At 46.5% G+C, this 101,498-nt stretch overlaps 1 protein-coding gene across 1 annotated transcript; it reads right to left on the reverse strand.

Moving 5' to 3' along the window:
• Positions 1–383: 383 nt before the first annotated feature.
• Positions 384–77,202, reverse strand: LOC130114580 (protein O-mannosyl-transferase TMTC2-like). The gene is made up of 3 exons (XM_056282442.1): positions 77,120–77,202; positions 2,013–2,589; positions 384–422 (listed from the first exon to the last, which is right to left on the reverse strand). The coding sequence occupies exons 1-3, from the start codon at positions 77,200–77,202 to the stop codon at positions 384–386; spliced, it is 699 nt and encodes a 232-aa protein (XP_056138417.1).
• Positions 77,203–101,498: the final 24,296 nt, after the last annotated feature.

Genomic DNA, 101,498 nt, shown 5'->3' on the forward strand with positions numbered 1-101,498 from the left:
ATCGACAGAACGACAGGCAAAACAAGGTTTTTATTAGGTAGACGTTTTAGCTTTAATCCACTCGGGCGCTGCGCAAAAGTCTTACAATGGCAGAAAAAAGTGGTTTTTCTGTCCGTGTGTGGCGTGTATTTCCCTCCTCCCGGTAGGCGGGTTGGTTTGTTGCAAAGTTTAAACACCTACTGAGTACGCTCCTCTTGTTAAAATATCGTTTATCTCAAAAAGACAAACACTCAGCTCAGGGGACAATGGACTGTATAACACCCCTAATGAATTAAACACGACCAAGGGCCCAAACCCACTGAAAGCAATGACGGGTTATTCTCAGTCACGTGACTTTTTCATTGACAACGAACAGCTCCGCCATGTTGGAGGACAGCTGGACCTTAGCAACCACCGTTTACACTGAAGCTCTCATTGTCGACCTGTGTTTACGAGAACGGATTTTTAAGCGAAAATCTGAAAAACGTACGCAAATAAAACATTGCAGTCGTGACCCACTCTTCGAAAAACAGTTTGCAAAATAAATTTTACAAAGTTCTGGCCTAATGGCGCCAAGGATCAGATTCGAACCACGGAAACGGCGCAGAAATTAACCATCGTAAAATATCGAACGATAGCTTTTCTGTATGAATCAAACCTTGAACAAAAAATTCTGTCACTCTGAATGTTTAGAAAACGTTTAGCATCACGCAGTGAGGGGAACACCGTATCATGTGTTCCATATGGCGAAAGTGTTGCCGTCACGTGATATGTGACGTAATATGATAATAAACCAATGACACGTGTCATTTCATGCTCCTATACGCCGACACCACAGAACCAGCAATATTTTAGGAAAAGGTTGCTATGTGGGCAAAATGTTGTATAATACAGATACCCCCGTTAATTTTCTATACATTTCTATTTGATTAACGTTATATGAAATGACAACACCACAGAATCAGCTGTATGTTGGGAAAAGGTCACTATTGCTCAATAATTCAGGTAAGAAAGTCAAAGAAAGCTGAATCAGTTCATCTGGACACAACGTTTATTGACAGATACGTTTCATCTCTCATCTAAGTGACCTCTTCAGTCTCAACTGACTGCAGGGATCCCCACCCTTAAAAACAATACAGTGGTATAATGGTCCAAACCAAAGACCGGTTTCATAAGCAAATATGGGCGCGACCATTAACTAGAGTTTCAATGGCCATGTGTACTATTCAGAGGATTTGGGAATGTTTGAAATCACAGTGGGTGGCACGGTGGCGCAGTGATTAGCGCAGTCGCCTCACAGCAAGAAGGTCCTGGGTTCAAGGCCCAGGGTAGTCCAACCTTGGGTGTTGTCCCGGGTCGTCCTCTGTGTGGAGTTTGCATGTTCTCCCCGTGTCTGCGTGGTTTTCCTCCGGGGGCTCTGGTTTCCTCCCACCAGGACCTTCTTGCTGTGAGGCGACCGCGCTAACCACTTCGCCAACGTGACGCAGTCTGTATGTGTATATATATATATATAAATATATATATATATATATCACAGTGTGTGTGTATATATATACACACACATACCACGGAAATATCAGTCTCTCATCCATTCTGTGGGGTAACACTATGCATCACATAGAAAAAGTTCAAGACAATTCAACTCCAGCAGCGAGTGGGCGTGTGCATCAGACGAGCACGACCACAACAGTTTCACGGGATTGTGCCTGCTTGTCGCTCCGCCTGACAGATTGTCCGCGCCTCCCTACCTGCCCCATCGCCTCTCATTAAAAATGTATTACTACGCACCTCAACTGCTCCTTCTGAAAAGACCATTATACACCTGTATGTATACAGGTATTTTTCAAATTATATACTGATGAAAAGTGAATAGCACACAAGCACTCATCCAGAACCATACCCCCCCCACACACACACACACACACAGTGACATTCCTTTTTGCATTTTGCAATAGTATTGGTTGCTGGGAGAGTGTGTAGAAAACCAGAGTGTGGAAAAAAATGACAGCATAGGGCAAGGTCAAGTTGTTTACCTTCCAGAGGAGCACGACGACCTGCCGCAGTTTGAGGCGGTGGAAAACGCAGACATCATACAGCGCCGACATGGCCAGGACCGTCACCCCCTGCTCCTTCCATAGCATGCTGCAGGCAGCGCAGCCCAGGCTGACAAGGAACCAGGCCCCAAGCTGGCAGGGCCCCGCGTGGCCCCGCAGTCGACAGTGACGTATATAACACATCAGGGAAAGCAAGAAGAACAGGGCAGCACCTAAATCGGCCCGGCCCACAACGCCCGCCACTGCCTCAGTGTGGATGGGATGTGAGGCGAAAAGCAGGCCTGCCAGCAGGCTCCACAACCCGCCGCCCAGCAGCAAGCGGGCCAGGGAGGTAAAGAGGCCCGTCACAGCACCGTGGAAGGCCACATTAACTAGGTGGTAACCCCAAGGCTCCACCCCACCCAACGCATGGTTGAAGCGGAAGGACAGAGTGCAGAGGGGGCGGTAAGACTTATGGCTGCCGCTGTGCGTAAGCAGGGTGCCCCAAAAGTCATCGTAGAAGATGTTGGTCCAGGGAGTCTCTGGAAGCAGGTCCTGGTTGGTCTTGATTGCACGGCTGTAAAGAGAATGGAAAATAGTTAAGCCCTTTGAGAGAGAGGAACCAAAACGATGTTTGTATACTGAGAACATGACACATGGAAATTGGCAGGTGACTTTCGATTAGATATTACAATGATGTTCCAGATGCTAAATTGATACAAACAGCATGTGAAATGTGAAAACAACAAAAATCCAAAGAAAATCAATCCATCCATCCATCCATTATCCAAACCCCTTATCCGTCTTAGGGTGGCGGGATGCTGGAGCCTATCCTAGCAGTCACTGGGTGGCAGGTGGGGAGACACCCTGGACAGGCCGCCAGTCCATCACAGGGCAGACACATTCACACCAATTTAGTACAGCCGATTCACCTGACCTACATGTCTTTGGACTGTGGGAGGAAACCGGAGCACCCAGAGGAAACCCACGCAGACACGGGGAGAACCTGCAAACTCCACACAGAGGACAACCCGGGACAACCCCCAAGGTTGGACTACCCCAGGGCTCGAACCCAGGACCTTCTTGCTGTGAGGCAATCTGCGCTAACCACTGCGCCACCCTGCCGCCCCAAAGAAAATGTAAAGGAAAAAAATCGATTTACTTTCAGTCTCATGTATTACAAAAGCTTAAAACATGATTATTATGCCCTCAGTAAAACAAATTAAAGTCATACATTCAAAAGTAGAAATCGTTACATCAAACCACACCATCAAATTCATTGGGCTTCAACATTACGATTTCGGGGAAATGCTGCGATATTAAAACCGTCACAGCTTAGTATACCAATTTTGCACAGAATTTACCCCCCCGCCCACCCTCCTGCAACAGGCTTTTCAAAATGAATACTTGGTGCGAATCTGGATGCTGACATTTCAGTCCTATTAATGAATGTTGCACCACTTCACAGTCCTGCCGCTACACCGCCCTGCCACATTCAATATTTGTGAGATCTGAAAACGGTGTTTATGATGGATTTCTACTGGCAGAACATTAACAATCCTCTGAGGAGGGCTCACAGCTATTCTTTCCGACTGCAGCCTAAGCAGAAAATATATAGGTAGCCCAGAGCTGAAACTCGGAATTTGCTTACAGCTTCCCCGGAGAGTGTGGCCATGTGGCATTCGCAAACAGAAAAATCTCAGGGTGAGCTTCAACCTCTGGGCAGTTTTCACCGCCACAGCCGCGGCTCTCACAGCTGCGAACGTGGAGATTAAGCAAGAACACCACACCCTTAGCCACAAACCAATACAGACACACAGCAGGGGAACGCCATGTTGGCAAAAAGGCAGTGCACAGAGGAAAGGGAAGCAGACCTCCACAGTCAACATGGCAGCACGGTGTTTGCCTATCACCGATGGCTGGGCGCCTCTGAATGAGACAAATACAACATATCGGGGTTAGACGGAGGCAGAGGGGAAGCGAGACAGACGGATGAGCGGATTTGTTATACAGGGAGCAGACGCTGAGGCACAGCGAGGAGACACCTATTCAGGGTTCAATCTTAAAATATGCCAGGCTTTCTTCAGACATGGTCTTCCAGTTTTGGAGATAGGGTACTTTTCCCTAACAGCGATAACGAACATGATTTATTCTTTATAACTGACAACTGGGGCCTGTAATGTCCTTTGTGCCATATGCCGGTTTATTTAACTGATTATGCAGCATTCTTCTATTTTCAGCTTATTACAACTTGGTTAAGGAAAGGGCATTAACAAATACTTAATATCCATCCATCCATCCATCCATCCATCCATCCATCCATTATCCGAACTGCTTATCCTGCTCTCAGGGTCGCGGGGATGCTGCAGCCTATCCCAGCAGTCACTGGGCAGCAGGCGGGGAGACACCCTGGACAGGCCACCAGGCCATCACACAGGGCGGACACACACACACTTTCATACCTAGGGACAATTTAGTAACGTCGATTCACCTGACCTGCATGTCTTTGGACTGTGGGAGGAAACCAGAGCACCTGAAGGAAACCCATCCATCCATTCACATTATTATTATTATTTTTACTGTTATTGTTGCTAAACTCATTACACAAGAAGACACATGATTTGGGGCGTCCCTGTAGCATAGCAGTCTATGCCATTGCCTACCAACATGGGGATCGCCGGTTCGAATCCCCGTGTTACCTCCTGCTTGGTCGGGTGTCCCTACAGAAACAACTGGCCATGTCTGCGGGTGGGAAGCCAGATGTGGATACGTGTCCTGGTCGCTGCACTAGCGCCTCCTCTGGTCGGTCGGGGAGCCTGTTCGGGGGGAGGGGGAAATAACGTGATCCTCCCACACGCTACACCCCCTGGTGAAACTCCTCACTGTCAGGTGAAAAGAAGCAGCTGGTGACTCCACATGTATCGGAGGAGGCATGTGGTAGTCTGCAGCCCTCCCTGGATCGGCAGAGGGGGTGGAGCAGCAACCGGGATGGCTCGGAAGAGTTGGGTAATTGGGGAGAAAAAAGGGGGGAAAAAATACAAATCCCTGTTCACCATTACTGCGAACGCCTGCATGCACCTGTCACTTTAAGGTCAGCTCATGAATATTAATGAGGACGAGACCATGCCCCTTCAGTTCTTGAGACAACTGAGAGCAGTTATGGATAAAAGTATAAAAAAAACACAATATTAGTCAGTTACAAATAAAAAAAACATGTTGCTGAATATTTCATTATGTCATGTTCGAGGTTTTTAGACATAAAAAGGGATTTGGGTTCAACTTTAAATGCCTGTGGCTTTGTCACTGCTATAAGGTGTCTGACAGACTGACAGGCCTTCCCTCCATAGAGTCAGTTCTATGAGGGGTAAGGAGGCGGTGGTGCTGATGGTGTGGCAGCGGTATGGAGAGTCTCCTAGGGAGGGTGACGGCGCCTGGCATCAGCGGGGCGGCGGCGTTGTAATTAAAAGCGTGATGGATGGTACACGACACATGTGATAACAAGCCAAGAGGACCTGGTTGTAATCAGGCCTCATGACGGTCACAATTAGCACACGCAATTAGTCAGGGGAAGGAGAGAGTTGGGGGGGGTGTTGGGGGGAGGGGGGAATAGGACGGAAGGCACAGCAAGCCATGTTCTTTTTTAAGTCTCTAAATTAGGTATACTAGCACAAGAAAAATGAAACCGTATCGAATTGAATGAAAGGAACAACACAGGATATACAATATTTTCGATTGCACAAAGGCCTCCGTCACAAATACTGCTTTTTCAGTGACCGACTGAACAGCCGATCCCATCCAACATTGCCCCGCTACTCGGTAACAGGCAGAAAGCGTAAGGGGAACTTGTTATGGAGGTGCAGAAATCACAGCACACAACAAATGGCCAAATATATCAGCTCTGAAGACGGATCGTAAGGAAGAAGAAAGACCCTCTCGTGATGGCTCAAGGGAGAATGAATACTACCTGGCCGCAGCGTGTTGGAAAGGGTACAAAAATAATCAGCTGGGATATAATAGAAATGCCTTGGATGTCAGTGAGCAGATGATTGGGGTTTTCTAGCTTCTGTAGTCGGACCGACAACGGCTCCAGCCTTCCTACCGGCAGGCTTACAGCCGGTAGCCCAGCTATCCACTTCATGACTCAGATATGCCAGTTTATTTTTTCTGGCCCATTTGTCAAGCGAGATCTTCATTCCACCCCAAGATGCTCACATAAGAGGAATTATGGTTCAATTACATTTCTAAGCCATTTTGGAGACAAGTGCACTCTTTTTCCATTGCACATTGCTCTGGAGCCAGCGAGGACAGAGACAATATATATTGCCTCGAAACCACACCAGATTTCTCTGGCAGCAAAACACAGGCGAAAGTCAATGCGAGTCAGTCAAAAACCCCATACTGTTTACAGCTTCTGCTCAATTCTCTGTGCATGAGGGTTTACCTATCAGATGGTCTCCTTTTTTATATGTCAGAGGCGAGCAAGTGCCTAAAGTGCTCCTCTTGTCAGGCACAGAGGGAAAGAATCAAGGAATAGAGGAGAGAGAGAGAGAGAGAGAGAGAGAGAGAGAGAGAGAGAGAGAGAGAGAGAGAGAGAGAGAGAGAGAGAGAGAGAGAGAGAGAGAGAGAGAGTGGGGTGACCTTTAAGCCCATTCAGAGTGGATGAGGGGGATTCACCCACAGTAGAGTAGACACATTTGCATTACTGCCCAACAATTCATGGCGAACCTCCCCTATCCATGACAATTCATTAATCCACTACTGGCCAGGCAGGTCTTGATCATTAGGTCCTGCTCCACTACCGGCTAAGAGGCCAGCTGGAGTGGAAGATTGGGTTTCTGTGGCTGGCCAGGCCCCCGTCTTTCTGCGGCGCTCGCTGGCAGCAGGGCGGACTTCTCTTGTGCACGGCAAACCTTTTCCAGCCGGGAGGACATTCCTTCCTGACCGCACGCCTATATGCCGACTCCCAGAGGAACAGCGGGATCATGTGGCCACCACTAACAAGAAAAGACCCTGAAACCTTTCCTACCTCCAATCACCATCCCCCACCCCACCCCCGCGCATCCCGCCTTCACGTTTTAAGCATGTGGCTCCATCAGATTGGGGCAGATAGCGGGTTAACCCTTTTTAGGTTAAGAGTACACTGTAAACATACAAGATGCATTACTCGCTGTATTTTTATTACAAAGTCTTCACTTGTTTGACAACAAGGCTTATCAAGTAATTCAAATGTACTACAAACTGGCGCTGGCTGTTGTTGGCATCTAGTACCGAGCCCTTCTCTACTAGCACATGGCATTTGATGATCATGGCATGATTTGCCCATTTTACTCTTTTGTGGCAGTAGTAGCAGCCATAATGACCCATTTTGTACTTTTATTTTCCTATCCTCCGCCTGTCGAAGGCGCACTTATGCTAAACGCACTCAGCTTGACATACACCCTCAGTTGTGTTGATTATTATGTCGTGCTTCCATGATGACAGTTGGGAACATAGGAATTTTTTTCCCCTCCCCAATTGTACTTGGCCAATCACCCTGCTCTCCGAGCCGTCCCGGTCGCTGCTCCACCCCCTCTGCTGATCCGGGGAGGGCTGCAAACTACCACATGCCTCCTCCGATACATGAGTCGCCGCCAGCCGCTTCTTTTCACCTGACAGTGAGGCGTTTCACCAGGGGGGCGTAGCACGTGGGAGGATCACGCTATTCAACCCAGGTCCCCCTGCCCCCCGAACAGGCGCCCTGACCAACCAGAGGGGGCGCTAGTGCAGCGACCAGGACACATACCCACATCCGGCTTCCCAACCGCAGACACAGCCAATTGTGTCTGTAGGGGCGCCCGACCAAGCTGGAGGATGCAACACGGGGATTCGAATCGGCGATCCCAGCGTTGGTAGGCAACGGAATACACCGCTAGGCCACCCAGACACTCCCAAACATTGGAATTTTTATTGCTGAATTTCTTGTAAGTCACTTTGGATAAAAGCACGTACCAAATGAGTAAAATGTAAATGTCAGCGTAACTGGAAATACACTGGCAGAGGGAAGGCTGTTGAGTGAGACTCGGTGGCCTCCTGTGCAGCTCACAGGCCGTCCGCATCTGCATCTCCTCTGTGCTGAACACTGAAAACTGATGAGAACTCGATCAACAAAGCACGGAGATGCTAATAACTTTTACCGGCCTCGGTATTTTTAGACAAGCGCTACATGACTCACCTCAAACAAAGGCATGTGGTCTTTGTGGAGAGAGAAAACAAAACCAGCACCGGGTCTGGTGTTCATATTAAAAGACACGACTAACTGCACGCAGTTTTCAAATCCTTCCACAAAAGATCACTTTCTCTCCAACACCAACTCCAGAAGGAGGGACAAGACACACAAAAAATTAAAATATTTTTTTTCTTTTTCCGCTAAGAACTCAGTGGTTGTTTCCGGCCTTTAAAGAGGCAGCCAATCGGTAGGTTATTCCCATGCTGTGATCAAATAATTCAGTTTTCCTCCAGCGGTTGGGAGCATAAATAGTCACTTCAACTTAATAAGGCAACACAGGCAAAATAGAAAAATAAAAAAACAGCCTTTTTTTTTCATATGCCTTTATCCAATTTCACCCTTATGCTAAATGGGCCTCTGTGTTAGCGTAATTCCTGGCATTCAGCCCAACGTACAGACTTCTTATGAACCCACAGCAAAATCAATTTCCTCATAAGTTGAAAAGCGAGCCTGCACAACAGGGCCGCTATCTGTGTTGCTCAGCGTCTCTGCAGCAGGGATCACGTGATGGCGGACCTACCGCTGTGGCCCTGTCACGTCTAAGCTCTTAATGTAACTGCATCAGCGGGGCTGCCCAGCGCAATTATTTTAGGCGCCCACATTAGAAAGGCCATCTGAAACTGAAGCTCGACCGGCTCTTCCATCTCTTCCCAGGAGTCACCGGGGGCAGACACAAATCAGTGGTCAAACACATGAGATTAGACTGGATATTTGAGAGGAGATTGAAAACCGATGGCATATAATCAGAAGTTTTCCCTTTGCAACTCTTCCATGGATTTGAGATTAAAGTGAGAACCAAAGACATCAGCCGCATTGCCAGAAATAAAATGGGGAAAAAAAAAAAAAATCATCCATTCGTCCATCCATTATGCGAACCGCTAATCCTGCTCTCAGGGTCGCGGGGATGCTGGAGCCTATCCCAGCAGTCATTGGGCAGCAGGCGGGGAGACACCCTGGCCAGGCCGCCAGGCCATCACATAGGGCTGACACACACACACACACACACACACACATATTCATATCTAGGGACAATTTAGTATGGCCGATCACCTGACCTACATGTCTTTGGACTGTGGGAGGAAACTGGAGCACCCGCAGGAAACCCACGCAGACACAGGGAGAACATGCAAACCACACAGAGGACGACCCGGGACGACCCCAAGGTTGGACTACCCCGGGGCTTGAACCCAGGACCTTCTTGCTGTGAGGCGATCGTGCTAACCACTGAGCCACCGTACCGCCCCATAAAATAAAAAAAATTAAAAAAAAATAAAAACCTACAGGAACTGGACACAAATATTGGCATGTCAATCTCACTACAGAATGTCCCTGCCCAGCCTCCCCCTCCCCCCGATAAGTCACACGGGAGCGACACATTGTGCAGCCATGTGAAACCGACATGCATCTGAAAACACCGGAGGGAACTGAGAGATATCTAATAGAGGGGCAGTCATAAGTCTTCCTAACAGCGCAATTTAGCTGCTAGAAAATGATTTAAGAAAGACAGTAGCCCTAGAAAGACAGTAGCCCTATAGAACAACAGACAAAAATGCTTTTATTTATGACAGCATGGAATATCATCTGATGTGGTGGGAGTTTGGGTGACCGGATCAAGGGTCCGCCAAGTATGTGTCATCACCAAGCTTTAATTTGCAGAGCGCCTACTGAGTCCTCGGGGACATGTTCCTGGCAAGCTGTTTTGTCTAGTGTCGCTTCTCATGGACATCCTAGCGGGCCAGTAATGGCCCTATGTCCATGGCCTCCATGATGACAATGACCAAAATGCTGTTTAGCGAAGTGCTGCCAATTATATTGTAACGTACACTGATAAGTAGATTCGCTAGCCCTTGACTAATGGGTCAGACCCTTTAGTCGACTGGTTAACATTGTCGCCTGTGGTGCAGGAGATCAAGGCTCGCGTCACGGCTGCGGAAGTTCTCGGGCTGCCCCCCGAATTCGCTACATTGGTGTCAGAAGTGGGATGGTGAGACCAAGAGGCCATCGGAAGCACATGTGTCCAGAGGCGTGAGGGAGCTGGTATGCTGAAGTGTCGGGACGCACTTCCCAAAGGGGGGGGTGGTAGTGTAACGTGCACGGATAACTAGACTCGCTAGCCCTTGGCTAACGGGTCGGACCCTTTAGTTGACTGGTTAACGTAGTCGCCCGTGATGCGGGAGACCCGGGTTCGAGTCCCGGCTTCGGCGGGTCCTGGCTGCACCCCCCCCCCCCGCCTCTCGTTACAATATCATTCTCTCCATTGGTAACAGTGCAAGACGAATTTATCGCCCCTCCCCGAGTGAAATTTGCACAAGAAAGCAAATAAATAAGAAAACGTCTGCAAAGTTCCCCTTGATGCTGGGATGATTAATCATCATTGAACAGAAATAACAAAGCATGTGTTAGCAGCACAGTGCTGACGAAGACAGACTGTACCGTCTTTGGTGACATGAAGGATAGACAACGTCTTATCCGGGGCCTCTGGGCTGCTGTGACTAATGTATTCTGCTGAATTAGAGTGGCAATTCAACCCTCAAAAAAACCTCATTTGAATACATCAATTATTAATGCAGAAAGAAATGAAGATGAAATGCCCAAAAACGTGGGGCACATTATTTGCCTCAAGACAGAGAGAGGGAAAAAAAAAACTATTTTGGGGCAATGTCACAAATCGCTTCTCAGAGCAATGGAATTTTAATGTGACATGCCAGCCACCGAATAGGAATATGCCAAACATTAGACAAAGTAATCATGGGTTTCAGTGAATGCTGCATAAGCATGAAGAGATAAAGTCCTTGCAGAGGCCAGGAAAAATAGAAATAAAGTTCATTTATATTTATTTAAATAGAAATAGAATCTGACCACTGATTGGCCAGAGAGAAATTCAACAGCTCTGTTTATAACCAGGAAATGCCAAAGTGAATCTTGTAAAACTTGTATTATAGTTGATAATCTATCCAAGTAAAACATTATTTTTTGTCAGCGAATCTCTTATTTACACTAATATTTTGTTCATGTGAAGCACATTTAGACTTGGTCTTGTGGATTTTTCTGAAAATAAAACACTCGTGTGGGGCGCTGGTAAACAAGGGAGGAAAAACTAGTCAACACGCCAACAAATGACCAGCGAGGCATTGTTGTGAGGGGAAACTATCTGCAGTGGAAAACCAAATCCCAAAAAGTAAAGCGAATAAAGTAGAATAGAGTAAAGCGAATAGAGTAGAGTCAAGTCGAGCCAGTACCATGCAGTGGAAAAGGGGCATTAGTTTCTCTACTCACACTGACCCATGAGTTGCAGGTTATAGCTTTCTGATGTTTGAGCGAAAGTAAAGGATAAGAAAAGTGGGAAAGGGCGTCTAGGTAGCGTAGCAGTCTTATTTTGTTGCCTACCAACACAGGGATCTCCAGTTCGAATCCCCGTGTTACCTTCGGCTTGGTCAGGCATCTCTACAGACATAATTGGCCGTGTATGCGAGTGGGAAGTCGGCTGTGGGTATGTGTCCTGGTCGCTGCACTAGCGCCTCCTCTGGTCAGTTGGGGCGTCCGTTTGGGGGGGGGGTTGGGTGGAATAGCGTGATCCTCCCATGCGCTACATCCCCCTGGTGAAACTCCTCACTGTCAGGTGAAAGAAGCGGCTGGCGACTCCACATGTATTGGAGGAGACATGTGGTAGTCTGCAGCCCTCCCCGGATCGGCAAAGGGGGGTGGAGCAGAGACCGGGACGGCTCGGGAAGAGTGGGGTAATTGGCCGCATACAATTGGGGAGAAAAAAAAGGGAGGATAAAAAAAAAGTGGGGAGTGGGGGTCACACTACAGCAAATGGAGAAGGAGGTGGCGGAGGAGGTGGAGGGAGTGAATTCATCCAACCAGCCAGTCAGTAAGCCAGCCAACCAGGACAAACAGAGAGTCATTGTGGTGTAGCTCATTGTAGTGAACACACCACCACTAAGGCCACCATAAAATCCCCATTGTTGGGAATGAATGGCTGTTCTCTTCCTTCTGACATGTGTGATTAGTAAGCTTCTAAAGGCCCCTCGTAAAAGAAAAGCCTCGAAGAGCTTTACGGAGCACCATTTCTGCACAAGCTTAACTCTAGATAGAGTGCATTGTTTTAGTTATAAAACACATGATTCTATTCGACTGATGAAATTGCAGAGAAACACAATGTCATGACTGGGGGGGGGGGGGGGGTCTCGATGCACGCTTGATAATTCAGGTGCAGAAATCTCTCCGGACACAAAGTTTAATAGGAGAGACATTTCATTGCTCGTCTAAGTGATTGTCCAAATGACTTAGATGAACCAATTCAACTTTCTGGGATAAGGGTGGGGGGTGGGGTGGGGAGATCAATTCAGTGTGAAATTGCCACAGTAAGCTGTGATGATTGTAATATCACAGCATTTTTCCTGGATTGCGGCACTGAAGAGGCTTGACGTGATGACTTCCACATCCCCGAATGATTGAATTTTAATTGTTTTACTCAGGGAAACGTACTCGTTCCAATACTCTGCAACACGTGGGGCTTAAAATAAATTAATTTTGCTGTACATTTTCTTCGTATTATTGCATTTCACTGTAGATAAGAGGGAACGGAGCCTTAAAAATTTGCAATATTGGGATGCAATATATGGTGACGTTTGAAAAATTGCAATATGCATCAAATCGGCACTAACATATAACTGTATTACTGTGTCGGAAGGTACCTGCCGATTCCTAGCCCTAGTCATAACCCTGTAAATAGCCATTAGAAAAATAAACCACAGGGGCAACTAGAGCAAATAACCTAATATTAACTAACATAATGTCCTCTGGAAGTTTTTTTTTATTGTTTTCTTTTTCTAAACATGTCTAGTTTCAAATGTACATATATATTTCTCCTTTCCACAGAAAGGAAGTTTGTGGTTTATCAAATTAATCCAGTAGCTAAGGATTGTAGGTTTAGCCCTACGAGAGGCTTTTTTTTTTTGCAACGCTCTGCTGGCACAACGTATGGGCTCACTTTATTTCACGCCACACTAGACAAGCAAACACTGGGACGAGGACACTGAACCTCCGAGCGGCAAGCAGGGCTGGCTAGTCTTGCAGTGCGGTGCATTTTAGCTCAGTGAATACCCCCTGTCTGCTGCCCGGCATTGCTGATCAGCCTTTTGTGTCGCGGAGCGTGAGCTGAATGCTGATCACCATGCTCCCCAGCCAGCCCACTACATCCAGCCAACCAGTCGGCCATTCCTCCATCGAGTCAACCAAACAGGAGCGCGGGTATCTGACCGGCTAGACAGCAGAACCAAGGAAACTGCAGGGTTTTATGCTGCCACTGACGACCTGTCCTCTCCGGTGCCATCATCCGAAGTACAGCAGAGGCCATATGACCACCGTTCTAACAGATGGAGCTGCCTGGAAGTCTCCTACTTTCTTTTGTCTGCACTCCACTGCTTTTAGACCAAGTAGTGAAGGTCGATTTTCAACACTTTGTCACTCAAGCAAGACAATGAATATCCCAGAATAGACTTTATGATGGCGACACAGTGGTGCAGGGGTTAGCACGGCCGCCTCAGAGCAAGAAGGTTCTGGGTTCGAGCCCCAGGGTAGTCCAACCTTGGGGGTCGTCCTGGGTCGTCCTCTGTGTGGAGTTTGCATGTTCTCCTCATGTCTGCGTGTGTTTCCTCCGGGTGCTCCGGTTTCCTCCCACAGTCCAAACACATGTAGGTCAGGTGAATCGGCCGTACTAAATTGTCCCTATATATGAATGTATGTGTGTGTGTGTGTGTGCCCTGTGATGGCCTGGCAGCCTGTCCAGGGTGTCTCTCCGCCTGCTGCCCAATGACTGCTGGGATAGGCTCCAGCATCCCCGCAACCCTGAGAGCAGGACAAGCTGTTCGGATAACGGATGGATGGATGACTTTATGATTGAAAAGAGATCAAATTATTTTTTTCATTCATTCTTCTTTTCTCCTGATTATTGAGTTTCCCTTTTCTAAAGGAAAAATGACCGAGCCGCCCGTCACTGTTACTCTACATAAGTCCTTTAAAATGACAGAGCATCTTTTCCAGGCTGAGCTTTAAGTTGTGCACTGGTTATAGTCAATTCCAGGTGTGAGAGCCAATTACAGGAGCTGCCAGTGCTGAGCACAGCCGGGTGATATATACTCTGATTATTGCATGCAATAAATCTGTCAGCATGCGCCGGGCTGTGGCTAGACAGCAAAGAGCTGCTGGGTCACCCTGTTATACGTAGGTCTCTCTCTCTCTCTCTCTCTCTTTCTCTCTCGCTCACTCACTGCTCTCATGCACTCGATCACAGACTCCTCTCTCTGTCTTCAATGCTCCATCTCTCATCTGTTTCCCTCAGTTTGTATTTCTCACTCCGTCAATCTCCATCCGACTGCCTCATCGGAAAAGTGAAGTGGGCAGTCAAGAGCTAAAAGCATTCCAGTGCGGTGCCGCGGACGGTTTCCGTGAGGGGCTCGTTCGCTCCCAGAGGACGTCATTTAAACGGGAGCCCCCCTCGAGACTTCCTCTCATCCGCACACCAGCACCTGTCTTTCCAAAAACAAATCCGCCGCCTGATGACATCTAGGCACAAAGGGTCAGTTGATGGAGACAAAACTGACGGCATCTCCAGTGGAAAAATACTATTCGGGAAGAAAAAACCTTGATTAGAACAAAACAGAACTGGACACCTGACAATTGCTTTAATTCAACTCAATCGAGTTAAGTTTTCACATTTGCTCTAAGTGGGAAATTGGAGCAATCAGGCTAATCAAATAAACCTAATGCTCCAACAACAATCAGGGACAGGGTCTGGTTCTATACCCTCGGCTCGTTCTCCACTCCGGCTTTCACTGCAGCCTGACCCATGTCTAATGCTGCAGTAGACAACCAGGCTCTGTCTGGGCGGCCCACTCCGTAGCACTCCTCCTCACAACAGGAGGGCTTTTGTCACAGCCTGACCTTTCTGGCCACAGAGTAATAAATTTGTTTGATTTGTCCCTCCTCTCGTCTTGAAGAGAACTACTCTCTCTCCCATGGACAGGGAGCTCAGTGTGAGGGGACTCTTCTATTCCTCCGCTAAAGCTTAAGTCTGGCCCATCCTGCCTGACCCACATTTTTTTTTTTTTTTTTACCAGTAGGGTTTGGGCTGAAAAGTTGCTGACCTAGTGGAAGGTTCAGGGACAAGGGCGATCCAAAACAGATGATGGAACCAGTAGGGCGGGATGGAAAGATCTTGGACAGATCAGGATCATAGGCAAGCAAGCATGTGGGTGGCCTGGCAGTCTCGTCTAAAACTGTGTTCAGACACAAGGCGAAATATCGATCAGGTTGCCGGTGTTGACAGTTTGTGGGTGTATCCTGCTATTGATCTTTTGCTTCTCCAAGTAGCGCCGGTGTGCTTAAAACACTTTCGTTAGTAGATGAATGTAATTCTTCAACTCGTATGTAAGTTATCACGCATTTTGAGACACCACTTTCTTCTTCGTTCTTTTTTTTCTGGACCCCCGCCCCTTTTCTCCCCAGTTGTACCTGGCCAATCACCTCACTCTCTGAGCCGTCCCAGTCGCTGCTCCACCCCCTCTGCCGATCCGGGGAGGGTTGCAGACTACCACGTGCCTCCTCCCATACATGTGGGGTCGCCAGCCGCTTCTTATCACCTGACAGTGAAGAGTTTCGCCGGGGGGACGTAGCATGTGGGAGGATCACGCTATTCCCCCCAGTTCCCCCTTCCCCCCGAACAGGTGCCCCAACCGACCAGAGGAGGCGCTAGTGCAGCAACCAGGACACATACCCACATCCAGCTTCCCACCCACAGACACGGCCAACTGTGTCTGTAGGGACACCTGACCAAGCCGGAGGTAACGCGGGGATTCAAACCGGTGATCCTCGTCTTGGTAGGCAATGGAATAGACCACTACGCTACCCGGTTCTTTTTGTTTTTACTGTAATAGTCTCGTAGCTAAAATTTTTATAAAAACGGGAATCCATCGACTGTAACTGAGCTTCTCGTCCGTATTTGTTCCGGCAGAAACTGGGAAACGGGAACCAAAATTCGGCCTGTTGTTTCCACATGGTAGGTAAGAAGTGAAATGACTCAATCTGAATGGCTATTAGTGGGCAATATATCGCTATCCCAAAAGTTCAGCATTCCTCTTTTCTTTTCTTTTTTACAGGTTGCTATCCAACCCACAACTCCAAAATGACCCCCGTCTCCCATGTTGCTTGCTCTCATAGCAAACGAATCGAGTCCAGCAACACGTTGTCGGAGCTGCTTTATGTCCGAGTGTGCTTTAACAGATGGGAGAAACTTGTATAGTGCTCTCAATTGGTCAGATATATAGTGGGCCCTTTCCCCTCTGAACCCCTCGTGTCACAATTTTCAACATCCCCCTAGCAAAACTAGAAACAGTTGCATTTCAACGTGGATAACTGACGAACAACTTGACGGTGCTCACTTCGAGGTGTGTTTAACTCATTCCATCAGAATATCAAATATTTGTAAAGAATATGTCTTCAACACTTAGTTTAAAGCTTCAGCGTCCTTGCCTGCTTGCCAACTGGCTACAGCAAGAGTCTGTTTTATCAACTACAGCCCTTTTTCTTCGTCTGTGTGGAGTTAGCAAAGGCGTAGCGCATCCCTATAACTCTAATGGGCCCTTTTAGCGCTTCCAAATCTAAAGCATATTGCTGTTTTATAGTACCGTTCAATGCTTGCTCCCCTTTTCTTCATAAAGACAACCACTTAGTGGTCAAATGTCAACATTTTTGATAATATTTTGATGGGAGATATTTTGCTCACTCACTCAAATCATGTTACTCATGATTTCAGGTCCAATCATAAAGAATATGCCACTCAACGCTAGTTTTTGGAGGATCACGGTCATTTAAATTCCTGCTGACCAGAATGGCGATTGGTTTTCTTCAAAACGGAACAGCTCCGACTGTTTCTTTCATTATCCGAGTTTGGCAATCGGTTCAAATTTGGAGCAGGACCCGGGTAGCGAAAACAGTGGGCCGCTAACACATGTGGTCTGAGGATGATCTTGTGCAGTGTGCTGCTATTCTCATCCCAGAAACCCACGACATGGAGAGGCTTTACAAGGTGCACTACCCCTGCAGGATGAGCCTGGATCACAGTTCAGCAGTAGAGAGAGAGGCCTCCGTCCCCTGATGTTTATTGCACGGGGCTTTAAGTGCAGGAAGAGCTTTTGAGAATGCCAGCGGAGCAGAAAAGGGAAGACATCTTTAGTGCTCTGACCCCTTCAGGCGCTGCCTTCTATCCGTGGCATTCAAAACAGCTGTGTCCCGTCCTATTTTCTTGAGGACAGAGGCCGTCTGTGTAAATATACAGATAGCGGCCCAGTGTCATGCAACGTAACGTAATGCACCGAGGCCGCGGAGGAGTCATCTTCCTACCGATATTCACGAATGGGATTTTGATAACCTCAAACTTTTTGGAAGCCCGGTGCAGTTTATCATTATGGAAGCAGCTATGAGATGGACTCTAGTAGCTAAATGCTTGAGAGATAGAAATAAATAAAGGAGGTGGGAGGACACCGTGAGAGAAACTAATCCATTTCCTCTCGCACCGTTCAACTTGTGTCGCTAGCTCTCATAATGAAAATGCAAACTGTCAAAGTACACTCTTTATTACCCTTTCACTGCTCTCTTATATACAACAGGTAAACCTCAACATTAATATGTGGTGAGTTAGGAGAAAACACACACACACACACACACACAAAGAATAATTGCATTAATAAAGGACGGCGTTCCAGGATGCAGTTCTATGTGATCTCATTAGATACTATCAAAACAAACCAGTGTTCACATATGCTTCCCACCCAAACGTTCCCCGTATGACTTTCCCATTAGCGCTCCAGTTCCAGGGCTTAATTGAAGGCACATGTAAGCAGACACACAGAGCGCGCCCACTGAAAATCAAGACTGCGCAGAGGCTCTCGGCATTAGGGGAGAGGGACAAGGGCTATGGGATGTTTTTTTTCCCTCTTCTTCGAAGGTCAGCGTTACTCTCCCCATGACAGAGCATGTTAATCCACCTGATGCCTGATAATGCCGTCTGCTAGTCTGCAGACATCTCCAATAATCAAAACCAATGGAAGCCAGCGCACACACAGGGTTCGAGAGAGGAAATCGGGTTAAGGTGCAATGGTATCCTTGTATTTATTCTAACTTTAAATGGGATTCAGCAACCTGGACTTCGGGGGACCGGTGCTACTACGGTATGGTACTAAACCAGATCTGGGATGGGCTGCAGTGTGTGCTAATGCTTGGTAAACAATGATGATATATGCGATCAAATAAAGTCTGTAATTCCATGTGGAGGTTGAACGCGTGTTATCGGGTCCATCGCCGTGGCCTGAAGTCCTTTATTAGCATAGGGGGAACCTGAATATCTTCTCAGCCGTCTGCTGCTGCCTTTGCGTGAGACTGCAGAGCCTAGTAATCCCATAAACATGTCCAAGAGGAGCCCAAACAGCCTCCTACGTGTTTTTAAATGCTTTGTCTTCCACATGGTGTCAATTTGCATTTTTGTGAAGGAGCTCATTTAAAATGAGCACGTTTAAAACTTTACAGCCACCAAATGGCACAAACCGCATCGCCTTAATTGCAAGTGCTTTTACTTTTACGGCCGTTTGATTTCCTTGATTATTTTTCCATTTATAAAATACACAATTTCCCCAATACATAAGTAAATACAAATAAAAATGTTGGTTGCGTGTTATGATTTTACACATAAATCAACCCTGAAAAACTTCCCTATATAAAAAAGAAAAAAAACTAAACATTTCTGTTACCACATAAATTCTCCGCACCAAACATCAGAGAAATGCACAAGGAAACCTACATAATATCACATAATATGGGCAATCACAATAAACACATTTGCTATCACACGTTACAATGATTCTTATTACTCTTATTGTTTGACTTTGAAATAACTATAATGACACCAGCAATTAACCCAGCAATTAACATCCATCCATCCATCCCTCCACACACACACACACACACACACACATTCTTTCCTAGGGAAAATTTAGTATGGCTGATTCACCTGACCTACATGTCTTTGGCCTGTGGGAGGAAACAGGAGCAACCGGAGGAAACCCACGCAGACGCGGAGAGAACATGCAAACTCCACACAGAGGATGACCCGGGAGGCCCCCAAGGTTGGACTACCCCGGGCCTCGAACCCAGGACCTTCTTGCTGCGAGGTGACCGTGTTAACCACTGCACCGCCGTGCCACCCACTGAAACTAGTGGGTGCAAAATCAAACCCACGAGAAGCCCTGCACCGGCGTAGCAAAGAAATCAGACCAGGCTTGCTAACTCAAGGTGATTATAATGCAGCTATCTTCAGACAGCATTTGGCGTATCTTCAAAAAAATTAAATCACTTCAAAATAGTCAAGAGGAGAGTGTACAATGTCAATTCAGTTTGGCCATCCCAATAAAAGACATGAAAGTATTTGACACAAGAGGACATTTTGGCCTTCACTACAGTCTAAATCTTTTCCATCTCAGCTGCGCTTAACAATTAACAATTGCTAGCAATTAACAACCCTTTTAATTTTTTCCCTCCTCTTCAGTGTCCTCATTGCATTGTATTGACACCGCTGTCTAAAAGACATGCTCATGCTGATCTGTTTACATGAGTCAACATCATTCTTGGGCATTAGTCCACAGTTCTGGCTGTCAGGCTAAAGTCCCCATGTTACCACCGGCTTGGTCGGACACAATTGGCCGTTTCTGCGGGTGGGAAGCCGAATGTGGGTATGTGTCCTGGTCGCTGCACAAGCACCTCTTCTGGTTGGTAGGGGTAGCTTGTTCAGGGGGAAGGGGGTAACTGGGGGAATAGTATCAGTCTCCCACACGCTACGTCCCCCTGGCGAAACTCCTCACTGTCAGGTGAAAAGAAGCAGCTGGCGACTCCACCTGTATCGGAGGAGGCATGTGGTAGTCTGTAGCCCTCCCCGGATTGGCAGGGGGGGTGGAGCAGCGACCAGAATGGCTCAGAAGAGTGGGGTAATTGGCCAAGTACAATTGGGGAGAAAAAGGGGGAAAAATACCCCCCCCCCCCAGAAAAAAAGAATGTGGAAGTGCTGGTGAAGAGATTTCTTGGAGAGTTCTTGTTTTTTTAGCGGTTGTATTATCTTGATGTTCGGCATAGCTAAATCTGATGTTGAAGAAAAAAAATAATGCCAATAAAATAAAACTTGAATTCGGGCAATTTTTACATGGGCCAGATAGGCTTTCGGAAGAGAATCTACTCTATTTCCTTCATAATACTAAGTTTTCAACCCACTGATACCTCAAAAATGTACTTAGACTTGGTTAAATTATGCTATATACCACAGGCACCACAATGCCCTGCACTAGCACAGTAAAAATAAAGCACTTAAATAGCTATTTTCAAATAGGGGTCTCCACTCGGGCAACCCAGAGACTTCTTCTCTGTCAAAGCACGCTTTCATGTTTTCCCCAAGTGTATTTCCTGATTAGCAACAGTACAGCGAAGAACCATGTGTTGAAAGGGACCTAATTTTGCAGCAGACCGGCATTAATCACAGAAGCCGGCACTTTGTTCTGTTAATTTCTACAACCCTGTGTGGTCAGTCTGCCAGCACAGATAAATCTATATAGCATTTGTGTGAAGAAGATCGGAGAAGGAACCGGTAAAAGTTACATGCTCAGAAGACAATCCAAGGCAACTAAGGACGAGGATGTCGTTACCGCCACATCACGTCTTGTCTACACGCTTTGCTGTGTGCCAACTGAGTGGTTGAGGGCGCTGTTGGTTTGAGGGCTCGACAGAAGTTTTACAAATTAACAAGGCCTCCAGGACCCATGACAGCAGTCAGACAAAAATCTCTCCAACGCGTGTGTGGCGCATCAAAAAGACAGGGAGCGCTCATTGCGGGCTTTTCTTTCACATGTATTTAGGGCTCTGTGGAAGCAAGGATCGTCATGTTATTGCCGGGGGAGACGTAGTGAAATATATTCTGCTGCAGAAGTGCTCGTTGCAATATCCAAACCCCTGATGACTATTTCCAGGGTCTTTAATTCAGTCCAAAGAAGTATGACTAGGGCGTCCGGGTGGCGTGGCGGTCTATTCTGTTGCCTACCAACACGGGGAAGGTGGTTCGAATCCCCGTGTTACCTCCGGCTTGGTCGGGCGTCCCTACAGACACAATTATCCGTGTCTGCGGGTGGGAAGCCAGATGTGGGTATGTGTCCTGGTCGCTGCACTAGCGCCTTCTCTGGTCGGTGGGGGCGCCTGTTTGAGGGGGAGGGGGAACTGGGGGGAATAGCGTGATCCTTCCACACGCTACATCCCCCTGGCGAAACTCCTCACTGTCAGGTGAAAAGAAGCGGCTGGTGACTCCACATGTATCGGAGGAGGCATGTGGTAGTCTGCAGCCCTCCCCGGATCGGCAGAGGGGATTGGAGCAGCAACCGGGACTGGGGTAATTGGCCAAGTGCAATTGGGGAGAAAAAGAGGGGGGAACCCCCCCCCCAAAAAGAAACAAGTATGACTAAAGCTCCAAGCTTGATAAAAAGCCACCGGCACTTTCTGTTTATACACTGGGATTCGTGTGGTCTGGGATGAAGCAGTATTTGACCACTGGAAATGCAGGACTGAGGTCTGCTGTGTATTGTTGAGGTGTCTGCCATGCAAGCCTGCACACGATTTTAATCCTCTGCACTGGCACAAAGTAAATGAAGCATGGTTTTAATTTAAACCAAATTTTGGAAAACTGCACCCAGTAAGTTAACGTCCGTTACTGTGGGGGGAGAAAAGGTAATTGGCATTCTTAAAACATGAACTTGTGTTATTTTTAGAGTAAATTAAAAAAAACAAAAAAACATTGGAAGTCCTTCTTCTCTTGTATCCCATGCAGTAAATTTGTACACATCATCAGCTGAACTCAATAAGCTGGCCAACCAGCAGAATTTCCTCAGAGACATTAAATTTAAAAAAAAGCTTTTTACTTTCTCTATCCAAGCCCATTCACACAGGCAGAAAGACCTGCATTCACTGCATTTCTGGAATACTTGTTGGTGGCATATTGTAGGTGGAGAAGACAAAGCGCAGGGAGTGGGTGCAGAGGCACCAGCTCCTATAAAGGCGGGGACAAAGGGCCAGGCGGAGGCTCGGGGCTGCAAACCTGCGTACATGAATGGACCTGACAAAGAGCCGTGGAAAAAAAAAGGCACCCTTTAGGCTCTGGAAGGAGAGGAGGTTAACCCCACGCCTTTGCCCACGCACACAGGCCTCCTCCGCCTTACAGAGCCGCTGGAGCACAACCTTGTGTGGTCCATTATTACACCCTCCAAGACGAGCACACAACACCGCCCCCCCCCCCAACTCTATGGGAAGACAGATGCCCCCTTACTGATTACCCAAACCCCTGGTAAGAAAGACCGAGGGAACAAAGGCTGAGAGAGAGAGAGAGAGAGAGAGAGAGAGAGAGAGAGAGAGAGAGAGAGAGAGAGAGAGAGAGAGAGAGAGAGAGAGAGAGAGAGAGAGAGAGAGAGAGAGAGAGAGAGAGAGAGAGAAGAGTGAGAGCGAAAGAGAAAGAGAAAGAGAGCGAGAGAAAAGAGAGAGAAAGAAAAGAGAGAGAAAGAAAAGAGAGAGAAAGAAAAGAGAGAGAAAGAGTGAGAGCGAAAGAGAAAGAGAGAGAGCGAAAGAGAAAGAGAGAGAGAGAAAGAGGGAACGAGTCAGAGAGAGACAGAGAGAGCGATTGAAGGAGCGTTGAAAAGAAAGGTTGAAGGAGCATGCCTGCATGGGCTTCCTCCTCTTTAGCCGAGGACAATGAGGCTGACAGGTGTCGGGGGAGGACGAACGCGGGACAAGGATGGAAGATGGAGGGGAGAGGGGTCAGAGCGTGGAGGTGGACGTCTCGCTCGTACACAAGAGAGCACCCCCCTATAAGGGAAAATGGCTTCCTGATGAGGAACCCACAAGAACGTGCATCCTGTATTCTGAGACGGCTTGTTTATTGACCAAACAAACAATGGAGCCCCACCAAGATAACATCGACGACGTCCAATCCACACCCACCTCAAACAAAGACAGTGTCAGGCGAGCCGCGTGGGGTTCACACTTACTCATTCCTAACAGGGCTTGAAATACAACTGCCGTCAATCTGATTTAGCAAAGATGTCAACATTTCCACAATCTTACAGGCCAGCAGAGGCACTTATCGTGACACAAGAACAAGCTTAGCACTCGTCCACCCGTTTATTCATTCATCTTCATCAGATCCGCCTCCGGTCGCCGCAGCACGTGGGCAGCAGGAAACGGGTGGAGCCGTGACCTTCGTCACATCAAAAACTGGAAGCAACTCTGATTCTTTAGACCGATGTTACTCGTTTTAAACTGAGTTTCTTCAGAGCAGCGTTGTGTATCAGCTCTGGCAATTAACTGAAGAGTTGCAAGAAACTCATTTGCATCCAGTTGAAATGGTTTCAACCGGACGGAACAAGGCTCGTGCTACAACCCGTCAGACATGCCTGTCATTTCATGTCACGTCGCAAAATTGACCTGTTCTGTACTTTTTTTTCTTTCTTTCTTCTTTTACCCTCTTTCCCCCCCCAGTTGTACTTGGCCAATTACCCTATTTTCGAGCCGCCCCGTTCGCTGCTCCACCCCCTCTGCCGATCTGGGGAGGGCTGCAGACTACCACATGCCTCCTCTGATACATGTGGAGTCTCCAGGGGGACGTAGCGCATAGGAGGATCACGCTATTCCCCCCAGTTCCCCCTCCCCCCGAACAGGCACACCGACCGCTGGCTTACCACCTGCAGACATGGCCAACTGTGGCTGTAAGGGACACCCGACCAAGCCGGAGGTAACACGGGGATTCGAACCGGCGATCCCCACGTTGGTCGGTAACAGAATAGACTGCCACGCCACCCGGACGCCCAAAATCAAATCTGACATATTCAAGTGCAGATTGGTTGGGTAACTGCAAGCAGGCCTACCTATGCAAGTTTATCATGGAAAGCTGAAGGACAGGGGGTACCTGGAGACCGGGTTTTTCCTTTTCAGGCCCATGAGTTGCTTTGCATGTTAGAAGCATCCTCACTGATCCGGCAGTCACCAACCTTATCTGGTGTGGTCGTAAACAAGGCCTGCTGCATGCAAACAGAAGCCGTGTTAAGCCTCTGCAGCGCCTCATGGCATCAGTCACACACATTGTGACAGACTGTTGAGTGGTGTTTGAAGTGTGCGTGCCTGCATGCTTGTGTGTGCGTGTGCACGTGTGTGTGTGTATGCGTGTGTCCCTGTTCTTTGTGTGCTCACTGTCGGAGAAAACACAATGACACATCAGAGGTGTGGTGCGGTCTGCTGCATGTGAGCAGCCAAGTGAACCTGCTGCTCTCTGACCCGCAACTCCTCTGTTCATCTGCTCTGAGCAGAAGATAATGCAGCCCCGGAGCCTGTTGCATAAGTGACCCGGCCTGCCTGGCTGGTCGCTCACGGAGGAGGGGGAGGGAGTAAGATGGGGACACCAAGGGACAGATTTGTCCTCTGCTCCCTGCTTTTCTATCCTGATCTCTGATCCTGTATCCTTGAAACAGCGAGTGGCGAGGAGCCAGTGACAGTAATTACTTGAAGGGGAGGTTTCCCGGGTAAAGTCTCCTGTGCACCCTGCCCCCTTTTGGCAGCTGACCTGGAAATAACAGCGAGGAGAGGAGCTTAGGCAAACGGTGTGTGTGTGTGTTTCTGTCTGTCAGTGGCTGCAGACCAGTCGCTAAGGCCCACGTTACACACGATCTTGTTCGCGCGACTTGGCTTCATTTATGAGTTGGGAGTTGCATAATGGCGGCACAGTGGAGCAGTGGTTAACGCGGTCGCCTCACAGCAAGAAGGTTCTGGGTTCGAGCCCCGGGGTAGTCCAAACTTGGTGGTCGTCCTGGGTCATCCTCTGTGTGGAGTTTGCATGTTCTCACCATGTCTGCGTGGGTTTCCTGCGGGTGCTCCGGTTTCCTCCCACAGTCCAAAGACATGTAGGTCAGGTGAATCGGCCGTACTAAATTGTCCCTAGGTGTGAATGTGTGTGTGTGTGTATGTGTGTGTGTGTGGGCCCTGTGAAGGCCTGGCGGCCTGTCCAGGGTGTCTGCCCGCCTGCTGCCCAATGACTGCTGGGATAGGCTCCAGCGACCCTAAGAGCAGGATAAGCGGTTTGGATAATGGATGGATAGATGGATGGATGGAGTTGCATAATGTTTATGCAACTAAACCATTACCTAGCATTTCAAATGCAATCTAAATGACGTGCAACAGCCAATGAGATCAGTCAGAATGAATAAATGAATGTAATTTTAGATTAATGGTGTATACATTAACGTTAATTACTGTTGGTTAGCGTTACTCAGTGACAAACGCAGTCGGCACGTCTTCTCGCAAAAACAGGGGACTAATTACATTAAATTGACTCACTGTCAAAGTATACGATCAGACAAATTTCCTTGTGTAAGGTCCATATTGGTAGTTGTGTCTCCATCACAGCTTTAACTTTGGGTTTTGAAAGCCCAATAGAACAGAACAGGTCTGGGGGTGTCCGGGTGGCATTGCGTCGCCTGCTCGAATCCCTGTGTTACCTCCGGCTCGGTCGGGCGTCCCTACAGACACCATTGGCTGTGTCTGCGGGTGGGAAGCCAGATGTGGGTATGTGTCCTGGTTGCTGCACAAGCGCCTCCTCTGGTCAGTCAGGGCTCCTGTTAGGGGGGGGGGGGGGGACTGGGAGGAACAGCGTGATCCTCCCATGCACTACGTCCCCCTGGCAAAACTCCTCACTGTCAGGTGAAAAGAAGCAGCTGGAGACTCCACATGTATCGGAAGAGGCATGTGGTAGTCTGCAGCCCTCCCCGGATTGGCAGAGGGGGTGGAGCAGCGACCGGGATGGCTCGGGAGAGTGGGGCAATTGGCCAACTATATTTGGGGAGAAAAGGGGGGGGGGAATGTCAGATTTGGCACATCTTACATAACTAAGTGCTATAGTATGATTGAGTAACTCCATTCGTTGAGCAATTCCAAGTAGGCGTGCCTATTCAGGGTTACACAGAAAATGTGCAGGACAGGGGAGGGGGTACTTGAGAAGTGGGTTGGGCAACACTGCTTTAAATGAATGAAATGACTCCCTCTGAATGACTCAGTGAATGAAATGAACAAATCTCGTCACAGAACTGACTCAAGTGACTCCCGAGTCGCTGACTCTGCCCGCTGCCACAAACCAATTAACTCCGAGATAGAAATCTCCCGACAATGATGTGACAGCATCTTCCATCACCAGGGCGATAAGATGTGCGCAGAGGTGGAAGCAATGATTGTTAGTCAAAGTTGTATCCTAATTTCCAAATGGCTAGGAAAATCTGCAGAGGACCAAGGGAACCATGCCTGCTTAAGAGCCATGACTTGGCTGTACTCGTTGCGCAATATTAAAGTGCGGCAACCTTCCATGTGGAGGACCCCGTGAACCCCCTTTCTCTCCAGAACATCACAATTAGTCTGGGACATGCCGTATCACACCATCGAGACAGGAACCTTTAAACAAACGAAGTGGAGCCAGCTACGGTGAAACCCTGCACTCCATCTGTCTGGCCGAAGCGATTAGTCCAGCCTTCCTCGGCCTCCTTCGCTCACCGTCACTCCACTCCCATCTGACCGCAGATTAAGAGAGAACATCCAAATATAAACCACCGCGCCAGATCAAGGCTGTTTATGCTTCGCTGGCCAGAAATACCACTCCAAGGTGAAAGTTGCTCTCCGAGCATTTGTCCAAGTAATGAACTGTCATGTGTGGTATGCTACCGATAAATATAATTGGCTCGGAAACCTCTCGTACGGGTGTGATTTCAGGCCTGTAGCGCCTCAGCGCCGTATTTCACCCAAAACCTAAAGCATGCACTCAATATTTAGAAAAATAAGGGAAAGAAAAAATCTATAGTGTGGTTATTCTGTTTTATTCACTGCTGACTAATTCAATATTGATATAGACATGCACACACACATGGTGGTCTGTAGGGCTGTGTATTAGTGAGAATCTGGCGTTACGATACGTATCATGATACAGGGGTTACGATTCAACATATGGTGATATATTGTGATACTGTAAGAAAGGTGATATATTGGGATTTCATAGGCCTGTGTTCTTTGTGCTGATGCTACTTCCTGTCTCAGTTTACGTTGTCGGGTTGGAGTGGAAGAGTCAAATGGCTGAAGATGGACTACAACACTTATCTAGCGGTCGTGGGGTTACACACAACACAAAATGTGTCACGAACCTTCACATGTAAACAATTAAAATCGATATAGTGGTTTTGAGAATCGATACAGTGTCACTAAAGATAATATCACGACCCTCGAGTGTATCGATACTTTCTTACACCCCCTAACATGCACACATATGCACACACAAGCACACGCATGCACACACACACACACACACACACAGGCAAAAGGTTAAAAGAGAAGAAGACAGATGGGCACATGCACACTCACACACAGACACACACAAATACTTATTTATGTGTGTGTGTGCACCAAAACACCTTCATTTTGCAAAAATATTCTCACTTTTGTGGTTAAAAACTCAAATTTGTCCTCAATATATAGCTGAATAAGAACACATGTGCGCGCGTACACACACACACACACACACACACACACACACACACACACACACACACACACACACACAAAACTAAGCCACCCCCCTTCTCGATTACCCAAAGAAAACAGAGGTTTTGAAATCTGAGCTACTACATAAGGTTCTTTTCCATTTTTCTTACACAGAGAGAACAACAAGCATCACGTGCGGTGGCAAACAAAAACATGTTTTCGGCAAAATATCCATCCTGTATTCACAGATTACAACTACGTCCAGGCTTTTTCAATCACACACACACACACACAAAAAAAAGAAAGAAAGAAAAAACCCCACTGTGATTTGGTGCATTCGTGTATTTCCCTCCTAATCCCTTTGTTGTCTCGAGGACAGGATTTCTGGGTCAATCCTGGAAGCGTGTGTGTGTGTGTGTGTGTGTGGGGATGTGTGTGTGTGTGTGTGTGTGTGTGTGGGGATGTGTGTGTGTGTGTGGGGGGGGGGGGTGTTCTCCTCTGTCCACCTGGTACAGCGCTGCAAAGAAGCCGCCGTGCTTCACCCAGACATGCAGAAGGAAGACCCCCTTCCTTCTCGCCGCGCCCCCTCCCCCACATCTCCCGTTCGCCCTCAGACGGGCCAGGAAGCAGCCGTGATGGCACAGTGACCTACAAACCACCACCCCGCGGGAGTAATTCACAGGCCTTCAAATCAGATTCCATTAAAAGTCAGCTGTGGGAGCAATCTAGCAATCCGGGAGGGGGGGGGGACTGTAGTTTAAAAGCAGAACTCCCACCTCCACCACCCCATCACACCCCCACCCCCCCCATCTAAACAAGGGCTTTAAATGAGTGACTGCCAAAACGAAAGGACCTGGGCTAATTATGCCCGACTGTCATGCTTTGTTTTGTACATGCCCGTCAGTGGGCAACGCTGACCACAATCCGCTAGTTCAGAGACATCTGGAGTCGCACAATAACACGACCCCATGTCCTAAGAAGAATGGATGTCATGTCCTCCATCTTTGAGAAAACGTCCATCGAAGATCTATTTTTGCTTTTATCGTATAGATGATGAGGGAGAGATGCATTTGGACTCATTTCCACTCAGCACAAAAGTATATTCAGCAAACAACCGCATTAAAATCTACACGCACAACACCTGTTAAAACGATTCCTAAATACCGAAAACAGCCCCAAACACAGCCCAGATAGCAAAATTGCTGTGGCCCGGACCAGTCCCACACGCGACACTTTTATTCGGCCCACATTCCTCCTGGAATGATGGCACTTGGGCGGTCCGCTCCTGTTTATATCTGGGCCAGAACCAAGCCATAACAATGCCACATGGGCCACATATTTGCCAAAGGTGGACCATCTTTGTTTTGTAATATTTGGGCCATATTCACCATTTACCACACGGGCCACTTCAGGGTCACACCCACATTACATGTTGCCGAGAGCACCGCATCTTTGCCAAAAAAGGCCCCCATTTGATTTGGCATATTTAGGCCATATTTGCTATTATGCATGTGGGCCACTTCAGGCTCACATCCATTTTGTCAGGGCCAGAAGAAGGCCATCAGTGCCGCATCATTGCCTGAAGTGGCCCACATCCGGATGCTATCTGGGAGAGACAGACCCATACACAACTACATAATACAGGCTTTTTGTCCCATACTTAGTCTGAAATCAGCAGGGACTTTGAGTTTGTTGTTGTCGTTTCTTTTTTGTTTTGTTTTTTTGCTATTTTCCCTCATTTACTGCTTCATACAACGCATTTTTTTCCTGACAACAAGTAATGAAAATGAATACAGATTTATTAGCAATGATTTTATTAGGTACAATTTAGATACGCTTTCGGCATTTAGCCAACACTAAAGCCCGTGAATAACTTGGAGCAATGAAACGTGATGCGAGATAAGAGCCATGGTGGGAAAATGAATTGCCATATTAAAAAGATGAAACAGGGAGCGTGGGCCTGGCTCTAAACCAGATTTATTCAGTAACTCTCATTATACATTTTCCGAGGTAGCAAAGACAGCTGGGCGTGATGCAAAACCTGCTTTCCACGTGTCCCGCTCTAATGACTTCTAAACCAGAGTGACAACGGCGCCTGAATCAAGAGCGGGAAGAGGATGTGATGTCGCCTCCCTGTTTCGTGTGAAATTACGAGACAATGTTATCACGTTGCATGAATTGCAGCAGTAAAGAGGTATCCAAACCGACTGGGTGCAGGTCGGTTCACAAAATCCTGGTTTATTATGTAGGCGTCATAGACGAGTTTACAAGTTAATAAGTTATAGATGAGTTTAAAAGATTGTTTCAGCATGGCAGTCTATTCTGTTGTCTACCAACACGGGGCTCGCCGGTTTGGATCCCCGTGTTACCGCCGGGTCGGTCGGGCATCCCTACAGACACAATTGGCCGTGTCTGCAGGTGGGACTCTGGATGTGGGTATGTTTCCTGATCGCCGTACTAGCGCCTCCTCTGGTCGGTCGGGATGCCTGTTCAGGGGGGAGGGGGAACCGGGGGAATAGTGTGATCCTCTCACGCACTACGTGCCCCTGGCGAAACTTCTCACTGTCAGGTGAAAAGAAGTGGCTGGTGACTCCACATGTATCGGAGGAGGCATGTGGTAGTCTGCAGCCCTCCCCGGATCGGCAGAGGGGGTAGAACAGTGACCAGGATGGCTCGGAAGAGTTGGGTAATTGGCCAAGTACAATTGGGGAGAAAAGGGGAAGAAGAAGAAAAAAAAAGGAGTGTTTTGGTCTTTTTAGATTACACCATTTTGTAATCCTTTTTTATAAAAATATCGTTATTATCAGTAGCGGTGGTTCTAGCATCCAACAAAGACATCAACGGCAGAACTGGTGGCAGATTTCTCTAGGTCACAATGGCAGTGAAGGTGGATGAAGGCCGCAACAGAGGGTGGTCCCCAGTTGTCTTGGTTCTCCATGCCATTGGACTCTGGCCACCTCCTGCCAAGGATCGTGTGGTGGCTGCAGGTCCATCAGCCACTCCATATCAAAAGCTGTCACGTGCAGGCGTCCTCCCATTATGCGGCTCCAGGATCAGCCACCACACCCCTGAAGACCCAGAAGGGGGACAATCATACTTGACTCCGAGTGACCGCTGATGATGATGGCTATAGCAGTAGAGGTAGAATTAACAGCGATAGTGATCGTGTTATGATGAACAAAGGAGTATTAACCCAAACTAAGTCATGAAAGGCGGACAGGTCTATTTGCAGAATCGCTATGTGACACAAGCACTGCAGTAAGGAACGGGGAGGGAATGTAATTCTCAGATCATAAAGAAAAAAAAAGTTTTGTTGTGGCATGGTGAATGTGGCAAGTCTGGATACTGAATCCACACCCTTCCCAGATAGCAAAATTGCTGTGGCCCGGACCTGTCCCACACCCGACTTTTATCGGTCTTTCATCCGGCCCACATACCGCATGGAATGATGGCACTTGGGTGGTCCGCTCCTGTTTGCCAGATCTGGGCCAGAACCAAGCCATAGCAATGCCGCATGTGCCACATATTTGTTTTGTGATATTTGGGCCATATTCACCATTTACCACACAGGCCACTTAAGGGTCACATCCGGATTACATGTTGCCGAGAGCACTGCATCTTTGCAAAAAAAGGCCCACATTTGATTTGGCATATTTGGGCCATATTTACTATTATAAATGTGGGCCACTTCAGGCTCACATCAATTTTGTCAGGGCCAGAAGAAGGCCATCAGTGTTGCATCATTGCCTGAAGTGGCCCACATCCGGATGCTATCTGGGTTCTATACGTGAGCTATATTTACACAGAGCTTCTGCAGCTGTAAAGAACGGAAACATGGAAGCACATAGGTCGACTGCCCTAAATACATAAGTAGCTCACATGCTATTGTACATTTGGTGCAATTTTTGTAAAAATGCCTCCACTTCAGCAGAGAGCTGAACGAGGTTGGACAAACAAGTTTATTTCTGCAAAATATCTCATACAGGCATGTGCACAATCAAAAAAGCTGGACGAGCAACCGCTGGAAACAATTAATATTTTCTCCGCTGCATTCATAAAGCTGTGCCGTAACTTGTACACTCATTTTATATGCTATGAAAAAAGGGATGAGGAAACAAAAAAGCTCCCTCATGGAGAACTTCAGATGCTGCAGAAAATGCCAACCACCCAACCCGTATGAGTCAGTTATTATATTAAGATGATCTTTGATGTTATCTGAAGGCGCATGATTGCTAATGATGTTGTTGAATTAGGAGTCACTGAGGCCCACATAAGTAGCGAGGCCTCTCCCACCGTCTCATTCAAGCATTGCTGTTCATCTCCAGGCTGAATTTCCCAGGCTGGGTGCAGAGAGCGGCGGCATAATATGAGTAGCCGCTCCCCCCGAGCTAATAAACTACTTGCAGATCAACAGCCATTTCTCCCGTTCTTTTGTTTTCTCCATGCTCAGAATGGCCACGTGTTAGAGAGCGATGCTTATTAGGCTTGAGACTGGGAGGTCTCTTGTGTGGCTGCTCCATGAAACTAAGACTCATCCCGGTGGAATCCGCCAGTTAAACGCGGCCTCGCTGGGATATCACTCAAACAAGGTCATAAAATACGCAAGCAGGCTTTTACTCACACATGGCTGCATGCGTGTGGGCATGCTAGCAGGATACGCACACAAACACGCGCACACACACACACACACACACACACACACAACTGAAAGCAAAGCTGCTCTCCACCAATGAATGGGGAGGCAACCGCTATCACCAGCAGTGAAGGAATTTGATGCCCATTACCCAGAGGATGGGACTTGATTTTATATCTGGGTGGCGGTGGCCTAACAGCCCTGCCTCTCCAGACAGATTATCTCTCCAGAGAGGAGTAAAAAAAAAACTTCCTTTGCAACAATATAAAGGGTGGAAAACAATCCTGCAAACTCATCCTTTCGTTGCCAGAGTCTGTCAACAAGGGCACAGCGGTTTGAAACACTGACTGTCTCCACAAATCAGTCAAAATCCTATTCAACTTTAAAATAACTGTTGTTGCTGTTTCACTTGCTTGAGGATTTCTACAGAAACTAGTGTTTTATCTTAAAACAAGCTATATAATAAGGCAGATCACCCTGTTGGTGCTGAAAAATGACCTTTCATTCGAGAAAGGGCAGAAACTTCAAGACGAGCCAACCTGCATCGGAGAAAGTTTCACACAGGTAGATAATGTTATTTTGAAAGAGGCAAGCTCGTGTATAATTTTTCTTTTCTTTTTTTGGGGGGGGCAATGTTGACTTGATCCTTAAAAGTCTGCCAATGGTGGGCGTCCGGGCAGCATAGCGGTCTATTCCGTTGCCTACCAACACAGGGATCACTGGTTCGAATCCCCGTGTTACCCCCGGCTTGGTCGGGTGTCCCTACAGACACAACTGTCTGTCTGCAGGTGGGAAGCCGGATATTGGCATGTGTCCTGGTCGCTGCACTAGCGCCCCCTCTGGTCGGTCGGGGCGCCTGTTCGGGGGGGGGGCTGGGGGAATAGCGTGCTCCTCCCACGCGCTACGCCCCCCTGGCGAAACTCCTCACTGTCAGGTGAAAAGAAGCAGCTGGTGACTCCACATGTATCGGAGGAGACGTGGTAGTCTGCAGCCCTCCCCGGATCGACAGAAGGGGTGGAGCAGCGACCGGGACGGCTCAGAAGAGTGGGGAGATTGGCCAAGTACAGTTGGGGAGAAATAGTGGTAAAAAAAAAAAGGTCTGTCAATCATTTCAGTGCTGCAGATCAACCATCCCCATTTAGGTTGCTTAGGTTGCATCTGTGCACTTTAGTGAGGTACTACCACAAACTTGTTTATCTGCAGTCTCAAAGTCTCTGGATTTAAGCGTAAGAGCTGATTTTATATCGATGGAATAGAGGCGAAAGCAACCTAAACAGCCACCTCCGGCCAAACTAACTCTGCTAACCGAGGCCACGTGACTTCTGCAACCAGAAGTCATGGTTCTGTGGAAGCCATCGAGATAACATCACTTTTACAATTCCCTCAGCCCCCTTGATTACCCGTATTTCCTTTCATTAGAGAGAGTATACAACGTTAGCCTCACAACGAATGTTTGGAGGACTCAAATGAGCGTGTGCCCCTTGCTTACGTTTTCTGATCTACTGATTGGGATTAATGTGAGGTGTGATGTTTGCTCCCTCTTGGCAAGAGCGGGCCTCCCATAAAAGCTCTACAAGTCTTTAGATCAGGTGACATGAACACGGGTTTACGTAAACGCCGGGATAATGAGACCCTACTCCAGCCTCAAAAAGTTAAAAGCTCAGTCAGCCCCACCCCCCGACCCCCCCTGCCGGGCTGACAAAATGGCATTAAGTATTAAGGCTGCTTAACTGAAATGGGAGTTCACTATGTCAACCCAATTTCCTCAGGGAGCCGATAGAGCCCACGTTCCAAAAGGAAAAAACAAAAAACGGCCACGACGACAAAAAGTGATGTTTGTCGAGCAAAAGGTGCTGCGAAGATGACCAGAGAATTAGAAGTTGTGAAAGGAGAGGTCCTATTTTGTGACGTGCCCTAGCTAGCTGCAAGAATGAATAGCCTTACACCTGGCCCCCTGGACAGAGATTATTACATCCCGTGTGGCAGGCCATACTGTATAAGGGGCTATACAAAACATCCATCCATTCATGATCCGAACCGCTTATCCTGCTCTCAGGGTCGCAGGGATGCTGGAGCCTGTCCCAGCAGTCACTGGGCGACAGGCGGGGAGACATCCTGGACAGGCCGCCAGCACCCAGGGAAACCCACGCAGACACGGGGAGAACACACAAACTCCACACAGAGGACAACCCGGGATGACACCCAAGGTTGGACTACACCGGGGCTCAAACCCAGGACCTTCTTGCTGTGAGGCGACCGTGCTAACTAACCACTGCGCCACCATGCCGCCCACTGTGTGCAGTGTCCTGAATTAAACGTCCAAATGTTCATGCAAATGTTGACGCAAAGAAAATGGTAGAGGGCAAATTTTATGAATGAGGGTACTTTTTTATGAATGGCGAAACAAGAAATTCAGGAAACAAACTGAAGATAACAATAGTAATCATAATATTAATAATCATAATCATAATATCTATGCTTCTTCAATGCATTTTTATTGGCAAGTCCTGCTGCTAATGCCTGGAAATAGATGAATCCGGTATTCGCTCTTCCATAAAAATATCTGCCAATGACGTCAACGTGACACTACAGCCTTCAGTCTATTTGTGGATCAGTGTCTACCTGCAGCTAAGCTCAGGTGATCTGCAAATCCTATGCTATCAACTCAATCAGACTCGGAGAGCTGTGTGTGTGTGTGTGTGTGTGTGTGTGTGTGTGTGTGTGTGTGTGTGTGTGTGTGTGTGTGTGTGTGTGTGTGTGTGTGTGTGTGTCTGAGAATGGAAAAGAGACTATCTGCCATCTCTAGCTTGTTGCCTGAACAAGCCAGTGGAAGTGAGCCTCTAATTTACTGATGTACTTAATTACAAGCAAACTGCTTAATGGATGAGGAAGGCCACTGAGGAGGAGTGGGGGTAGAGAGAGAGAGAGAGAGAGAGAGAGAGAGAGAGAGAGAGAGAGAGAGAGAGAGAGAGAGAGAGAGAGAGAGAGAGAGAGAGAGAGAGAGAGAGCCAAAGGGAGTAATACAGTGAGGGAGATGAGAGAAAGGGAGATTACGTGAGACAGAAGTGTTATGATGTGTGCAAGGCATTAGGGGCTTAATTATATGAACCTGCTAGTATGTCCGATGTCTGATAACAGAGTTTAGAGAGTTTAGTCCTTCTCGGGGTAAGGATTTACAGGCAACTTTACCCTAGAATAAATCACTGTGTAAAGATTAGGAGGAAGGACTCTTTTAAAAACCTTTCCCAGAAGGCGTCTGGGTGGCGTGGCGGTCTATTCCATTGCCTACCAACACGGGAATCGCTGATTCAAATCCCTGTGTTACCTCCGGCTTGGTCGGACATCCTTACAGACACAATTGGCCGTGTCTGCGGGTGGGAAGCCGGATGTGGGTATGTGCCCTGGTCGCTGCACTAGCGCCTCCTCTGGTTGGTCGGTGCGTTTGTTCAGGGGGGGACTGGGGGGAATAGCTTGATCCTCCAATGCACTACGTCCCCCTGGAGAAAAAATCCTCACTGTCAGGTGAAAAGAAGCGGCTGGCGACTCCACATGTATCGCAGGAGGCATGTGGTAGTGTGCAACCCTCCCCAGATTGGCAGAGGGAGGTGGAGCAGCGACCAGGACGGCTCGGAAGAGTGGGGTAATTGGCCAATTACAATTGGGGAGAATTTTTTTTTTTTTTTAAAAACCTTTCCCCAGTATAACAGTATAAATTGGCTGAACTACAGCTTGATCAAATAATCCTTCTGATGCATTTCATACCCTGGTGCTGCAACAACATAGATTTCTGCAACCTGCCGATAAGGCTGTCATGTTTCACCAGTTACTATCATTACATATCTGGATCCTGACCTGTTGTTTAAAACCAGGGGGTTCATCCATTTGAGTGATTGTGGCGCATTCATTTTTCAAACCCAGGTAAGCAAACAAAGAGGGGGAAAAAGCATGTCCCTGCTTTTGTTTAGCAGGACTTATACAATAAATTAGATTTTACTGTCTAACTGACACTGATTTCCCGCCAGTCTAACAAATGACTCAGACTACACAGCTCCTGCTGTTACCTAAAGTACACATCTGTTAGTAATAAATGACGGAAAAAAAATATATCGGGAAGAGATTGTTAAGATGTTACCTAATGAATCTGTGGAACAATATCACTCTTCTAGACTAGGCTAATCTTTTCTGTTTGTGTTTATTTATTTACCTACTTAATGCATGAGAGAGTTTCACCACTGCAATGGGACATTAAAGAATTAGTCGAGATAATCCTCAAGGACCTTGCACGGCAACGTTTGCTCCTTCTATTTACCTTACATGGTTAGATATTGTGTTATTCATTCATTACTTCATCTTCAGCCGCTTCTCCGGGGTCGGGTCGCGGTGGCAGCAAGCTAAGTAGGGCACTCCAGACGTCCCTCTCCCCAGGACCCCAGCATCGCCCTCCAGCTCCTCCTGGGGGATCCCAAGGCGTTCCCAGGCCAGATTGGACATGCAGTCCCTCCATCGAATTCTGGGTCTACCCCGAGGTCTCCTCCCAGTTGGCTGTGCCCGGTAAACCTCCAAAGAAAGGCGCCCAGGAGGCATCCTAATCAGATGCTTGAACCACCTCAACTGGCTCCTTTGGATGTGAAGGAGCAATGGCTCTACTCCAAGCTCCCCCCAGATGTCCGAGCTCCTCACTACGGAGGAAACTCATTTCAGCTGCTTGTATCTGCGATCTCACCCTTTCGGTCACTACCCAAAGCTCATGACCATAGGTGAGGGTTGGAACGAAGATTGACTGGTAAATGATGCTGCACCAATCCACCTGTCAATCTCCCCCTCCATCCTACCCTCACTCGTGAACAAGACCACGAGATACTTGAACTCCTTCACTTGAGGCAACAACTCATCCCCAACCCGGAGGGAGCAATCCACCATTTTCCGGTAGAGAACCATGGTCTCAGACTTGGAGGTGCTGACTCAGATATTGAGCTATCTGGGATTAAAAAAAAAAGTGTCTACAATGTATGTATCCCATCTCCACAGAAGACAAGCTGCAGCTTCTTTCTTGGAGAAAAAGAAAACAGCGCCACATTTTTTCTTTTTAAATGGGAAAACCGACATTTTGTTTCCTCTTGCAATTGTTCTAGCTCAGCGCATCCATCAAAGGACCGAGGTAGCAATAGGTGTTAGTGAGCAGCTGTGGACTAATCAAATCACTTGGGGGCAAGGTGGGGGTGGGGGTGGTGGAGGGGTCCTTCTCCATCATGCTTGCTATTTCAATGCAACAGAGTGCATTCCTGCAGCTAAGCAGATATTAAAAATTCAAGTCACGCTCAAAACATCACACAGTGCACACATTGAGTTCAGCTCAGTAGCCGGGGGCTCAGGCCGGGCACTTGGATTTGTGGCAAAGGGAGGGGATAAACCGAGCGTACCGTTCAGCACTTTGGAGTGTCAACTGGCAGCTGTGGCAATGCACAGGAGCCAGCAGGGAAACACCACATAAGTCCTGACAGGAGCAGAAAAGTCAGGGACAGAGGGAAAGGGAGGACAAACGGTGTCACAGACGTGAAGCGCAATACAACATTGTGGGTGTTCTGTTATCAAAGAGTTGTAGATTTTCAGAGCTTTTCAGTGCATTTGCCACCTGTTGTCTCATATGTGTACACACACACACACACACACACACACACACACACACACATGCTAGCATGCACGCACGCACGCACACACACACACACACACACACACACACACACACACACACACACAACTTTAAGAATCCTAGCAGTCCTACCAGTGGCTGTGTTACTTGATTGTGATCAGAGCGATACACAGCCGTCGTCTTAGGAGGCCCAATATTGACTGCACGTTATCCTGAGGAGCTAATATCCCATATATAGGGGCACCCGGGTAGCGCAGCGGTCTATTCTGTTGCTTACCAACACAGAGATCGCAGGATCAAGGCCCGGTGTTAGATCCAGCTCGGTCGGGTGTCCCTATAGTTAGAACTGGCCGAGTCTGTGGGTGGGAAGCCGGATGTGGGTATGTGTCCTGGTCGCTACACTAGCGCCTCCTCTGGTCAATCGGGGTGACTGTTCAGGGGTGAGGGTGAACTGGGGGAATAGCGTGATCCCCCCACGCGCTACGCCCCCTGGCGAAACTCCTCACTGTGAGGGGAAAAGAAGCGGCTGGCAACTCCACTTGTATCGGAGGAGGCACATGGTAGTCTGCAGCCCTCCCCGGATTGGCAGAGGGGGAGAAGCAACGACTGGGACGGCTCAGAAGAGTGGGGTAATTGGCCAGGTGCAATTGGGGAGAAAGGGGGGGGTCCATAAAAAAAAACACATATATATATATATATAGTTACTGAAGTAAATTCTCTATGAAACAGTACAAGCCTATTTCATGCTATGAGCTATCATCAGCTGTCAATAAAACTACTCGAGGAAGGACATACCATCTACTGCCTTGTCATGCACATCACGTACACATTGTCCAATGGGGAAGGGAGATGTGCAACATACAAGAATTTCAAAAATCCCCGTGGATTTATCATTTGCAAATGATAAAATAATTTTCAGTTAGACATAGATTGCACATTTTACTACTGGTTGAATATGCTTTGTTTTTTTGAGAGGATTTTCCAGGTGGTTTCTGTCCGCCAATGACCAAATATAATGGCTTAAAGATGTTACATTCTTTAAACTGTTGTTTCTAAAGCAATTGTTTCTAACATATACACACACACACACACACACACACACACACACACACACACACACACACACACACACACACACACACACACACACACACACACACATACTATTTACAGAACATACATCTTCCAGTATTGCATATACAAAGCAAATGGAAAAAGGAAAAGAAAAGCAACACAAACAAAATAAAGACATAACAAAACAAAAATCCCAAGAATAAGGTAAAAGTTAAAATAATAATAAAACTTAATAATATATACGTATATACACAAGACAAAAGAAAAATAAATAAAAATAGGTGAAATAAGGTGCAATAATTTGGAAACACTGGGAGTATGGCAGGTACTCCATTTACAAAATGTAAAATGTAAAATTCGAATTTCTGAATAAGAAGTTATTTACAGAATGAGAATTTGTTGTAGAATAAGAGTTATTTACAGGGTAATGTGTGGGCCTTACTCAAAGTGTCCATGTACAGAGGGCTCAGTAGGGCAGATAGATATACCACACTGTGCTTGTGCATGTGAGTGTGTGTGCATGTGTGTAGGTGTATGCCGTGTTGTGGTGTGGAGAGAGGGTCAAAGGGGGTATAGGGAGGTGGGGGGGGGCAGTGTCAATATCCGTGGGTGTCTGGGGGCTTGTTGGAAAGGCCTCCTGCTGTGGGTAAGAAACAGTTCTTGTGGTGTGAGGTTCTGGCTTTTATAGACCTTAACCTCTTGCCAGAGGGCAGTGTTTTGAAGAGACCATGGCCCGGGTGGGAGGGGTTGACCATGATCTTTCCCACTCACCTCAGTGTCCTTCAGGTGTACAAGTCCTGGAGGGACGGCAGGTTGCAGCCAATCACCCTCTCAGCAGAGCGAATGATACACTGCAGTATGCCCTTGTCCTTGGCAGTTGCAGCAGCATACCAGATAGTGATGGAGGAGGTGATGGAGGACTCAATTATGGTGGTGTAAAAGTGCACCATCATTGGCTTTGGCAGGTTGAATCTCTTCAGCTGCCACAGAAAGTACAACCTCTGCTGTGTGTTCTTGGTGAGAGAGCTAATGTTCAGCCCCCACTTGAGGTCTTGGGTGATAATGGTGACCAGGAAGCGAAAGGATTCCACACTGTCGACTGGGGAGCCACACGGGGCGATGGGGGCGAGTGGGGGTATATTCTTTCTGAAGTTCACAACCATCTCCACTGTCTACAGCGTTGAGCTCAAAGTTGTTTTGGTTGCACCAGGACACAAGATGGTCAATCTCCCACCTGTAGGCAGAGTCATCCCCACAAGAGATGAGCCCAATGAGACTAGTGTCATCAGCAAACTTCAGGAGTTTGACTGACTGGTGACTGTAGGTGCAGCTGTATGTATACTCAGAAAAGAGTAGAGGGGAAAGGACACAGCCTTGAGGGCAACCGGTGCTGATAGACTGGGAGTCAGAGGTGTGTTTCCCCATCTTGACATGCTGCTTCCTGTCAGATAGGAAGTCAGTGATCCATCTCCAAGTGGAGTCAGGCATGTGCAATTTGGGTATGTTGCCCTGTAGCAGATCTGGGATGATGATGTCGAAGGCAGAGGTGAAATCTGCAAACAGCATCCTGGCATAGGTTCCTGCAGAGTCCAGATGCTGGAGGATGAAGTGGAGTGCCATGTTTACTGCACCGTCCACAGACCTGTTGGCTCTGTAGATGAACTGCAGGACGTCCAAAAGTTGGTCGGTGATGGTTTTAAGGTGGGACAGTACAAGGCGCTCAAAAGACTTCATTACCACAGAGGTCAGGTGATGGGGTCTGTAGTCATTGGTAGAAAAAAACAAAACAAAACAAAGTCCTGTGGGCTTTGTTTTTTGGGGGGGGGGGGCATGATGGTGGAGATCTTGAAGCAGGTTGGTATGTGGCATGTCTCCAGTGAGGTGTTAAAAATGTCTGTGAACACTGGAGACAGCTGATTGGCACAGTGCTTGAAGGTGGAGGGAGACAGAATCTGTTCCAGCTGCTTTGCTAAGGTTCTGTCTCTTGAACAGCCTGTTAACATCCCTCTCCAGGATGGACAGAGTTGTCATTGGGGAAGAGAACTGCCTCCAAGGTGGGCAGTTGTGGAAAAGCCCGGGCCCCTGCTGAGGCAGGTGAGGAGGAGCTGGTGGTGTGGAGCTGGGTTTGGAGACATGGGATGGTGTCAGGATTGACCCATTGTCTTTCAAATCGACAATAGTACTTAATCAGATCCTGGCCAGGCGCAAGTCATTACTGGAGTGGGAGGAGGCTTTCAGTTTGTAGTTGGTGATCTGTCTAAGGCCCTTCCAGACAGTGGCCAAGTTGTTTTTTGAGAACTGTTGTTGAAGTTTCCCAGAGTACAGTCATTTAGCTTCTCTCACCACCTTGCTAAACCCATATTTGACATGTGATTTTGCCGAGTGAATATACACCTTATAATATCAATCATCACCTTTAGTTTTTGCTTCCTTCTCAATAACACAACTTTATGTCGCACTGGAACCTGACCGGGCCCGATCTATGACCTCTGCTTCAGCCTCTTCACTGCAACCAGGCTAGGCACAGGGTCAGCACCACAGCCCTTCCAACAACAGCCTGGACACTGTCTTCTCCACCTGCTCCCCTTCCTCAAAACACAGGAAAAACCATTTCTGGATTCAAGTCTGTTGTAGCTGTTTTCCTGATGTGATGTTCCATCTGCTCAATGCAAGCCATCAATATTCCAATTTCAACACGCAAATTTTTCTGCATCACCTTGGTTTTTTCTCAATAACCATTTTAAGAGCATCTTGATTCTCTTTTGCAAAATTTGTCATCGAATCATAGAAAATGTCACATTCATGATAAACGTAAACGTCTAATATTTTCATCAAGCATCCTCTCCAGGTTATCATTCATTCCAGTGATGTGATCATTTAATTTTCTTAATTCTTCAGTGATGATGACTTGATTCTCATTTTATTCCGCATTTCTGTCAGTGTTGCATCACAATCTTCCCACCTTTCTCATTCATTGTTGCATGGTAATTGCCGATTCTTCAACAAATGGATCTTGCAGAATAAAATTGTCTTTCTGAGAACTAATTAATCTCAATGTATGCTCTTTATCAGGTATTTTATCAAAAAACTTCTAAACACACAACACCGCACGTGACATGTGACCTGAACCAGAAGATGAATATATAGGATGAATACATGATGAATATATAATTACTAAATTTGGTCTAAATTGGACTGATGGTGTGGGAGATATGACCTTTCAACATTGGATATTTAACTATAGCTCCACCATCTTGCTGACAAGGAATAATTTTGCATTTCCTGAGTTCTCACATCATTTGTTACTGTTGAATTTGAAATTTTCAAGTCTGTAAAATCTACAGAGAGGATATTTGTTTAAAAAGCTGAACTTTCTGCCCTTCAATCCTATGGGGAAAAATAAATAAAATTGGATATCTCAAAAACTATACAGGGCATCAAAAAGCTGGATTTTGCCCCTCCATTCCAATAGAAAGGGAACTTTTTTTTGTGTGGCTTTTTTCCCCTCTTTTTCTCCCCAGTTGTACTTGGCCAATCACCCTATTTTCCGAGCCATCCCAGTCGCTGTGCCACCCCCTCTGCCAATTTGGCTAGGGCTGCAGACTACCACATGCCTCCTCCGACACACGTGGCGTCGCCAGCCGCTTTTCACCTGACAGTGAGGAGTTTCACCAGGGGGACGTAGCACGTGGGAGGATCACGCTATTCCCCCCCAGTTCCCCCTCCCCCACGAACAGGCGCCCCAACCGACCAGAGGAGGCGCTAGTGCAGAGACCAGGACACATACCCACATCCGGCTTCCCACCTGCAGACATGGCCAATTGTGTCTGCAGGGATGCCCGACCAAGCCAGAGGTAACATGGGGATTCGAACCACCGATCCCCATGTTGGTAGGCAACGGAATAGACCACCATGCTACCCCGACGCCCACTAGAAGGGGAACATTTTAAAGTTTGAATGAAACTTCTAGATGACATTTTGTGGAAGCAGTAATAGGACAAGAAAGCAGGCAGAGAGAGAGAGAGGGGGGTGGGGGATGGTATTCCTTTAATCCTATCATCCTCAACCATCAAATTCGCTGATCATGGTTCCGGGATGATAGAGGCAGAGGAAAATAAGTGTGCAGAACGCAGCATTGTCCTGCCCTATCATTTCACACAACACTCCTCGGGGGCAGTTTTGTGGGACGGAAGTAAGACAACCTAAAGAGAGAGAACCTCAGCAGCCGCAACTCTCAAGGTGGGACCTCATGGTTTTTTTTATGAGCTGCAAAGTGGGGTATTATTCCCTCAAACTCTTCAACTCCGTTCCTTAAAAGGTCAGAGAATTCTTTCTATAGCCCAAGAAAAATATATTTGTATGGATTTTTTATGACTTCTAAATTGTCTGTGCAATTGACCAATCCCCTATGCTGGCTGGGAAAAGCCGAGTTGGATGGCAGCGTTGCCAAATACAGCACCCTGTGGTGGGATCCTGTATGTTGAAGCAGATGAATGAAACTATGGGGATATATGGTTTAGGAGTAAAAGCCACTGCTAATGAAAAAGCAACAATATAGTTTCTCGACAGAAACATCTCTGGAATACTGTTATTTTGTTAAATTATGTATGTTGTACTGACAAATTATTTAGTCTTTACCCTTAGCACAACAGAAGTACATCATTTCATAAATTTAATGGCCACTGAGGAATGTCTTTTCTTTTCTTTTTTTGCACTATATGCAGCTACGCAGAAATCAAGCCTATGTCCTGCAGATGTGAGCTCGTGCGAGGCATCAAAAAATTTCCAACAGAGGAAAAATTGGGCTATTAAATGCCTCTAAGTGGGTATTAAACTACACAGTAACCCTAGTAAGTTTGTAATATGTCCATCTCTTCATAGGGAACATCGTGTCGTGGCATTTTAACAATCCTTGATTGGGATTCACATTGCATTCCATGTTTTTAATATCACTTAAAAAGATGGACAGTTAAAAAGAAACATTTCTCAGCCTGTGGTATGGAAAAACCACATGGTCGAATATATGGGCAGTAAAAACAAATGGCCTATGCAACTCAAGTCCACATTGTGATAACGTCACAGGTCAATATTAGTGCGTAGGTTGCTAGCAAAGGCTTAAATGATGCAACTGTGATTGACAGCTGCAGCACTATTTCCTCTGCATCGCCATCCATTGATCTTCCCTTGGGCCAACAGCCCATCTCACCCCTCCCCAGTTTTCCCTCAGATCTGTACTTGTCTCTCACACACAAGCTCAGGAGGGGTGCTCTATTCAAATCATTTTCCAGTCTCTCACTGGAAGCCATGTTTTAACACTTGGATGATAATGCTGCAATGGACAGTGCTGTACTGTGGAGAGGCATCCACTTTTTGCAATACATATATATGGGGGTTTGAACTAACGATCACCGGGATCACAGACAGCTGTCGATCCTGTTTAGCTAAAGCCAGTTTATATGTGTATATTGTCACGCTATTCTCCCCAGTTCCTCCTCCCCCCTGAACAGGCGCTCCGATCGACCGGAGGAGGCACTAGCACAGTGACCAGGACTCATACCCCCATCTGGCTTCCCACCCGCAGACTCGGCCAATTGTATCTGTTGGGACACCTGACCAAGCCAGAAGTAACACGGCGATTCGACCCGCCGATCCCTGTGTTTGTAGGCAACGAAATAGACTGCTACGCTACATGGACGTCCGCAAATTTCAATGTATCCTGCCGAAAACAGTGGCAAACCAGGAAGCAAGGGTTGTAATTTTCATATTCGCTGGCAGACACTTTCCATTATATTTCAGCTGTATTTTAACACACACCTTGGAGTGGATTATCCCTCACACACACACACACACACACGTGCACAAACAAACAAACACACACACACACACATATATACATATTCATATATACACACACATGCATATACAGAGAGAGAGAGATAATGTTGAAAATCACGATTGTTCCCTCTAAGTGTATTCATTAAGCCTTTAAGCATTTTATCTCTAAATCTGTTACCACATTGTCTACCCAGCCCACTTGGTACCTGTTGCATGTTTATCCATCCTAGAAAAGGGATCCCTCCTCTTAGTGAAGTTTCTCCTATTTTCTCTTATTTTTTCTCCCCCATCTCTGCAGTGTTTTTCCTCATCTCAATCAAGGGTCTAAAGATTGTGGGTATCATCCATTATCCTTTACCTGTTCCCGCTTCGTGATCGGAAAGCCCTCTGAGACGGGAACTGGGATTTAGGGTGAGACTGGTACACATGACATTAGCTGACAATAAACCCATGGATCCGCATCTACTTCTGAAATAGCTAAATGACTAATTCTGACTGAAGTACTTAATGACTAACTGACATTGGAAACCAAAAGTGTTTTTTTCCTCAAATTAAGCAGCTCGAACCAGGGTGCTTTCCCCCCAAACTATTCAGACTACAAAGCAACTTTCTCTTGACTTCAGAACAGACAAACACATTATTAAGAGCTTTACCTTTGTTTGGGAGCCAGCAGAAGCAGGATCAGGTTGGAGGCCCATGCAAAGGAAGCAAAAAGAGGAAAAAGCAAAAATTAGTAGGAGTAGCAACATGGGGGGAAAAAAATCTGAAATTCAAAGCAGTAAATAAATATTGCACATATTTATTTAGTGATTCATAGAAGTAATCGCCTTTCTTCCAAAGTCATTCAGTCAATTTTGCACCACTACATTTTGCGATTGTTTTTATTTTTTGGATATTTTCCCTCCTTTTTCTCCCCAGTCGTATCCGGGCAATTACCCCACTCTTCCCAGCCGTCCCGGTCGCTGCTCCACCCCCTCTGCCGATTCCGCGAGGGCTGCAGACTACCACATGCCTCCTCCGATACATGTGGAGTCACCAGCCGCTTCTTTTCACCTGACAGTGAGGAGTTTCACCAGGGGGACATAGCACGTGGGAGGATCACAATATTCCCCCCAGTTCCCCCTCCCCCTGAACAGGCGCCCCGACCATGCAGCGACCAGGACACATGCCCACATCCGGCTTCCCACCTGCAGACACGGACAATTGTGTCTGTAGGGACGCCCGACCAAGCCGGAGGTAACACGGGGATTCGAACCGCCAATCCCTGTGTTGGTAGGCAACGGAATAGACCGCTACACCACCCGGACACCCACATTTTGCAATTGTGATGAGATACTATACTTCAAGAAAAGAAAAAAAAAATCCAAAAATGTTAAAATATTTTTGATACTGCTATGGAGCTCTTTATTTTCTGCAAGGGCAGTATGTTCAGTAACTCTTCTAGACTCAGAAGAACAGACTCAGAAGCCTCGGGCACACCATTTATTCCCAAAGTGGGTCAGTAGACGGGCAGTATTTCAATTATTAAGCCCTTGTCAGTATCGGTTGTATTCCCGGTTTATTCGCTATAAGGAGTAAGCCCGAAAGATACACAAGGTGTTCTGTTCAAAAGAGCCAGGTACTTTAGCTCTATGAGAAAAAAAAAAGAAAATTAGAACTGGTGAGCCCCTACACAGTTTAAGCTTTTTATTAACCAATAAGTCTTCCTGCTTTCTGAAGAAGCCTCGTGCATACTGCAGAGACCAACAAAAATGTCTTGGATCACTTTCAAAATATGCACAGGCATGAGAATAATAAACACATCGGTGACTACACTGATAACCTAAAGATAGATATGCTGTATACTACTGAGAATAATTCAAGCGGACACATGCGCTGAGGCTCCTTGGCCATATTTGAGGACAGCAGTGTGTACTGTCAAACACATTAGCTCACGCTGGCTATTCCACTTACGGCTTACTTACTCAGAATTGGATTATAATGGGTTTTTTCCATCCACGGCAACATGTTTTTTATGTTATTTTTATCAAATAACAACAGGCCTAATAAACCCGTATCACTAAAAAAAATAACCCCTTTAATGTGGATCGAATTTTGATTTTATGAGTATCTGCAATGTTTGCCACTAAAAGGCGGTAAGCGCCAAGAACATTCTTCTCACGAGGGCATCAGTTCAGCCATTATTTCAGGACAAAAAAAAAAGTTCCTGAGAACACACGGTGACGATAAGGCGTATTTATCCATAAGTCTCGCTGTGGTAAGCAAAGGCTCGCCTTGCCGAGGAAAACCTGCATAGACGCAGGGGCAGGCTGACGCTGGCTGCCGCAGAGCGCTGGCAGAGTCATCAGACTCGCAGGGCAGCCAAGGGTTGCACCTCACACAGCTACACTTGCATCACACCGGCCTCATTGATTTCACAGGGAGAAAGCTCCGCCCGCTCGTGTATCAGCGCAACTGACCATAACAATCCATATTCAACACGAGGTTGTGGATTTCTGCACCTATTGTTTCATAGGATCGTCTTTATTTTGAGTATTGGTGTATTTGGTGCACTATAAAAAAAGGACAACTCCAGCCCCTCTATTTCACACTGTATCTCCAGGCCTGAACAACTTGTTGCCTGAGAATCGATACCACAATATACGTGCAATACTCGTCGCATTGCAGAGGATGGAGTGTAAATCAATTCAGTCCCTTCAGTCATGTTGGTGTCAAATTCCTATTGCTGGACAGAAAGCAATGTTTAGCAAGGTCCCTTCTTTATGACTACTCCTGAAGAAAAGTATTCCGGCATGTTTGACGAGGATAATTTCATCTGATTTCAACTGCCTTTATTTCCACCTCTAAAATAACCCCAATTATTACTACAGTGATAAATTATTTGCATGGAGCTTTGAAAGTTAAAAGCAGCATAGCTCCGGGGATATTAGCAATCCATTACCCGAACCGCTTATCCTGCTCTCAGCGTCGCGGGGATGCTGGAGCCTATCCCAGCAGTCATTGGGCGGCAGGTGGGGAGACACCCTGGACAGGCTGCCATACCATCACAGGGCCCCCCCCCACACACACACACATACACACACACACACCTAGGGACAATTCAGTACGGCCGATTCACCTGACCTACATGTCTTTGACTGTGGGAGGAAACCGACTCACCCAGAGGAAACCCACACAGACACGGGGAGAACATGCAAACTCCACACAAAGGACGACCCGGGACCACCCCCAAGGCTGGACTACCCCAGGGCTCGAACCCAGGACCTTCTTGCTGTGAAGCGACCGCGCTAACCACTGCACCACCGTGCCGCCCACCCCTAATGTATTCTCCATAAATCTCTCACAGCTTTTGTCAGCATTTGATGTCAGAAAGCAACTGCTGTCATGCACATGCATGAATGGCTTTCACTTGTGTCTCTGTTTGTCATCAAGAAAAATCTCATCAACCGCGCAACGTGTTGTAGGAACTCAGTGAATTCCACTGTTGCATCAGCAGACGTGACAGATCGGGCTGTACTGTACGAGCTGCCCTTTTCAGAGGTCGCCAAACAGCCCCCGGACACATCACTAGGTCGGCCTTCTCAGGGCTTTTTGAAATGTGACTGATCTGGGTTTCATAGTTCAATGTTGTGTAACGGCAAAGACCTGAATACACTGTGCTCTGGCTATTTTTACATGCAGTTAAATAATCTGATAGCAATCTGACTGATGGCTCAACCCGAAAGAATAACCTTCACATAAACACCAAAATGGGGGGAGAGTTATCCGATTGAATCCAATGGACGAGGGTGGCGTCCACCTTTCGACCATCCGTTAACGAGCCATTTAAACAGTATGAGCATGACTGATTTCTCAGTCAGTGTGATTGCGTACTATGTGCACATGATCACTTGCATCAGGCAACAACAAACTTGGTGGGTTGGGGTAAGAACTGGTCCATGGAAGGGACAAACCTCATGCTCCAAACTTCGAAAGACTTCAACATAGTCCAGCTTCCTACCATAAACTCCCCCCCCCCTTTTTTTCTCCCCAAATATACCTGGCCAATTACCCCACTCTTCAAAGCCATCCCAGTCGCTGCTCCACCCCCTGCCGATCCAGGGAGGGCTGCGAACCGCCACATGCCTCCTCCAATACATGCGGAATCACCAGCCGCTTCTTTTCACCTGACAGGGAGGAGTTTCACCAGGGGGATGTAGTGCGTGGGAGGATCACGCTATTCTCCCCAGTTCCCCCTCCCCCCCCGAACAGGCGCCCCGACCCGACCAGAGGAGGCGCTGCAGCGACCAGGGCACAGACCCACATCTGGCTTCCCACCCGGACACAGCCAATTCTGTCTGTAGGGATGCCCGACCAAGCTGGAGATAACACGGGGATTGGAACCGGCCATCCCCATATAGGCAGGCAACAGAACAGACCGCCACACCACCCAGACGCCCCACCATAGCCTATTTCTGTGTTAATTAGATAGCGGAGGTACAGGTGCCCTTCCTCCCAAAACAAGTTACAATACAAATCAGTGATTTGAAGTTTTTAATCTTGTTTAATATTTGTGTCTACTGCGCTGACAAGACTCATTATGGTAAAGTGACGCTAAATGCCACTCTTGGCATGCACACAAGTTGTGTTCAGACTACGTATATTGCACATATAAACGGATCCTTTGTACAGATCACCACTTTTGGTATACATGCAAACATCCATCCATCCACTATCTGAACCACTTATCCTGCTTTCAGGGTCACGGGGATGCTGGAGCCTATCCCAGCAGTCATTTGGTGGCAGGCGGGGAGAAACACCCTGGACAGGCCGCCAGGCCATCACACAGGGCCGACACACACACACGCACATGCACACACACACATACCGGAGCACCCGGAGGAAACCTATGCAGACAGAGTGAACATGCAAACTCCACAGAGACGATGAACCGGGACAACCCTCAAGGTTGGACTACCCCGGGCCCGAACCCAGAACCTTCCTGCTGTGAGGCGACTGTGCTAACCACTGCGCCACCGTGCCGCCTACATGTAAACAGTTCATTTGAAGTCTTCAGTCAGATAGAACCCATTTGGATCGATGAAAATCTCTGTATGTAAGCACAGCTACTGATGTAGGGGATAAGAACCTGCTTTTATCCCTTATTTTTTTTTGTTCTTGGATTTTCTTTTTCTCTCCTCCCTGCCTTCAATGTTCATCCTTTCATCCTTGGTGGCAGCAGCTCTGGCTCTAGTTACGACACTAATGACTAATCCAAATTACATTGATCCTTATAGTTATGTGGGCCTTTGTTCCTTTTTATTTCGCGGCAATATTTGAGGTGCAGCAAAATGTCATCCCGTGTAGGAAATCCCTCGCAAGACAAGTGTGGGCTTAAAACCACAAGTGGGGTTTAAGAGCCTCTCAACCTTGGTCTAAAAGGTTTTAACCCCCTAATCTGGTTTGGACTGCAGGGGTCCACTGCTGCAACAGCTGCCTCACCCCTGGGAGTCCACTAGACAGTCTCCAAAGTCAGACAAATCTGCAAATAATTAAAGCTTCAGTGAGACTCGTCTGTTTTATTGTTGCATATCTCTCAAGCTTATTGTGAGGAAGCAAACGCCTTAATGAGAAAAACATGCAGCGTTATCCAGCTGTTCCGCACTTTCAAAGAGAGAGAGACCAAATGTAAGAGGTACCCGTCCTCTTGCCAACTTTTTCATCCACTGTGTGCAGCCACCAACTTTTAGTAGTACCCGTAGGATATGGAAGAACGAACTTGCACAACCACATATAAAAATGTGCTGTTGATTATGGCTGACAACACCGGGGCCGACACTGAGATGTACAAATACGACCGGGGGGCGCGGGGAAGCCAAAAGAAACCGTGGCTCATCTTCAGCTCTGCTCGGGTTTCACAGCCCCTCGGTGTCCCACACGCTCCCATCGAGCCCCCGGCCCAAGACGCCTCCGCCCGCAATAACGATTACGGGTCCTCAAATGGAGCTGAACCGGCTACGTTCAACGATGACAACCCATTCCCCGCTATGGAGGAAACGCGATACTGAGAAAAACGCATGACCTTTGACAGCCGCAGAAGATATACGATTTCAAGACTAACTATCCTTATAAACAGCTCTGTCCTCCATCAGTCAATAAGGGGATCCCAATGGAAGATGAAGACGGTCTTCCTGAAGAAAACCGTGATCACCCAGAGCTCGTCCATTACGATGGACATGTGATTATGGTCATGTATATTGGGTCTGTTAGGTCATAACTGCAACAATGCATTTAAAACGTTTTGCAATAAATCCATATTGCTGCTTATTCTGAGGATGATCGAGTAGGGAAAATGGTCTTGCATGCCAGCATGACGAGTAGAATGGGTATAAACAACATCAGCAGTCAGCTGAGAGACAAGCAAACAAAAGGGAGAAGGTCAAAACTGCAATTACATGTAAAACACAAACTGCCCATGTAGGAATAGAGACTCATCCTAAAATCACCCTAGATCTAAAAAACATGTCCCAGTTGAAAAAGAATTTTTTTTGAAGCCTTGCTTGTAATTATTGGGGGGGGGGGGCATAAAAGCAGCCCACATCTTTCCTTAAACAAGCCTTGGCTGTAACAATGGCCAAAAACTAAGACACTCATAGCGTTTCTGATTAATGCCTAAATTTAAACAGCTCTTTCAGGGATATAACTAAATTAGGCAACCATTTGGCTTCTTTCAACTGTATTTTTTTTCTCTCTCGTGTTATTCAATGGTTTTCATGCCCATGTGCTTCAAAGGGACCAAAAAAAAAGAAAACAGCATTTGAGTTATTTCACACCAAGGATAAGCATCTAACAGCCAACGACCACAATGACAGAGCAGTTTCAAAGATTGTCTTTCCATTGGGTTAAAAGCCATCTTCTTTTTTTGGGGGGGGGGGGCTGGGGGGCTTCCCTCCCCCCCAATTGTATCCAGCCAATCACCCCGCTCTCCGAGCCATCCCGGTCACTGCTCCGCCCCCTCTTGCCGATCCAGGGAGGGCTGCAGACTACCACATGCTTCCTCCAATACACGTGGAGTCGCCAGCCGCTTCTTTTCACCTGACAGTGAGGAGTTTCACCAGGGAGACATAGCGTGTGGGAGAATCATGCTACCTCCCTCCCCCCCCGAACAGGCGCCCCAACTGACCCGCTAGTGCAGCAACCAGGAGACATACCCACATCCAGCCCCCCCCCCCCCGCAGACAATTGTGTCTGTAGGGACGCCTGACCAAACTGGAGGTAACACGGGGATTTGAACCAGCGATCCCCAGCTTGGTAGGCAACGGAATAGACCGCTATGCCACCAGGATGCCCGATTTTGTCTGTTTTTAACCTGCTACTCAACATGGTGTCAGCATCCATTCTCACTCAATGGCCGATCAACATCTAGTCATGGATTAAAATTGATAACCTTGGGCGTCCGGGTAGCATAGCAGTCTATTCCATTGCCTACCAACATAGGGCTCTCCGGTTCGAATCCCTGTGTTACCTCCAGCTTGATCGGGCGTCTCTACAGACACAATTGGCCATATCTGCAGGTGGGAAGCCGGATGTGGGTATGTGTCCTGGTCGCTGCACTAGCGCCTCCTCTGGTCAGCCGGGGTGCCTGTTCAGGGGAGGGGATTAGCATGAACCTCCCACGCACTACGTCCCCCTGGTGAAACGCCTCACTGTCAGGTGAAAAGAAGCAGTTGGCGACTCCACATGTATCGGCCGAGGAATGTCTGCAGCCCTCCCTGGATCGGCAGAGGGGGTGGAGCAGCGACCAGGACGGCTCAGAAGAGTGGGGTAATTGGCCGGGTACAATTGGGGAGAAAGGGGGGGGGATCACAAAAAAAATAAAATAATGGAAAACCTCTGTAGCTGTCAGACAAAAATCTGACAGAGGCTTTCCTGTGTCACGTCCCATGATATCATATAAGCCACGTCCAATGCAGACAAACAGGTCTTGCATAAGCTCACAGTCCTATAGTTGCAACAGCTGTCACATATTAGTCTTAAGAGGGATAACATCTAGCTGCTATCCTCTATGGACTTCTGGTTTCAAGAGACCCCATCTTTGCTGATCTCGAACAATTACCGAATATTAAAAGCTCATTGAGCAAGCAAACATGCCAGTACGAGTCCTGCCAACTCATCTGGTCTTTGTGACAATTAGTATTAATCATTCAGCACTACGATGATATGCCTTCAGAAACACAGCATGTGCAATGCCAGAGCCTCTTCCATATCTCTGATCTCTCCATGTCAGCCAGTTGCAACAGATTACATACTACCCAGATACTGAAGATATTTTAGTGCACTTTCAGTTTCTCTTGGTGGAGACTCTCTCTCGCTCTCTCTCTCTCTCGCTCTCTCTCTCTCGGCCCGATTCCAGCCATCAATAAATAAGGGTTGCCATTTTGTGCCAGTATCCAGATCCAACAGGAATAAATATTGCATTCAATGCATGCCATTCTGACACTGCAGGCAGTAGAAAGTGAAGTCATGTATTTTCCATGATGGATATGCCCTTCATTGTCAGAGTGGCTATGCAGGGCAATGAGTGCACGCACGAATATGAAATCCTTTCTCGCGTAATGAGGCCCGGCCATCTGTGAGCTCGATGGGAAACTTCTCCGGATTATTCCTGCGCTTAAAAATCAATAAACTCAAACCGAGCCGCCGGCGGTGGATGGTAGCTCGGTGATCGCGGTCACGACTCCACGATGAGAATGACAATGAGGACCGCAGGATGTGCATTTCAGATGGTGACAAAATAATCATAACTCCAATCTAGGGCTGTTCCCTCCAAACAAAGCGGCGTGACCTAAAGGAGCAAATGAGCTCATGTGGCGTGTACCTGAGGCATGCCCGCTTCCCATCAGCTGTCATGTGGGATGGTCCTCAAGCCCATCAGTCAGACCGGAGTGACAGGCGGGCCGCATTTGCAGGCATGAGGAAGCGGCGCTAAATGAGCAGTGATGAGGGTTAGGAAAAACGAGGGCACGCTGCAAATAAAATATCCATCAGGGAGGTCCTTGTTACCAGTGTTGACTTTTAATATGTTTTTTTTATATGAAACACGTGAGAAAAAAAACAAATCCCTGTGTGTAAGATAAGTTTCCAGTCAAGATCAGTTTCCAGTCAACTTGATTCAAAAGAAAAAGAAAGAAAGAAAGAAAATAATCAGGGAAAATGTGATTCGGATTGTTTATCGAAGCCAAACGGTAGAATTTTCAATTACTCAGAGAAATTACAAGTAAAGATGAGGTTAATGCATCACACGCAGAGAATGGATTTTCCCAAGGGAACTAATGGTGTATTTCTTTCTTCCTTCCGCCCTCTCTTTCTTTCATCCTTCTTCTCTTTTCTCTTCCTTCCTTCCTCTATTTCATTCCACAGTCCTCTTTTTTCTTACTTTTCACTTTTCTTCTTCCTTTCCTGTATTTCTTACTTCTTTTCATCTTTTTTTCAATTTACTTCCTTCTTTCCATTCGCCCTTTCTGATGGGCTATAGAGGACACTTGGTAATGAAGAAGAAGAAAGAGAGAGAGAGAGAGAGAGACAGAGAGGAAGAGGAAGAAGAAGGGAGAGAGAGACAGAGGAAGATGAAGAGAGAGAGAGAGAGAGAGGGAGAGGTTTAAAGTTTTCTGACTGATGATTTGTTTGAAAGGGGGAGCCTCGTACGTCTCATGGTCGGGGTCTCAAGCACGTACCGGAGCCTTCTACAGCAATCACTCACACAAAGGAAAACAAAGCTTGGAGCCCGACCACGCTTAGGACGGACTGAAGTTAAACTGCTTCTAATTAAAACAGCTGATGTTTCTACCATGCGGCGGTGAGAAAAGTACCTACTGTATAGACAAGAGGAGTGGGGAGAGGCTGCGTGGGGGATCTGGCGGTGTGTTGGGTTTTCAAACATCTCATCGGGGAGATGTTGTAGGACTTCGGGCTGCTGGGGGTCACGGTTAGGAAACTGTGTATGTACCACAGACAGAAACAGGCGGCCCCGGGGCCTTCACAACAGCTCTACAGCAAGCATAAGCAATCACAACTCCAATGTAATGCCATAATGCTCCCTCCCACATCCATCTCACCATTCCTTACTCGGAGGTCGATTTGAGGGATGCGAGGAGGGATCTCCTCTCCTGTGTTAAAAAAAAAAACAACCTGCCATCCCCCCATTTCCATATACCGCTATATGATATGCTCTGTCTTAATCGAGAAACGTTGGTTTGTATGTATGGAATTCTCCTTATTGTCAATATATACATCATAATATCTGCTTACATACACAAAAATACACATCTAGGGGCGTCTGGGTAACGTAGGTAGCGTAGCGGTCTATTCCGTTGCCTACCAACAGGGGATTGCCAGTTTGAATCCCCGTGTTACCTCCAGCTTGGTCAGGCGTCCCTACAAGCCACAATTGGCTGTGTCTGCGGGTGGGAAGCCAGATGTGGGTATGTGTCCTGGTCAGTGAACTGGCACCCTCCTCTGGTCGGTTGGGGCGCCTGTTTGGGGGGGAGGGGGAAATGGAGGGAATAGCGTGATCCTCCTACGCTACATTCCCCCAGTGAAACTCCTCACTGTCAGGTGAAAAGAAGCGGCTGGCGACTCCCACATGTATCGGAGGAGGCAAGTGGTAGTCTGCAGCCCTCCCCGGATCGGCAGAGGGGGTGGAACAGCGACCGGGGCAGCTCGGATGAGTGGGGTAATTGGCCAAGTACAATTGGGGAGAAAAAGGCGGAAATTTTTTTTTAAAAAATACCACATCTAAGAATTCAACTGACATTCATCATATCAAAGCAAAACTAGTTTTCAAATAATGCTCCCTCAGATATTCCACATTTCAGTTTGTGTATGATTTGTGTAATAGATTCTAATTATCATTAATTAAGGCAATAATGTCATGTATCACAATATGACATCATCCGGATTCCATGGCAACACGATACCACTGAAGATGATAAAACAATCAAACGCCCTATGGATATTAGAGATTTACACTTTCTGTGGACATTGCATTGACTAAATATTGTGATAAAATGAATTCTTAAAACATTTCTATAACATAATCAAACAGGGAGTCAAATCACAAAACTAATCCATAAGACCGGTGGCATGTTTTTTTTTCTAACCTTTCAAATCGTTTTTGAAATACACTTGTAAGAAAATCTGTAATGTTTTAAAAGAATATGCAGGCCTGTAGTTACAGTTTAAAAGGTGATTGTGGTTTTTTTGAAGCCCCCTCCTCCCCGCTCACCGTCAGGACAATAGTCCAAACCAGACCCCTGAAAAAAATGTCTTTCGAGTCGACCAACGCCTCTTACTGCTGCTGTATTCCACTTTCTCTCTTTTCGCCCGGCCTGCCGAAGACGCCAAGGCTTTGCCTCGCTTTGTTTCTCTCTCAGATTAGATATTATTTTTCTGCAGAGAACATTTAGGAAGTGCCATTATTCTATCGGAGTAGCTGACAGCACTTCTCTCTAGCTCCTCAAACATCAGGGGCCCGAAAAGGAAAAACAGTCGCGCACACTTTCTCACAATCCAAACTTCCTTCTCCGACCAAAAATAAACCTTGGCCAGTGGTGTGCGTGTGTGTGTGTGCGTCTTGCCGAAGAGGAAGACCTCATTTGGCTCGGCTGCCAAAGGGGAAGGTCTCACAAGTGAAGGTCAAAGATGAGGAGAGAAACCATGTCTACAGATACTGAGGGTGAGCGTTTAGCCAAAATAAACTACTGAAATCAAACCTGTAAACCACCACGCTTCCATCAAGTCCCACTCTGGTGTGGTTTCACTCATGGCGAGAGAGAGAGAGAGAGAGAGAGAGAGAGAGAGAGAGAGAGAGAGAGAGAGAGAGAGAGAGAGAGAGAAGAGAGAGAGAGAGAGAGAGAGAGAGAGAGAGAGAGAGAGAGAGAGAGAGAGAGAGAGAGAGAGAGAGAGAGAGAGAGAGAGAGAGAGAGAGAGAGAGAGAGAGAGAGAGAGAGAGAGAGAGAGAGAGAGAGAGAGAGAGAGAGAGAGAGAGAGAGAGAGAGAGAGAGAGAGAGAGAGAGAGAGAGAGAGAATGAGGCAAATATGAGAGAGTGCTGGCTGTATTTGTGAAATTCAATACACAAGCTGTTCTCCATCTGGACAGACGTCAGACTTGTCTGCCTCACCCACTCATGACAAGCGGAATTAGAACCAGTTAATTTACACCAAATTCGATTGGATTTGGTATTGTGCTAATGCTGTTCCTACAACTCCAAACACAAAATGGGCTAGCGTACCGGCAAAGAAAACAGAAAAGGTTCATGATGACTCAGGATCTTGAGCCATCAGCTAGAGTAACAGCTGACGACTTAACATACGGATAGGAAAAGAAACAGTATCTTAAGGCCAAGCTCCAAAAGTGGTGCCTTAACCTAGAAATATCTCCAGTTTCATTCTTTCATAACCCACAAAACCATTTGGTGAAAAGACCCAAGGACTAAGATTGCAATGGACTGGATTTAATTCTAGCTTTCTCCCAATGTAGAATGTTGATGCATGGCTTGGCGAGCGTTGGTCGCTAACAAGTGTGGCGCTCTTTCTTGTTCATTTGTTTTTGTTTTGTTTTGTTTTTAAATCTCACTTTACTTTAAATTATACTACATGAACAAGAAAGGACCCAGTCATCTGGTTGTAAATGAACATGTGGCGTCTCAAAGGGGTGTCATACTTTTTAAGTTATACGGTGCACGCAAGTTGAAGAGTGAAAGACACGCTCTTGGATGCCACGCTTCAACAGTTAGCAAGTAAAGGCACATCTTATAGGGGCAAGATGTGCCTTATACAAGATGTGCCTCACCAAGCGCCCTGGCTTTGGCGAGAAGTGGAAGGTTGACAGGGAGTTCATATTCCAGTAAAAAAAAAAATCTACACTGCAACTAGGGTGACCAGATGGAAACAGTCTACTTGCAAGCCAAACATTAAGATTTCGTGGGACAATACATAGATTAATTATTCCACTTTTTATAGATTACCTATACTAAAAGGTATAAAACGTTTTGAGACATTTATATCCCACCTGCAGTTACGCGTGTTGCCCACTAGGTGATGCACGATATTATAAACCGCTTAGTAGTTTTCACTGCTAAAGCTAACGTTACCGCTTGAGGAGGTTGGCGTCTGTTCTTCCATGTTTTGTCTTTTCCTGTCTTTTCTGCCCATGAATGCAAGTACATATTGCGTCTGTTGTTTATAATGGATCACATATAATTAACATGCGTATATTATAGAACGTTACTGAGTCGTTAAAATGCGATAAAATTGATCACAAATACCTCGCTCGCAGGCACGTGTCGTGGCTCTCGCATCCGGCCAGCCCTACGGAGTTTCCCGAGTTGCCGTTTCTCTTTCAAAATGAATCGGCGCGAACAGATTTCAACACGTCATCAGCTGTTCACGGAACCGACGTCAAAACATCCGCTTTTTAAACGTAGTCGCCTTATACTAGGTTTTAAGGTAGTCTTGTTTGTTATTTTCTTTGGATGACCACTTAATTGACATGTACGCTTATTATGCATGTGAAATGTAGTGAAATGGAAAACTTCTTTCACTGTTATACCGGATTTACTCGACTGAGAGATGTAATTTTTTGCACTGCCGAATGAAGGAGCGACTATTACCCATAATACCCTAACCCGGATGTAGCGGAAGTCGTTCATAACTAACAGGACCATGCGGTCTACCAAGAGTTTGTCTTAACTAGAAAGACGCAATAAACGGGCAGAAGAATCAAACTCCCGGACATCTAACTGTACCTGGCGTTATTCTTTAAAACGCGCAGTGTTTTCAGCGTTGCGTCCGTTCGTTAGTACAAACCATTGTGTGTAACTCGATTTTTTTTAAAAAATGATAGGCTTTATGGAGGTCGGTTCGTAAATACGGGCATTCGTAAATCGGGCGTTCGTAACCCGGGGCCTATCTGTATAACAAAATAGCAGCTTTAAATGTTTCAAACAGGAATTTAAAAATAGGCTATAGGTTACAGTAACACTATTCAGTATTGCCTAAAGTATATTTTCAATAACAATCGACTGAGCTCTAAAAATGTAAGTAAGCTTATGCCACTTTAGGCTGCCAGGTGATTTCTGAGGCAGATTTTCTGATTTTTCGGAGTGGCGTTTGTGCTGTTCAGTATCATGAGAGTAAGCAATTAAAAAACTAAATATTTTAACATTAGAGATCCTGAATTAGCTGGGTCCCCCCCCCCATGTATGAAAGAGTCAAAATGATAACTTTAAGCAGACTGCTTTGATCACAATAACCGGGTTGTAAAAACAGTGTTAGGAAGGATTTCCTCCAATGACTTTTAATCAATATAAGTGGTTGGTAACTATAACTGTGATCAATAGTATCAGTCCCCCCTGTATTATGCTTGAATAACTGATTAGAGAGGTCTCGACTGATTCACAATTTAGATACAAAATGCAATATGAATTCAAAGTCTAATGTAAAAAAAAAACTAATAAGTCAGTGAAAAACAGAATTAAAAGGATAACTCAAGCACGTCTTTCCAAATCCAGAGCCGACGTTAGTCTGTTAAGAGACATCGAAGTAGAGAATGTCAGATATTATTATTACATGTATCTTTATTTTGCTTAAACATACGGGATATTGTCTCAACATGTGGGAGGCGCAACCAAGAGTCGAAATGCTGTGTAGTGCAACCTTAAGCGGGACACCTGGTCACCATAATTGCAACCCACTGACTTGACCATACCCAGAGCCATCCAACTACAGTGCATCATTTGCAGCATACAGTTATTTTCAATAGATTTGTGCTATGATGTCAAACTCTATAACAGAACAGGAGGCCACGAACAGGAAGATGTTCATTCACGTCTCAATGTGGGACATTCATGTCTTAAGGCTCCCCCTGTGAGCCTGAGGGGGGTGCCTGGTTACCCACAGTAGCCAAATTGATCCAACTACATGCTTCCCTGTTCTCCATCTGACTCACTGACCACACTTAGCAAACACCAGATACTTGATTCATATTTAAAGACCACGCATACCACAATAATGACACAAACTATGTCTGGCTTTGCATTTTGGTAGAATTGAATCAGTTGGTCAATTTAACGATGTACTTCACGTTATTTGATTAGGAGGTGGTGTGTATATGGGCAAAACGTAAAGGGAAGAAAGGCTTGAACCGAAACATGAAAAAATCCAGTGAAAAACTAAGAGTGTGTGAATGCAACATGATATTAAATTCAACCTATCACCTGTTTTACTTCAACTAGTGGCGTACATTAAGGTGGGCCTGTGTTGGTCTCTTCTCTGACTCAGTTAATGACACATCGTGGCCTCCTAAACCCAAAAAGTTGAGTTAGCATATTCATAACACAATGAAGCTTCTGTCCACCCTCTCAGTGAATCCCGACTCCTCTTCATTCTGCCACTTGAAGATGCTAACCAGAGCACGTAATGGGTACACTCCGTATAAGTTGACCCAATTGGTTGTGACAGGTTGGTCCGCAAAGCTGGCAATTTTTTTTTTTTTGCACTGTTCAAACACAGAAAACTGGGGTCCTGTGTTTTTTGTCCTGTCTAAACAACAGGCCAACACAACCAGGGATTAAATCCCAATCTATTTGGGGACAGATACCCTTCTTAATTGGGTTCAGGAAGAACAGGGAGACCTCACAATGATCTCCTTCTTATAAAAGGACAAAAGCAGCAGCCTGAACTGGCCAACTTGTGTCATAACCTTATCAGGAAAAAACCAGTGCTCCATGTCAGCGAAGGCCACCGAGAAGGGAAGGCCCTGGAAAAGACGGGAAGCCCAACTAAAGCATCTTTGTTGTATATTGGGGACAGGGGAGTTTTTGTTTCTGGTGGCTTGGCGTTCTCTGCTTACACTAAACGCCCCCCTCTCATCCACAGTGCTGGTAATCCCATTAATATGAAGAGGGGCCAGGAGCCTGAGACTGGCCACAGCTTAAGAGCCATCAGCCAACATTAGCCTTCGAAATCCAAACCCCTGTCTAGACCCATTAACGACTTAGCCTAGTGGACTCAAATCATTTGAGACCCATGTCTAATAATGGGCAGATACTCTACACTCAACCAGACCGCCACCAAACATTGTCTTAAGGAATGCACAAAGGGATAGTACCAGAGATATCATGTAATTCAAATGCAGAATTTCCGCTCTTTAAAAGGAAAGAAAAAAAATCGGACAAGCTGTGATCTGTTGTCTTGACTCAGCGTATTCTTTGGCAGCTGTTCTTGTACTTATCTAACATTATTGAGTAGCTATGCTGAATGTTTGCAATGCAATACCGACCATATGAAACACTTGGCTGTTGAATAACTCACCCCTTTATTACCTGCTATTCCCTTCTAAGGATATTACTTGTGCGTGTTTGTCAGTGTTTGCAGTATATCTGTTACGGTAACAACCCAATGTGAGATACAATCTGGTGACTTTCCATCAAACACGCAGGCGAGGAGAAGTGAGAATACACAAAGAGGACTCTGGTTAAGATCTTGTGCAGCACAGCAAAGATAATCTCTAATGCCTCAATCCACACACAACCAAGCAGCTGAACTGACATCTACATATGGCCCATTTCTCATCTCGCCGCATACCAGTCAGATGATTACAATGCATGCGAGCCTGATTAATGTAGCTTTGAGGCAGCTCACTCAGGCCTAGCTACAGCAGTACAACAGGGCCTTTCATGAAACGGTGGGCGTGATCACTGATCAGGCCCGACACTCGAGACCAACGGCGTACACTACCGTTCAAAAGTTTGGGATCACCCAAACAATTTTGTGTTTTCCATGAAAAGTCACACTTATTCACCACCATATGTTGTGAAATGAATAGAAAATAGAGTCAAGACATTGACAAGGTTAGAAATAATGATTTGTATTTGAAATAAGATTTTTTTTACATCAAACTTTGCTTTCGTCAAAGAATCCTCCATTTGCAGCAATTACAGCATTGCAGACCTTTGGCATTCTAGCTGTTAATTTGTTGAGGTAATCTGGAGAAATTGCACCCCACGCTTCCAGAAGCAGCTCCCACAAGTTGGATTGGTTGGATGGGCACTTCTTTGAGCAGATTGAGTTTCTGGAGCATCACATTTGTGGGGTCAATTAAACGCTTAAAATGGCCAGAAAAAGAGAACTTTCATCTGAAACTCGACAGTCTATTCTTGTTCTTAGAAATGAAGGCTATTCCATGCGAGAAATTGCTAAGAAATTGAAGATTTCCTACACCGGTGTGTACTACTCCCTTCAGAGGACAGCACAAACAGGCTCTAACAGGTACTATTTAATGAAGATGCCAGTTGGGGACCTGTGAGGCGTCTGTTTCTCAAACTAGAGACTCTAATGTACTTATCTTCTTGCTCAGTTGTGCAACGCGGCCTCCCACTTCTTTTTCTACTCTGGTTAGAGCCTGTTTGTGCTGTCCTCTGAAGGGAGTAGTACACACCGGTGTAGGAAATCTTCAATTTCTTAGCAATTTCTCGCATGGAATAGCCTTCATTTCTAAGAACAAGAATAGACTGTCGAGTTTCAGATGAAAGTTCTCTTTTTCTGGCCATTTTGAGCGTTTAATTGACCCCACAAATGTGATGCTCCAGAAACTCAATCTGCTCAAAGAAGTGCCCATCCAACCAATCCAACTTGTGGGAGCTGCTTCTGGAAGCGTGGGGTGCAATTTCTCCAGATTACCTCAACAAATTAACAGCTAGAATGCCAAAGGTCTGCAATGCTGTAATTGCTGCAAATGGAGGATTCTTTGACGAAAGCAAAGTTTGATGTAAAAAAAATCTTATTTCAAATACAAATCATTATTTCTAACCTTGTCAATGTCTTGACTCTATTTTCTATTCATTTCACAACATATGGTGGTGAATAAGTGTGACTTTTCATGGAAAACACAAAATTGTTTGGGTGATCCCAAACTTTTGAACGGTAGTGTATATACTCCAAATCACACATCACATAATGACAATCATCTCAAGCTGGCAATCGCTAACGTTACGTTGCTTCCTACACTCGACCGGGGCCGTTAAATTCGATTCCATGGCAAATGCCAGTCCACTCCCGACAATCAAAGCTCAAGAAAGTTTGATATCTTCAGCCCCATGCTGTCTGACCAGGTCGCCAGCAAGCCATCTCAGATAGCGTAACAGAAAGACGGTATGTAACTGTGATGTATGTATCATGTATCTTAAGAACTTTAGTCTAGACGCCATCTGGATCATGGAGGTTATGGGTATCTTGTGTGGGATTGCTCCCCATGTCAAATGTCATCAAAGATTAGCGTGGATGAGGGGGAAATCAAAGCTTTGCTAGTTGATCTATGATATGACAACCTCATCCAGTGCTAACACTTGCTACTGTTCAATTTGGGGATCAAATGTCGTAAAATAACCACTTTTTTTTGCCCCTTTTTCTCCCCAATTGTACTTGGCCAATTACCCCACTCTTCCAAGTTGCTGCTCCACCCCTTCTGCCAATCCGGGGAGGGCTGCAGACTACCACATGTCTCCTCCGATGCATGTGGAGTCGCCAGCCGCTTCTTTTCCCCTGACAGTGAGGACTTTCACCAGGGGGTGGGAGGATCATGCTATTCCCCCCAGTTCCCCCTCCCCCCCAAACAGGCGCCCCAACCAACCAGAGGAGGCGCTAGTGCAGCAACCAGGACACGTACCAACATCCGGCTTCCCACCCACAGCCACAGCCAATTGTGTCTGTAGGGACAACCGACCAAGCCGGAAGTAACACCGGGATTTGAGCCGGTGAGCCCCGTGTAGGTAGGCAACAGAATCGACCGCCACGCTGCCCGGATGCCCCTTAAAATATCCACTTTTAATGTAAAGATACAAACTCATGTATAGAGATTTTTCCCCTTCACAGTACAGGTATAATGATAGTGTCATTCCTCAATTTCAGGTTGACGCTGTGTACAAGGGCAAAAAAAAAAAAGTTCTAAGTGTAAAATATTAGTGGATTTCCTTGTATCACTACAACAATGAACAATGATAACACATGAAGAGAGATCTTCAAAAGCTTCAAAACCGCTTTAAATCATCGGGGAACTTAACAGTTTTCTTCGACTGAGCATGTAGGGCTTAGAAAAGGGCAAGGTCATCTATATATCACACAGTAGGACCTCGGGAACCTGAGGAGCTAACTGTTAACAGGTTTGACAGTCAATAAGAAACCATGTGATCCAAAATAGAAAAGCAGAACTGTCCAGAGGATAGTTAATGGGAATATAGCATGCAGTGCTGTATTGTGTGCCTCTATTGTTATTATGTGTTGAAGACTAAATCAGTATAACACATTCTCGAATTCAATCTCTCCTGCACATTCTCCAAATATGCAGGTATTTGAGAAAGAAAAAACATCTTCCACCCTCACCACAGGGAATGCAGAACGAAGCCAAGTTTTTTCAGTTTAGTTTAGGAAGTAATATTCAACACCAAAATATGCCTGAATCCTGTTCTGGGTGTGATGACAGCAAAAAAAAATTTTTTTTTAAAAATCAGTACTATATCTGGTCAACCATTTCTCAGTGACCAGAATCTGAACTCACTCTACCCAGGATTCGCTTGAGAGCGTCAAGAAAAAAATGTGGGTCTTGGAGGCTAGTGGAAGCAACCAACAAACATATCGAAACCCCTCATTAATAGTATTTTTAGCAACAATGAGCTTCTGCCAGCCCAGCTTATCTTGCAATTGTGGTGAGGGTGAAAATAACATGAGTTCAACCATCGTATCTGAAGCAAAATAAGGGCTTTTGAGAGAGGAGATCCAATCCATCTGTGGAAGCGAGCTGAGCTGATCTTCCAGGACAAGTATAACTGAAGTACAAAAATTGCTATGAACGAATACTCGCATCGAAAAATTATGTATTTCTCTGAAATAACTAGCAGGCGAAAGGTAAATTAGTCATGGTTTGGGTAGTAAGTGATTTTGACGCAAAGTTAAATTCCAGACAAAGGTGGAAAAAAATGATATAAAATACTGTACTGATTCTTTATATTACCCCCAGATTAGACATTTGTGTCTAAATATAAAAAAGTGTGTATAATAGTGACAAATCATAGGTACCGGGTGTCAAGTGGTATGAAGAATACTTTTTCATCCTGCTAAAACTGGATTCCTTAGTTAGAGATACGGAAATATCTATCTCCAGACAAGAACGATTCACTGCAATAACAAAAGGGGTACCGGTCAACTGGTCATCGTCACTCATTAACATATTCCAACATTTTATATTTTCATATTATTAAAGTATGTTTACAACATAACCATGGCAACGTATATTTCAGTATGTTCTCATAGCACTGTAATTGTATTAAGACTGGATGCAAAACAAAGCGAACTCCTCAGATGACGGCTTCTGCCCTAACTGTGTCATTTGGAGCTCATATGTGATGTCTCCATCTTGGCAGCTAGGAACAAACACAACATCCTCCATTTGGCTCCACCTCAAACCTTACTTTCCAAACTGCAGAGTGGAGAAAAACCCTCTAATGCTTACCAAACAAGACCATCTGGAGGCAGCCATCGCATGATGAGAACTGAAGGCCTCGTTGAACTAAAGGCTTTGGGGAGTTGTGGGAGGAAGAAGAGAGAGCGAGAGAGAGAGAGAACTTGTGACCGCCATATCATGCCGTGAGTCGCACTCTGCAGACAGGGCGGTAATTACAAGGCACTGGTAGAGGGATATAGGGAGCCTTACTGTGAAGAAGAGGAGATACTCAGACTGCTGGGTTGCCGCCCTTGGGCTCTCAACTTTACCACAACGTCAACCAGCCCATCCTCCAATACCGGCCTGGGAGTAGCGTTGCAGAGCACCGTAGGGACAGACAGTGGGTCAGACGGGTGGGTCAGGGCCAAGATAGCATCACGCATGTCCACATCACTCCAAGCGGGCCAAACCAGGGCTATTTCCAGGCCTCCACCTCACATAGATAACCCCACAGCCATTACACACTCAACACAGGCCAGGCAAACTAGAATTAAGCTCTCAGGATATGATGGTATATGTCCACGTGTGATGCTGAGAACCCTCATCTTCACATCTTCAACAAAGTGTATGGATGCAGGAGTCCAGACTAAAATTTCACACTGGTGGCAATGGTGCCACCAAGTCTCTCAGATGGCAGCACCAGTGCCCAATTTGGTGGCACCACTTCTGTTTTGTGGTATAATGTAAAAGAAAGAATGTGTATCGCTAACCTCGGTTTTGATAATCAAATCAAACATGTTGTTCAGTCATGTTTTCTCCACCTCCAGGTAATCTCTAAAATTAGGTCATTTTTATCAATTGCTGAGCTACTAAAAGTTGTACATGCTTTTTCTATTCTCGGCTTGATTATTGCAACGCACTTTACTCTGGTGTCAGCAAGGGCTCCCTCCACCATCTGCAGCTGATGCTGCTTGGCTCATTACTGGGACAAAGAGGCATGACCACATCATTCCTGTGCTTGCCTCCCTACACTGGCTCCCTGTTAGATTTTGAATTGATTTTAAAATTTTATTACTCATTTTTAAGGCCTTAAATGGTCTTACTGCTACATACATTTCTGATTTATTGACCTGGTGTACGCCCTCTCGACCATTAAGAGCCGCAGATGGAGCCCTACCGGTTATTCCCAGGTCTAGATTTGTCATAAAGGGTGATGGGGCTTCTGCTGTTAGAGCCCCCACACTATGGAACTCTCTTCCTACTGAACAAGGACAAACCCGGTCTCTCGATTCTTTTAAATGTCGTCTTAAAACTTTTCTCTTTGTGAAAGCTTTTGCAAATGTTTTGATATTTGTTTTTATTAATTTATACTGTTTTTATTTTTACTCCTACTTGTTTTGGTCTTATTCAGTTATTGTTGTGTTACCTCCTCTTTGCTTACGTCCTTTGGTCTTATTCTTATTTTTGCCTTGTCTCGTTTTATTTCTTTTGTAAAGCACTTTGTAACATTGTTTTAGAGAAGAGCTATACTATAGATAAAGTTATTATTGTCCTAGAAATGTTTTAATATTCCTTTACTATCAGACATGTGTATATTTATGGGGAAATTAGGAGAGACTTTATATGAAATAAAGACTTGTGCAACTTGAATGTCTCATGTTTGAAGTTGGTTATGGCTGTAGAGAACTTTGTGTTGCCAGCACTGGAAACACCACACTCTGCACAGCGCACACAGTGCATTTTGTTCTTTTCCTTGTCAAACCTTAACCAAGGAAATTCAACTAGCCACTCCTGTCGGGCAACATATTTCTTTATATTCCGGTCAGCAGGGCCAGCCTTACAAACGGGAATGTCCCCTGACTGAGTGACTGAGTGATCATAGTTGGAGTGACTGACTGATCAGTTTGACATGATTGGGCCACTGGATCAGAACGACGGTTCCAGCTAGCGGTGACCAACGACGTCACTGAAGTTATACACGAATGGTCAGCCAACCAACGATGTCGCTGGTAAACATGAAAGTGGGAGTTTCCCTATTGCCCATGGATCAGCACTGCAGTTCGCACACTTATATACTGCTGCTTGTGGACACTAATGAAATGCCTCAATGCAAAAAAAGTCCAGTTCACAAACACCAGTATTAATTAGCCACATGCAGAGTGAAAATTATTAGCGTCTTCACACAATTCGTGGTAACTGAAGCGCATTTATAAGGAGTATTACACCCAGACTTTCTAGTGATTGTAGCCTAGGGGTGTAAGAAAATATCGACACACTTGAGTATCGCGATATTATCTTTTGTGATATTGTATCGATTCTCAAAACCACTATATCGATTTTTTATTGTTTACATGTAAAGGTTCGTAACAAACCTTTTGTGTTGTATGTAACCCCATGACCGCTAGATAACAGTGCTGTAATCTACCTTTAGCCATTTGACTCTTCCACTCCAACCCAACAACATAAACTGAGACAGGAAGTAGCATAAGCACAAAGAACACAAGCCTATGAAATTGCAATATATTGCCCTTCTTATAGTATCGCAATATATCGTGATATATTGAATCGTAACCCCCGTATCATGACACGTATTGTATCGCCCGATTCTCATCAATACACAGCCCTATTGTAGCCAGGTGATTATTTCATAAATAATAAATTGCCGCTATTTAACTGTATAATCAGGGTTTGAAAACATCTGTCTAGTACAGCCACTCTTCACGGAGCCGATATCAAAACAGCCGTTTTTTTAAATGGAGTTGCCCAAAAACAGCTGCTTTCTAAATGTAGTCGTGGTCCAGCCATATACTAGCTTTTAACCTAGTCTTGCTTTTAGTGGCATTTTCCGGCTCATCGGTCTCATCCTGTCTCTCCCCTTGTGCCTCATCTGCATCGCCTGCTGTAATGTTACTGGGAACAGCATGTAAAAGTGCTTGGTAGAAAATACGGCTTGATAGTACCTTTCATCGCCAATCACTGCTATCATCCAAGTTAGTTTTAGTGTTTGCTATTAGTAGCCTACCTGCAATAATTAATGTGCAAATTACACAAGAGAAAACGTTGCTATAACAACTCGGATGGGGAGGGGTATAAGTAGCCTGCAGGAGTTGTCCATAGTTGCCTTGGTACCATTTCTACAGTGACTAGATTTATTGTAGATGTTTGTAAGGCAAAGTCAGACCAGAACAGTCTCAGTGAAAAAAGAAATTACTTTTTTTCTAAACATCCATTAACTGGCCAGTTGCACTAGTGCTACCTTTTTTTTGGAGGGGGGGGGGGAACACTCCCACCTTGAAAAAAATGGTCGCAAAATGCAACCAATCGGTCACAGTCTGGAGCCCTGGTATGGGATGTTTCAGGCAAGTAATGGGCAGTGTGCTTTCAGACTACTGGTTTGATTTTTATACTGATACACATAAAAGGCATATAAACTGATGAGCAAAAATACTATGACCACTCACAGGTGAGCCGAATAACGCTATCTCCAAACAAGGGCACACGTCAAGGTCTGGGTAGATTAGATGGTAAGCGAACAATCAGTTCTCATAGTCAACATGTTGGATGCAGGAGAAATGGGCTTGAGTAAAGACCTGAGCGACTTTGACAAGGGCCAGATTGTTATGCCAGATGACTGGGTCAGAGCATCTCTGAAACGCCAAGACTTGTGGGGTGCCCCGGTCAGCAGTGGTGAGTACTTACCAATCGTGGTCTGACCAGCGACAAACCACAAACCGGCAACAGGGTATTGGGCGCCCAAAGCTAATCAATGCACGAGGGCAACGAAGGCTATCCCATCTGGTCCAAACTGACAGAAGGTCTACTATGGCACAAGTTACAGAAAATTTTAATAATGGTTATGGGAGTAATATGTCACAACACAGTGCATCGCACCCTGCTGCATAGGGGGCTGCGTAGCCGCAGACTGGTCAGAGTGCCCATGATGACCCGTCCATCATCCAAAGCACCTACAATGGGCACGCGAGCATCGGAACTGGACCTTGGAGCAGTGGAAAAAGATGCCCCGGTCCGATGAGTCCCGTTTTCCTTTAGATCACGTGGATAGCCATGTACGTGTGTGTCATTTAACAGGGGAAGTGATGGCAACAGGATGCACTGTGGGAAGACGACAAGTCGGCGGAGAGAGTGTGACGCTCAGGGCAATGTTCTGCTGGGAAACCCTGGGTCCGGCCATTCATGTGGACATCAATTTGGCACATGCCACCTACCTGAACATCATTGCAGATCAGGTAGTTCCCTTCATGGCAATGGTATTCGCTGATGGTAATTGCCTCTTTCAGCAGGATAATGCACCCTGCCACACTGCACACATTGTTCAAGAATGGTTTAAGGAACATGGTGTTGCCCTGGTCTCCAAATTCTCCAGATCTCAATCTGATTGAGCATCTGTGGGATGTGCCAGACCAAAAACTCTGATACACAGCAGCTCCACCTCGCAACTTACAGGAATTGAAGGATCTGCTGCTATTGTTTTGGTGCCAGATACCACAGAACACCTTCAAGGGTCTTGTAGAGTCCATGCTATGGTGGTTTGGCGCTGTTTCGGCAGCACACAGAGGACCAACAGCATATTAGGCAGGTGGTCATAATGTTTTGGCTCATCAGTGTAGCTGGGGTGGCACGAACTATGGGTTAGTGGTTAGCACTGGTTGCTCCAGCATAACCCTTATGTGTGGACTTCACATTTTTTTTCCTTTGTGGGCGCTCCAGTTTCCTGCCACAGTCCGAAGACATGCACGTCAGATGAATTGCTCATACGTATGAATGGGAGTCTGAATGATTTTGTGTCTGTACACTGGCAACGTGACAAAGAGTTTCTCTCTGCCCTTTACCCAATGTGCCATATTTTGTGATAGGCTTCAGCACCCTGCGACCCTGAGGAGAACTATGCGAGTGAAGAAATGGGATTAACCAAAGGATTAATTAGTGCTTGCGCCCATGTAATGCACAATACATATTCCCCTGCCTATTTATTGAGAACTTATAAAGACAAAAAAAACTTCCAAGTCATTGCACGAAGCAGTGTGTGGTTCCTCTGCCATCATCAGGAACTTGCCTACATCATCGAAACTGCAACGGCCCCGCTCTAGCATTCCCTCTTTAACCCTTTTGAACTGTAAGCCACAGTCCACATGTCTGAGCAAGATAAATCATACACCATTCCCAGAGATGCTCTGTCCCTCATCATAGCCCACAACCCTCATACATCCATTCACAGTCAGCCTTACAGCATCATATGATTATATATCATTTTACTTTTCCAGACCTACCTTAATCCACAGATGGCCTCTAAGCATGACTGTTATACTGATTTGTGGCATTGTCCAGCTAAGTTGTAATCTGAATCTCCTATGATCACTTACATTACTGCTGGTGATCTACCTATTGCACACTTTTACACCATTTGCATTTGACATGACATGCGCTCTTGGCCATATGATATGATTACTATTCGGTGCTCTAAGACGCCTGCAGAGCTACACGCAAACACATCTGCTCATTGCTGTCTCTCTTGCAAGTGGCTTTGGATAAAAACGTCAACTTAGTAAGAAAATATGAGGCTAGAGAAACTGCCGAGGTCAGTTTACCACATCCATCAGCTCATGATAGGGAACAATAACATGACGCTAACCTGCATGGGTTCAAAACGCTGAGGTGAAATCAACCTTAAAACGGCTTGCTGTTTCCAACCATGTTATAGAAAAGAAGAAAAAGCCAGCCAAAAGCCACTTTATATTGTCATTGTACAGGTTACAATAAAATGTGTTCTTTGCATTTAACCCATCCTGTTGTATAGGAGCAGTGGGCAGCTGCAGCACCCGGGGACCAACTCCAGCTCTTCTTTCCATTGCCTTGCTCAAGGGCACAGACTTGGTGTTAACCCTAACATGCATGTATTATTTTTTTATTTCCCCCGTTTTCTCCCTAATTGTATCCGGCCAATTACCCCACTCTTCCGAGCCGTCCTGGTCACTGCTCCACCCCCTCTGCCGATCCGGGGAGGGCTGCACACTACCACATGCCTCCTTCGATACATGTGGAGTCGCCAGATGCTTCTTTTCACCTGACAGTGAGGAGTTTTGCCAGGGGGACGTAGCGCGTAGGAGGATCACGCTGTTCCCCCCAGTTCCCCCCTCCCAGGTGCCCTGACCAACCAGAGGAGACGCTAGTGCAGCAACCAGGACACATATCCACATTCAGCCTTCCACCCGCAGACACGGCCAATTGTGTCTGTAGAGACGCCCGACCAAGCTGGAGGTAACGCAGGGATTCGAACCGGTGATCCCCGCGTTGCTAGGCAACAGAATAGACCGCCATGCCACCCGGACGCCCCATGGAAACCCACGCAGACATGGGGAGAACATGCAAACTCCACACAGGAAGGACCTGGGATGGCCTGGGGTTTGAACCCAGGATCTTCTTGCTGTGAGGAGAAAGTGCTAACCACTGGGCCACCCTGCTGCCCAAAAAGTGTGCTGCAACAGCATGACAAACTATTATTGTAAAAAAAAAAAGTTTGCTGCTTACTTGTAATAAATTGTGAGACACTATCTTAAGGACCTCTCTGATACGCATTAAGGGGAATATAGTGTGACAAGACCTGCAAAGACCAGACCAGGAGTGTGACCAGACTGGCAAAATAATTATATATAATCACACAATGAGATGTTAATAAATAATGAATTTTGACATATCAGTAATACTGAAAAAATGTCATTTAATTTATGACCCCAAACGTCGCTGAAAATAGATAATAAAATTGATGTAAGGTGCAAAACGTGCAATGAAAAATATTTTGCTTTTCAAACGACCGGGCAAAGTAAACAGGACTATAATTTCTAGCCATCATTGCTCAAACTCGGGAGTCTGTAACATAAATTTTCTCACTGGCAATCAAGATAATAAACGGCTAATACGCTGACAATGTTTACACACCTGAACAATTTTTTTTCCTTTTCTTTTGCAGCTCTCGCACTGCAAAGCAAGGGCCTGGCGTGCGAGGCTCAACCGCAAGCCGAAGACGATTGGACCAATAACTCTCCCCAGCATATAGCCAGGATCCCCCCATTCCTTTCCATGGCCCTAACGGCAGATTACAGCGGCGGAGATATGAAATGCTTGACGTATGAGTCCCATTTTCCAGTGCAGGTGTCAGGGCTGTGTGTGTGCTAATGATGAGTGTGTCCGAGAGGAGTGGGGAGGGAGCGCTCCCCTGGGTGCTTTGGCACCGCGGAACAGGCCACTCTTCAAGGCTGTCGTATTTATCTAGGGAGGGGTGCTGACTGACTACAAGGTCAAAAGGCCGCCTCGCGTGGGATTAGCTTTTACGGCCTTAAGGTTAAAATTATGAAAGCATATGTGAATTCTGTTTTGGGGTGGATGGTCCCCTTTAGCGATGACCTTTCGCCGACTCTGGTTACTAGTATGCGCAGAATGTGTAGTTTACTCAAATAAATGAGTAATCGCCGGACTAGCAGGTTCTCCTGCGATAACGAGCATGTGACTTGACTTATGTGCAGACATAATAAGGTATCTATGTCCGTTATCTATCTCGCCGCACCCGACAAATGCACAAATGTGTTAACGGCTTTTTTTACTTGGTCACTCGGTGTCAATATTCCAATGCTGTGCCAAAAAAAAATGCTCAACTCGTTTGTTTTTTTTGCCGGTTCTTTCTACCGCCCCTCACAGACAGGACATGTTCCAGAGCAGTAACAGCAACCACATCTAATTCTCCTAACAAGCATTGCATTCCAAATTAATTCGGGGTGTTTCATTAAACCTTTTAATGAAACACCCCGAATTAATTTGTATATCTTAAGATGCGGCGGCATGGTGGCGCAGTGGTTAGCGCAGTCGCCTGACAGCAAGAAGGTCCTTGGATCGAGTCCCGAGGTAGTCCAACCTTGGGGGTTGTCCCAGGTCTTCCTCTGTGTGGAGTTTGCATGTTCTCCCTGTGTCTGCGTGGGTTTCCTCCGGGTGCTCCGGTTTCCTCCCACAGCCCAAAGACATGTAGGTCAGGTGAATTGGCCGTACTAAATTGCCCCTATGTACGAATGTGTGTGTGTGTGTGTCAGCCCTGTGTGATGGCCTGGCAGCCTGTCCAGGGTGTCTCCCCCGCCTGCCGCCCAATGGCTCCTGGGACAGGCTCCAGCATCCCTGCGACCCTGAGAGCAGGATAAGCGGTTGGGATAACTGGAATGGAAGAGAATCTTAAGACGCGTGCTGAACTGAGAAGGGAATCAGTCCAACATGAACAAGATGGTTTTTTGAGTATGCTTCTTGACATTATAATAATATATTTGGAAGTCGGTGGGCAGCGACCGCATGTAAATGAAGTGGGTGTGGGGAGAATCTCACGGTGGGTCCAACTGAACGATCGACCACCAACAGGTTTGATTTGACTTAGATTTTGGTGATTTTTGATATACTTTAATGATCCCCGTCGGGAAATTACACTCTGCGTTTAACCCATCCTAGCTGTGTAGCTGGGAGCAGTGGGCGGCCGCCGTGCAGCACCGGGGGTCCGACTCCGGTTCGTCTTGCCGTGCCTCGGCCAAGGGCACAGACAGGAGTAATAACCCCAACATGCATGTCTTTTTGATGGCGGGGGAAACCGGAGCACCCGGAGAAAGCCCACCACAGACACGGGGGAGAACATGCAAACTCCACACAGAGGATGACCCGGCATGACCCCAAGGTTGGACAACCCCGGGGTTTGAACCCCGGACCTTCTGGCTGTGAGGCGACAGCACTAACCACTGCGCCACCGTGCCGTAAAGTAGGTGCAACCCAATAGGTGCAAGTTGGTGCAACCCTGTAAACTGCAGATTACCGACCTTTTCAATGTACTGTAGCAAAGCACAATAGATTCCGTCACGGCGTCCCCCCCCCCCCCATTATTCACACTGTAATTTTTTTCCAATGCAAACAGACTATTAATAAGTTAGACTGATGTCTCTGTATCCTGGACCGTTTTACTAAGCACATCTCTCTCTCTGGAGCCTGAGGGGACGGTACCGATGCCTGCTAATTGCAAGTTTCAACCAAACGCTCGGTGCTAAAAAAAAAAAAAAAAAACACAAAACAAAACAAAACGATAAAGCCGGATGATAGATGGCCTGTAATGAAAAACATGTTTGCGGCGGAATATTTCAAGATGAGAAACGCGGGAGAGCATTGGCCGGGATGCTGCCGCGCAAGCTGCTATCTTATGGGTTTTTGTTTTGTTTTCTTGTTTTTGGAAATTCAGTCACATCTGTTAGAGGCATATAATCATTCTGTACCGATGAAAAACACTGTCCTCGCATGTCTTCATGCACTAATGAGGCGGCACCTTCCCTCCCGACATTCAAACTGATAGTCGCCGAGTTGTGCGAAAATGAGCGATAATGAGCGCCGAAATCAACAAAGCAGCGATCTCCTTACATCGGCAGAGAGCGGCAGCGGCCGCCCCACAATGCAACGCGGCCAGTTTGGGGACGTAAAACGCCATCGTTCCCTCCTCACGGCGGATGATCCGACACCTGACCTGGAGTCCACGCTCTCTCGTAGCAATTCAACCATAGAAACGTTTGGCAGGAAAATACCCGGGGGGGCATGTGTTGAGTAGAAAGTGTTGCATAAGCGTTGTTGTGAGGTAATTAAGGACACAACCGCCTCACACGCATGCTATCAATGTCCGCTCGCCGAGCCATACCCTCAGGACATGTGTCGAGGGACACACACACACACAAAGCCCGTCACATATCCGTGGACTCTACCAGATGTCCATAAGGCCTATGTCTGGTAAAACGGCACGATTGCATCAGTTCGTATGGGAGGAGATGATCAGAGGCGCTGTAACCTGTCCCCTGGAGAGACCGCTGGACCGCGGCGTCACGTGACAGGCATGACAAAGGCGTCTATAAATGTTTGGGGGAAATCATAAGGCCGCGTGTCACGCTAAAATAAATGCGCCCGTGACCTTACATGACGGTGCACAGATAAGGAAAGTTAAAAGTTACGACTGTCATTCAACCTTCCAATACGCAAAAGGCAGCTTTTAGCCTCGCTTTACTGCGGACACCCTGAAACTGCTGCACCGTTTCAATGCATATGCAGTCCATATGCATTTTTATCAATGGAAGAAAATAAAATTATGCTTGTTTGGTTTGCAATATCCAGAAAACGAGGCAAATAACCGGCATGTTCAATAATTATGCATTAAAAAAACCTACCATTTTGTACTCGTTCATTAATGTGATGAGCACTACAACAACCAGCTTTGGCAAATGACTTCCAGTTTATACTCAATTATTTCCAAAGCGCAAACTAAAGTAGAAATAACAACATGCCCAGACCCACACAGGCTGCAAGACCTTTACCCAGGACATACGAGTAAGTCGGACACACTAGTTGTTTATTTACCCACCTCTCCAGCGAGGGGCAAATCAGCTTAGCTGCAGCCCAACTATACTACGTGATGTGCCAAAATTCCCCTGTTAAACGGGTGATCAGGATCGTGAAGTTTAGATGAGAAAAAAAATATCTATTATTTATTGAAAGAGGCTTCTTTCCAAAGGCTGGTTGTTTTTGTCTTCGTAAAAATCCTCGCATGGATCTGAAGAGTTGAGAAGCCCGTAAGGAAACGTAAAGCATGCTCGAGCAGAGTTAATGACGAGGGAAAAATCAATTAAGGTAATTAATGCCACCAAGTTATTGCTTTCCTATTTGTCGTTGCAGTGTGGCACCCCTTCATTCTACTGCCAACGTGATTTAATAACTTGAACTGTGTTAAGTTTTGAGGAAGTGCCATGCCAGCTCGTCACTGCAACAAATGGACAGAAAAATTGCATGCAATCAATCCATCGATCCCTCCATCCATCCATCCACCCATCCATCCTAGATAAGGGAGCTGCATACTTGCACTCTGGTTCACACACCACTGTTTGATACCATGCCACATTCACTGTCATCCAATTTGCACTCCTGCACCTACGGTACCAAGTGCAGCTACTAACTCGTGCAAAAAAAAAAGCAACACCCGTCTTTGCAACTGTGTTTACATGATCTCTGCAGTATTATTTACTATGCAACATGACATGCCTCCCGCTAAGCGGTCTTATCATAGTTTATAGCACACCCCTATTCTGCGACAAACCTGACATTGCTCATACTAACTTAGACCTGCACTCATAGTTTTTACATGTCATACTTATTATAATCAGTTGTTGGTATCCAACCTCGTACTTAGCTCTTCATTAATCCGCACTGCTCTTACATGTTGCTGTGTACATATGTATGCTATGTGTAGTCTAAGTCAAATACCTGAAATATGATGATACTCTGCCAATAAAGCTGACTTTCTGTGCTACTACTGTGAACTAATCTTTTGAGTGTTGTCTGAATTTGAGCGCAAATAGCCACGGGGCAGCACTTCGTGTGTCCTCAACACCACGGGCTGCTGAGCCGGCTGCTGAGTGTGCTGCTGTATGGGGACTTAATGGGGCTCCGGTGCGGCTCATTCAAGTACCTGTCATCGTAGCAGAAATCGGCGCCCAGTGTGTTGACATAGAGAACCAGAGCCACGACGCTGCAAACCAGTTCTGCAATCATTTCTTTACGCGCACCAAAAAAGAAGGAAAAAAAAACCCAAAACAAAACAAAAAAAACAAAGGAAGGGAACACGAACGAGCACCGTCAGGAGACCAAATCCGATCTCCGTTCTCTTCAAGTCCCCGTCTCAGTCAAGATGCGTCTGCCCAAAACAGTCCGAATCCCCCATGTCCACGCAAAAGCAGAGAGTGGATAATCCATGGGTGCGCCTCATAACTTAACCCATGTCGGGGTTGCGGAGGAGGGGAAATGCTTTTCACGCGTCCGGGGAGCGGAGCCACACGACCGGCGTTGCCTGAGTCCCTGACAGCGTCTGCGGACGGACGCCGGAGTCGCTCGCTTGGATGAACGTCGTGATTGAGCCGCATGCGGTTGGGAGCCCAAGGCGCATGCGCGTCGCCCCTCCTCCCCGAAGAGGATAAATGAAAAAGAAGGAGGGGGGGGGGATGATGCTGGGCTTTCATTTCAATAAGAGCGGACTGGCGGACACTCGGCACATACGGTGCGGTTTCCAAACCGCCGTGAGTACATGTGAAGTGTGCTGGGGAGCGTCCTGCTGAGACAGCGGCCGTGTTGTGTTGTTGTTGTGTTTGGCCATTTCAGAGCGGAGAGTAGCGGCTGTCGGCGCTGCTGCACAGTAGTAGGAGAGGAAGGTCTGCGAGAGAATAACAGCTGCAGGCGACGCCAGGTGTTAATTCAGCTGCGTGTTGGTTCCGCTTATCCAGGAAACCAACTGCCCTGTCTGGAAATTAGCCTGCGAGCTACTTTGGGTAACAACAACAACAACAACAACAACAATAATAATAACAATATTAGACAATATTAATAATTAATAACAATAATGACAACAATACTTATTATAACAGTAATACTAATTAATAATACTAATTAATAGTTTAAAATGGTGATGATTATTAAAATGTAAAAAAAAATATTTGACAGTCGAATCAATACCAGCAAAATACACGACAGAAATTGAAACAGTAAATGAAGAAATCCCCACAGAATAAAACGGATACAACAGCAATCTATTAAATACAAGACTGCATATATCGTTTACAATATTGAGGGAGAACTGTAGGGAAATGTTGCCCACATCACCGTGTGACATCGGCATCGAACATTTAGAGAGAGGAAAAAACACGGCCGGCATGCCTGTTTATGTCTTCTGTTCGGTCAAATAGCTGAATAAACAAACGAGCGAATGAATGAATGAATGAATATATAATTAAATAGAGCAGCTTGAAGGCAGGGCGCGCTCACAGTGACCAGTAGAGGGCGCACGTTGCGTGATCTCAGCTGTAGCGCCGCTCAGTCACAGAGGGGGGGGGCAGTTCAAGTGACACAATCACTCTTGTAAATCTTTTTTTTATACGAAAACACTTTGCAACACAAACTTTTTAAAGTCTCATTGTATTGTATTCAGAGGGGACAAGGAATAATGAACAAAGAGGCCTGCTGGGAGATGATGGGGGGGTGCGGGGGTGTTGTTGCGGGGGGGGGTTGTTGCGGGGGGGTCTGATTCTATACGTGGTCCATAGACAAAACAAGTTGCATGGCCCACTGCATATTGATTCAAGGCTGCTTCAATGGCCAGACTCCATATGTCAGGAGCGGCTTCAATGTGGCCTTTCACAGGACAGCAGCAGGACGTGGCGATGCCCTGGCTTCATACGTCTCAGGAATAAATTAGACCCTGCAGGGCAATTAACACACGCAGCCCTTCTCATTTCTACCCTCCAACCTGCTGTTCATCTACTTTACTAAATTCCATGAGCATATTTCAGCACCGGGGTGCAATTAACTGTGTAGCATGTCTGCACTTTATACAACCTGTTGTGTTAGATAATTCACTCTTGCGTTGAATTACAAAATAGCCTGCACTTGTTCACAAAACTACAAGGTAAAGTCCACCCATCCATTGTGCAAACCGCCTGTCCTGCTCTCAGGGTCGCGGGATTCTAACTTATTTATCTGTAAGTGTAACTGCTGGTGCTGTCTGCATGATAATCACCCCTACATGACCAGTTAGTTACTATTCCCTGCCTGCATTTACCACCTCCGGTGCATCAGTCATTTCATATCTCTCCCCCCCCCCCCCCTCTCTCTCTCTCTCTCTCTCTCTCTCTCTCTCTCTCTCTCTCTCTCTCTCTCTCATATCTATCTATCTATCTATCTATCTATCTATCTATCTATCTATCTATCTATCTATCTATCTATCTGTCTGTCTGTCTGTCTGTCTGTCTGTCTGTCTGTCTGTCTGTCCATCTATCTATCTATCTATCCATCTATCTATCTATCTATCTATCTATTGATCTGTCTATCTGTCTGTCTGTCTGTCTGTCTGTCTTTCTGTCTGTGTGTGTCTGTCTATCTATCTATCTTCTCAAGTCACAACATTGAGCATCATAGAAGAGAAGGGGGGAATAAACATCATAGAAGAGAAGGGGAGGATGATCACTTGCTCAAACTATTTCTGGGCTGCATGTTGCCAAGCTGCTCGTGATCTCTTCTCCGAGATATACCGCTGAGTGATCTAATCACCAATTCCTAATTAGTCCCCTTGAAACGAGAGTTGCATCATAACATTGATTGTAAAATATAAAGTGGTATATATAGTAGCATTTCATGCAGGGAAACGCTCATCTCGGCGCTCCGTCATGAGGGAAGCGTTGTTACCGCAGCACATTTTGCTGATAGACGCGTTACATGTGTGAATGTTCATCAAATGGGAAACATGTGTTCCTATGTGTGTGTGTGTGTGTGTGTGTGGGTTGGGTGGGGGCTGGCCTGATGTATACGACAGTGAAAGACCTCCCTGAAAACCCTTTAGATCTCGCATGTTAGAGGAATTACAGGGACACTGTTCTGGGGCTGTTGGATAATTACAGGTTCAGGCCGACGTCTGAGGGCCAAATCACTTCGGTATGGAAAGAGAGCAGGAGAGCCGGGAGTGTGGTGAACCAGGAGGTGAATCTTAACGCAGGCCCTCTTCAGTGTCTCTTTGCATAGCATCTCATGCAATACAAATGTAAGAGGTTTCCATCTACTGCGTGCTCTGTTTTTTTTTTTATTTAAATGATATTAAATGATAAATGCTACACGGGTCACCTCCTTGCACCTGACGAAGGATATGTGACCCCTCAGAAAGGCGTTGATGGCCCATCTCCTGTGGAGAGCATGTCACAATGGGTCACAAAAGCTAAAGTGCAAATTAATAAATCATCCAGTTGTCAATGATTGCCACTTCTGTTTTTTGTGTGTGGGGGGGGGGTGTTTGTTTGTTTTTTGTCCTCTCGTGTTACTTCCTGAGCTTCTGCTTCCGGTGTGGGGAGATGGCGGCGCGAATTGGCATTTGCAGCAGCCTCACCCAGAACCGTCCATGCTGTGTCTTTGTCCACGTCTGCGCCAAAGTTTTGTCTTTGCCTGATAGCTGGGAGAACTGGTGCTGGATCGGCTAGGGGAGCTTGATCTGCTGCGTCCGGTGGGCCCAGGGGGACCACGGCCCTGCCTGGAGCTGCGCCCAAACAGGAAACACTGAGGGCGGTCTGACAGGACGCGGAAGCAGGGCGGGCTAAGCTAGCTGCTAGCCCATACAGACCGGCAGGTCCGACAGTCATCCTGGCTGGCATTCGTTCCCTTGGACAGTGATTTTTTGTTTAGTTTGGCTATATGTGTTAGTTTGGATATGTGTGTTAGTTTGGCTATATGTGTTAGCTTGGATGAATGGGTTCTTGTAGTTTCTGGATGTGTTTTTGTCTTTGTGTTGCACTGCTGTGGGCTGGGGGAAACGATATGACAAATAACGTGTTCCTGACTCCCGATTGCTGTATTTTTCCTCATTTCCTCTACGTGCTCCAGCAAATGGGCATAGCTTTATGCCTCGCAATATCCTCTTTCATATTCTTTTCTGTCCATGCTGAAATAGCTGTGCTCCGCTGGCCATCAAGAGAGCACATCAGATCATCAATGTGAGATATTAGCAAGGAATAGTCATTCCTCACCGCTGGGTCAGCAGCAAACACAGCCGTTCACCACACATGTGGCGCCGTCCTGTAGGAGGAAGTATAATGATAATGGAAAGACTGACTGAGTGGCTCTGGGAAAGGAAGTGTGTGTTCATCAAGCCAGATTTGGTGGCATATCCATTAATAAGATTTACATTTCCCTTTCTCGTTAGGGAATTTGGCTAGGCAGTATTAAACAGCACGATCATCAATTGTTATGAAAGTGACAGATTAACGTTTGATAAAGATTCTCCCGTGGATGGCACGGTTTTGTCCCGAGCACATTACTGTATGGACGTCCTATGGGCTTTTAAACTGTGTGATCATGGCAGCACGGTGGCCCAGTGGTTAGCGCTGTTGCCTCGCAGCAAGAAGGTCCTGGGTTCGAACCCCAGGCCGTCCCAGGTCCTTCCTGTGTGGAGTTTGCATGTTCTCCCCGTGTCTGCGTGGGTTTCCTCCAGGTGCTGCGGTCTCAGTCCCACCATCAAAAAGACATGCATGTTAGGGTTAATACTCCTGCCTGTGCCCCTGGGCAAGGCACTGGAAAGAAGAACTGGCGTTGGTCCCCGGGTGCTGCAGCTGCTCACTGCTGCTATACAGTAGGATGGGTTACATGCAGAAGACACATTTCATTGTAACCTGTACGATGACAAAATAAAGTGGCTTTCTTTCTTCTTCTGATTATATGAAGTGAGGAGTATTTAGATTAGCATGGTTCTTCCAGATGGACAAGAACACACACACACACACACACACACACACACACACACACACACACACACACACACACACACACACACACACACACACACACACACACACACACACACACACACACAGCATGTCACCCTATACTTGTGGGGACCCCTCATTGACTACATTATTCCCTAGCCCTCAGCCCTAACCTTACCCATCATAACTACATGCCTAACCTCAACCCTTACCCTAACTTTACCCTAATCCTAATTCTAACCCTAACCCTAAACCCAAATCCTAAACCCTGAAAAGGACCATTTTCCTCATGGGGACCCATAAGGGACCAGTGGCGGATCTAGAGATTTTTTCCTGGGGTGGCAAAAGAGCGGCATGAGGTTCAAGGAGGGGGGCAATGGACATTATTCTAAACGTATTATTATTCAAAACTCGGATTTCATCGAATGTATTTTGTTCTCTACTGTTTCACCATGCATGTACACAAAATATACTTTAAAAACATATTATCTGATTTATAAACAGGGTGGCCACAGGGGTGGCAAGACTCTGTCCCAGAGGGGGCAGCTGCCACCCCTGTTGCCACCCCGTAGATCCGCGCCTGTAAGGGACCCACAAGGTAGGTGGTTTCAGGTTTTTGTATCCTAATGGGGACCAAATGTCCCCATTAGGATACAAAAACCTGACACACACACACACAGGCACGCACACAAACAGCCACACAACAGAGAAATAGTTCATCCACTCTCACTCACAACCGCGTGTGTGATGATGCACTGATTAGAACAACGACCCAGTTGAAGAAGCAGTTGTAGGACGCTGAGCGGAGGCGTGGGGGGGGGGGGACTCCGCTGTACAGCCAGAGGTTTCTGACGCAGCCTGCAGCTTTTCTTCACAGCGAGCCGGGCCTCGTCGGGCTGATAAAACCCGAGGTTCAGTGGCTCCTTTCCCTTTCAATTAATGCGCTCGTGTATCTTTTCAGTCCACCAGGGTACTTTGCGTCCAGCTCTCTGGCTTGTGACCACGGCGTGCCTGCAGAGTTCGACACGGCTCTTTTATCTCCCAAGTGTGGACGTTCTGGATTAGATTTGGTATCTCGTCAGGCAAATCTAAACAAAGCTGAACTGACCAAGTCACTAATGGAAAACAAGTTGTTCTTACATTGGCACCCACACATCACCGGCCCCTGCAGACCCTTTAAAGCAGCAGGGGTTTCGTCCTTTCTTTCTTTTCGTTCTATTTGGGGTTTTTATTTACTTTCTGTTCAAAGGGCACTCGACGAACATGTTTCATTCCTGCAGAGCTCAAAGGGGGAAAGCATTTGCTTCTTTTGCTTTTGTAACCTGCACCCATATGTATGTGAAACATCAGGGAGGGTTCACCCCAAAATCAAAAATGCATGTTTTTCCTCTTACATGTAGTGCTATTCCCCCCCCCCTTTTTCCTCCCCAATTATACCTGGCCAATTACCCCGCTCTTCTGAGCCGTCCCAGTCGCAGACTACCACATGCCTCCTCCGATACATGTGGAGCCGCCGGGGCATCTTTTCACCTTACAGTGAGGAGTTTCACCAGGGGGACTTAGCACGTGGGAGGATCACGCCCCCGCCTCCTCAGTTCGCCCTCCCCCCTGAACAGGCACCCCGACCGACCAGAGGAGGCGCTAGTGCAGCAACCAGAACACATACCCACATTCGGCTTCCCACCCGCAGACACGGCCAGTTGTGTCTGTAGGGGCGCCCAACCAAGCCGGAGGTAACACGGGGATTCGAACCGGCGTTCCTCGTGTGGGTAGGCAACGGAATAGACCACTATGCTACCTGGACGCCCACGTGTGGGGCTACTTATCCATCTAGATCGTTTTGGTGTGAGTTCCCAACATTTTGAGATAGCGGCCTTCTCTAGAATACAAGAAATAGAATAGAATAGAATAGAATAGAATAGAATAGAATAGAGTACTCTTTATTTTGTCATTGTGTACATATGAAATTTACTGTCTGCATTTCACCCATTCTAGTTGTGTAGCTAGAAGCAGTGGGCAGCTGCAGCGCCCGGGGACCAACTCCAGTTCTTCTTCAGGAGTATCAACCCTAACATGCATGTCTTTTGGATGTTGGGAGGAATCCGGAGCACCCAGAGGAAACCCACGCAGACACGGGGAGAACATGCAAACTCCACACAGAAAGGACCTGGGACGGCTTGGGGTCCGAACCCAGGACCTTCTTGCTGTGAGGCAGCAGCACTAACCACTGGGCCACCGTGCCGCCCAAACTGGATGGCACTCGGCTTGTGTTGCTCAAAGCACCAAAAAATACATTTGGAAAAACTCAACAGCAACGTCTCTTTCCAGAAATCATGACCCGGTTCCTCAAGATAATCCACAGACCTTGTTGTGACCAGTTCCAAGTACGTAGGTGTAGTTCAGTCGAAGAAATTAGTTCCTACATGAAATTTCTCACAACGCGGTCTGTGGATTATCTTGAGTAACCAAAACGATCAAGATGGATAAGCAGGGCTACAGATAAGAGGGGGGGGTGCATTTTTGATTTTGGGGTGAACTGTCCCTTTAAGTGCAGCCACAGCTCTGCACATAACAGAAGATGTAAGGAAGCCCAGCGATGTGCGTGGATCAGTTGCATGAACACGAAGGCGACCGATAATCTGGAATACGATCAGATCCCACTCTGAATTCCAGTACCGTGTTTCACCCTCCGCCCTGAAGTGCCACGTTCAGCTGTGATGGAAAGGGTTTTGACAACCAAGTCTTCGTGGAATTAACATGCAAACACATCAACATCATGTTAACCAAAAAAAAAAAAAAAAAGATCCTCAAGTTAAAATTAGCCGCTGCTTAACACAACATCAACCCCATCTGTTTATACTATACAGACATAAGCATTCTTTGAGGAATGCTGCAGGGTTGTTTTTTTTTCTTTTTCTTTCGAAGGCCATTTTTCCTCTCATCCAAACCCAAGGAAAGGGAATAGCTGCAACTGATCATGGGGTTACTGTGGTGGTGGCACGCGTCCCACAAAAGTCTGCCAGCCCCCCACGCGTCCCGTTGGCTGCCCTCCTGGGTCTTTTCTCAGCATGGTTACCGACACAGGAGCACTCCCACTCATTTGCATAATCGAATTTACCCGGAGCGAGGTCTCCCCATAGACGAGTCAACGTCTCCTCTCTCAAGACCAAACCTCGGTTATTCGCAAGTTCTGTCTCCATGTCCCAAGCTGGTCACTGGCAGGTTTCAATGGTGTGCTCCTCTTGTTTCCTTCTGTAACCTCCAGTCAAAGACCAACGTCAGGGTGGTTTGGCTGCTTCATCGAGGCCCAACTCGGTGCTCCATCTTCTCTCTTAACTCATAAGTCATGGAGCCCATCGCACCATATGCCTCAACTGGCAATGCTTGAAAACGGCCGCGGGAAGCGGACTGAAGGCCCGGTGGCCTCTCTTGAAAGTGGATCAGAGGGCATGCTGGCAGTGACCTTCAGCTGAATTCAAAACGACTGCTACATTATGCTTCTATACAGACTTTCTCCATGGCTGTGATCTGAGGGAGAGAGAGATCTGAGAGAGTGGGGGGGGGGATAGGGGAGAGATATGAGGGAGGGAGAGAGAGAGATTGCTATGGGATGGCAGAAATAAGAACATTTTTGGTTATGCAGATGATGCAAGCGAGTTGATGAATATGTGCAGATGACTAAAACCTCTTTGAGGAATAGTAAGATCCTGCAGTGTGTGCACGTTAAATGGTGATTTTAATGAGACCCAATGGCCTGCTCAGACTCTGCTTGTGTGTCTCTCCTGCAAAACCCTTGTCTGGATATGTCCAATAAGAGGTTATGTCTAATAAGAGGTTCATAGAAAGTTTAATTAACACAACTCTCTGGGTTCACTCCAGCAGTTTGATCCAGCGTTGCGTGTGTGCGTGCGTGTGTGTGTGTGTGTGTGTGTGTGTGTGTGTGTGTGTGTGTGTGTGTGTGTGTGTCTTTGAAAGAGAGAGAGAGAGAGGGAGTGAGAGAGAGAGAGAGAGAGAGAGAGAGAGAGAGAGAGAGAGAGAGAGAGAGAGAGAAAGAGAGAGTGCACTACACCCAAGCATGTGTATGCATATGTGTGTGCTTACATTTAATAGATATCAATTGTGTGCCTGTAGCTAGACAGATGTGGGGTGGGGGGGGGGCTCTGTGTGTACATGTGTGTATAGTTATGTCTATGGGGATGTATGTATACCAGAGTGTGTGCGCCTGTCGAGATGATCAAACATTTCGGCTACGATCCCAGCTAACCTTGATGTACAACATTTGGCGTTGAGCTCCATGGGAACCCAAAAGAGATCTGGGCGAACATGAGCGCAGGAGGAAATGTATAAACTATTACCAAAAAGCAGACGGGTGTCAAGAGATAATGAAATTAGTGACGTTGTAAGGCCTGAAAGACAACAGATAGTGTATCAAGAACAAAAAACAACTATTTCCATTGTTTCTGGTGTTGAGTCTCAAATCTCTGTATGTGTGCCCGATTTGACTGTTATCATTCTACTGAATTGGAGTTATCATCACACATCTCTCCCAAATATATGGACTACTAGGGGACTACTAAGTCTACTAGTTGGTTCAGGTAATTTGACTGTTATCAGTCTATTGAATAGGAGTTATCATCACACATCTCTCCCAAATATATGGACTACTAGGGGACTACTAAGTCTACTAGTTGGTTCAGGTAATTTGACTGTTATCAGTCCACTGAATGGGAGTTATCATCACACATCTCTCCCACATATATGGGCTACTAGGGGACTACTAAGTCTACTAGTTGGTTCAGGTAATTTGACTGTTATCAGTCCACTGAATGGGAGTTATCATCACACATCTGTCCCAAATATATGGGCTACTAGGGGACTACTAAACCTACTAGTAGGTTCAAGTAATTGCTATCACCCATTCAATTCAAATGATCGAACCGAAATGGATGGTGATAACAATTACTTGAACCTACTAGTAGGTTTAGTAGTCCCCTGGTAGCCCATATATTTGGGTCATGCCATGCTCTGGTAATGTATTTTTTAGTGAGCTTGTATTTCAGCAGATGAGATGGTCAAACAGAAAAAGCAAAAAAAAAAAATTATAGAACATGAGTTAACTTTATAACAGCCTTAATAGGTAGGATAATTAATTTATAATGTTGTATGGGAGTGATAATACAAAAAAACCGAATATCCATCATTGACTTGCAGGATTTCCATGAAGATATCCCTGGGGGAAAAAATCGTGAATTTTTATTTTTTTTTATTTTGTTGGTTTCCTTTTCATTCTAAAAGTTAACATAAACTCAAACGTTTGAAAGTTAAGTTGTGCATCTGACACCATGTCACAAGCCGAGCGAGTGAATTTCATTTAAACAACTGGTTATGCGATATAACCTGTAAATATCAATAGTTGTCAATAGATGAGCAACACGGCTCTTATAACACCACCTGCAAACGTTTGCAGACGGATTGAAAATATGAGTATTAAGAAATATTATTATCAATAATAATGTGCCGGAGGTGTGTCGAAGGTGTCTGGCTGGGAGAGCTGGCGCTGGATCAGCTGGGAGAGCTTGGTCTGCTGTGTCCGGTGGGCGCACGAGGAGGAATATGAGATATTCCTGATATAAGTCCTGATAACACCGAGGGCGGTCTGGCGGTGGCCTCACCTGGCGTTGACTGTGGTTTCTTTGGTGTCGTAGTGTGAAGTGCGGGGAGGTGTGTCGAGGGTCTCTGGCTGGGAGAGCTGGCGTTGGATCGGCTGAGGGAGCCTGGTGTGCTGCATCCGGTGGGCCCAAGGACCACGGCCTTGACTGGAGCTGTGCTCGAAGAGGACACACCGAGGGCGATCTGACAGGATGCGGAGGCGGGGCAGGCTAAGCTAACAGCTGTCCCATGATGACTGGCAGTTCCCATAACACCGAGAGCGATCTGACAGGACGCGGAAGTGGGTAGGCTAAGCTAACAGCTAGCCCATGCAGACCGGCAGTTCCGGCAGTCATCCTGGCTGGCATTTGTTCTCCTGGACAGTGAAAAACATCATATTTTCTTTTTGACATGTTGGATATATGTGTTTTTGTAGTTTTTTGTAGTTTGGCTACATGTATTCTTGTAGGGTTTTTGTAGTTTCAATGTGTGTTTTTGTCTTTGTGTTGCACTGTTGTGGGCTGGGGGGGAAACAATATTTCATTTCATTTCATGTACGCAAGTGCATGAAATGAAATGGCAAATAAATGTTCCTGATCCTGAATATTATCATCATGTATTTTGTGTGGTTTTTCTCGAAGTGCTGTAATGAATGATTATTTAAAAAGTGGTTATCAGTGTGTTTGTAAGCCGCCTGCTAATTTTGAGAGCTAATTTTGAGAGAGTGTGTTGTGAGAGCCTATAAAAACCCTGTTACTCATTTATTAATCAATATTCAATAATGTTTTATTGGCATGACTGCATTAATTACAATGTTGCCAAAGCAGGTGACAGCAAAACAGGTCAACAGCGTACCAAACATTTTTTTTAAAATAAATGGTAAAATAAATGGAAAAAGGAATAGATAGAACTGGCAGAAACATAGAACAGCACTTGAACAGCAACTGACAGTAATTGAGAGTGTTGTGGCCACTCACTGACCCTATGGCATTCTGACACATGTTGTGCCACAAGGTGTGCCCTTTGGCCCTCTCCTAAAGTAAGTGGCCATTGTTCTTTCTCATCCAGGAGTGGAACATTTGGAATGTGGTTTTCAAATTTCTCTTGGTATTTTTTTCTTATGTTGTGGAATTTCTCACAATTTAGGAGGAAGTGCATCTCTGTCTCGACCTCACCTGCCGTACAGTGACCACATATTCTTTGCTCTTTTGGAAGTCAAGGTTTTTTTTTTTTGTGTCTGCCCTTTTCAATGACTAGACTGTGGTCACTGAGCCTGTACTTGGTAAGGATGTGTCTCTGCTTACTATCTCTGACAGTGGATAGATAGTCAGCCCATTTGTATTCTCTTTTTAGGGCCTGATAACATCCTAATTTGTGTTGTGATTTGGTTTCTATGTTCCAAATATCAGTTTTTGCATTGTTTGATGATTTGGCTTACTCTAATCTGTGGTTGGTTAGCAGTGCTAGTCTGAAACTCATCTATGTTAGTGTTTAGGGGGTTAGCTACTTGCAGAACCATCCATCCATTATCTGAACTGCTTACCCTGCTCTCAGGGTCACGGGGATGCTGGAGCCTATCCCAGCAGTCACTGGGCGGCAGGTGAGGAGACATCCTGGACAGGCGACCAGGCCTTCACACAGGGCCGACATACACACACACACACACATTCATACCTAGGGACAATTTAGTATGGCCAAACCACCTGACATACGTGTCTTTGGACTGTGGGAGGAAGCCAGAGCACCTGGAGGAAACCCACACAGACACAGGGAGAACATACAAACGCCACACAAAGGACAACCCGGGATGACCCCCAAGGTTGGACTACCCCAGGGCTCAAACCCAGGACCTTCTTGCTGTGAGGCGACTGAGCTAACCACTGCGCCACCGTGCCGTCCAGTTTCAGAACCAGCTGATTCACAATTTACATCACCACTTACAATCACTATTTACAATCACTATTTACAATCACTATTTACAGTTTTCAAATGTTAAGCACCAGCTCGTTCTCTCACATCCACACAGAGATGCAGCGTTCAGTGTGCAGCAGTATCCGTGGCTTGGTAGCGTGCCGTGCAGCGGTGATAACTCATTGTATGGATTTCTCCAAGGCCGTAAACATCTTACTTCGTTTATAGTGGAGCACGCACATGGTGGAGAGTGACTAGTCGCTGAATTGTAATAACCCAAAGCCAAGTCATGCATACCAATTCATTCTCTCTATTGTCTGCCAACACCCTTCTCACACTATTCCTCCCTCCCTCTCTCTCTCTCTCTCTCTCTCTCTCTCTCTCTCTCTCTCTCTCTCTCTCTCTCTCTCTCTCTCTCTCTCTCTCTCTCTCTCTCTCTCTTTTCATTTTTGCACTCATTAGCCTATATATGATTTCAGTGTCACTCATAGTTGTTCGTCTCTTTCGACAGACGACACACACATACACACACACACACACACACACACACACCCACACACAGACAGACACACACAGCGTTGCCATATCACTGTGTGCACTGTGTGCTGCAGCCATGCTTTTGACGTGGTGGAAACTTCTGGTGGTGAAGACAACACGCAAGCTTAGGCAGGGCCGAATGACTCCAATCTGTCCTCTTGTCCTCGTCTGGCTTTCTTCATCCACCTCTCCCCCCACCACCACCGCCGCCGCCACCACCCCACTGCACTGTTAGTCAAAACCTGTGCTTCAAATAAACCGTAGCTATGCAGCAAAACATTAGCCTGGGTTTTCTGTTGTTGTGAGGGACAAACAGCAACTTCTGTTCCTGGAGCTTTTGTGGTGAAAGAGATCCGCATTCACATTGTTCTCACGAGGGTGAGGGGATTGTTTAATACGAGAGAGAAATCAAAAGGTTTCTGGCCTGTCGGATAAGTTATGTTATCCATCTGGACCACGGAGTCAGCTTACATAACACTAACTGGCATCTTTACCATGTGTTGGAGACACTTCCCACATCCAGCACTGTTTGGTCATTATGGACATGCTTGTTGTGGTACGTGGACTTCCTGTTGGTGAGGGACCTCGCCTCGTCTCTCAGCGTCCCCTGAAAAACGCACCGAGGTCATGGAGAAGTAGGCATAAATTAACCCAGAGGAGAATGACAGATTATTTTTCAGGAATCAGGAATCAGGAACACTTTATTTGTCATTTCACCTCAGGTACTTGCGCACATGAGGTGCACAGCAGTGCAACATACAGACAAAAACACATTCAAGAACACACATATTCAAACTAACACATACTATATCCAAACCAAAAAAAAAAAAAAAAAAATCACTGTCCAAGGGAACAAACGCCAGTCAGGATGACTGCCGGAACTGCCGTTCTGCATGGCTTAGCTGTTAGCCTAGCCTGCCCCGATTACGCATCCTGTCAGACCACCCTCCATGTTTCCTCCTCGGGTGCAGCTCCAGGCAGGGGCCGTGGTCCCTGTGGCAACCGGACGAAGCAGACCAAGCCCCCCCAGCCGATCCACCGCCAGCTCTCCCAGATAGACACCCTTGACACACCTCCCCGCACGCCACATGACAACATCAACACCGCCACCACACCACCCTCTGTGTTATCAGAACTGCATGGGCTAGCAGTTAGCTTAGCCTGCCCCGCTTCTGCATCCTGTCAGACCGCCCTCGGTGTTACCTCCTCGGGTGCAGCTCCGAGCAACGCCGTGGTCCCTGGGCCCACAGTGCAGCAGACCAAGCTCTCGCAGCCGATCCAGCACCAGCTCTCCCAGCCAACAAACGAGGCAAACTTAGACACAGACGTGGACAAAGACACTGCATTGACGGTATTGGGTGAGGCCGCCGCAAATGTGAATTCGTGCCGCCATCTTTCCACACCAGTACTGGGTGAGGCCGCTGTGAAGGTGAATTCATGCTCCCATCTTCCCACACCGGAGGATGGATAAAACACAAGATATGTTGACCAGGTTTTGGACAATGGGTTTGCCTGGAGAACTTGTTTGGCATTTAGGTGCGCTATGACAAACATCAGAAAATCCCATCCTGCTGCCACTAATCTCAGTCTGCTCTGCACACAGACAAAGACTTTACATTTAAACCTGAAATCCGGTATTTTCTCTGTCAATAGACAGTTATTTTATCCATCTGGACCGTATGGAGTCAGATTACATAATATTATCTGGTATACTTGCCAAGGTTGGAGACACTTTCCATATACCGCTGGTGAAATCTATGGCTGGTTAGGATGAACCCAGGGGCAAACACGTTCCTACTCAGAGAAGGCAAAGGATTGAAACGTGATGACGACGTGGCGATGCTTCTGTTAGAAAGCCAATCTACCAATCTGACAATCAATAATTACAGTGCAACAGTGTTCCCATATAATTTGATGGAGTTTACAATGCATTAAATTGCCTGTGGTCCAAAGACACCAGTTTTACAAGGGTGGGAACTGTTTACTGCTGCGCTGACGGCACACAAGCGACAGTGTTTGTAGTTCTCACTGAAAGGGAGACAGATCAGGGAAATCACTGATTTCAGCTTTAATGCCATTGTACACGAAGAAGACTGAGGAGAGGACAGCTTTATCATAGGGAAGTTGCGGTAGCAAAACATTTTACTCATCCAGTCAACAGGTTTCACATGCAATATCTGTTGATGTACATTTCCATGCATTACATCAAATATGTATTAGATGGCGGCACAAATTCACGTTTGTAGCGGCCTCACCTAGTATCAGTGTGGGAAGACAGTGTCGCGAATTCACGTTTGCGGCGGCATCACACAGTACCATCCATGCAATGTCATTGTCCACGTCTGCGTCTAGGTTTTGTCTTCATTTGATGGCTGGGAGAGCTAGCACTGGATCAGCTGGGAGAGCTTGGTCTGCTGTGTCCTGTGGGCTCAGGGACCACGGCCCTGCCCGGAGCTGTGCCCGAGGAGGTAAACGACCTATGGGATCATTTTTTTGTTTTTTGTGGAGGACAGTCTCGTTTCTCCACACCTGGCTATTGTGAACTATGTTGATAAACTGCTGGTACATGATTTGACAGCTGTCACTCACAACAGGTTGTGTCGGGCTGATTCTCGGCGTCACAAGTAACAACATACATAAACTGCACAAATAAAAAATAATGGAAAAAAAATCTACTCTTGTTAACTTTAGCACCGAGGGACAGAAGACCAAAGGAAATCCTTCAGGGCCAGATGCAGTGTGACATAAAAACCGGCCTCTCCCATCCATTTAAGATCTCCTCGCAGACTTCCTCGCAACCTTCATCATCCAAAGCCCAACTGCTACCGACAAATATGAATTCACAGTATATTATCTAAAACAAGGTGCAGGCAAGACCAGGCCCGCTCAGCGCGGGGTTGTGTTTGCCACCACACACGCAGAAGTACAATGGCAGGAAGCTCAACAAGCCCGGGTGCTGAAAATACAGTATGCCACAACCAATGTGTACATGCTTTCCTCCCCATATAAGATCACTTCACTTACATACACATCAAGACGTCTACCTGGTCCAAAAACGTGTATATATTCCCAAGTGTAGGCAATTGGCCAAGTGTTTGGAGAAAACCTTTATATATCTCAGCATGTTCACACAAAACTTGTTTTTTTAGATGCTTTGCAAATGTTTTTTGACTGTGTCTTAAGGAGAACATGCATCATGCTTGCAGGATTGCAGGCCATTTTCAGTCATGCCAAATCTGGGATTTCAATGAAAAATACCCGAATGCAACTGAAAATGCAACATTTATCAGGTCTATTATTTGAAAAGGGAAATATTCTGTGTTTGATGTTAATTGGAAATGAAAACAACTTAGATTATGTCCCCTACTAGAAAGAAGAAAGAAGAAAGACACTTTATTTTGTCCTTGTATTCTTACAACAAATTGTATTTTTACAATGAACTTTGTCTCCTGCATTTAACCCATCCTATTGTATAGGAACAGTGGGCAGCTGCAGCATCTGGGGACCAACTCCAGCTCTTCTTTCTATTGCCTTGCTCAGGGGCACAGGCAGGAGTATTAACCCTAACATGCATGTCTTTGTCTGTTGCCTCACACTGAGAAGGTCCTGGGTTCGAACCCCGGGGTTGTCCAACCTTGGGGGTCGTCCCAGGTCGTCCTCTGTGTGGAGTTTGCATGTTCGCCCCGTGTCTGTGTGGGTTTCCTCCGGGTGCTCCGGTTTCCTCCCACAGTCCAAAGACATGTAGGTCAGGTGAATTGGCTGTACTAAATTGTCCCTAGGTGTGAATATATGTGCGTGTGTGTATGTGTGTGTGTGTGTGTGTGTGGGCCCTGTGATGGACTGACGGCCTGTCCAGGTTGCCTCCCTGCCTGCCGCCCAATGACTGCGGGGATAGGCTCCAGCATCCCGCGACCCTAAGTGGGATAAGCGGCTTGGATAATGGATGGATGGATGCATGTCTTTTTGATGGTGGGAGGAAACCGGAGCTGCAGCACCCGGGGACCAACTCCAGTTCTTCTTTCCGGTGCCTTGCTCAGGGGCACAGGCAGGAGTATTAACCCTAACATGCATGTCTTTTTGATGGTGGGAGGAAACCACAGCACCCGGAGGAAACCCACACAGACACGGGAAGAACATGCAAACTCCACACAGAAAGGATGCCGAATGGCCTGGGGTTCGAACGCAGGACCTTTTTAAAAAAAAAGAAGTAAAATCAAGTGCACAGCCGATATGCAGGAAATAGCCCCAGCCAGAGGACAGGAGGGAGATAGAGAAAGCTTCTGTGTCCCAGTTTGAAACTACAGGAAATCCTCTGATGCTGCAACTCAACAGCCCCATATTAGAAAATAATGACATCCAGTGATCAAAAGGCTTTCAAACCCCATGTTGCAGGAATGTCTTTGTCCTTGGTGTGTGATGGGCATCTTCATATTTCAAATCGTTTATGTCGTTGGGGGTCCGGGGTCCCGTAGATTCTCGGCTATGCAGTTTCCGCCCCCCCCCTCCCCGTGATACGGGACACCACATCACTGAGGCTCTAACGGCTCCTCCAATCTGCACATCCTTTCAACGCTGGCGAGCAGTCACAAGCGTGGAGGTGGACACGGAGGATCCGATAGCACACAGCAGCTCCACAGTTTTCCACAAAATGTGGTCTTTGTCCCATCACGGCGGCAGGGAACTGTGTCGCCTCGGCCCCTTTTATTTGTGTCTGTCATAACAAAGTCCTTCAAGCCAGAATTTCAAATATTCCGGGGCAACAACTGCAGATTCCCACATTCCCTCTCAGCATTTAAAAAAAAACAAAAAAACGTTTGTTATATTTTCTATTTGATTTTCCTGAAACAAAAACATAAAAAGGTTTTTCTGTTGTCACATTCAACTGCTGGACGTATTTGGAGCATCTCTGCCTAAGAATACAGGTCTCTGCTATGAATATAAGAATATACTAGAAGGTACGATAAAACTTTTATGGAGGCTCTATTGTATGAGTAAACAACAAATGATGAATTATGATGAATTATGATGAATGGCGGCGTTTGCAGCGGCCTCGCCCAGTACCGTCCATACAATGCAGTGTCTTTTTCCACGTCTGCATCTAATGCCCCTTTCCCACTGCATGATACTGGCTCAACTCGACTCTACTCTATTCGACTCTACTCAGGCGGGACAGGCTAAGCTAACTGCTAGCCCATGAAGACCAGCAGTTCCGACAGCCTGGCGTTCGCTCTCTTGGACGGTGAAATTGTTTTTGGTTTTGTTTTGTTTTTTTAAGATTTTATTTATATTTAACCTCAATGGCAGAACATCCGCCTTCACAACGGCAGTAAAGGCGGATGAAGGCTGCAACAGAGGGTGGTGCCCAATCGTCTTGGCTCTCCATGCCATTGGACTCTGGCCACCCCCTGCCAAGGACCGTGTGGTGGCTGCAGGGGCATCAGCCACTCCATGTAAAAAGCTGTCATGCACAGGTGTCCTCCCATTATGCGGCTCCAGGATCGGCCTCTACACCCACTTGAGAACCCAGAGGGACCCAGAGGGAGGACAGTTATACTCGACCCCGAGTGACCGCCGGTGATGATGATGATGATTTATATTAAATATAAACATACATATATTTATATTTATTTATATTTAGAAGTTATTTATTTTATTTTATCTATTTATTTATAGTGGCCTTTTCATGTCACCTTTTAATATCTGCTCAGCTCACTTGGAACCTCGACAGAGGTGGTACCAAAAAAAGTACCTGGTGTCAGGTACTATCTCTAACTTTTGCCCAATGGAAAACCAAAAAAATAGCGAGTCGAGTGGAGCTGAGTCGAGCCGGTACCATGCAGTGGAAAAGGGGCATACGTTTGTGTCTTCATTTCTGGGCTAGGAGAGCCGGCGTTGGATCGGCTGGGGGAGCCTGATCTTCTGTGGCCTGTGGGCCCAGGGACCACGGCCCTGCCTGGAGCTGCGCCCGGAGAGGATACACAGACCGGAAGTTCCAACAGCCATCCTGGCGTTCACTCTCTTCGACAGTGAAATTGTTGTTGTTTTTTTTTATATGTTGGATATATGTATTTTGTAGATTTTGTAGTTTTTTTGTTGTTTGGCTATACGTGTTCTTGTAGTTTGGATATGTGTTTTTGTCTTAATGTTGCACTGCTGTGGGCTGGGGGGGAACGATATTTCGTTTCATTTCATGTGCGCAGGTGCATGGAATGAAATGACAAATAAATGTTCTTGATTCCTTGAAATACTTGACATAGTATGTCAATTTTTTTGATTAAAAAAAAGGGTCTCTGAAGCCTAAATCGATGCAAAGGCAAAGTCACGAATGAGGACTTTTCAAAATAAAAGCTTTGCATGTACTTTGAAATGTCCGCCTCCCAGTAGGGTGCAGGGTCGTAAGTTGTAGTATGAGATGTAGACGAAGGATTCTAGCAGAAATTCACAAAAAAGAAAAGAAAGAAAACCAATGAAAAAAAAAGAAAAAACTTGAAAAACCGGGAGAAAAAAAAGAAAAACACTTGAAAACACTTAAAAAACTGCATGTCTGTGTCACTTACACGCAGACACATCCACTTTTAATTTCCTATGTAGTAAAGATGTTTTGCTGCATGCACATTTTTGTGTCCTTTCTCAACACATTTATCATAATTAGAAAACAACACAGTCTGCAATGTGTTGGCGTGTCATTTTCAAGACAACAGACACGCTAACGCAAACTAAAAGCTCGCCGGCTGGGTGTAGGCCTTCATCAGGGTTGTGCGAGCATTAAAGAAGAGGAAGAAGACACGGTGCAGATAAACGCTAAAGGTCACGGCGTTGATAAATGCCACCTAATCTAATTAACCGCTGACTATAAAGCCGACACGCTTGATTAAACCGTACAATTATCAGCGGCCTTTAATGGTTCTCGTTTAGTGGAGGGCATCCTTCACAAAGGGGACAATAAATGTCTTTCCCATTGACACTGGCAAGGATTCAAATGTCATTGTCTTGTACAAAAGGTCAGAGTATCATCCATTTACAAATGGATTTTTGTGCTATAAATAGGAATGCTTTGTTCATATCAGGCTGCACAGTGATAAGATTTTGTTCAAACACTAATGCTCCAGGGGGCGTCCGGGGGGCGTGGCGGTCTATTCCGTCGTCTACCAACACGGGGATCGCCGGTTCGAATCGCCCGTGTTACCTCCAGCTTGGTCGGGTGTTCCTACAGACACAACTGGCCGTGTCTGTGGGTGGGAAGCCGGATGTGGGTAGCGCCTCCTCTGGTCTGTTCGGGGAGCAGGGGGAACTGGGGGGAATAGCGTGATCCTCCCAAAAAATCAATACAGTACTATCATCACCAAATGTACTGAATTGAGTCACACAAAGGCCCACTCCTGGGGATCGCCTGGGTTACCTCCGGCTTAGTCGGGTGTCCCTATAGACACAATTGCGGGTGGGAAGCCGGATGTAGGTATGTGTCCTGGTCACTGCACTACCGCCTCCGCTGGTCGGACGGTGCACCTGTTTTGGGGGGGGGGGGATGGGGGAATAACGTGATCTTCCCACACACTACGTCCCCCTGGCGAAACTCCTCACTGTCAGGTGAAAAGAAGCACCTGGCGACTCCACATGTATAGGAGGAGGCATGTGGTAATCTACAGCCCTCCCCGGATCGGCAGAGGGGAGCAGTGACCAGGACGGCTCGGAAGAGTGGGGTAATTGGCCAGGTACAATTGGGGAGAAAAGGGGAGAAAATAGGTGGTTTTCAATGTTGAACACTTGCACGCGTGCAATATTTCGACATTTGGGATTGCAAATCTTCTGTTCTGCTAATTTGTCAGCCAAGCATGTTACTGATCTCAAAATCACTCGACGAAGGTTGCGCAGGGTTCAGTAACATGGTCTTGAAAATGGGAAGATGAACAATACATCATGGCAAAATGAATATGATAGAGAGCCAGCAGAGTTTTACGTTCCACAGTCTGGCGCTACAGCAGTATAAACACACCATGACACGTAGCCACAGGGGTCTAATCTCTCATTTTTCATGGAGCGTGGGATTATCACTGGCCTCCGCTTTCTTCCAGAGTATCATCACCGCTGCCTGATCCAGCTCTGTTGGCTGCGGCAAAGTCAGCCCGCAACTCAATATATGAGGCATGTCAGTGTAGTGTAACCCAGGCCCTCTTTCTCCAAGCACGGGTCATTTTCACTCCCTGCGTGTAATAACCTGATGGAAAAACAAACACAGCGGGGTCATTCCACACTTTTACTGATGTGCTTGCTCTCGCATATCAGTCAAGATGAGACAAAACGGGGGGGGGGGGTTGTGTCAACTGCACGGAAGCAGGTACTTAGAAATGATATCTTACAAATCAGAGCAACAGGCCTTGCTTCAAGTTGTACAGTACAACGCCTAGTACAGTATTGTGTGGTCTGTATAGTATTGCAGCGAATTCAGGGGGGCAGTCTGGGAGACCGTCGCCACAGCCGCGACGCGAACCCGTATCTCTCACTCCGCAACCGACAACGTTAACCAGTCGACTAAAGGGTCCGACCCGTTAGTCAAAGACCAACGTGTCTACTTATCCATGCACGTTACACTACCCCCCTCCTTCGGGAAGCGTGTCCCCGCGCTTCAGCATATCAGCTCCCTCACGCCTCTGGGCGCACGTGCTTCCGATGACCTCACGGTCTCACCATCCCACTCCCTCGCGCGCCCGGGGTGTGGCGGTCCCCTCCATCGGATGCGCTTTCCGAAGGAGGGGGGGTAGTGTAACGTGCATGGATAATTAGACACGTTGTCCCTTGAATAACGGGTCGGACCCTTTAGTCGACTGGTTAAGCGTTGTCGCTTGTGGAGTGGGAGACACGGGTTCGCGTCCCGGCTGTGGCGAGGGTCTCCCAGACTGCCCCCCTGAATTCGCTACAGTATAATACAGTGTAGTTCAATCTTGTATAGCATAGCACAGTATAGCATAATATATCATAGTATAGCATACCATGGGTGTAGTATTGAAGCGAATTCAGGGAGCAGTCCGGAACCGTCGTATCTTCCGCACCCGCGGGCGACAACGGGTTAACCAGTCGGACTAAAGGGTCCGACCCGTTCGCCAAGGGCTAACCGGAATCGTTATCGTTACTAACTCCCTCCCCCCCGGTTTCAGCTCCCTCAATGCTTCTGGGCGCACGCGCTTCCGATGACCTCACACTCTCACCATCCCACTTCTGACACCTACGTAGCGGGGGCAGCCCGGGAACCGTCGCCACAGCCGGGACGCAAAACCCCTATCTCCCGCACCGCGGGCGACAACGTTAACCAATCGACTAAAGGGTCCATAGCCTACTTATTCGTGTACGTTACAGCATAGCATAGCATAGCATAGCATAGCATAGCATAGTATTGTATTGTATTGTATTGTATGAGTACTGCATGTTGTACTACATAATGTACATAAAATGAGCTAAACCCGACAAGTTGGTCTTGGTCTATAACTCACCTCTATGTGAATGACTGAATGCCAAAGCCTTGCCACGTTACTGTCTTCTGATATGGAAACTCTTTTTCTTTTTCTTTTTCTTTTTTGACTTTCTGGACCAGGTAAGTTCACATGTGTGAGAAATTCAAGACGTCGTCTGGCATCCATGAAACCCATTTTCCTTGCTGTTTATGCAACAACTTATCCCCTCCCCACATTGGTCCCTCTCCGTGCCAAATAAACAGGCTGACCAGCAACAACAAGAAGGGAGCGCATACTTTCCCATGCAGACTATTTCAGTGATCCCATGCAGAGGGTTGAAGTGCATCTTTCACAACAACCCTTTGTGCCTTTCCCCCTTTCTGCTGTATCTGAGTCCGGGAAACGGGGGAAGGGGGTTGTTTACCTCAGCCTGACGCACAATGGCAGCATGGATACTGTGAATTATACAATGGCTATGTGCATGAATATGAAAGAGAAGAGTGACAGAGAGAGAGTGACCAGAGAGAGATGAGAGAGGAGAGAGACGAGAGAGAAGAGAGAGAGAGAGAGAGAGAGAGAGAGAGAGAGAGAGAGAGAGAGAGAGAGAGAGAGAGAGAGAGAGGTTCGATTAAAACGGAACAGAATGTGACAATGCAATGCCCTTAGAGGCCCCTTCTCTCTCTCTCTCTCTTCTTTATATGAACATGCAAAACATCTGTAAGTGCTTAATCTCATCAGGGCTTGTTTTATTTGTGCTGCTGCTCTCTTTCAGAAGTGGCAGGCTTTCTGGACCCGAAACGCTCCGCCCGTATACAGTGCATCAAAAAAAAAAGAAAAAAGTAGGGATTGATGCTCACAAGAAGCCAATTAGCCCCAGGCGAGCTCCTCTCATGACAAAAGGCCCGGTGGTTTGTCCACAGAAAGGGAATGTGCCATGGGACTACCTCCATGAGCTTGAAAGAAAAGCCTCTTGCAGGAGCAACAAGTCCTTCAGCCCATACGACCACATAGGTCGTTTGTTCTCTAATACGACCCACAGGAGCGTTTCCTAAATCAAGCGCCCCCTACCGGTGGCAGGAGATATGCCACAGATACTTTTCACCTCTGTGCATTGTGGGTTTTTAAAACAATGTAAAGAACAACAGAATATGTAGTCGGTGCACACTTGCGCTCACACTGTTTAAGTTCATGTGTGTTTTCACAGATATGTGGAAGTGTTTGGTCCCCCCTTTTGTATCAGAGTCCCCAAATATGTCTACGGCTCTGCAGTATAGATATATATTGGTCACTGGTCAAAAATGAGCACTGCACTGTTCTGCCACAAGCCAAGGGGGGAAGATGCCAAAATAGCCCATCGTCTGCTGAAATATAGAGGACTGTTTTTCATTGTAATTGCTGCCAGAGGTCTCTCTCACTCCCCTTGGTGTCTCAGACAAGAGCTTAGGGACGAGCAATTTGAGGAGGCCCGGGCAGACGGGCTAACTGTATCGCAGCAGTGGGAAGCAGAAGCGCCAGGGTCTCAGATCTCGCTCCTATCTTCATGTGTTCGCATTACAAAGCCACTGTTGGGCCATACATTTAGGATATATATTTCCAACACCCGGCCATCTGGAGCCCATCTTTATTCCCTGACACATGGACCCCTCTCAAGGGCACTGGCCTAACTAGCACAGTCTCCCAGTTACCCCAGTTATCCCAGCCCATCACTCCAGCTTAGCATGGTACACACACACACACACACACACACACACACACTCATACACAAAACAAGACTGCAGGTTCACACACACACACACACACACACACACACACACACACACACACACACACACACACACACACATGCACACATGCACACACACATGCACACACACACATACAGACACGCAAACAGACATGCACACATACGCACACAACCACGCACAAGCACACACTCTTATGTATATATACATATGCACACACACACACATACAACCAAGCACATGCACACTTATGCACATGCACATACACACAC

Source organism: Lampris incognitus, chromosome 6, assembly GCF_029633865.1.
Source record: "Lampris incognitus isolate fLamInc1 chromosome 6, fLamInc1.hap2, whole genome shotgun sequence".
Taxonomy (NCBI): domain Eukaryota; kingdom Metazoa; phylum Chordata; class Actinopteri; order Lampriformes; family Lampridae; genus Lampris; species Lampris incognitus.

Bases quoted from the DNA above. Each gene is read 5' to 3' on its own strand.
- LOC130114580 (XM_056282442.1), bottom strand. From the start codon at position 77,202: ATGATTGCAGAACTGGTTTGCAGCGTCGTGGCTCTGGTTCTCTATGTC. The intron at 2,590-77,119 runs GTACTTGAATGA...TTCTCTTTACAG, and splicing joins GATTTCTGCTACGATGACAG to CCGTGCAATCAAGACCAACC. The intron at 423-2,012 runs GTAAACAACTTG...TCGTAAACACAG, and splicing joins TCGTCGTGCTCCTCTGGAAG to GTCGACAATGAGAGCTTCAG.